General features: G+C 44.7%; 1 long non-coding RNA gene across 5 annotated transcripts; it reads right to left on the reverse strand.

Moving 5' to 3' along the window:
• Positions 1-28,425: 28,425 nt before the first annotated feature.
• On the reverse strand, positions 28,426-102,049 carry LOC140625409 (uncharacterized). 5 transcript variants are annotated; one of them, XR_012024746.1, is made up of 7 exons: positions 100,562-102,049; positions 94,849-95,071; positions 87,866-87,984; positions 68,259-68,369; positions 65,632-65,715; positions 64,232-64,429; positions 28,426-28,681 (listed from the first exon to the last, which is right to left on the reverse strand). It is a non-coding gene; the product is annotated as an uncharacterized lncRNA (long non-coding RNA). The 5 variants fall into 5 exon arrangements; XR_012024750.1 differs by having other exon boundaries at positions 100,853-102,041; XR_012024747.1 differs by lacking the exons at positions 64,232-64,429; positions 65,632-65,715 and having other exon boundaries at positions 100,562-102,030.
• Positions 102,050-116,879: the final 14,830 nt, after the last annotated feature.

The following is a 116,879-nucleotide window of genomic DNA, read 5'->3' on the forward strand; positions in this document are numbered from 1 at the left end:
GCAGGGAGCCCAGTGTGGAGCTTGATTCCACAACCCTGGGATCATGACCTGAGCCAAAGGCAAACCCTTAACCAACTGAGCCACCCAGGGGCCCCCCTAAAAAAAAAAAAGATTTATTTAGCCTCCATCATGATTATTCAACTCTGCCACTGTAGCAGAAAAGCCATCATAGACAATAAATGAATGGGCAGGACTATGTTGTAATAAAACTTTATTTTTTTTTTGTAATAAAACTTTATTTATAAAAACAGGCACAGGGCCAGATTTGGCCCCAGCTGTAGTTTGCCCGGCCTCATATCATCCTGCTTAATGCTTACGAAGGCAGTCTCTACACCAGCCTTCCTATCCTACTCCAGTCACTGGGGAGAGGAAGGAGTGAGTGGGGCTTTCTTCCCCCAGGGAGGGCCCCTCCCAGAATCTCATATAGCACAGGATATTTGTCTGGGGAAAGAGAGGCTTTTATCCTGCCCCAAAGGGGTTTGGAACAAAACAAGGTAGACCTCACCAGGGATGCTGCATCTGGTTAGGCAGGACTGGCCCTGAGGAGGCTGGAAGGGGCTTAAATCCTTCCTGCTTAGCCCTCACTGAGCCAAGACGTGGCTCGGGACACACCAGCTGGGGAGAAGCAAGCCCTTTGCTAATTGCTCTGCCCAGAGGGGACCCTTTCTGTAAAGGGGTGGGGGGGCTTTTCTACTTCGTGCTAGCAGCAAACTCTGGTAAATCCAGGTCCCACTGCAGGCTCAGCGCCCTCCCCAAAAGCATTCCTGCAGCAGAGACCTGCTGCAGCTGCTCTGCCAACACACTCCTGTGGCAGGGAGGGCGCACGAGACAAAAGGAAAGAAACCCCAGTAAGCAACGTGGGACTCGGGAACAAAGCTAGGGACCATCCTTTAATGTTTGCGTTCATTAATGTTCCCGTCAATTTTAAACACTGGGGTAGAGTTTCCAGACTTTGCAGATCATTTAAAAGCTTAAGGGATTATCAAACTAGTCATTTAAAATGACATTTTCACTGCGCAAATATTATTCCATTAAAGAGCACGCATGGCACAGGCCGCCATCAGCTTTGGCAGGGTGACAAGGCCTTCCTGCGTCGCATACCCCACTGTTTCTTCATAAAGCTGTCAAGCCCCCGCTTAATGAAACATATATAAACGCAATGATGTTAGCCATGTCACAGCAAGCTAATTCATTTTGGCTTTTTCCCCGTTGTGCTGCCCCATTAAGGCTTTTATCAATGTGTCCTCGTAGGATCACCCCAGCAGGTCTGCCATTGGTCCAAGGAGATGAAACCCAAGAAAGTGTTTAATTTCCAAACAGGCCTAACATCTTAAAGAAATAAATAACCAACAGACCCGGATTGAACGTAATGGTAACATACACAAGGCAGACAGAAGGAGTTTTACAGACTAAAGAGATACTGTAAGATTAATAAACAGGCCTCATCCCTTCCCAAGGTCCTTTGACCTGAAGAGCTGCTGACCTTAGTTCTTGGGGGTAGGTTTCCTTCTTTAATTACTAAGTGACTAAAAGAGAATCCACTTGGCATAGCCAGGGCTTAGAAAAAAAAAAAAAAAAAAACCTCTTGAAGCTATTTCCAGACCGTTTTTCAAGACCTGCATCTGCCTGGCTGTTCTGGCTCTGCCATGCTTGACCTTCTCTGGGTTTGCTCACGGAGTCTGGGAGAAACGGACAGACGCCTCACTGTGTGGCTCTCCCCTCGTCGTAGTCCAATGAGCCAAAAAATGACTTACATGGAAAATGGGGAAGCCTTCACCCACCCCAAAACCTCCAGAGGTCAGACCCTTTTAGACAACAGTGAGAGAAGACTGGCAACATGATCAACCGATGAGGACTCACAAAGCCAGACGGGGCCGCTCACCGACTGTACTAGGGGTGCCTGGACTAGAGCCATCTGAAAAATCCTGTCTCCTTTTTAAGGGTAAATAAGAGGATAGAACTGCTCAGGAAAACAAGCATTTCCAGCGACTTTCTTCTTGCCATAAAATTAGTTCCCTTGAACATACATCCCTGAGGAAAATTCACAAATTGGCCCAAATGACTGGATGTCACTATTTTCAGCTGCAGAGATCTGCTTACGTCAACGACAAGCTATAAATACTGAGCCACTTGGGAACAGTGTTTACAACAATTCCACCTAGGACTAGGCTTTGACACTTGAGGCCTAGGAAGAAAGAGTTCTTGAGGAAATCCGTCAGCCTCTCCAAGAGGAGAGAGCAGGTCTGGACCATTCTACCTTTCCAACCACCAGCCCAGATGTGTGTACGCATGCATACGTACGTGCGCACACACACACACACACACACACGCACACACCAAGGCCATGTGCCACCATGTGCTGTGTATAACACCTGACTCAGGCCTCTTCTCTCCAGGGACAGCTAAAGAAATGCCTACTCAACCTGTTTCTCATGGGAGCCACTCCTGCCCATTGAAAGAAAGCAGTATTTCCTAGAATGCAGCAGTGAAACAAAGGGTCAGATAATTTGGGGTTAAAAAAAAATCTATCCCTTTCTGGGTGATTCAGAAGAAGTCTGTAGGGCAGCCGGGGTGGCCCAGCAGTTTAGCATCCGTCTTCAGCCCAGGGTGTGATCCTGGAGACCTGGGATCGAGTCCCATGTCGGGTTCCCTGCATGCTAAGCCTGTTTATCCCTCTGCCCCTCTCTCACTCTCTCTCTCTGTGTCTCTCATGAATAAATAAATAAAATCTTAAAAAAAAAAAAGAAATTTGTATAAATTTGTATATTCAAGGCTCTGGAAAAGTCCTATGATAAAGACACTTGCCAAATTTTGTTTTACCTGGCATTTGGCGATCTTAACTTGACCAGTGAAACTTCTTTTTTTTTTTTAAAGATTTTGTGTATTTGAGAGAGACAATGAGAGTGAGAGAGAGCACAAGCAGGGGGAGGGGCAGAGGGAGAAGGAAGCAGAGTCCCCACTAAGCAGGGAGCCCGACGTGGGCCTCAATCCCAGGACCCCGGGATCATGACCTGAGTGAGGCAGATGCTTAACAGACTGAGGCACCCGACCAGTGCAACTTTTATCCGAGCAATATTCATTATCAAGGAACACAGTCTTAGAAACTTTGATGGAACACTAGTTCGACACAAACGACCCCCCAAAGAAAGAAACTCTGATGACACCCAATCCGTAATCCTCAAACAGAATATTTTCAATTCAGCATGGACACTTCCAGAAAAGGGGGCGACATATTCATGTAGGATAATCCTGATTTTTCAAAACCCAACAACCTACCCTCCTCCCTCCACCGTACCGTTGACTGAAGCAAATACCCCATAGTGTGTGCAGCTGTGGACAACTGACACAAAGGCATTTGTGTACAGGCCTTCCAAGCCATCAAGGGGAGAGAGAAATTTGTTGCCGGGGAAAAACCTAACTGCACACTGCCAACACCAATAGTCTTCCTCCACAACAGACTTGGTGCCCGTGCCAAAAATCACTCTCGGTTCCCTTTTTAATTCTGCCCTCCTTTATCCACTAAGACTGGGGGGAAATTATTTTGATTGGAATTGGACAGCCACCTGCAGCTAGATCTTTAGCTGTTATTAGTATTCTGTTTAAGCCCCTTTACAACAAGCTCATTGAAAAAGACAGTGGACTTTTGAAGTTGTCCAGTACTATCTCCAGTGATTTTCTCAAGTTAACAACCTCCATACCAGCCAATTGTGCCGGCTGGGGAAGGTGATAATCTCCTCCCCGGGGTCGTGGTCAGGAATTAAGGGGTCTGGGATAAATTACAGAAGCAGTCTCTGCCAAGAGCTCTCTTCTCCTTGATCTTACCCCATGCTTCCTCGCTGTATTTTTATTTTAACACAACGCTCAGGTGCTTTTCTATCCTCTCTTTCCTACGTTCCTCCAACAATTCAGGCCCTGGTGTCTTTCCCCAGCCTCACACCCACTTGGAGCTGATCTCTTAGGTGCTCAAATCCTGATCTGGAGTGACGCCTCTAAACATTGCTTGCTTAAAATGATTTCTATCCAGTTACCCAGGATTCTTTTTCTAACAGAGAACACAAACCGCTCCCCTTCGTTTTAAAACCTCCAACACTCCAACCTCCAACACCCACTACACTTGTAATAATAAGCCTTTATACTTGCTTATTCATTTACAAAGAATCTCCATATACAAAGTCCCCATTTACCTTCACGTGGTACTGTCACAGGGACTTGGGAATATGCTTCTTGGGTGCTTATTATCCAGCCATTGAACTCAAGAGAGCCAATTTGGTTCCATTTTTCTGTATCAGTAACTGAAGGAACTCAACCAAGTCTGAGCTGGTCTCCAAGATGAATGACAAAGAGAGAATTCAAATTTATCTCCCACAAAGCCAAAGTCCTAAGAACTCAGAAGAGCCCTTAGTTCTTTGTAATACTGAGGATGAAACTCCATGGGTAGCCACAGAGAACAGGCTTTGATCCTCCAACTTTGTTCTTCCTTCCCCTCCTGCCACAGCTGAGACCCATTCCAGGAACATCCACCTTGTGCTATTTTTCTTGGGGGGCAGAGAGGGTTGGCAGGTTTCCGTTTCCTTGCTTTAATTTTTTTATTTTAATCAGTGGGGACTCAACCCTTCACTGTTAACACTTTTCTATCCCCAGATGAAAGTAGAAGTTAATATCACAAGAGTTGAGACAATGGAAAAGCCCAAAGGAAGCACTCCTAATAAGAAATAAATCCACCAGGATTCAAATCCTGGCTTCACCATGTAAGGGCTGGGTCACCTTGGGCAACATTACTTAACTTCTCTGAGCCTGACAGCCTTGTCTGTAAAACGAAGATAATACTGCCTTCTTCGTAGGGTCCTTGTAAGGATCAAAGGAGTGAATAGTTTCTAGCACCTAATAAGTACTGGATGGCATTTTATTATTCTTCTGTCTGAATCAGCAGAAAAATGAGACTAATAATAGTATGTAGCCAACCTATTACTCTCTTTAGCACAACGAGCACCCAGCGGGCTTAAGGGCTATTGATGAGGTCGTACAGCCCTCCTTTGTCATAAAAAGTCCCTTCCTTCTCTTATAGAAGCTCATTATTAGAAAACTCGTAGAAAGTGAAGGCTACACTCTGAAAAAGAGTATGATATATGTTGGTAAGTTTATAAGAGCTATGAAGGAAGTCTGGATTCACTTTGCTCAAACATTAAAGGCAGGGAAAGTCATATTCATTGCATGTCTTCCGAAGGGCTTGATCCTTACTGCAACCACATGAGGATGGCACCGCCACACCCATCTCAGGATGACACAGGCGGCCTCAGGCTGTCCTCAAGAACTTGCCCACAGCCTTCAGGTGGCAGAGGAGGGATTCAAACCCAAATCTTACTCACCTTAAAAATCTATCCTTTCTACCAAACGCCCACCAAACATCAAAAAGAGGATTGTTGTTCTTTTATCTGTTTGAGAGAAAGACCTAATATTGTTTTAATGCTGACTCATTGTTCCCTGGCACCCCCATTCTACTGCAAAACATCACATTCGAAATCATGACGGATAACAGTATTAAGGCAAGAAAGAGGACAAACTAGAATAGAGGCTAGACAGTTATATCGCATCTGCCTACCCTATGAGGTTCTAGAAGCTTCTAGAATACTGAAAGAGCCAAAGGTTCTCAAGAACCAGGACAGTGCATAATGATGAAGGCCAAGTTGAGAAATGGTCAGCAGGGGGCCTGAGTTTGTTTTTAATTTTGGTGGTTTTTTTGTTTTGTTTTGTTAACCATACAAATTGCAGGGAAGCGAGCCTGCTTCCTACACCTGGGAAAACCTTCACTTAAATGATTTGCAGATGTTCAGACCGCATCATCATCATAGCACGGTCCCCAGCGAAGGCTTCTGGAAACCTAACTGAGGCTCCTTAGAGGCCAGGACAGGGCCTGGGAGCTGGACACCGAGAAGACATGTCCATCTGTCCTCACCCATGTTGGCTTCTGTCCCGCCTCACCATGGCTGCTCACCAGTGAGCTGAAACAAAGTCAGCCTGGACAAGCCAGCAGCTGGATGGCTCTGTAGCTGGTTTCTGGGGTGTCACCTGTCAGCCCTGCTCTGCTCCCCCACCAGGAGCAGACACTAGAAGCTGCACACTCGGCGCAGTGGGAGAACCAGGCCCCCAAGCCAGCAGATGTGGCGCAGGGTGTTGGCTCAGGCACGTACAGGATGTGCAGCTTGACTCCATCCCCCTTCGCGCTCTTCCTCTGTGAAGCGGGGTAACAGTGTCTACCACTGGGGCTGCCGTAAGTAGACGAGTTAAAAGACGTTATACCTGCACAGAACTTGTGGTCGGAGCCATAATAATCACTGACATTTATTGAGAACTTCCAACGAGCCAAGGCTACACACTAAGTGCTTTACGTACATCATCTCATTTAATCCTTAGTGTAGCTACATGCGTGGGAGTCCATTATTCTCCCCATGTTTACAGAGAAGGATGTTGAGGGGAAAGACTGCCAAGTCACTGGCTCAAGGTCACACCGACGGGGTCAGAGGGGAACAGAGCCAGGCAGCCTGGCTCCGCAGTCCATGTTCTCACTAACCAGGACCCAAACACGGCTTCCGTTCTGCCAAAACTCTATCTGCAGACTCTCACCATAGATACGCACGCTGAGTGTCTTCTGTACACCAGACACCAGTCGCAGGACACAGAGATGATTAAGATGCGGTTCTTCTGTGAAGGGAGTGAGCGCTTGGCAAGGGAAGAGCAAAGTAGTCAGGGGGCTTTGGAAAAAGTGCTCCGTGCTATACAGCAGTGCGAGGAAGAGGAGCTAAAGATCGATCCCAAGACCAGAGCACCTTCCTTGGCAAGGGCCCAACATTTGCATCCTTATAGCACAATCAAGCACTTCTGGACACGCATTGCTTCCTCTCCGGACAACCCTATGAGGAAGGCACCAGTGCTAAGCTCTTGATGGATCAGAAAACTGAGCCGCAGAGATTGTATTCTCTTGCGAGGGTCATGCGGTCATCAAGTGGTCATCAAGTGCCAGATCCTGTGCATGTGGTACTCTAGCCATCATGTGCTACTACCTCCCATAGGGGACACACCATCGGCCCCACACATCCTCCTCTCTCTGATCCTCTTATCAACCAGGAGAGGCTCGGAGGGGAGGAGCTATTACGTGATTTGCTTGGATCAGCCACAGGGTCAAGCACAAGGTCACAGAGCATGTTTGCTGCTAACACCGTAGCCTGGGTCTCCCCTGACAATGGTGCCTCATGGCAGGCGGGAAGGTCACCCCTGGCAGGCCTGGGGACAGTTGGCAGCCTTGTAGAGACACCCACTGAGGGCAGCCACTGCTGGTACGCCCTCTGCGGGAGCCCAGCTAAGGCCTTGCCAAGTCAGAGGCACACAGCTTTCCTGTGTGAGCCATCCTCCCCTCCTGCCAGCGGGTGTAGCGTGCAGAAAAGATGTGCCGACCCCTCTGTGCCTTGGACCACTCTCCCGGTCTGTTCTCTTAGCCCCGAGAACTCAGGGCCATCAGCAAAGGGCCAGGATAGAGAGCTGCGGAGGAGAGAGGCGAGGGAGCTAGGGTGTGGACTCTACTTCTCCTGTCTGGATCTGCTTAACGTCAGGGATGAGCAAAAACCTTCTAAGGGTCCCTCAAGGAATCTGCAGCCTCACCAAGGAAACAATAAAACTCGCAGGCAATAGCTGAAAATCACGCAGTGCCAAAACGAATGCCAGTGACCTCGAGCCATGTCAAGGGTTTTGAGGACAAGTGGAAGCCCCACAGTGACTGCTGGGAAGATGTCACGAACACGGGGATTGAGCGGTGCCCAGAAGTGTGTACTGCAGCTCAGAATTTTAAATAGGGCCCCCTCTGAGCTCTGTCAACACTGCTCCTCATCCGATGACAAGATAACGGCTGTTTCTGCTACAAATCGCTTTGCAACATCACCCTTCATACCTTTGGTCCCAGATTACGTCTCAGATGCTGCCTGGCCGGGAAGCAAGGCATGCTGGTCCTGCATCACCCTGGTTCCTCTTCCCCAGGGAGCCAGTTGCAGATCTCGGCCCTGGCGTGGATTTAAAACTAGGTGCCCTCAGCGGTCAGATCGGGCCTTGTCACCCAGGTCCTGGCACTGTCTTCTTCCTGTTTCACATTAACATAAGCATTTCTTGAGGCACCCTTTGCATTAAATTAAATTTACAGCCAATAAAATGGGAGGCTCCCTCCACCAAACTCAGCCTCTTTCCGCACCCAGTTTGTATAATGGACAAAGCATCTGAACAGGGCAGACAAAGGGGCGCTACTACAGACTTCTCTATTAAATACTGAGAGTAGGGGCACCCAGTTGGTTCAGTGGTTGAGCATCTGCCTTTGGCTCAGGTTGTGATCCCGGGGTCCTGGGATCGAGTCCCACATCGGGCTCCCTGCTCTGGGGGGGAGCCTGCTTCTCCCTCTGCTTGTGTCTCTGCCTCTGTCTCCCATGAATAAATAAATAAAATATTTTCAAAAAAATTAAAAAAAAAAAAAACAAATACTGATAGTAGTAAGTGTGGGAGGAAAGGCACATAACTGTTCTCCCTTCAGAGCATGGTGACCTCGTTTACAGCTGTTCTCTGGCAGCTGGAATGAGAACTTGATTTCTGGCTGAGAAAACCAGCACTATCTTTCCCTTTGTTCACCTGGCAAAGATGTCGGATACCGGATACCGCAGCTCCTGGGTCTTGCTGCAAGTCTCATCGATGGCAGTTTGCAGGATGAACATAAAGTGAGTGCTGTCCCCAAAGGGCCAAAGGTCATGGTACCGGAGACTAGATTTATAGACTGTTTCCAACAGCTCCATTGGCTCCAATGAAGGGAAAAATGCCTGTGTCCCTGTGGCAAATTCCAGTTGGTATTTTTTTTTCCCCAAAGAGATGTATGAGATGGTGAGCAAACACTGGACACTGTGCCAGGATTGGTAAAAATGAATAATTCCTACTTGTATTGCTTACAATTTCTTAGACTTTAACTGTTCATCACCCTAAATTTTAGTTTTATGCTCACGACACTCCTACCCCAGCAAGGCAATTTGGTGGAGAATCATATTTTAAGGAATCCATCTAAATGCTCCCAGGGTTTCCACATATTTCTGGATCACTTTTATCACTGGTAGATGGGACCAGCATGTGAGCTATCATCCTTATTCATTACCAACCTAAAATTCAGACAAGCTGAACAGAACAAATTAAGTGAAAATATTAGCTGTAAAATAAAGCCATGTGTTTCATTGCACACCCCCAGGCTGATGTTTGAGAAAAGGTAACACCTGAGTCTGTGTACCCAGTAATCTCTTTTCACAAAGCACTGAGGATGTCCCCACTTCTAAGGCCTGTATCTTGAAACGGTTGCTTTACAGGAGGAACTCAGGATCTGCGAGTCACAGGATCAGGGAGGGATGTGCGCTGAGGCTAATCATTGTATGCGTTCAGACACTCATTCGACCAAATTAAAAGCAACTAAAAATAAAAGAACCCGTTAGAGGTCTCCCCAGTCATACCTCACTGATCTGTCTTCCAGGTGACTATACAGGCGGCCACATAAAAATCTTGGGATTTCTCCCAAGAGAGTCAGGAAAACCATGTCTTCCCCTAAAGGCCAGCACAGAGTCTAAGATATGTGCAAAGAAGAACCTACTAGCAAAAGGAGGCAGGCTACTTTACTGAGATGTGGGGGAACCAGCTCACATTTCCTGAGGTCCTACTGAGTCCCAAGCACCTCATACACATTTTCTCACACCGAAACCCTATGAAGTGGTGCCATTAGCACCCCCTCCTTATTTTGCAAATGAGCCACAGAGGTTGAGCTGTGCAGAGCAATTGTGAAGGTCACTCGCCAGAGGTGGGTGGCAGGGTCTAAGGCCTGCCTCATCCTAAAGCAGGTGCTGCCTCTGACCATGACACCTAGCAAAGGCACAATCACATAGGAAAGGGTTTTTTTTTTTTGTCAACTGAGAAATGCAGTGCAAATATAAGGGACCTGGCCTGAGAGGTGTTCTCCCTCTCTCTCTCTCCCTCTCTCTCTCTTTTTGCAGCCGCTACTATTTTAGTAGTGTAGCTGCCTCGGTTTCAGAGCTTCCCTTTTCATAATCTTCTCTGTATTTAAAACATTAAGTGTTGCTGATAACAAATACTGACAAAACTAGACAAGAAATCAGGTGTGCCTACAGTAGCAAGCCTTGTGTTCATAAAAAATAAAAATAAAAAAAAGCAATGCTGGCCTCTGAGCATTGCTCAGCAGACCCTTGATCTCTTGGTGAGCATGGTAGGAGGAGGACACACAACCTGGATTCCAGTCTCTGCCCTACCATTATGAAAAAACCTCAAGCTGGGCCAGCAGACTGTGAACTTCCTAAGGGCAGGAATCCTACCAGAATTACCCACCAGGAACTAGCAAGGTGCCTGACCTCCAATACACACATGGGGACCCTCAATACACACATGCTACTTGATGGATTGGATGAATAAATGAAGGAACAAACAGCGACTCTGATTCTACAAGAAGCATTCATGTAGAACAGAAGTTCCGGTTCTGACATTAGCTGGCTAGGTATCTCCAAAAGTCTATGAAGTTCCTCTGCGTCTACTCCTCATCTACCCAAATAGGGTAAAAATGCCTCTGCCATAGCCACTTTATGCAGATGCGATATCAAAGGAAACAAATGGACAGACGAGCTTGGTTCGCACCTATTCGAACATAAGTTACACCACCATATCATAGAGACGAGGAACTGCAGTGCATCACAGCCCACGCCATTGCCTTACAGATGGGAAAGCTTCAGCCCAAAAAGAAGGGTCAAGAACTGGCCTTTTGCTTGCTGCTCTACCTTGCTGATGACATATTAGCTGAGTTCACGGTGCCCTTGCCAGAGACGGCCGATCTTCTTCAGGCTACTTCATTAGATGGACCATAACCTCTTCCCAAATGAGATACTCTTCAGAAGCAGATTTGGACAGAAGATTCCTCCTTACATGCCTGCTTCTGCCTCCTGAATGTATTGGGAGCTATTGGGCAGAGTTATCCAGAATATGGAAATACAGTCTAAACCCAGCTGATAGATTTTTTTTTTTTTTTAAGATTTATCTACCTATGTTTGAGAAAGAGAGAGAGAGAGAGATTGAGAGTGGAGGGGAGAGGAGGGGCAGAAGGAGACAGTCCTTAGCAGACTCTGTGCTGAGCACAAAGCCTGACGCAGGGCTTGATCCCATGACCCAACACCATGAGCCAAAACCAAAGGGGCCACCCAACCAACTGTACATCCTCCGCCCCACCACCCAGCTGACAATTCTTCTAATGATGCTTGGGCAGGTCCACCATTTGGCCTGTTTCTCTCTCTGGCCTCAATCTCCACCACTGTCCAGGAACTCCTCTGTTCCTACCTGCTGGTGTCCTCACTATCCTCTGATGTATTTAACACATGCCAGTCTCTGTGGCTCCTGCTACATCATTCTTCCCTATCTCCCTCCACTTCTCCATCCACGTGCCATACATCAGTGCCTTGAGATGTGATCCCTGACAGCCATGGTTCTGGTTCCTTCTCCCTTCCTCCAGCCAGCTCACACACTGATAGCTGTTATGGGTTGAATCATGTCTCCCAAAGAAATATGCTGAAGTCCTAACCCTTGGTACCTGTGAATATGACTTTACTCAGGAATAAGGACTTGGCAGATAGAATCAAGCTAAGAGAAGAACATACTGGCTGAGGGTGGGCCTTCGATCTGATGATGGCTGTCCTTATATACAGAGATGTGAAAACACAAAGGAGACACAGGGAAGAAGACCATGTGAGGACAAAGGCAGAGACTGGAGTTACAATGTCACAAGCCAGAATATCAAGGATTTCGGGCAACTACCAGAAGCTAGCAGAGGCAAGGAAGGATTCTTCCTTAGAGCCTTCAGCAGGAGGAAGCATGGCCCTGCAGACACTTTGATTTCGGACTTCTAGTTTCCTAAACTGGGAGAATAAATTTCTGTCATTTTAAGCCACCCCATGTGGTACTTTGTTATATCCGCCCTAGGAAACCAACACAGCATCTCAGACCATCCCTTAGGCTTGCACGCACCTGGCTCACCACACGGTACTGGTCTCCTTGTCACAAGCATATCATAGACCTATAAACTGCCCGAGGAGAGGAACTGGCTCACAAACATCTTTGTAGTCTCTCTAGTGCCTCGTGCCTAGAGGCCTGATTAATTTAACCTCAAGCAGGGTGACTCATCAGGAACAGAGACTGCATTAGAAAGGGCACTTGCCTTCTCCTCTGATTCAAGTTCTAGCAATGTGGCAAGGTGGAATTTGGAATGTCTTTTTCTTTCTTTCTTTCTTTCTTTCTTTCTTTCTTTCTTTCTTTCTTTCTTTCTTTTTATTTTTTTTTTTTAGAGAATGTGTATGTGCAAGTGGGGGGAGGGGCAGAGAGAGGGAAAGAGAGAATCTCAAGCAGGTTCCACCTGCAGCGAGGAGCCCAATGCAGGGTTTGATCTCACAACCCTGTGATCGTGACCTGAGCCAAAATCAAGAGTCAGACGCCTAACCAACTGAGCCACCCAGGCGCTCCAAAAGCTCCAACTTATTGAAACAAGCTTACCTAAACTCTTTTCTTATACTTTACTGTCACCAAACCCTACACCAAATATATCCAAACTCCTTCCCCTGCCTCTCTGACCCTGCCTAGCCCTATCTACCTTACTTTCCCCCACTACCATTATACATGTGTGTGTATGCATGCACACACACACACACACATACACACTCACCTATGGCTTAATTATGTTGGACTTGACCCTGTGTTGTGGTCCCTCTCAATCTTCAGAGTCAAATCCTATGTAAAATTAACTCTGAGATTCAACAGTCCAGCCCTGGCATAACTAGACAGAGAGATGACAAGTTAAACAGTCCTGGCCACTTGGCCAGCCACCCCACTCTGTGCACATGGGTGTAAGAACTTGCACTCCCCTCAACAGATCTTAATTTTAGCAGCCTCTGGTGGTTCAAGCATCTCAACACACTGAATATGTATCTAGTGTCTAAAGACATGCATTTTTCAAGCAACACCATGTTGTAAAGTCCACACCTATGCTGGACCCAAGAAGCAATAATCAGATAAAATTCGACTGTAAGTGATTTTCACTTGACCGCTGGGTAGTGTATGACTCGTGGATATTGATTCCCTTCTTCTCTCCCCTGCTTATTCTCTTCTTCACCTGAATCATCCCTTGTCTTACCTCTCTGTGAATCCAAATCCTACCCAGCCTTCAACATTCAATTCAAACACGATTCCCTCCAATAAACTTTCTTTCATTCCCTGAGTAATCACTCCAGTCTCTCAGCTCCCATTGAAACCTCTCTTTTGGCATATGATTATAATTACCTTATTTTATGGGTATTTGGATCTATCTTTTATCTACTAGTTAATTCCAGACTTGAAAGCTCTAGAGAGCAACAATCAGGTCTTGTAATTTCTAAGTTTGGGGAATTAAATGAAAAAATGTAATCAAAGGGCCTACATGATGCCTAGTACATAATACGTGCTCAATAAATGTCAAATCCTTTCCTCCTTGCATATCTCTGTATCCCCAGAGAACTTTGCAAAGTCCCTTGAATCTTGTAGCTGCCTAATAAATGTTAGTTGAACACATGAATCAGTGCATAGAAATTGGTAGTGTTTCAACTAAGATCACTGAGTACAATTTGGATATTTTCATTTTCCTCAATTCCTGAATTTGTGGCCCCATAAAGGTTATTTCTGTTACAAGCCTCTGAAGCAGAAAGTAGTGTTGTGATGCTGGAGGCACATGGTGGAAGGCCAAGGTCACCCAGTAGTCAGTCCAGGAGTAATGTCAGATCACTGCAATAACCTAAGACCTCAAGAGCAGGCGGACAAAATAGGCAGCATCGTAGCCAGCTTTTAAGCCAGTTAATTAATTCAGTCGTTGTAAAGAAATGGCATACAATTAATCCTTAGTTTTGCACTCATCTCATGTCTTTGATATTCTTTTATTAATTTCTAGTGTTTTCATGTTCATATGACAGATCTACACCTCATCGTACATATCACCACTTTGCTTAGCAAGTTTAGCTTGCATAGAGTTGGCACCCTTTGGTACTCTAAGTTATTAGAGGCTGCATAAAATCTAGATGTTTCTGAGAGGGAGAAGCAGAGAACAGATTCAAGAAGATCCTTCCTTCATCCCTCCTCCCAACACCACGGGACCTATGCAGTCCTCCTGAAAGGGAGTATGAAGAATCCCAAAACTCTATAGATGGCTGGTCACTCCAGAGCAGGTTTGCCCTGAGCATTGGGTTACCCTGTTTGTGTTAACAGAAAGAAAAGCCAGCCCAGAGCCCCAGACCCCCCTGGCAGAGCCCTGATTTCACACACATTTTCCCCAGATTCCTATTGGCTTGGCTGGAAACCACATATTAAAACCCACCAATCTTTCCACTTGAGTCTGATGAAAGCTTCAACAGAAACAGCTGCACTTCACATGTGGTTTAAGTTAATATCTTATCCCGACGGTTTAACTCTAGCTGGCTGGCCTGCTTTTTTAATATTCACAATCCTCTTTTGTTTCGCATTAAGAATATGTCTTTCATTACTCGCCAGAGCGGAGGAGCACAATGAAGCTGGTAGCACTTCATTTCTGAAATGTCTGAAATAATTGTTTGTATTCTGTGTTATTTAAGGAACACTCCTAGTTAGTTATCTCAGAAGCATATGAAAGTGTTAAACAACCTAATATGAACATTGCCTGACCTACGGGGAACATTTTCCTATTAAAAAGGTAAAGCCACACACTAATGGCTCAGATTTAGTTTCTAAATCCCAGAGCTTGTTGAGTCAAGCAACATGATAAGTTCACTGTTTTGTTTCCTCCAATGGCTCTCCAAAATATCCCATCCCTTCAACAGATAGGAAAGTCTAATCAATAGGTACCTAATTTCACACGCAGGCACACCACACACATATGCACACACATGCACACACACGCACACACACATTTCACATCCATACTAGGCTCAACTGACTTTCAAGTTCATAGAAATCATACAACTCTGCTTTCCCTGGAAGAATGTACATCGAGTTCCAAGGTTTACCCACACCAGCTCCTCCTCATAGGATGTGATGCAATCTGGGTACATCTCTGCTCCATGATGTCATTTATTGTACAACGGTGAGCTTGAGGTGCAGGGAATATTTCACAAGTTTCTCTTTGTCCTAGTAGCTCCCTAAAAAGGCTCAAAACTGGAAAGACTTCAACAAGTCCTTTTTGCACTCATTAGTCATTAAAGATAAGGCTACATTTTTGGAAAGATCTTGAATTTTTCCCATGTTTTATTTCTGTGTTTCATCCCTCACTTTGAATAAGAAGAAGAATCACCACAAAAAAGAAAAAGACGGAAAAAATTGCTAACTATTAATGCGTTAATATGTGCCAGGCCCTGTTCCACATGCCATCTAATTTAAGCTTTAAAACAACCAACCCAAGGAGTGAGGTACTATTATTATCCCTGTTTTATAAGAGAAGCTGAAGCACAGAGAAATTAAGTAACTTACCAATATAGCGTAGTTAGTAAGTTACTATGGCAAACAGTACTATGTAAATCCCAATATCTTTTTTTCTCATTCTCCTCTAGTCACAGAACTATAGAAATTAGAGGTGTATTGATTTCTACTGCCTGGCTATATGACCACCCAAATAATGATGATGTGCTAATCAAAATTCTAGGATGGTCCCCAGGACCCCACTCCCACCCCATAGACGTCCTATATAATCCTCTCCTCTTGAGTATAGGTGGGACCTGTGAGTGATGACTCTTTCAATTAGGTTACCTTGCATGACAATAACAAAGGGATTTTACAGATGTACTTAAGGTTCTAAATCAGTTGACTCTGAGTCAAGGAATAGAGAGTTTACCTTGAGTGGGACTTTCCTAATCTGACGAGTGCTTTAAAGGAACAGGGCCTTTGCTGAAGCAAAAGATTCAAAGTCAGAGAGATGCTCCTGTTGGCCTTGGAGAAGCCATACTGCAGAGTGGGCCACATGGTAGGGAATATCAGGTAGCTTCTAGGAGTTGAGAATGGACCCTAGCTGACAACCAGCCAGGAAGTGGGACCTCAGTCCTATAACCACAAGGAACCACTGCGCTTGACAAAGCACCCCGAGTCTCAGCTGAGATCACAGCCCTGGCTGACACTTTGAGCTCAGCCCAATGAGATCCTGAGTGGAGGACTCAGCTAACCCATGCCAGTACCCCTGACCCACGGAAACTGTGAGGTAATAAATTGGTTTAAGCCAGCACATTTGTGATAATTTATTACACAGCAATAGAACATGAATACAGACTACCTTTCTCAAACTCCTTTGCATCTGAATGTTGCCACGTGACTAAGTTCTGGCCAGTAGCAGAAGTAATGAAAACAATTTCCCTTCCGTGCCCCACACCCTCTCCCTTTCTCTCTCTTTTCGGGCTGGAGAATAGATGTGGTGAGCCATCTTAAAACATGAGAATGAGAGCAACTACCCAAAGATGGTGGAGCAAAATAATGAGGAGTCTGGATCCCTCAAATTACAGGGTTGCCTAACCAGCCCTGAACTATTTAAACCCACAATGTTATGAGGATGTGAAATAAACTTCCATCTTGCTTGTTGAAGGTGCTGTTATTTTGTTTCTGTATCAGGGAACTGAAGCTGTACCCTACCTAACAGTGGCAGAGCTTAAACCGAATCTAGGCATCTGACCGCAGAGCCCATTCACTTAGCCCCTTCACTATCCTGCCTCCCTGGCAATTTATGGCATTGCAGTAGGATTAGAATGCAACACTGTTAGAGCTAAAAAGAGACTGGACTGGTTAGGTCAGTCAAGCTAGTTAAGCAGACAGGAAAAGACACTCAGACTCCCTTGGATGATGAGGATTTATCGCAAGGCTGTGTGGAAAATGGGATGCCATAGAAGTTGCCTCATCAACTTTGCATCCCAGGTTGGAGGATACATCAACCTCATGGAGACTTAGATCCAACTCAACATCTTTGGGCGAGACAAAGCTCAAGCAACCTGTCAGGTTTCTCGGCATTCACTCTGAAGAAAAGACACTTTGATTGGGCCAGATCTCCACCAATCAATTAAGTAGCTTGGTTATGCAAACTCTCCACAAGGTACCTCAGAGCCATCTGATTTCCCTTGCGCCAAACACAGACATGGCTACCTGCGGCTGCAGCATGTCTGCCCACCCAGTCCGCGGTAGCCAGGATAAAAGTGGGTTTCTCTTAGACCCATGTCCCAGCCATACGTGAGATGCAAGAAAAACGTGGTCTGAGCTCTTTTATCTGACAGAAGTGATGCTTGCTCATATGTGCCACTCCAGTACTGAGACATGGGTCTTCTCCCATTTCAGGGAGGAAGATCCTAGAAAGGGAAAGAGACTTGGCCTGGTAAAGAGGACAATTTCTTTCCCACTCATCCGGAGTGGTCTGTATCCCCCTACCAGACAGTACTGGTGGCCGTGGCTTTTCTGCTTCTGGAAGCCACCCCTTAGGTAGCCTGAATATAGACCTTTACAGGATCTCCGAGACATCGCTTTGTCTGCTGTCTATTGGTGACAACACAACACTTTTCAGAGTCTTGTCACTTCCCGCAGGACACCATTTCAGAACCCAACAGACACATCACAGCATACAAAATGAAATGAAGAATTGAGGCAATTAACAGATTTCTTAAATTCATTTCTGACCCAGGTAGCTAGATAACTCATCAAGTCTCCATTTCACGTGTGTTGTTTTGAGGTAAATTCGACCCTAGTGTATTTACTTTTCAATAAGTCCCAAATTCAAAACCACTCAACAGAGAAACCCCTCCTGGGATTTCACAGCCTCCGTAATGAAGCTCCCTTATTGAAACTAACTTAAATCTCTCCGGAGCTAGCTAACGTCCTTCTGTGCCATCCTTGGAAAATACAGAACAGCCGGTGTGCGGGGTGGAGGGGGCGGGCACAGTAGGAGAGTGAAATAGGTACACAGACCTTGATATTAAAGTTTTCTGATTCTTCAGACTGTCCAGGTGCTTGCTTTTTGAAACTGCACATGGCTTATACTGCTATTCTTGTAGTTTAAGGGGGGAAAAAAAACTAAGTAAAAGCATCAAGAAAGCCAGCGGCATTTTAAGAGATTTCACTTCTACTTGATGCTTGTATCCATTTTCTGGGAGCCAAGAGGACGTATTATATTATACAGGGTCTCTGGAAACACTTAGAGTTCAGAAAGACCTACAGCCTCAATCCAAGCAGAGCAGGGAGAGTGTAAAAGCAAAATGCTGACCTTATTTTCTTCCATATCACACTGGGGTAAATGGCTTGCCCCCTCCAGGCCCAGCCTCTACCAGACTCTATGCCTAGGAGGCCAATCCATCTGCACAGCATCAACGGGCTCCCACATCCTCTGACTTCTGATTGAGACTGACCAATGGTCAGCGTGGCAGTTAACTCTGTGTCAACTTGGCTGGCCATGGTAACTAGATATTCAGTCAAACAGTATTTTTAGATATTTCTGTAAATGGGATATTCTTTTAGATGAGATTAACATTTAAATCGGTGGACTTTGAGCCAAGGGGTTCACCCTACAGAGCATAGGTGGGCCTCACGCCATCAGTTGAAGGCCTGGCTAGGACGGAGACTCCCCTCCCTCCAGAGAGAATCAGTACTATTGGCAGACAACCCTTGGAATTGCACTGTGACTGTTCCCTGTATTCCCAGCGTGCTGGCTTGCCCCATCAGGATTTGGGGCTTGCCAAATCGCGTGAGCCAATACCTTAAATCATTGTGTGTGTGTGTGTGTGTGTGTGTGTGTGTGCGCACGCGCATACAAATCCTGTTGGTTCTGTTTCTCTAGAGGACCCTGACCGATACTGGCAGCCGTGGTAGAAATTGAGAGGCAGGAAAGGGAGCAAGTATCTATTCCCAGCTCCTCCCCGATCACCACAAAGTTCTTCACTCCTGACAGGCACTGTCACCACACAGCCCTGGCCACCTCTGGGTAACCACACCCTCCATTGCATTGTCAGGCCTGCAGATGATGACCAAGCCTCTCTTACTAACCCCAGTGGGACTGCACTAACCCTTAATGTTTTTTCTATACTCTGCTTACCCCTCCATAAATAATCCTTTTTATTAAACTCTCCTCAAATTAATCCTAACATGAATGTGCCAGGACCCCAACTGACATAGGTGTCACCAGAATGTGGGGACCATTGTAAAGTTGGTGTGGCATTCAAGGCCTCTCTTTGACCTCCAGGCCTCCCTTCTGGGACCATTTTTCCACCATGTCTGTTTACCCCAATGGACATGAGACACCCCCCACAAAACACTCAGCACTTAGGCAGACCACCTGCTGTCCCTGCCACAGCACCTCTAGTCACCCCTCCGGGTGTCAGCAGCCCACATTACGTACCCCCATCCACATTACAGAAGAGTAACTTGAAAACTCCTAAAAGCTGGGAGCTTCTGCCCATTATGGCTCTGCCTTATTTCATCACAGCCCCCAATTCCCATTCCAGAATCTTCTAGCTTCCATCTCACCAACCACTCAAGTTGTTTCAGTGTGTTGATTGTTGCTGTTTTTCAATCCAAGTCTCCCAAGTCTTCTCCACCCCATAGTCATATTTGTAGCCAAGTGGCTACGGTATCTAGGTAGGTATGGAAATCTGTTAGAGCCAGTGACTGCTTCACTTTCTTTTCACACCATTTGCTCAAGAATATTTGAGCAGGTGTGGCATTTCTGTTTTGTTTTGGCATTTTTTTAAGACTCTCCAGAGGCTTTGTTTTTTAAAAAAATAAATAAATAAATAAGTAAATGCCATAGGAGAAAGTGAAGAATGATATAGGTTTCAGATAAAATTATACTCACTTCTCTTCTTCTGGATTTTCCTAGATTGTGTTAAAAATAGTAATACATGTTTTTTCAGCCTACCACTACGTCTACCACAGAAGTAACGAAAAGCAATGAAAAATGGAAATGAGCCACATGACAAAATCAGTTCCCCTGAGGTTTCGGCTGAAAAAGCAAAATGGAACAAACAGAACCAAGGCTGTAGCCGTACCTACAATTAGCATAATCAGCATCAATGAGGTGTCAAAATATCAGAATTAATGGGCCCAGGTCAGCCACCCAGGTAGTTGCCACCTAGTCCAAGCACACAAGAAGGGACTCGTGAGGGAGGCCTGTGGTCAGACAATGGATTTTGAAATTCTAAAGGGAGAAGACAGAAAGCAAGGTAATGAGCCACCCAAAAAGGCAAATTGTCCATATATGTGTTCAAATAGTTAACACTAGGTAACTGGATTTTTTGAAAACCAACACGTGTTCCTAATCTGGACTAGCCCAAAGAAAGCCTGGAAATTTACCACAGATGGCCAAAGAAAGGAAAAGGAAGAATCATTGCCTCGCCTCCTCCCACTTGGGCAACCCAGCCTGACACCCTCACTGGCGCTAAGGTCTGTGGAAAGTTCCACAAAGCCCTGCTCTCAGTTGAGGACTAATTTGATACATAATAGCTCCTAATGACATAAGTCTCACAATGCACACTCCTCAGTGCAGAGGAGACTGACCCTGACCCCTTGTGTCCTGAGCTCAACCAAGATGGATCCTAGGCACTCATGCCATGTCATACCATGTCTGAGTTAATTTTAATTTGAAAGGAATATTGTGCATTTCTTACAAGGTTTCTGGGGCAAGTTCTGGGGCTATAATTATATAGGCTTCTCCATTTCTTTTTACTTCTTTTGAGAGAGAGAGACCAGAGGGGTTGGTGGGGAGGGGCAGAGAGAGAGATAAAATCTTAAGCAGGCTCAACAACGCCCAGGGTGGAGCCCATCACAGGGCTCCATCTTTAACCCTGAGGTCATGGCCTGAGCTGAAATAAGAGTCGGACACTTAACAGACTGAGCACCCAGGAGCCACTGGCCTTGTCATTTTGGTTGATATTACCACACATGGCAATTGGACAGACACAGATTTAAAATATCAACTCTTTGGAAAATAGTTGCATTTTATTAGAAGTCTCTTGAAGCTGGAAAAGTGGGAAGAGTTGAAGGAATGTATGTCTAATGGTGGAAAGACTGGCAGTTGGACGAATACTTTTGGAGAGAAGATTTGCCTTGTCCACTCGTCTCCACCTCCTGTAGTGATGTGGCCCCTGGGAAAACCCTGGTCCTAGATTATGTTTCCAAAATTGAATATCAGTTCCCTCTTTCAAGCTCAGGAGAAGTAAGCAGTGAGTTGCCCTTATTCGTGCATGAGAAGAGAGAAGCCCTCCTCTAGACCTTCCCTGAGCCTCTGTGGCCTGGCACCGAGACAGAACCTGGCAGAGACTGACTGCCTCAGGACCATCTCCTCACAACACAAACATCAGCAGCTATCTCCCCTGTATTGGTCTGAAGCTACCTGTCTGCCTCATGCCTCAACATGACCAGAACACACAATCAACAAAAGGACTAGGACCTGGTGGTAGGACTCTTCTCTTAGAAGCATAGACACAATGACTGGCAGGGCAGCCCGAAAGCCAACTTATCTGCCAATATCCTCATTCTACATCTTCCTCTGGTCAGGAGAACATCAAACTATACCCAACCATGCATCTTACCATTACCTAATTTCCCTATTTGTTCCTTTTCAGATGATAAAAATAAAAATTTTTTAAAGAGGAAAGTAATGTGGATGAGCCTACAATTTCTAGCTTAACCCTAAAGAATTGATTATGCCAAAAATAGATCCCCTGATAAGCAAACAAATAAATAAACCTCTCCTTTTAGAGTTCATTCAGAGCAGAGTCTAAGGGAGGCTCTATATACCCCCTACCGTTTTCTCTGAACTATGGGCTGGAAAGCCTCCAGCCCAATGCCCAGCAGCAAAAATCAAACTTCTATGGTTAACCCAATGAGGAACTCAATGAATGGTGGCTTTTTTTTTCTTAAAGATTTATTTACTAATTCGAGAGAGAAAGAGCACATGCACACGCAAGTAGGGGGAGAGGCAAGGGGAGAGAATCTCCAGCAGACTCCCTCCTGAGAGTGGACCTAACTTGGGGCTCAATCCTCTAGCCCATAAGATCATGACCTGAGCCAAAACCAAGAGTCACATGCTTAACCAACTGAGCCACCCAAGCTCCCCATAGTGGCTTTTTTACAAGCTTAATTCCAACCCCCATGGTCATCTCCAGGTGCTGTTACAGGATCATCCTGAGGGTCTCCTGTGGTCAGGCTACAACAATACATCAATCTCAACTGATCCCTGGTTCTTGGTCCCTCTCCAGAAGGGGAGTTCACCAAGATGGCTGCTCCCCAGCCACTGTGGGTTGGGTCCCAATCCATGTCAACTCTACCCCCCTGTAATGTCTTCTCTACTACAACAACCTTTGGGGGACCTTAGAATTAACTTTTAAAGAGTTCCATCATCTCTTTGCCTCTGGCATAAGAGATTCACCTCTAGAATATGCAAGGCCTACCATAGGGACCTCAGATAGGAACTTTGGCCCTTCCTCCATATAAGTTGTTGCACACAGTTCCTGGCTTAATTTGGTTTGGGTTTATTTGTTTGTTTAGGGATATGATGCTTAAAAGTACTCATTTGTTAAATGCAAACACTGAAATATGCGATAATTTTTCAAACTTTGTCCTGGTTTTACTTCATTTTCCAATAGGTCATAATCCCCATAACTGGAAGTAACCCTGACTCCTTAATCTTCTAAAAAGCCTTTTTTTTTCTTTTTTTAACGGAACCACATCTGCCACGTTCACAGCAGCACAGTACCAGGCTGGTAGTTGGTGATCAGTAAATATTCCTGATTCAACATCCCTCAGATGGCAATCAAGTTCCCATTATTTCTGAGCACAGGTACCAACTAGTCGGTTCTTCCTTCATTAATTTGCTCTGACAGTCTCAAACCTAAATTATCTCTCCTCTTCTCGGCAAAAAGCTACTTTCAGTCACCCTCCATGCTTATCCCCTAATCAATCCACAACACTGGCATTCTCCCACCTTCCCTTGTGATAGTCTTCTCCTCCCACCTTACAAAGGTACCACAGCAAAAATAAAGCAATTTTTCAAGCACCAGGGGGTGAAAAACATTAAAAGCCCACACAGCAGAATACAACCCACATTTAAGTACTGAACACTTTTCAGATACAAGATAAATTCAAAACTATTCTTATACCTAAAGAAGAAGGGTTGGCTATGAATCTGCAAATCCTTCCCAACTCACCAAGTATGATCACTTGCCTCCAAAAATGACCGTCATCAACATTTCCTCCATCTCTAGTCAGGAGGTGAAGTCTATACCTCCACTCCTCTCAGTCTGGGACACTCCAACCAACTGAATAAGGTAGAAGTGACACCTCAACAGTCCTAGACATAGTCTCTCAAAGGACTGACAGTTTTTGCTTTCCCCCACAGAGCCCCAAGCTACTGTTTAAACAGACCAGGTTATGCTGCTGGGGAGAGAGAGGCCATATGGGGATATCACTTATGTGCCAAAAAGGTGAGGCAAGAAACTATCTTGCATATCCCAGCTCTGTCCATTCAAGTCATCCCATGAGATCCCAGACATCCTGGAGCAGAGATGAGCTGTCCCTGCTGTGCCCCAGCCAAATTTCTGCTCTACAGACTCATGAAAAATAATAAAACAGTGGTTATTGTCAGTCCCCAAGTTTTGAGATGGTTTGTTATGCGGCAATAGATAACCAGAACGCCAAGAAAGAATCCATGTCAATGAAAGATTTCAATTTCGGAGTTAGGAATTGCATTTGTATGCAAATAACAAAGGCTAGGAAATACTGCTTTAAGTATACTAGGGCTTTATTTTCTCTCATAGAACAAGGTGCAATGGCCTCCCAGCATCACTTTAGCAGAAACCAGGTCTCTGCAAATCTCTGTTCTTTCCCACGTGCAACGAGGCTGTCTGTTCCAGCTCCAGCTACCAGCATTCCAGGTGTTAGGAAGGAAGGAAGGGATGATGCCTTTATCAGAAAAGCAAAACTTTTCTAGAACTCCCCTACAGGGATCTCTGTTTCTATCTCATTGGCTAGAGATATGTTGCATACCCACCCCATAAAAGGGAGACTGAGAAATATAGGTGTGTAACGGGCAATGACCACCCCAAATAAGACTGGGGTTTGGTTAGTAAAGAAAGAGAAAAGGACACTGCAGAGGCAACAAACTGTTTCTTCCAGTCAATCAGGAAATCAGTTACATTAGCCAAAGTCCAGAAGCACATAAGGCTTCTGGGTCAAGCCAGTGATGTCATCAAAGACCCAGGAATTTCCCATGTCTCTATTCTGCTATTCATAGCTTTGGTCTCTGCTTTGTGGGAAAGCTGCCAATAGTGATCAAGCTACATGCCTTCTTGTTCCTATCCAGCAAGAGAGTCTGGCTTCCGGTCCATCTTTCTTATGAGCAAGGAAATAAGGAGTCACTTTTAAGCATGGATATTAAACTATGCTTTGTACACACTGAATACCTTTCCCTATTCCAGAGCCAACAGGGATCTCACTGCCAGAAAGGCTTTCATTCACAAGTTTCGGTTAGGCTAAGAATGAGAGCTCTGTAGTCAGTCTGCCTGGGTTTATATCCCTCCTACCACTTCTCTAGTCGCATATCCTTAAATAAGTTATTTAGCCTCTCTGAACCTCAGTTTCCTTGTGTGCAAAAATGGGTTAACTAACAGTATCTACTGGTATAGGTTTAATGTAAGGAATAAATAACAAAAATACATGTAAAGTACTTAGCATGGTGCCTAGAAACCAGCAAGCATTCAATAGATGTTGGCGATTATGATTATGCAGAACAGTTTCACACAGGCCCTGAGTTTTGCAAACACAGAAATAAATTTAAATCAGTTATGCACCAACCCTCCCTTCTTCTTTCTTTGCAGTTTTAATGATACCAACTTTTACACCCTGGAAGACCTAAGACATTTGTTTTCATAAGCCCCTCTTCAGAATTGACCTATTCCATCCCTCATGCTTCTACAGGTGAACTTGAAATTCTAACCATTCATCTAATACACAGACTTGTCTTAAAAGATATCTGCAAATATACTACTAAACAATCCATTGAAGGACCCCATAATTAATCCAATTCAGTCATTATCACATCTCTACTAAACATATCATTAAACAGCTGAAACAGTGCTTTCAGGGTTGGATTTTTTTTCACAATTTATTTCAACAAGAATCTAAGTACCTAATAACCAAATCAGATTGTGCAGTGATTTCATTGTACCATAGTCAGCACTTACAATTACCCCAAAAAGCAAATCTACAGTATTATTTCAGTTTGACTGAATAACACAGAAAGAGTAAAAACATGTTCTATAATAAAAACCAATTGCTAATGGTTATGAACAATAACAGTTGGCATTAGTGCTAAATTTACTGGCTACCAGGCATCACGCTTAATGCTTAAATGACATTACAGAGAGTTGCTATTATTATCCCCATTTTATAGATGAGGAAACTGGGAACCTAAGAAGTTATGTGACTTCATTATGATCAGAGCTCCTAAGAAGCAGAATCGGGATTCAAATATCCAGGTCTGTTCTGACACCGAGCACTGAGTCCTTGAATAGCAAGCACACCGATCAATGCTATATCACCTCTTTAGAGAAACAGGCAGATCCTGACAGTTCATATCCACATAGAAAGCACAGTAGGTGCAGAAACCAAAGATCTTGGAGTGAAACCAGAATCTGGATTCACTTCGTCTTCATTAGTTGTATAAACTTCCTGAGCCTCAGTTCCCCCAACTCAGAGTCTGAGGCAAGGCGAGAGCAGGTGCAAATATGCACAAGTGGTCCAGAGCCCCGCATGACAGTGGCCCTCAGTAAGCCTTAGCTTCTCTTTCTCTCATTTCCTTTCCTCTTTCTGTCTAATCCTCATACTGTCCTTTGAGGAAAAGCAATGATCAAGCAAGAGTTATTACTGTCACTTTCACCTTCATCATGTTCTAAAAATACAAAGTACTCAAAACTGTGGTTGAATTAATGACCATTGATAAAAAGTACATGTTTATACAAATTAATGCATTTCTTCTAAACAATGCCTTGTTAAGAAGTCTCATTTTAATTATTCAATAATTACATCCAACATCAGACTTCAGTCCTGCCTACCATCTGTGGTGCCTCCACTCAGGGCTACATCGGTCCCAAAGCCAGGCTCGGTCCCCTCCCAGTCATGCACCTATGAGATTGTAACCAGGAAGGAATCCTCCCGGGAGGTCAGTGGCTAAGAGGGGCCTGGGAATAAGAATGGGAAATGTAATCACCCTACTCAGGAGCAAGCCAACTGGAGTGGACAATTTACCACTGTGAGCTGGATCATCCAGCACGTCTGCACACCTCTTCAATATCTGAGGAATTCTCCACCTTATGAATGCCCATCTCCCACCATAGAAGTTAGGTACCACCAGAGTCAGACTAGCAAAATGGCCACAATACCCCTCATATGTCCACTTGTCCTTCCCTGTGCACTGTGACTTGGCTGCTCCTTTTGAAAGGAAACGGTATTGATATCCTCACCGCTTGAATCTAGGCGTAAGTGATATTTTGGCACTTTGTAACCTATGTCTCAAGAAACCTTGTGACTTCCATTGTCATTCTCTTTAACTCATGCTGCCACGTGACGAATCCTAGGCTAGTCTCCTTAAGGACAAATGACCATGGCAGAAGAGAGAAACAGCCAGAAAAAAAAAAAAAAAAAGAAAAGAAAAAAAAAACACTAGTAATATAAGCGAGGCCACTGTAGACCACTGGGGCCCAGTTGAGCGACAGATGGAACAGCAACATAGGTGAGAACAGTAAAAAAAAAAAAAAAAAAAAAGCCATCTAGCTAAACACAGCCCAATCTGCTGGTTATATAACCATGAGCAAATAAAATAGCTGTTTTAAGCCACTAAGTTTTGAGGTAGTTTGCTACACAACAATAAATAACTGAAACACGTATTTTTCAACATTCCTTATAACTAGAAAGAAAACGTGGAATCTAGGCTCCAATAATGAGACACACACACTCACCCCAGGCTTTGATCAAGAGTTAGTGGCTTGAAGAAGCATTCTGTTGGGAGTGGCGACAACTCTATCCGGCTTCCAAGGGGCAATGGCAGAGCTTCTAGCGGTAACATTCAGTGCCAAGATCAACAGTGACATGTCTGTGGCCCAATGGAGGATTATTTGAGGCACCATTTCTAGCTATTTGGTCTCCCAACCTGGCTTTCTGGCTCTCCTAGGGACTCCCTGAGCTTCCTGTCTTGGTTTGAGTTCGCTCAAAAGCAGAGCCTAAGGCAAAAACATGGGTATAAGCAGCTTATCTGGGACATGATCCCAGAATCAGGAGTGAAGAAGAGAGGAGAGTAAGACAGAGAAGGAGGAAAAGTTAATAAGTATGAGTAACTGGGGCTCAGTCCTACTGGGGACCCAGTGAGGAATCATCCAGAACGCACTACAGAACTGTCTCTCTCCAAAGGATGAGAGTCTGAGGCATCCATCCTCTGGCTTCCAGCCCACCGTGGGTTGAGGTTGCGCCTGGAAGCACTGACTCCCCCAAACATCCAGGCTGTCCTGTGTAAGGGCTGGGCAAATTTTATGGCTTCAGGGAAAGTCCCGGACCAGAAAAGGGGATAAAAACAAAAGATACTTGAGGTGGGATGCCCTCTGTGTGCAGTGGAACTGACCGATACAGCTGTAACTGAAATCAGAAGTGGACCAAGGAGATGAGACATAAGAACAGGATAATTTGCTATGCTAATCAGCATCCCACCAGGTGCCAGTAAATGCTTAATAACTGGCTCTGCAGGGGAAAGATGGGGCAGGGGACTCTGGATTGTACTGTTTGGCAAATTCCATGGTGCCAATTTCCACGTGTAAACATTCCTACCATGTCTGATTTCATGCTACCAATGTGACACCAACCAACCTACAAAATTTAACAACTGGCTCTCAGAAACCATTATGAGCTGGGTCCAGCTCACCACCGCTCAAGACTTCTTAATAAATCCCTTTTATGCTTAAGTTAATTGTAATGTTTTCAACTAAAAACCTGAGCAACTAAAATCAATGACAAGAGGGAAGGTTACACAGATTTGGGAATGGGGGAATTGGGCTAAGACCAACATCTAGCATCACAGAAATACCTTCGGGCTCTCTCCTCTAACCAAAATGGCGCAAAGCCTTCCCCCGTTGGCTCAGGTCATTACCTGATCCTCCATCTAAGCAATAGAGATGCCCCAGGAATGTCACTGTAGTCCGGGCAAGAAATTTGAAGGAAAGGGCTTGGGCAGACATTAATAGAAACTCTTTTAAAGATAAACTCTGTTCAATGTCAGGAAATTCTTCTTTCCCAGAAAATCAAATCCCCCATGTAGCAGTTAAATGTTTTTCCACCAGTTTTATTCTTAGTAGAGACAGAACAATTATCCACAACCTTCTGTGGAGTGGTCTTTCACATACTTGAAGGCTTTTCTTCTCCAGAGGAAAGAGTCCAAGTTAGGTTGGCCTTTTGTCAGAAATTCAATTTTCATGCTTTAAACTTCTCTGGGGGTTTCTTTCTAATGTTGTCCAAGCTCTACGTGGCCTTATTAGCTGTAGAACCCCAGACCTGAATCCAGGCTTCTGGCTGAGTTTGACTGCAGAAAAAATAAGGAAGAAATGGGCCTCTTAGGATCCATGCATCCCCTGGTTATTTATAGATGCCACATCATCGGGTATTTTCTAATCCAGCAAACAGCCAAAATGGGGTAAGGGGACACTTGGAGGAATAGAAGCAGTCACCTTTGTGCTTGTGATGGCCTCCCCTTTACAGTTAGAGCAGAAATGACCCGAAGTGAAAGCCTGGTAATTTCTTAGAGCTCCCCAGTAGAAGTCCTTTCTGTCTCATTGTTCCTTACCACCATGAGGACATGCCCTGGAGCCTACTAGCATCAAGCACCAGGACACTGGAACATTTTTTAAGTTCCAAAAGGCACACTCAAGTAAGAGAATTTAGTAAATCTTAGAAGAGAAACTAAACTCAAGAACAGAGCACAAAAGTCTAAGGCATTTGTGCCTATCTCACTAATTCTCCCTCATTAATTCATGGATGCCCAGATTCAGACCCAAACAAATGATGGCCTAAACAGCACTGTCCAATGGAAATATAATACAAGCCACAAACATGAGTCACAGATTAATTTTACATCTTCCAGTAGACAGTTTCACAAAAGGGGAAGTAGATGAAATTAATTTTAATAATACATTTTATTTGACCCAATATATGCAAAATACCATCATTTCAACATGTCATCAATATTTTAAAATTCCTAATGAGATAGTATACATTCCTTTTTCCTACTGTGTCTACAAATTCTGGTGTGTATTGTACTTAAAACACCTCTCAATTCAGACTAGCTATAGTTCAAGCCCGAGTGGCTTGATAATAACCATAATAATAATAATAATAATAATAACCATATAACTTAGCTCAAATTTAAATTATTGATTCCCCAAGTGTGATCCCCAGACCAACAGCATCAGTATCACCTGGGAACTTGGTAGAAACACAAAATTTCAGGCTCAGCCCAAAAGTACTGAGTCAGAAACTTGGGGCACAGCCCAGTAAGTTGTGTTTCACAAGCCCTCCAGGTGAGTCTCATGAGCTTGAGAATCACTGGCCACATGTTGCAAAATCAGAAATGCTTAATCTGCTTTTAATTCATACTATCACTAATGTCTAATAGGGGATATGAGTCTTTAAGAAACTAACTCTCCCCGTTTTCTTGTTGCTAAGGAGCCTAAAATAGCACATTTGGTTCCCATGAGATATATTTTTAATTCTTATTTTTGTGCCAATTAAACAAGTTTTCCACTGGCAATGTCCTATTTTTCAAATGATCCTTCTTTCTTCTTTGCCCTTGGATTTGGTTCCTTCATCTTCTTGGCTCTTCACAGTGACCACAAGCACACTCACCTTTTCATACATTTCAAAGGTTGCCAGATTTAGCAAATAAAAATACAAGACATCTATCTAAATTTGAATTTCAGATAAACAATGAAGAATGTTTTAGTATAAGTATACCCCATGCAACATTTCCCAGAAATTGCAAGAGACGTACTTACACCAGAAATTATTCATTGTTTATTTGGAATTCAAATTTAGCTGGGCATCTTGTATTTTCTCTGGCCAACCTATTCCTATCCCTCTACATCCTTCTCACTCCAAATTCCTCCAGTGACCAGACGGTGAAGTCTCCTGGGTCAGCTAGGGTGGGCGCTGAAGAGGAGCAGTACTAACTCTGAGAACTGCAGGCCTGTGTTTCACTCCCCAACAAAAAATCATTCTGGATAAAACCAGCTGCCCAAATGTATTCTTTGGCTTTTCAAGGATGGGTCCTCTGGCTTTCAGAGAATGCCAGCTGCCTCTCAGGATCAAGCTCTCATTTAAAAAAAAAAAAAAATCAAATCAAACAAAGAGTGCACTGTCAATCAGAGCTGCACAAATGCACCCACTTAGCTCACAGCTCAAAATGGGCCTCCAGATTTGTGCTATTGAAAAGGAAATTGGCCTCACTTGCTTCGAAACAGCCCCAAAGTGGGGAAATTAATACAGAAGACGCCAACTCATAATGAAATCTGGCAAAGGCAGTGGGTTGTGTGGCATCATCCAATTACAGCAAACAGACACTGCCCAGGGGGAGAAGCAGGTCTGGACACTGAGCAAAATGAGGACCCTATGCTGTCATTACCAGCAGAGAAAGGAAATTTGTTAGAATGTTTCAAAAATTTAGAAAGTTTGGTAAATGCAAATATCCTAACAAATGCACAGGATCACTACTCCACATAGCTCCAAAAGAAATGTTCTCAATACATACCAGACCAAGCTCCTCCTGTGGACAAACCCCCTAGAAAGCTAGATCTTGGCTTCCTCATCACCTCTTCCCTAAGCCCACCACAACCCATCTATAAATCCACATCTTTAGTGAATGCGGATGTGCCCAGAGGTGCTGTTCTTTCCCCTCCATAGCCAGTTAGATTCTAGAAGCCTAGCCAACAGGATAGAGGCACAACAACACCCCAAAGGCCAAACCAGGATGACACCAAGACCCTGAGTGGGAGTGAACTTGGAAGAAAGCATGAAGGAAACAGGGAAGCAAGACAGGGAGACCAGAGGAAGGAGTGACTCCAAACTATGCTCAGCCAAGGTCAATCCACTGAACTGAAAAGCCACCTGATGGTGAAAGCCAAGAGATGTCATCTCCCGTGTTTGGACCCCATGTGGGTTCAGAACCAGGTAGCATTATCTTATTTCCCTCTGCAATCCTTTCCACACTTGGGGGAGCATAACAGAGCGCAGCAAACAAATAAAAAGGGCTATGAAACCTGTCTCAGTTCATGATTTCAGCTTGGAGTTATCTTTAAGGTGAACAATATGATTTTGGGGTGCCTGGCTGGCTCAGTCAGAAGAGGATACAACTCTTGATCTAGAGTCATCAGTTCAAACCCCACCTTGGATGTAGAGATTACTTAAATAAATAACTAAAAAAAAAAGGTGAACAGTGTGAGTTCAACCTATTTACCAAAAAGTGATTGTATGCCCTTGTGCTGTTAAAGATAGAACAGTTCGTTTGATTTCTAGCTTTTTTTTAAAGATTTTATTTATTTATTCATGAGAGACACAGAGAGAGAGGCAGGGACATAGGGAGAGGGGGGAGAAGCCGGCTCCCTGCAGGGAGCCCCACGCGGGACTCGATCCCTGGACCCAGGATCATGCTCTGGGCCAAAAGCAGAGGTTTAATCACTGAACCACCCAGGCATCCCAATTCCTTTGAATTTTTAAAGAAAAACACAAGTAATACCCAAATAAGGGTTAAATATCAATTGGATAAAATGAGAAGTTTTTACCATCAAGTCACCTGATTTCCAGAGGCCAACAGAAAATAAAATAAAAAATATAGCATGGATATGGGTCTCGTATAGATGATGTAACAGGAAAGAAGAAAACTGTTATTTTTATAAGCAGAATGCATTTTGAGCCAGGAAACTGAGGAGGAAGACAGAATTTCTCTCTGAGAAAAAAACTTTTCTTTTGGTTAGAAAAACATATTAGAGTATTTGATTATGGAAGATGGGGCCCCTGGAAAAGGTTTAGACAGAAAGAAAGTAGATTGTTCTAGCTAGGTGAACACCAGGATTTGGGGACTTTAGGGTGGCTGCTTACTAGTAACTGAAGGAAGAGATGTGGGAAACATAAAAAGAATAGTCTCACAAGGAGGGGCCACCTGACATGAGGGAGTCTCAGGACCCAAGAAGGAAGGTTAGAGAGAAATTCCCATGATGGAAAGAAAGGACCAGGAAATTTGGGATCAGGGGTGGACAACATTCAATAACATGTCTATAGTTCTGGAACATGATCCCAAACGTGGGGTAACATCTGCTGTATGCAAGAGCTTTGCGTTGGGAACTTTGTGAAAGGGTATGGCAGCTGTGTGCTATGTTTAAGATGATGTAGGGCAGCTAAAAGAGATATAGGAAGCAAGACCGCGTGAGAGCAGGAATTTCAGCAGGAACAGGAAGTCAGTGTGGGAGGCAACCACAAGAATATAATTCCTCAGCGAATTTGCAGAACCACTGGGTAGAGCGCCAGACTTCCAGCAGGACCTCCGATGGAGGCTTGAAATCATGTTTATTCTATCTTAGATAAAGTTAACCCCAAGAACTAAAGATATCTGATTTATACCTCCAGAATTAAAACAACTAAATACTGGGAGGGAAGGGAGGGGAGGGAGGGAGGAAGGAAGGAAGGAAGGTAGGTAGGGGATAACAAAGAAAAGCCTGATAACTAAATATTTCATCTGGCATCAGTTTAGTCCTGAAGGATATACATAATTTAGACATCACAGCTAGAACAGGTAAAACTGGTATTGATGAAGGAGAAAAGTAAAATGTAAAATAAAGAGGGTGAAATAAGTAGAAATAAACTTTGTTCATCACCATGTACAGAGCAGTATGTTTTCAACAGGTTAGAAGAGGCTCTCAAATCAGACCGTCCAGGTTCAAGTCCCCCCCACCACTTCCTGACTGATCATAGCAATTAAACTACCTCTCTCTGAGCACTGTCTTCACCTGAAAAAGAAGGTGATACTAGTTTCCTTACACTACCGTGAGGACTAATTGAAATAACAATGTATGCCTATTTAAGTTCCACTTCAGACCAACATTCCCACTAAAATTATTCAGAAAAATGAACAATTCCTTTTTTTACATTAGGAATAAGATCCACAGATCTTTGGGGTCTCCTTCTGAACCCAGATCCAATGTCTCCCCTCCTCAGCTCTTTCCTGAGCTCATCCATCAGGATAAGGCAAAAATAAATAAATAAGTGTCTTCCCTACCTTCCCTATGTGAAAGTCTGGTAGGGCTTTAATCTTCAAAAAAATACTCCTTTCCATAATTCCATTGCAGGAGAAATATGTGTGCAGCTTGTTTCTAGATGTCATGGTTGGGGTTTTTTTTCTTTATAAGAACTCTATTCTATTTGAAATCTGTTTATTTACACCCAGAGAGTACTTTTTAGTAATAAGGGCCCTGGCAGGTATCACTTGCTTAATGTTTAACACTTAATGGTGTTTTATCAAAAAAAAAAAAAAAAAAAAAGGCAAGGTCAAGGAAGGAAAGGCAAAAAAAAAAAAAAATAGGTGGGAAAGAGGGGATTGGGAGAAATGAAGGGAGAAATATGAAGTATGAAAAAGCAGCAAGAAAAAAGGTAAAAAGGAGAAGTAGAGCAGAGAAAGAAAATGAACCCTTGGGCAGTAGCCTGAGGGTCGATGCCAACCACCTGTCCAGGAGAAGAAAGGACACACTCACCCAAGAGCACAACACAGAAGACACTAGGTGCATCAACAAGACTTTGTGATTTGGTCTGAATTCTTGTGAACACCCAGATCCTTAAACAACTCACATTTATATGCCAATATAACAAATGCACATGGAGTACTTAATGTTAACAGTACCACTCAAAAGGAAAACCCAGGGTTTTCTGAACCTGTTTTTGCATTCATCATTTTTTGTTTGTTTTTAACCAGGGCTACAAAACCAAGGTTCTGGCAGATTTCACTCATCCTCACAATGACCCTTGGAGATATGTGAAACTCATATAATTGTTCACATTTTCTGGTCTCACACTGAGACTTGTATGGAAATTAAGAGGGCTGTCCAAGAAACATGACCCCAGATGTAGAGTGTATCAGCTTTAACCACTAGATAACCTTGTTTATCATAGTGTGGTAAAAGGGAAAATTTGTGTGGTTGTGTGTGTGTGTGTGTTAAAAAATTGAATGATTTTACATAAACCTTCTGATCTGTTCCCTACAATTTCTCCAAAGCTCTCAGCAGGATATCAAGATGCTTCACTGGATAAATGTCTTTCTGATCTTTGCAGCTAAAGTGATCGGTTTACTCTAGGAAAAGAGTAGGAATTCTGTAGTGACAGTGCTCCAACCCCGAATTTGGGAGACCTAAAGCTAAGAATGTGAAACTCAGAGGCCACAGCAAGCAGTGAAGTCCTAGCTGGTTCCCTCAAGGTGTGATAAGATCAAGGGACGAGGTGTAAAGCATATTAAAGTCCCATTCCCAGTGCCATTCTTTTCAACAAGCTAGGTCTAATTAAGGAGATTTTCCACCTCTTCATCGGTTTTCCCATGAGTTTTGTACCTACTGCTATTAACTTCTGCTAAAAATCTGTGGGCTAACATTGGGCTTTATTGTTCCTCATGAAAATAGGAAATATGCAAGATGGAAAACATATGAGGACAAAGGGGTTATCTTGTTAGAGGGTAAGCTCCTTGTGGAAGAAACAGATTCCATGGTCTAGGTGACTACTTAGGAATGCTTGCTTAACAATGTGTTTTGTTCCCAGTTCTTAATCTATGGAAAGGAACATGACCGAGTATTTATCACAAAGCACTATTCCAGACACCTGGGGAGGCTGTAAAACCTAAGACATAGTATCCCTCCTCAAGGACCATAAAGTCAAATTGGGAAGGCAAGAAATAAAGATATGAAAAGTTAATTAAATAACAACACAGGTTAATTAATAAGACAACAACAAAGGACAAGTCATGAAGCAATGCATTTTTAATTTCCGTATGAATTGCACAGCGAATAAATACCTCAAGAGTACATAGAGATTACTTCAAGCTGTGGTGGAAATGAAAACTTTCATGAAGGAGGTAGGACTCAAGCTGGGTCTTAAAATTTGCATCAGATTTGGATAATAACAGAGCTTATGATGTGTACATGCTATGTGATTCAAATACAGCGGCTCATTTAATAGCCCGCAAGGCCAGGATAGGGTTGATAACCTTGTCCCCATTTTACAGAAGAGGAAAGTAAGGCTAAGATTATGTACTGTCACCCAGCACAACCCAAACCCAAGTTTCGCTCTGAAACTCACATTTCTAGACCACACTGCATGGCCCTTTGATACCTTGAAAAGATTTAAGCAAAACTCAGAGATGGAAATGCATTGTGGCCAGGGTGCACTGAATATACTGGTCTAACGCAGGTGAGAAGTCAGTTGGAACCCTCAAGATGAGGCTCCTGGAACATAAAGTGACAGAGCTGAACAGATAGGTTAAGTGAGATTTACCTACACTCACTTAACTGTAAACAGAGGTTATTATCATGGAAGCAAATTATGAAGGACTGAACTCAGAATATTTCTACTTCTTGTTCTCTATGTGATTCTGCAATATTGAATTCCTTTTAAGAAAAATGCCAGACCTCCAGAATTTTTCATTCTGAACCCAGGATAATCTACATATGATTTTGCATAAGTTTGCATATCAAGTTCAAGAACTCCTCCTCCCCTTGGCTACATGATGTTAATTAATTGACTACTGCAACCTCCAGCAGCTTCCCTGTCCCCTACCTCCTCTGCTTGCTGCCCGCCAAGGTGCAGGTGTTTCACTCCAGGGAGAATCCGGGGCCATTCTGGCAGAAAGCAGTTGGCACTGCTGCTTATCAGCCCAGCTCCGAGGCTCTGGAAGAGAGAACCTGCCCCACCTTGTCGGGAAGAATGACAGTGAGCACTTGCCCCTGTGATCCCTGCCTGCCCTCCCTACAGCTCAGAGGCAGAGAGGAGGTGTCCAGAAGCCCTTGGTCTTTAAATAACAACCTGGGAGAGGAAGAGGTTGGGGGAGAGGAGTCAGCCTCAGATTACCTGCAGAGAAGAAAGAAGCGTGAAAGACAGAAAAGAAAATAAGAAAATCACGGCCAGAATGGGCCTCGGGTAAGATTTCAACTTTTTCCTCTTTTGTCTTCAGGCAGTAGAAAATTGTAGAACTCAAAGTCCCACAATATCATGATAAATAGCTAACACCCCCTACCTGAAAGGGGACTACAAACTCCCCTCACTACAGCTCAGGAGAAGAACAGTTACCAAGGCCTATAAAACAGCCACAGTCTCCTGAATGCCTTGGCCAGTCTCTCTTACAAGTTATAGGAAGCACCAGCCAATTCCCTCCTCTTACCTGCTGCAGTGGAGGAACAACTAATTTCCCTCTACCTTTCTAGATTCTTGGCTGAGACACCCCCTACACACACACACCTATATTTGAAAGGCAGATTAATAGAAAAAAAGCAACAGAAGTTTGATACCCAGAGAAACTAACTCCCTGAAATGCCCTAAGCTACCACATTAAATACCATCTCCAACTAAAAACAAAAAGGGTGTTTGCGGGGGGCCAGTTATGCGAGATTATCAGGCAAAGCAAAGTCAATAAGGGCAGGGTTGTTATTTATGTCATCATTGCCTTTCCCATTGATTAGAGTTTTTAGTGATTTGTTCATCCTCTTCTTCCAGGTAAAGCAAGGGAAATGGTAAATGTCAGTGTCTTAAAATATTTATTTATTTATTTATTTATTTATTTATTTATTTATTTACTATTTATTTATTTATTTATTTATTTTAGAGAAGTGGAGAGGAGCAGAGGCAAAGGAGAGAGTCTCAAGCACACTCCCCACTGGGCACAGAGCCTGACTCAGTGAATACAGGAGAGCCAAACCAAGAGTCGGTCACCCACCCAATCAGCTGAGCCACCCAGGCACCCCAAATGTAAATGTCTTATAATAAATTTCCCTTATAAATGTAAGTGTCTCTTATAAAAAGGTAACTTGTCCATTTTCAGAGCTTCTCCTGTGTCTGCACTGTCTTAAAAATAACCAACTAAAAATAATCCTTATGCCAAAGAGGCATATCTTGAGGTAGCATATTCTGTTCCCTTTCACTGCCCACCACCTTGGTCCAACCATCTGCACAACCCAATGTGGCAGTCAGGTCCCTTCATGCCTGTTTTCCAGAATCAGCAAAAGCCCAGATTCTCAGTTCCTGGAAAGCTGGGCATAAGTCCCCCTTCTAAACCCTTTTAGCACCTAAAACGCCTCCCCACTCAGCTTTTCTTTGGAGATGTGAGAATGACTTCAATCAAAGTGTTATCTCTCTTTGAGCTCAGAAAATGGAATGCTCAGAAGGGTGAAATAATTTTAGCAAATAGTGAATTTTAGCAAATAAGGGGGTGGCTATGCTGGGGACAGAAGGACCTTTTTTTGCCCCTAAAATCATATCGCACTTGTGAGTCACCATAAGGCTGATCTTGAAGGCAAGCCCAGCTTTAATTATTTTAAGATACTCTGAAAGAAAAAAAAAGTTTGCTCGAAAATCTACAGTCTTGAGTCATAAAAGATTAGTAGAATAATTGGAACCAATATTTCTGAGGAATCAGATTTAAGTATTTGTCTTTTGACAAGTCTGTGTCTGTGAGTAATGTTTGGTTTTGGGTCCCTCCATGAGAATTAAACTATATCCATGGTGTCAGGCAAAGAGTCAACAGTGCGACCATTGTTTTTAAAACACTGAAGAACTTGCAAAGCCAGAAAAGAATAACTAAAAATACAGTTTCTTCTTAAAAATAAATAATAAGCACAATCATTTGCATAAACCATTACCATTTATTGCCTAATTAATATACAACAAAATAATCATGCATATTGCCAGATTAACTTTTAACATTATTTATTATAACCCTGAAATGTTTATGTAAATGTATTCTCTTTTTTTTTTTTTAAGATTTTATTTATTTATTCATGAGAGACACAGAGAGAGAGAGACAGGCAGAGGGAGAAGCAGGCTCCATGCAGGGAGCCCGATGCGGGACTCGATCCCAGGACTCCAGGATCACGCCCTGGGCCCAAGGCAGGCGCTAAACCTCTGAGCCACCCAGGGGTCCCTGTAAATGTATTCTTAGTCTTTCTCCCATTCCACAAAAGCATGTTCTAATCTCCCTGACTCAGTTTCTTTCTCTCTCCTTTGAGAAGAGCTCTGACATTGCCAGGTTTGTTCTGTGGAGCTTTTGTGAAGCAGAATTGAGGGGAAGGGGACAGACAGAAAGAGGTAGAAAGAACAAACACACCACCAAGTCTAGACCAGAGGGAAGTGAGTTCTCAGAAAGTTTAGAGGCAGATCTAGGGAATGTGAGACCACTGACCACAAGAAAAAGGCAAAGGCAAATTTTTAAATTATTATCAGGGACTTTGCATCCAAGTCATGATGTTTGAAAAACTGCAAGAACCAAAGATATTATAAAATTGCCTTTTAGTTCCTGGGCTATTTCTTTGACTGTAACTTTGAGAGTGTACCCCATGTGGCCACAGGTTCAGTAGGGTTGCATGGGATAAACCTTCTTAGCTTGTACTTAAAATTTTAAAAACTGGAAGGGAAATTGCTCTATAGCTGCAAACTCTAACTCTCACCTCCACCTCCACCTCAACCAAAAGCCCTCCCATACTAGTATGTTCTTCCTTATATAGACATTGAGTTTTGTGTTTGCACATACAACTAGTTAAAGCTGTTTCATGAGAGCAAACAAGTTAATGGCAATAGATCAATGCTCCCAGGGTGATCTGGGTTTTCAGCTTCCCTCCCAAAGCAGTTATGAAGATTAAGTGAAATAATGCAGAGTGCTGATAAACTGCAAAGAACCATATGAATGTGACATCTCTGCAAGTGATCTTGGACAGCAAACTCTGCAAAAGATGTAGAAGTTTGAAGCAGCAATCATAATTGCTGAATTTAACATTCAGATTTCTATCAGAACTTCAAGAAAATGAAAGCAAATATATTCTGTCTAGATAAACATCTGGGGTCTCATTTCTTCTCAATACGGGAGGAAATCTGACTTAAGCCCCCATCCTACATATCAAAAGATTTCTTGTTGATCCCTAGGGGTCTTAGATGGTCACTCCAGTCAGATTTCCTGCTACTGGCGATCTCTCACATTGTCACATGTCCCCTTCTGTGGTCACTCTCTTTCTGACCTTCTCCAAGTTAAATCTCCAAAGCCACACCCACACTAAAGTTGTTGCATATTGCAGATAGACATTTTTTTTTTACTAAAGGTCTGGGATTCCAGAAGGAATTCCATCCCAGCACCACAAGCAACTTAAAACCGGAGCTCCTGGGCTATTTCCTTCAACAGACAACAATTTTCTTCAGCATCCCCCTCTCCCTCCAGTGGCTTCTGTCTCTGCATCACCCCCTCTTCCCATTCACTTTTCTATATCCTCTCTTCTTTACTATGTAGAGTCATCCTGTCCTTCCTTTGCCTCACCCCTTTCCAAATTAACCTCTAGAGGAGGAGGGAAGGCTTCACTGTTCACACCAAATAGGCCATTAGGATACTTTGCTAAACAAAGAGACATCTCCCCTAATGGGAAATATGCCATTGGCCTAATATGGCAAATCGTATATACCTGCTGTCAGTTCCTATTCTCAATAGGGATTTTCTTTCTTCCTGCTCTATGTGCATGCGCTGATGGAGAGGGAGGGGCTTAAGGAGATTTTCTTGAATTATCCAGACTATGCCTTCCCCTTAGTGCTTGATTTTACATGGTTAGAGAAAGCCAGAGTGTGCTTCAGTTTCCCTGCTGTTTTTCATGTCTGTGTAATGAAGGAACAGCTGATCCTTGTTTTTTAAAAATCCAGCAAAGTAGCCAATAGCTTAAATGTGCAAATCAAAGTTATTACACTGGCCCAAATTGGGCCACTGGCCAATCAAATGGCTCTACAGAGGCATATTCATATTCATGTTAGATCCCTCTGCTGAGAAAACAGCTGGAGGAGCATAAATAAGCAATAGCCACAAGAATCCAGCTAAACCTGTTTCTTGACAATTCACTGCAAAAGACTTAGAACATATGGTCCTTGCTTTGGATTTTTTAATGCTTACAGAAAATCGTGGTGTGGGGGGAAGAGTGACAGCAGATATGAGTTCAAATCTGCTTACTGCCTCTTTCTAGCACTGAGATTTTGGATACTTCATTTGGAAACTACCTTAAATCATTTCTGGAGCCAAATTTTTTTAATATATATATATAAATTTATTTTTTATTGGTGTTCAATTTGCCAACATATAGAATAACACCCAGTGCTCATCCCATCTCTGGAGCAAAATTAAGATGGATGATGGGCATTCATCTGCGAAAAGGAGACAATAATATCTACATCTACCCAGCCTATTTTTCAGAGGTTATTGAACACGTTGCTACTATTGTGAATTTTTTTTTCTTTTTCTTCTACAGCCAAAAGAGACATTAACGTTAATTTTTTCTGGAAGTACGGATATCAGTGAATTTCTAAGGGGCCATTACCAAAAGAAGTTCTGAAGTTACAGAGGACACATCTTCGGAGCAAGGCAAAGGACAATAAACAAGCTCCCTCCCTACTTCCCCTGCTAGTTCCCACCTCTTCCAATCTCCCCTCCGATACTCCATATTTGCCATCTATCATTTCCCACCCTGTCCTTTTTTATCCTAAAGCAGTACTCGTTAAAGGCTCTGTGACCACTCCAGCTATTTCCTTTGAGGATGATAACACTGCAGCCAAAGCTTCATTATTATGCTAATCGAGCTTGGTCTGAGCTGCTTTCATAACTGCCACATTAAAGCAGCCCATGAAGGAGAGGCCTCCAGAGCCATTTGCAAGACACTGGGTGAATATTAATGAAGGATGAGTCCTGAGGAGTTGTTTTTGAACCCCAGCCATCAGGTGAAGGGGCCCAGCTTTCACTGCCATAAATAAATAAATAAATAAATAAATAAATAAATAAACAAACAAACAAACAAACAAACAAAAACAAACAAACAAGCAAGCCAACTATAAAATACAAATGAGAGAGAGCAAAGCTTCAGAGGAAGGAAGAGAGAAGACTATTGCACAGGACAAATGCAGTCCACTGAGTGGTGTGCATTGCTCTTTCAAGGTGAGCATAATTATCCATATTTTAGAGATGAAGAAACTAGTCTTCACAATTGTGAAAAGACTTACCCTGGGAGGCCTGGGTGGCTCAGTGGTTGAGTGTCTGTCTTCGGCTCAGGCTCAGGTTGTGATCCTGGGGTCCTGGGATGGAGTCCCACATCGGGCTCCCCACAGGGAGCCTACTTTTCCCTCTGCCTCTGTCTCTGCCTCTCTGTCTCTCATGAATAAATAAATAAAATCTTTATTAAAAAAGAAAAAAAAGACTTATCCTGGACCCTACAGGTCCTCAGGGACAAGGCTTTGCCGCACTTCTGCATGCAAGCCAGCCAATGACAAACTGGGAAGCCAAGTTAGGTCAGACCGCTCAAAGTAAGAAATGAGAACATGATAGATCCAAATCAAGTTGAATGCCTTCAAGATTTGAACCCCAGGAAAAGAAGTGCGCAGCTGTACACGCTGATGAAAAGATATTATCAACAACCCCTATGTTTACTTTGGCTACTTTTCAGTGGCATCTTTTGAAAAGGGGAAGGTGGGATAAGACCTGTAAGTCCCAGAGGCACTTCTGGACCACTGGGTGGACATAGGAGAGGAAAGACCCCATACCAGCAGCATCAGGGTGTGGGAGAGGAGTCTCCTTTCCCTCCTGGCTAGAGGAGAAGGTCTGTGCTGCTCCCTCCCTCTATTCCAGTGTCCCATCACAGGAGCACCCATGAGCAGCCCACCTCAATAACTCCACCTGAGCAGCCCGTTTCAATAACTCATATATCCTACAGTATTTCCATTCCTTTCTGCTCCTAGCCCAAAGAAATCCTGAAAACAGCATCTCTGGCTGCTACTCCCACGAGGTAGCTGTGACTACATGTTGCATATCTTTCTCACTGAGAAGACGGTGGCTCCGAAATCTTTCAGTCAAATGGGAACACTCCTCATTTATTATTAGGCGCTCAGCTTAATTCTTCTAACTAGACAAATAATGACTAATATGTGGTAGGCCATCCAACAGTACTACCAGCCCCTTTCTTCCCAGCTGGCAGATGTCTATTGATTCTCCACGTGTTTTCAGCAACTCTCCTTTCCTCCCTTTTGTCTTTGGACAAGGACACTCTCCTCCCATCCAGAAGTAAAGGTTAAACATTGATTAGTTTAAGCCAGTCATGTTGATCCTGTCCACGTGCCAGTAACAGATTTAGACTTAGGCACAGGATGTAACCCTGGCCCATAAGACAGAAGCACAATACTCTCAAGGGTCACTGGGGAAGTTTCCATTGTTCTAAAAAGGGACTCAAGGCAGAGACTTTGCCCTCTTCCTGAATTTGAATGTGGCAGTGCTTTAAGCTGTGGCAGCCATAGTGAAATCAAACATATCCATAAAGCCAAGAAAATCATGAAGAGACCAATATCCTGAGGGGGCAAATCCACCAACTCTGGAACCACCTACTGCTGGTCTTTTTGTTACATAAGATAATGAAAATTTTCTTATTGTTCAGGTCATTTTTATTTGGATGTTCTCATACTTGCAAACAAAAATTGTCCTAATATACCCCTGTTCTACTGGAATACAATCCCAACTTTGTTTGGGTAACCCATACCCCTAGATAGACTATGTGATTAGCTAAACTAATGGTACTAGTCACATTTCCTTACCAGGGATTGGTTTAGGGTGCAAATGTGACCCAAATATGATAATCAAGTAAAGGTCTTCTGGGAGCTTCTAGGAAAGGTTTCTGGCTTTAGGAGGAAAAAAAAAAAAGACAAGAAAGAGAGATTTTTCTTACCCTGCTGGATATCCTCATGTTTGGACGTCCCATGCATGGAACTATAGCAGTCATCTTGCAACCATGAGAGACATTGGTTTAAGGACAAACTAACATGCTAAGATTAGTGAATCCTTATTGTTAAAAGAATTTCAAGTTGGGTCCTCTATTATGTGGCCATGCAATAAAGACCTTTAGCTCTGCAGTTTAAGAAGAGATTATTTATGGTTATCCAGCCAGTCACTTGCCTTACAAATGCTCTCTTGAATGGAGAGGAAGGGATGGTATGGCAGCTAAATAAAAGGAATTTGTAGACACTCATATCCTATCCTATCTAGGCCACAGGAGTAGTGAGTTAGGGATGTACCATTAATATTGGTGGCAATTACAGATTACCGTGGTGCTTGTGAGTTTTTATTTTATTATGACTTCCGTTTTCTTTTTAATTTAATCATCACTAAATTTTTTATAAGGAAAAAAGAAGGCAAGGATAGATTTTAAAAGCCTGTAAAAGGCATTACAGCTTTAAAAGATGGATTTTGTTATTCACATGCTTTTATAATGCTTTCATGATATCAAGATCCCACATACCCTCCCCCTCCAAAAAAAATAAAAAGAAAGGAAAAAAATGAGGAGAAGGAGATGGTTGTGGTGCTATTTTCTTTGCTTGCCTGCAAAATGGTTTGGATTCTTTGAAAACCTGGGCAGGCTCATTACCATGTATCCAGCATATGATCACCATCTAAGGTGTGTGTCAAGGCAGAACGGGACTGAGAACCACTGCTCTGGCCTGTCATCATTGACTTTAACTGCTACTCATTGGGGTCTATCAAACGCTTCTAGCCCAAGCAGCCAAAGACAAAGTTGGGGAAATTATCATTTTATTTTACAAAAGCTGCCACTATACATCAACAAATACAATCATGCTAAATAAATATAATCAGTTCAGCAAAAAAAAAAAATATTATTTTATGATCCCTTCTCTTCTTTTCCAAGCTGAGAAAAACAATACCTGCACAAACCAGTGTGGGTTGGACTAGTTTGATCCGTGTGGTTTAGGCTAGTAGAAGCCTGCACAGTCAATGCCAACTCATAAAGGGGCTCTAATGGAGAAAAAAAAGATATATATAACCAATGACTTAGAAGACAAGAAGAGTTCATTCTTTTGAGAGACAGTATAGAAGAGTACAAAGAGCATTTGCCTAGAACCAAAAGATCTGAGTAGCAGCTCTGATTTCATCAATAAGTAACTGTATGTCTTTGGAAAGTCATTTCGCCTCTGGATCTCACTGCCCAGTCTTGTGTCCACCAAAAAGATATGTCTAAGTCCTATTCTTTGGTGCCTGTAAATGTGACATTATTTGGAAATAGAGTCTTTGCAGGTATAATTATGGATCTCAGGATGAGATCATCCTGGATTTAGGGGGGACTCTAAATCCAGTGACTGGTGTCCTTCTAAGAAAAAGCAAGAGATGAGACATGGACACAGAAACACAGAGAAAAAGGCATGTGAAGACAGTCAGACACCGGAGGGACACATCCACAAGCCAAGGAACTCAAGGATTGCCAGCAGGCTCCAGAAACAAGGAAGGAAACACACAACAGATTTCCCTTCAGAGCCTCCAGAAGGAACCAACACTGCCAACACCTTGATTTTGTACATCCAGCCTACAGAACAGTGAGAGAACAAATGTCTGTTGTTTTAAAGCCCCCCAGTGCATGGTGCTTTGTTAATGGCAGCCCTAGAAACTACTACAGATCTTCCAGCTTAGAGAGATAACACCTGAAAGCATTGGTGTGATTAGCATCAGCTCTCTCCATTCTGTGATTTGGGGTGAAGTCACAGGGAAATTAAATTTACATTAAAAAAATGAAGACATCTGAATCCTTTGTTTTGGGGTTGGAGGAAAGAATGGTGCTCAGATTTTCTCATTCTTTTTCTTTTTGTTTTCCCATCGAGACAAGGCACTAGACCGCTCAAGAAAGGACTAATTTTAAATATTCTCAGCTTGTCAAAAACAAAAGCAACATAAATATAAGTGGGAGGTATATGATTCGACCAGGACAATCACATTTACATTGTGATTAGATTAGAAAAAACCTCCATCTTGTTGGGACATGAAGAATGAAAAAAGCAAAGGGATGCTTATTTCAGCAAGACTCTCTCATCTTAAAAATTTCTCCTAAAACACAAAGTCTATAACTCAGGAACGAATCTTATATTCAAGCTGATGCTTACCTGGAGACAAATAAGCAACTGCATCCATTCATCCATTCATCCATTCACTTATTCATTCAACAGGATATACTGCACCCTCATCATGCACCAGGAACCGAGTTTGGGGCTGATGATACAGTGGAGAGCAGAGAAGACAAGACCCTGGCCTGATGGAAGACCAGGTGTTGGGAAGAAGTAAAACACAGAGAATAAGCAGGTACATAAATGTATAATTACAAATTATTATCAGTTCTATACAGAGTTCAGGGTCAGACAAGGAATCTGCAATATGGGAGGGCCTCTCCATAGATACTGTGTATTAAACCTATAATATTTAAAATCTGAAGATGGAAAGGAGCAAGCCAAGCAAAGCATGAGGGAGGCAGAGGGAGTGTTCTAGGCAGAGCGCACCACATGTAAATCCTCAACATGAAAGGAGCGAATGTGTCCAACGGACTGAAAGGTGGCCAGTGTGGATGGAGGGTGGGGTTAGGGGAAAGAGAAGTATCAGATGACTCAGGAGAAGTAGGCAGTGGTCAGCTCTCACAGGGCCTTGAGGGCCATGATAACATGACTGGCTTTATCAAATGTGCGATGAGAAACTGCTGGAATATTGTTAGCAATTTGTGTTTATGGAAGCAGGAATAAGTGTAGGGAGAACATTAGGAGGTTCTGGCTATAATCTGGGACAGAAATGACAGGACTTTGATGACATGGTGACAATGCAGGTGGAAAGTAGTAAATGGATTGAGCGGCATCTCCACCAAGAGGCAGCTAGCAATGGTTTCCTTCCATCGCACTGGCATTAATTTGTAGAGCACTTGGATTGTCCTCCAGGTGAAATCATCAAAGAGATAGGTTCAAGCATTATCCCTTGACATCCTTGTAATCCAGAAAGCCAGGGAGGAAAAGAAATGTTCACACAAGTCAACACTTGCATTATGAGCTTGGACCTATTTGGGAATCTCATGGAAAACCCCAATGATTGCCTTTGTATTTTGAGATTATTGCTCCATTTCAGAACCTGGAGCTCGACAGCTACTAAAGAGGCCAAGCCAAACTTATCAGCATTCGGAGAACAAGGATGGTGATGCTGTCCTGCCAAGACATTCCAAGAAGGGCCATCAGATTTGAGGGAATGGAAAACCAGGGTAGATCAGAGGAACTATAGCAAAAATGGGATGGTTGGCCCGGAAATGAGAAACCTCAGGGGGCACTCTCACAAAGAACAGTCCAGTTGTTGCACGAAGCTGCCAAGCACCCAGCTGGATCTAGTGTTAGAAGCTGCAAGTGGCATCAGAATGAAGAGGAACTTTCAAACTGTCTGAGCAGCCACAGTGCCCTGGGCTGCTTTGTGGGGAGCTCCTCATCTCTAGGGCTGTTTAGGCAGACAGGGAAAGACTGCCTACCAGGAATTTTGTAGAAGGACTCATATATCTGGTATGGGCTGGGTGGTCCCTAAGGGCCTATTAATCTTCCTTTTAGCAGCTGTTCATGTGTATGATCACAGGGAACTATAGGTTGGAAAAAGATCCATCCCTCCAAAACATTCCCCCGCGTTTTGAAAGAAGATGGTCCAAGACCAAATTCTTTCTTTCCTCTCCTGAGCATTGCACCAGCTGATACTACAGCCCCCATAATAAACAAAATTTCTGCCGAAAAACTTGGCAATCTCTCTGTCTCTCGATCATTCCTTTCAACTGCTTCCACAGCCAGCAGAATCAGGGCCCTCACTAGCGGCCGCAGAGCTGCCTTGCTAACCTTGCCGTGCGAGGGACCCACATCAAAAACTTGTCATGTTACAATGCCTTTCTCCCCAAATGATGCTAAGTTGGGCCGTGCTCCTGGTGCACATGTGAGACATCATTAAATCTCATGACAGGATGTGAGCAAAACATCAGGGGCCTTCGGGGATCAAAGAAATGCAACACAGTTGAAAAGCAGCTCTTTAATAGGAGGGTAGGAGCAGGAAGTCTCCCTTTGTTCAACAGCAGTTCTAATGACTTCTCTCTGCTTTCCTCATAAAGGCTGCCTAATTATGTCACATATGTCCGCACCTCACATTCAAGGCCCCCTCAGTGTCTGGGTCCCCTACTGTCAACCTCGCAGCCCTGGAGGTCATAAAAGCCAGGGGAGACTGCTGTTGGAGAGCTGGTTTTTCTGGCTTCGGACAGACAGACAAACTCTCATTATATTTTAGCAGGGAAACGGGAATGAAGAGGAACAGTCAGTTTTGCCTCCAATGAATCTCTGCTTATTTCATCTTCTTTCAATCCAGCGGGCCCATCACAATGGTGTTTAAGATGAAAGGTGGCATCTCATTTTCAAACAGAGAGCTAAAGAGATCTAAACTCTATCTCAGCAGTGGGTAGACCATATATGCAATTTGTCTGTATTAAGACTAGAACTAATTGGACTCCCAGCAGTCTCGCAGGTGCCACGATGGTCCCTGAAGGCAACTAAAATGGCCCAGACCAAAGACCTCTCTCTTCTGGGTCTCTGGAAATACCCAGTACCTAGACCACCCATTTTGATACTTTAGACACCTCATCGCCCTATGATTTATCTATTCTTAGATGGATCTCTCTCTCTCTCCAAGTTGGATGAAAGCCACTTAGGAGGGTTTGTTTAGTTTGGTTTTGATACATCTCAATGGGCCCCAATAGAGGATGAGGCAAATAGCAGAAAATGGACGGATAGATGGCTAGCTGGGTGGGTGGACGGATGAGTGTGTGGGTGGGTGGATAGATATGGATGGATGGATGGATGGATGGATGGATGGATGGATAGACACTACCATGTTCCATATCATTAAATACCATTTTAAGGTATGAATCCACAGCCTCTCGAGTAGGTTGTATGACCACATTGATCATATCTGCAATATCTGAACCTCAATTCAGAAGAGCCCTGGCCTTAAAGTTAATTCTGTCACAAGAAACTTTTCTCCCTGGTACTGTACACTGCAGTGACTCATGAATATTCCAGTATCATAAATCTGAACTCTGGCCTTTGGAAAAGACACATGAAAACCTTCCGAGTAAAAAAAAAAATTTAACTCATATGTAACCTATTTCTGTAGGCCCCCTTGTGGCCCATTGCCACCCATCATAACTGCCATGCAAAGCTCACCCACCTGGCTTCGGGGGCAGTGCTCCTGAGGGCAGTATAATATGATGGATGTCACCCTTTGAGTTGGACAAGTCTGAGTTTAAAACCTGACTCTGCCACTTTCTAGCTTTGGATGGAACATGTGAACAACCTCTCTGAGCCTCAGCTTCCTGGTCTATAAATTAATCTGCACTCTGTTGTTGGAAAGGTTTAAGGCAATACTGTCCATGCAGACCTAGCATGCAGCAATGTGCTCACTGAACAGTCGCTATTACTACTATTCCCTGGTAGAAGAGCTTGTTCTTCAGGATTCACGGTAACTAAATTGAGTGCCTACCTACAAAAGACACAATGAAAGCACAAACACATCATGCTGAAAAATACTTACACATTCTGCAAGTCAGCCAGCAAGCATCAGGTGTTTATGAAAGCACCTGTGCCAGTTCTGAATTGAACAACTAAACAAGGTGTTCATGGTCCCCTTTCACAGGTAAGAAAAATGAGGCAGAGTAGGTAAAAAAATAAAATAAAATAAAATAAAAAACTTTATTAAGAGCAATGACAACCCTCAGTGTCAAGCTATATCATCTCTTCCTCAAAGAAGGCATTGAATTAATGTTTGTTGAACTATTGGTGGCCCCAGGCATTAAAGATATGCTTGCTGGTATTATACAGAATTTTAAGTCTTAAGTTTGATTCAACATTTTGAAAAGATATTAAAATTTCTGCTTCTTTACAATAGAGTTGGAGGTAGATTAGTTGAGAGAATGCTGTAAAAATGAAGAGGCAAGAGTATAGAAACATCTGACGTTTGAATTTGCTTCTGAGAAGAGACTCTTTTGGATTTTGCTTGTTGTGCTTGACAGGTTACTGTTGTTAGGGCAATCACAAAAGCTCCCCAGTATGTGGTCCATTTGGGAACAATAAAAGAAATACACGGGCCAGAACCAGCTCCAAGAAGAACATTTTTAGTTTCTTCTTTGAAGCCAACATTACATTGTTGGCACTGAGACTAAAGGCTGTCTCAATCTGGAGCTATGTTTTATCTCAAGATGCAAATTCGTCATGCAAACACACATATAGCTCCTTCACGTTGGTGCAACTCTGAGTTGCACACTCACAGAGCTCTAGGAGACCCATCTTGCTGCTGACTCCAACAGGAAAGAGAGAAAACCTCCTTCTGGAGCCCTCCCTGCCTCAGTCACCCATGAGGGAGTTTGGTGTCCCTACTCCTTGGGAAACCTGATCCAATTCTGGCATCCAGCTATGCTGCTATCACCAAGTCAGCACTGAACTCTACACGCATTTAATCCAATTTCTCTCCCAATGCAAGAAATCTTTTCACTGTCACTCTGACTGGTGGTCCTACTATCTCTAAATGAACTCCTCTATTGACAGGGAGCTCACTCCTTTGCAAATAAGACCATTCTACGTTGAACAGCTCTAACTACAGAAATGTTTCTCACAGTGAGCTGAAATCTGCCACCATATAATCCCTACCTATTGTTCTTAGTTCTCCTCATTGGAATGCTAAAAATAAAATAAACTAATATCTGAAAGGGTCAAATGATATTGAATTTACCACAAACACAAATATTTTTTTGAGTATTCAAAAAAGTTGCAAAATCCATATGGCTTTCCCCTTCCCTTCCTCTTTCCACTTTAAAAAAATATTTGTCAGCCTCCTCCCTTATTTCCTCTCTCCCTACCTCTCACCTTCCCTCCTTTCCTCCTTCATTTTTCCCATCTTTCATCAAAAATGCCATTCGGCAGGTCCAAATGAGACAAGAGGTCTCGGGGAAGCAGGCCCAAGTTGGCGTCAGGGTCCCATCCAAAGGAGGGGTCACAGGATCTAAAGATTGCCTAACTATGTAGAGTATGCAAGATAAGGGAAGCCTAGTTTCTCACAGTCAAAAAAGGAGATGCAAATATGGAAAGGGAGAAAACTAGAATATACTCTGTGATGCCGGATTGAATTAGAAGCATCGATATGAACTCATGGTTTTCAATATAGATGTAAATTTGTGTGTATTATATACCGTCTCATTTCCTAGCTCTGTCCACTGATAGAGCCTGAGAGCGGTGACATCCCACTAGCAATGAGCACATCTCTGGCCCAAATCTTGGTTTGGAAATACTGTTATCTACTAAAAGGAACCAGGGTCTCTTGGAGACATGGCTGATTCTAGGGCAAGGGAAGGAAAGTAGATGCATTGCCAGAAAGTAAGGAAGTGCTTTAAAATGACGGAAATTTTTAAAAACAATATAGGAGCCAGTTTGAATGGGTCCCTACTGACCAAATCTGGAAGAACTAGAGCATCAGAATAAATGGTGATAGTAAGAAAATAAAAATAAAAATAAATTTAAAAAATAAAAATAAACAGTGATAGTAAGAAATTGTAGCCATTGAATAAAATAGGAACCCATAAATCTATAGAGATATAAAATTTTAATGAATAAATGAATGGGAAGAAGAAAAGCTTTTCCATGCAGTAGAAAGGCAACCACCAAATGAAGATGGAGTCACAGTAGTTGAAATTCACCATTTGGAAACCACCACAGTAACAATTAATTCGGGCAAGAAAGATCAAGAGACATTGCTGCCAGTGGGTGAAGACGGAGTGAGGAATGGATTTTACGCAGTGTCAAAGTACCTCCCTATAAAATATTCATTAAATTAGAAAAGGGAGAAAGGATCTCTCTAAGTGGAGAAACTTGTAGACACCATCTTAAGCAAGTGATCAAAGTTAACACCACCAGTTACAGGACCAACAGACACCACACAGCCACCACTAGAGAGGTTTCCATGAAAAGGGCACAGCATTTATGATATTCTGGCTAAAAACATGTAGCCAGGGTCTAATAAAGAGGAAACAATGCACAAACACAAGCCAAGGGACAGTCTACGAAATAACTGGCCCATACACCTCGAAATTTTCAAAGTCATAAAAATCAAAGGAAAAGGAGGAACGGTCCCAGATTGAAAGAGCTGAGAAAGACATGACAACCAAGTGCTACGTGTGATCCTGGATTGGAGCCAGTGCTATAACTGATGTTACTGAGACTAGAAAACCTGGGAGTCAGAGTCAAAGGTATCCAGGAGTTCTTTGTACTGTTTTTATAATTTTTTTTAAAGTTTGAAACTGTTTTAAACTAAAATATATTTTTTAGATTCATGCAGACAGGAATCTGGGGCTTTTTGAAGCTTCCCCCTTAAGAAGACCCTCTCTACTAATGATACCTAAAATTCCATGAATATGGTTTCTACCTAGAACAGCCCTCTTCTTCCTGAGGCTTAAAACTTTGAACTTTGTTAAAATGCAAGTATCCCTGGGAGAGGTAATATTTTAAGCCAACACTCATTTTCAAAGGTGTTTCCCCAAGCGTCTCACAGTATATTAGGTCTATGAGACCCTTGCTGGTTGGTATTAATTGAAAGGAGGGGGTTTTGTTAAAGAAATTTGGAAAACACTGAGGTACACCAAGATTCTTAACTGCAGGACTCCTCAGAGCCTTTAAGTTGATGTGTATTTTAAATTGGCCTGAGAGGGAAAGGTGCATTTGGAGTTATTTGATCATTGCACCATAGGTTCCAGAAAACATATTTTGGAAAATGCTAGCTGGCAGATTCCAATCAGCAGGCAATAAAACATAGAGTTTGGCCTCTAGAGTAAGATGGGTTGGGTTCGAATCCTGGCTGCCCCACTTAGTAACTGTATGGCTTTAGGCAAGTCAAGTAAATTCCCATGTAAAATGGTGATAATAAGAGTTCCCTCTCAGTGTTGGGATAGTAAAGTACTCTTGGGAGTCTATTTGGACTGCAACAGAGCCTGAGGGTGTTAGGAGTTAGTTGGGTCAGTTGGATGCCAGGGCCAGGCTCCCCAACAAGAAAACATGGAGTCAGGACAGCTAAAAGAAAACAGCCCTGACATCCTGCTTTGCAGCCTTTGCAGAAATGACTTCTGCAAAACATCCTAAAATAAGGCAATTACACCACAAAGCATTTGTCAATATCACAGGTAAGGGGCAGTTAAGACCTAAGTCCCCAGATGTCAGCAAAAAAGACCATCAGCACATCAACATTAACCTACATAGGTAGACAGATACATGACCACAGCCCTGATTGGCATGACTTAGCACCCCTTGTTTGTTCAAGATAGTTCCACAAAAGAGCTCATAAAAACCCCTACACTTAGAAACTCTGGAGGCAACCCTCTTGGGTCCCCTCCCTCCCCGGGAGCTTTATACTCTTACTCAATAAGCTTTGCTTGGCTGCCCACCACTCCTCGTCTGGTCTACTCTTCATTGTTCCAAGTGGTGTAACCAAGAATGGAGAGGAACTAAAGGCAGAGAATTCCTGCAACGAGGGGTGGGAACATTACAGAAGGCCACCCCACCAAGCTCAGGAGAAAAGGGAATGGGCGGCAAGAACTAAGAAGCTGAAGGTACTCAACACAAACAGCCCTGCAGCCCACCTTGGAGAGTCCTGGCAAAGCCTCCCCGACCTACGCATCCATCTAGACTCCCCCCAAGAGCCGCAGTGTGCCCGTGGGGCCAAGGCCCAGGTGGGCCAGTCTGCCCCAACCTTCGCCCACACCAGGATACCCATCTTCCCCAGGGAAGAGCAAGAAAACATCATTCCCCTTGGCAAATCACGGTCGCCACTGTCCTCTCTGTAAAGATACTCCATGGGTCCACCGAGTGAGCAGCCCACCCCCTGGCCCTGGCCCTGGCCCCTCGGCCATTCCCTCCTGTTGCCGCAGACAGGAAGAGCGGTTGGGAGACTGGCTGTCTGCCAAGTGGGGTGTCCAAGCCATAGCCCCGCGCCCCAGAGTCACCGCTGAGTTACTGACCCACGGGGCTGTCAGTTCACCACAGACAGGCTTCACCAGCGCTTCAGCAAATGAAAAGCTTTATTAAACTTTCAAGTCCAGAACAGATGTGTCCAGACATAAATATTCAAAAGATCCCATCTGTTAGGTAAATCGTCTTTCGATGTAGTAACGGAGGGACCGTACATTAGCGAGACCCCATAGCTCTGAGGGCCCAGGAGTGTCGGAAATCCTGCAAGCAGATGCTCCTGGAATCAAAATAAAAGAAGCCCAAGTAACAAAGGAAAGTCAGGGCAAGACTGGGCAGTGGGGAATTTCATGGCCACGCCAGTCAGGGCCCCTGCCAGGTCCAGAGGCCCCAGAGAGATGAGGCCAGTGATGGAACCCACCCCCCTAAGGAGTGCTTGGGTAGGGGCGGGCGGGGAAGTCAAGACAAAATAACCATGGGACAACCACACACACCCACAAGCCAGATTTGGCTGGAAATGTTGAGGTTCTCCAGGCAACTGCTGCCATGCGCTGCTTCTCCCTGAGTTAGCTCACACCTCGGGCAAGACGCAAGCGTGTGCACCCGGGCTTCCACATTTGGAAAATTAGATTACTGAGCACCGGCTTCAGGCAACAGTCTGCATTAGAGAAAGCATTGTGGAAGGGAACAAATAATAATAAAAATAGGAAGCAGCTTACACTTAAATAGCCTTACTCTTTGTCAGGTGCAGTTCACAACACTGGAATGTTCCCTGACTCATTTCAACTTCCCAGCAACCCTCTGAGGTAGATACCACCGTTATTCCCATCTTACAGATGAGAGAACTGAGGCACGAAGAGGGTGAGTGACTTGCCCAAGGGGTCATGGATGGTAAGTGCGGGGCCAGGATTCACACCCAGGCAGACCACGTCACCACAGGCTGCGTGCTGGGCCACCACGCTGAAAATGAGAGGAAACCAAGAGGCAGAAGTGCTCCCTGCCAAAGGGGCTCACATTCTCATGTAGGAAAGTGAAAGGTACATTGGAAGACTGAAGGAAACATCCTCCACTGCTTAGGAATCCTGCTCCAGAGAGTACGACCTGGTGTTTCAGGAATGGGGCTGCTGGGGGCTGGGGTTTAGAATGGGGTTTCAGGTGGGCTGCTGCTCCACCTCCCGGGTCTAGAATCCCAAAGCCTGGGGTGTCAGCTCCCACACTACCCCGCCTGCTGTGCCCTCCTTCCCTAAGGGAAGCAGCCAGGCTGATCTACTCCCTTTGTCCTGACCACACTTTGCATTGCCCTCAGTCCACACTGCTCACCACCTGCCTTCAGCATCATCACCTTCTTCCTTGCTGCCCACGATCTCCCCACAGACCCCCCAAAGACTCCACAGTCTCCCCACAAGCTCCCACAGGCTCTAGCCCTCAACCTAATCACCCAGCAAGCTCCCACCCTCCCCTGGAGTGTTGCAGCACCTATCACATGTCCCATGCTTTTAACATATATTTTCAGTCTTGTGTAGTTAGATATTCAAGTGCCAGACATGGGCTCAGTTCCACACACACACACACACACACACACACACACACACACACTACACTCAAGCTACACTGAGCCTCTCTACCCTCCTATTGTTATCATCACAATTTCTGTTTGGGTCACAGTAGACATTTCATTATAAAATAGAGAATTCTGACCACCAAATCCAATCTAAGCCCCCCAAAAAAGAAAGAAAGAACTCAAAGAAGGGGAATATATTGGTTCCAGCAACTGAGATGTCTGGGCGTGCAGCAAGCCTCTGAGTAAGCTGGCACAGCTGGCTCCAAATGCTCAAGCAGGGTCCATCTCCTCCCTGCCGACCCCACTCTCAGACTGGCTCAGGATACTTCAGCAAGATGCCCACCTATTGCTTCAAGCTCCCACTCCCATCCCACCAGCCCAGCAGCCCCAGCAGAGACGGGTCCTCTTTGCAGTTCCAACTGGCTGGGGTCTGGTGCCAGGCACCATCTTTGAGCCAATCACTGTTCAGGGAGACTCCATGGTCTCATGGGCCTCACCTAGGTCATGGGGCCCCCAAGGAAAGGCAGGGAGGGCAGCACACCGATATGGTCTGACAGCAGGTGCTTCATGGAAGGGAATTCTGAGTGCTGTCACCAGAAAGAATGTCCGTGAACACCAAAGAAGGCAGACACTACAACATCAACCACCAAAACGGACATTCACTAAAGAGACCCATTTGCTAAGTGTTTACCCCGTGCCCCAGATGGCATGAATATTACCCATGAGTGAAGATTATATGACATATTTCTAGCACTTTGCCCAGGCTGAGTGCATAGTAAATGCTTAGCAAATGACACTGAAATACGGGTGACGAGGTAGGTTCTATTATTATCTGCGATTCACGGGAGGGAAACTTGACTGAAAGAGATGAAGTCATTTGTCTCAGGCCACACAGTTTTGAAGGGTCAGAGATGCCAGTTTCGGAACCTACTGAAACCTATCTCTGTCCTTACTCTTCACAGAAAACCAGTCCAGAGCTAGCTCACGTCAGTAGCATCCTTCCCTGGCACTTGGCACATCCCTCCACTACAGCACCTACAGCTCCGTATTCCAACACTTTATTTTCTCCATCCCAAGATGTGTATTATTCTCACATTTCAAAGTTTCCAAAGCTAAAGCTCAACACACATTGTGTCTAAGGAGAGTGGTAGCAGTTCTTTCATATCCCAAAATCTGTTTTTAAATTAACACTTGACAATCAATCATATAATCAAGGAAATATCTGTGATTTCTCTATAGGTCTGCACTACAGTGTGAGTTCCTCAAGCAGGAGCTTACTCATTTTGTGTCCTAAATACTCAGCACAGTCTTTTCTGTCTGTGCTTATTAACCCAAGTAGGGCTATTCAAGAAAAGACACCTTTAGGGATCCCTGGGTGGCGCAGCGGTTTGGCGCCTGCCTTTGGCCCAGGGCGCGATCCTGGAGACCCGGGATCGAATCCCATGTCGGGCTCCCGGTGCATGGAGCCTGCTTCTCCCTCTGCCTGTGTCTCTGCCTCTCTCTCTCTCTCTCTGTGACTATCATAAATAAATAAAAATAAAAATAAAAAAATAAAAAAATAAAAAAAAAAGAAAAGACACCTTTAAATTTCATTCATTCGACAAATTGCTGAGCACCTACTATGTGACACGCATTGCAGAGGAGTTAGGGCTACAGTGTCAGGCAAGCCTGGCAGGGCCTTGCTCACACATCGGGACAGACATGAATCTGAGGGTCAAGGGCAGAGTCATGCCCCAAAGCTAGCAATTTATGTGTGTTGTGTCGGGCCAGCACAAAGATGAGAAGCCAGGAGGCTGCAGGAGATGAGGGCAGTTAAACGTGAGTTTGCAAAGGTCTTAAAACACATGTTGGGGAGTTTAGATTAAAGGTGGGAAGCAAATGGGAGCTCCTGCTGATTTCTGAATGGACAAGTGACAAAATCAAAATAGCACTCAGAGAAAATTAGCTCAGCGATTGGGTACAGAATGGGCCGGGAGGCATGGGGCTGCAGGTGGGAAGGGCTCACCAGGAAGGAGGCTGTGCAAAAATCAGCACATGAGGCCATCAGAGCCCGGATGCCAAGGGAGGCTTGGCCGTGCCAACAGCTCAGGGAGGTGGGATCCCAGAGATAGAACTGCCAGCCTGTTCTGTGGGCAGAGGACAAGGCGAGAGGATAGCAGGCCAGGTGCTGATGCCCTTGGGAGGCCCAGTCGGAGAGAGAAGGCAAAGGTGAGGGCTGAAGAGGAAGAGAGAAGATGAAGCTCCTCCACTAAGGCGTGGGGTGCCACGTGTGGGTGTAGCTGTCCAGAAACCAGAGAGGAACCCTTCTCCCTTCTGGGCCTCGAAAGGCAGCTCTGTCTCCCTTTCCTGGCTCGAGAGAGGGAGACCAGAGTGAACTCGCTACTTACCTATCCGTCTTAATTTAAGTCAACAATTATGCAGAAGACCCAAGCTCTGAACGGCTAATTGACATGACCCTGAGTCACGGCAGAAGCAAGACAGTCAGGGAGGATTCATTAAGCCGCAAAAGGAAAGGCACAGAGCCCAGGGCCACACGGGGCCCAGGCTCAGCCTCCAGATCCCCGCGGAAGCTCATTGTGCCCCTCTGGCCCCAGTCTCATTAGAAGCCCTAATGCTCACTCCAACTTCTGGTCATGCTTTACTGCACTTTATGGGGGAGTGGGGTAAACTACAGTGGTATTTTCGAATTTGGTAATTCTCAGGACCTCAGCCTTCCAGATGTTAATGGATTAGAGGACTAATGAGCAAATGAACAGAAAGTTCCTAAAAGGCCTGGCACATAGTGAGTGCTCGACAAAGGCTGGGTCTTGAGGATGCATTTGGCTATCAGGGGGCCCGGGAGAGATAGGAGAGAGACGCGGACTCTGCTACGAGCTCTGAAAGAGACTCATGCAGTCAGCAAACCTCGCCTTAAATTGCCACAACCTCTCCTTCCTTCCACCCGATTTCTAACACAGGAGTAAAGACCCACAACTCCACTCCTCTACCTTTGGAATGGTGACTGGATCCTTCCTGTCGCATGCTTCCTCGGGTCCACTTACTGATGAGAATCACCTCCCCGGGGCTATTTACATTTCCAGCTTCCTGGCCTCTGAGACTAGGCCCACTGGCGCATCTCCTGCCCGCACAGCCTCTGGGTGCTTCAAAAAAAAAACGGGGGGCGGGGGGGGGGGGGGGGCTTCTTCAACGTAGAGGCACCAAACTCCCAGGCGTTGCTGGTGGGGATGTGAAATGGTACGACCGCATGGCGTGCATACGCAGAATTACTGCACGATCCGGCAATTTTGTTTTTGTTGTTGTTGTTGTTGTTTTTAATAAATTTATTTTTTATTGGTGTTCAATTTACCAACAACGATCCGGCAATTTTGATGCTACGCCTAAACTCAGGATAACCAGAAGTGGGACGCCTCCGTACGTGTTCACAGCAGCACCGATCGCAATCGCCAAAAGGTAGAGACCCCCTAACCGTCCCTCCGGGGAGGAATGGATAAACGAAATGCACCCGACACATACAATGCATATTTCTCAAAAAAGGAATGACGCTTTGACCCGCTACAACGTGGGTGAACCCTGAAGACCTAACGCTGAGTGAAGTAAGCCGGACACCCAAGGCCAAATGGTGAACAATTCTGCTCAGGTGCCTACGTAGTCAGACACTCGGAGAGACAAAGTAGAATTGGGGGGGGGGGGGTTCTCATTTCATGGGTGCAGAGCTTTGGTTTAGAAAGATTTAAAAAAAGGGCAGCCCCGGTGGCTCAGTGGTTTAGCACCGCCTTCGGCTCAGGGCCTGATCCTGGAGACCCGGGATCGAGTCCCGCGTCAGGCTCCCTGCGTGGAGCCTGCTCCTCCCTCTGCCCATGTCTCTGCCCCTCTCTCCTCTCTCTCTCTCTCTCTCTCTCTGTGTGTGTATCTTCATGAATAAATAAAAATCTTAAAAAAAAATAAAGATTAAAAAAAAGTCCCAGAAACAAGGGGTGGTGGAAAGGGAGGTGGGCAGGGGGTGGGGGTGACTGGGTGACAGGCACTGAGGGGGGCACTTAATGGGATGAGCACTGGGTGTTATTCTATATGTTGGCAAAGTGAATACCAATAAAAAATAAATAAAAAAAAAAAAGTCCCAGAGACGGATGGTAGCGATAGCCACCCAGCAATGCGAATGCACTTAATGCCACCGAATAGTCTGCGTAAAAATGATTAAAATGGCAAATTTTATGTTCTGTGTATTTTATCACACACACACACAAAAAGACAACTGAAAAAATATAAAAAGAGTAGAGACACTTAATGCTGCCTTCTCCTCTATTTCAGCTCCACAGGGCAATTTCGGAGCCACTGCAAACCTTCAGGTGCCCTGCTCCGACCTCGGCCCAGTCCATCGGTCCCCTTTGTGCACCCTCTTCCCCGACGTGGCTGGCCAGCCTCTGGCTCGACGCATCCGAGCCAGGAGGCTCGCCCGCCTCTCAAATAGCGTGGCTCCTGCTGGTGACAGCTCTGGGGGGCAGTTTCACTTTTCTTTCCCACACTGCTCAGCCTCCCCTTAATCAGATTCCTGGGAGGAAACTAATTAGTCCAACCCCCCTCTGCTGTTTTCCCACAAAAAATAGAGACTCCAACCGTTTTATAGGGGATGTGACTAGACCAGTGGGCACCTGTTTTTCTTTACACTGTCTTAAAATGGGGAAGCATGCGGATCTTATGTTTTAGCCCGACTGCAAAAGCTGTCAGGAGGCGAGGTGCAGGAATTTGCCTCTGGCTTAGGGATCAGCGGCGCTGAGGAGTCCAGCCTACGAAACGGCCTCGACCATCCACCAAAATGGCTTTTGGAGAAGACCCACGGAGTTAGCAGGACACGCCTGCAACCCAAGCCTACCCACGGCGACCGAGAAGGGCAGCACCAGGAATCCAGCGAAGAGAAAAATGAACACATTTGACCATGGGAAGGCTCTGAGCGTCTCGAGCTGCCCTGATCAGACCTTTAAGGAGGAAAACAACAGAGTCTGTGCCTGCAGAGGGCAGAGGTACCCAGCAGGGCCCGCCCGCCCCGTGCGCCGGGAAGGACACTAACCGGCTCTCCCGTCCTTGGGCAGCAGAGGCCCGCAGGACTGCCTCACCCCTCTCCCCTCCCAGGACAGGCTCGCAGCCCCTGCACCCCCTTTCCCCCATACGTGACCCGTGATCAGAACAATGGGGCTGCTGTCACGCGGCGGCGGCTGCGCTACTGGAACGTCAGAAGTCGTGGCACTTTGCAGAACTGCTTGTTTTGGGGGCGGGAGAGACGATTTGGTTTTGCTCTGAGTAAAACCCTAGCACCTCCTGGTCATCCGCTTGGGTTCCTACTTGGCCTCACAAGCAGATGTGAGCAGTCAGAAGGTCCATATAGGCCACAAGTGGAAGAAACCCCCTCGGCGACTACCCCCACCCCGCTGTTTCGTAGGTGAGGCCCAGAGATGGGGTGCCCCAGCCCTGTCAGGAAGGGGCAGCGCAGGATGACACCTAAGCCTGTCCGGGCAGATGCCCCCCAACCCCGGGCCACATAGCTCACCTACAAACACCCCTAACGGCTCTATGAAGCCTTTCACATCTGTTAGTTCTTTAAAGGATAAAGACTGAGAATTAACCTTGTTCCCTATTCCCCGATGTGTCCAGCCCCACGTTGAATGTGTGGTCGGAGCTCAGTAAATTCTTTCTGAATGAGAGAATCCCCGGGACAGGCTCAGAAAGAACACGAGGCCAAGCCCACAGAAGTTCCCCAAGCCTCAGCCAGGAGAGGAGGGGGTGGGGGGAGAGGGCCTCCTTTCACTCCCTTGCGATGACGTTAAAGTGGATAATGTGTCTCTGGTGTATGACATCTATCCTCATGTGCTCTCATCAGCTTAGGCCCTGTCTCTAGGGTCAGGCTCATATCCCTTGCCACCCTACAGCAATACCCCAATCCCCCGTCCACGCGTGCCCTCTCCCCATGGGACAGTCCACATCTCAAGTGCAACAACCTGCCCAGCAGTATTCTCTGACCCTTTCCCCTGAATGCATGAAGCAAGGCAGAGGTCCTCCTCTCTCCCTCATGCCCCCTCCTCTTCCCATCTTCCCAAGCACTGCCGGGGGCCCCTGCAACAAAAAATGACACCTAGTTATGTTCGTAAGTGGCAAAAAAGAAGCACTAATTTGGTTTTATACACAGCTGTCCAGAAGGCCACCGTTCATTGACTGACATGGGACCACCTTTCTCACCCACAATCTCAGTCTCAAAAAGGTTAGCCTGGTGGCTATATATACACGGCCCCAGAACAGAGGTAAACGCAGGAGTCTAATTCTTTGAGGAGCTGGGGGTTTTAACAAGGCAGATTTTCCATTTCATCTTTACTTACACTTTCGTCCTGAAACCTGTGTGTCTCTGTGGCACTGAGCTCTTTCTTCTCCAAAGGTCTGTGGACCTCAGAGGAGAGATTCACTGTTTCCCTCCCCTTGCCTGCCCAGCTATGCATCAGCCCCCCATCCTGATTTTGTCTCTAACACCTTCTCTGGTCCCTATAAATGGGCGGAACCTTTTTACTATCAAGAGCCGCCACCCCCACAGACACGATGAAGGACCACACAGGACAATCCCATTCGGCTGACTTTATTGCTTAGCTGGTTCTGGAGAAAAGAGAACATTTTTTAACCTGCTGCATTTTAAAATCACAAATAGGGAATGCGAAACTTTATTTTCAGTGAATAGAGCCTGCCTCCAGCAATCCTGTAAGATGTGGAGGTATAGGTTTTGTTCCCTAATATGACATTGTTTCTCTTTACTTATGCCCTCCACAATTTCTCTGGTGATTTACATGGTTCTGTAGCATGTACTTGGATGAGATACCTCAATTCTTTTAAGTCAGGATGTAAAAAATACATACATAAATTCAATTCAGGGATGCCTGGATGGTTCAGTCAGTTGAGCATCCGACTCCTGATTTCAGCTCAGGTCACGACCTCAGGGTCATGCCCCACATGTGCCTCTGTGCTCAGCAGGGAAGTAGGGAGTGTGCTTGTCCCTCTCCCTCTGCTCCCCCTACCACCTCCACTGGCTCTCTTTCTCTAAAATAAATAAATAAACAAATACAAACTTGAAATAAATAAAATTAATGTCCCATAAAATAAGAAAACTACATTTTTGTAACACACACACACACACACACACACACACACACACACATATGGCCAGTGAAAGGAAAAGAAAAGCAAAAGAGGGAACAGGAAGAGAGGAGGAAAGATAGAAAAACAAAGAGTAGTCAAAGAGCAAAAGGGAAGGAAAAGAAGGAGAGAAAGGTTGGGATGGTGAAAACAAGTCTCGTTAACCTGTGCCTCTGACAGCTAGCACGGACACACATCTCCCCACTGAGTAGAATTTTCTCACCAACTGGTCCTCTGGACACAACAACAAGAATCGCTACTAATTATTGAAGGCCTGCCTTGTGACAGGTGCTATGCATTTATCATTTACAATCTTCAAAATAGCTATAAAGTAGGAATTTTACACTTGAAGAAAGTAGGCTCAGAGCAATGACATCATTGCCGAGGTTGTACCGTAGTAGATGTGGGCTGTCCCTGTTAGTTCAACATCCATATGCTCTTGCTCCCCATTGACAAGAAAGTCTCACTTTCCCTCTGGGAAAACATTTTCCTGCCAATAATGTACTCTATCCCCCCCACCCCCAACCAAGACGGATTCAGGGGCAAACACAAGACCCCATCCAGACCAACGCAATTCAACTCTGAGAACGTGGTTCAAAATATTCAATAAAAAAGATTTCTTTCCACTGGGGTAGAAAGTGAAGCAAGGTAGAAACCGGAGGAGATAAGGATGGCAAAACAGAGAAAGACACTAAGAGGCAAGTCTTTACAAGTTCCTCTAGCTCTTACATACAGCCGTGACTGCACTTCCAGCTTTGGAAGCCAGTAAGTACCACATCATCACCATGCCCACCACCACCTCTACCACCACCACCACCACCCTGCTTTCTATTTTTGACAAACTAGTTCAAATTCTGCCATTTGCAACCCAAGAAGTCTTGACTAGCATTCCTTGTGGATGAGCAACTGATTCAGACTAGGCCCATCCAACCCCAAAGTGTGTGCCCTCTCTCCCACCACACTGCTCCCCTAGAGCACAGCAGGTCTGGCAAGCCAGGCATCCTGCCCCATTCCTTCCCTAGAGAAGTCTGAGGCCCTGGCTCCTGCCTCCCACCAAGCCCAACATCCACCATGCCCGCTTGTCCCCTGGAATATGCTGTCTCAGAGTAAAATAAACAGTCATCCAGCAAAGGCCTGACACAGCTTGACTGTACAGTTGACACATGAGTAAAAACTCTGAGCCATTTGAAAGGCACATAATCGAGCTCGTTAATTACAGCAGGAAAGGCTGGGATGCTTAAAAGATGATGCAGACAACTTGTCTCAAAGAAATTAAAGCCACAAGAGTTAGAGCAAGCTTGGAGTTTGAGGTTCCCCATCCCTGGCTAAGAGATTTCTAAAGAGGGGAAAAACTGACAGGAGTCAACTCTAACACTATGGCAGAGTTTATGGGACACAAATCCAAGTCGAAGATCCTGGACATGGTGGGAGTTTATAAATCATCTGGCCCAACATCTCCCAGAACCAGAACTATCTCCCAATATCCCTGAGCACTGATTCTCCAGACTTCATCTGAATTATCCCCGTGACAGGAAGATCCCTGCCCTAATGGTATCATCCATTTCATTGCTGAGCAGCTCTGCTCCTCAGTAACTTCTCTCTCAAATGATGAAAATAAAAATGATTAGTTAGTGTCCCCCTCTTTCACCATTTTTAAGGAGAATTCTATCTGCAATCTCAGTTTCTGGGACAGTGGCAAGAAAAAGGACAGAACTGGAAATGCAAAAATGGGATATGTGTATCAGAAGTTGGCATGGACACAATCAAGGCAGAAGGAAAGGAGAAGAGGAAGAAAATAAGGGACTCGCTAAGGCAGAGTGATGGGAAAATGCTTGGTTTAGAATTGGAGTGAAGGAGAGAGGAGTTTGGTGGGGCGGGGATTGGAAGATACGGAAAAGTTTAACAAGTCTTGCTGTACATTAAAAATATATTTACTTCCCTTGACATTCTTCCCAGAGATACCAGTAAAGTTTTAATTTAACTTAATTGCTTTTGGTTCCTGGATGGTGTTCCTTAGAGTGCAATTCTCTGCCAAGGCTAGCCCACATGAGGCCCAGTTTGGGGTTGAATTACGATTATATTAATTTCAAATCTACTTCCTTTTAAATCCCACCCAGGTTATAAGGGAAGCGATGCAGGGATGAGGACACAGAACCAAGTATGGACCTGGGATACAGGATGGAGACTTGATTATAAAAGAGTTAAAAATGAAGTTACTACAAGTAGAGCCTGTGGTCAGAAGGAAAGTAGCTGGAAAATGACCGATTTGATAATTACCTAAGTAAATTCTCCAAGAACACCATTGGCAGCAGCAGCCACACTCTGAAGCCAAGTGTGGAGAGAGGCAAGCCACAAAGATGGGGACCCATGCAGGTCATTACAGCAGGGGTCTGCTGGGGGTCTTCACTGCAAACAACAAAAGCTCCTCTTCCAAACATAAAGGTGTACAGGACGATCAGCAGCCCAAGAAGTGAACTATGACCAACAAAAAAATGGGAGAAAGAAGGGGGCTAACCATCAAACTCCCCAACGATAATCTCTTCTGGGCACAACTATGAGGTATGGTTTCTCCTTAAGTACAGTTTCTCTTTCCAGTCCTACAAAGTCCCACATGTCAAGCAAATACACCTGCTGAGTGACCTGCTGTATTTCATAGAGGTTCACTGGGAAGCGCTGACCACATTGCATCCCAGTGTTTCACATACCTCTTTGCCTCACTTCTGCTTTTTCCTCAGAGCCCTAAGCTTATACCTCCCAAATAAAATGTTAGCACTTTAACCTTTGTCTCAGGCTCTGCTTTCTAGAAATTACTAGAAAATTCTAGAGAACTCTAAGCTAAGATTTCCATTATCTTGACTCCCAGCTTTAATGCTTTTCTACCACTACACCACATCAAATGTGGGCGGCTCCCCTCAAAATACGTAAGTTTGTAAGTGTGTGTGTGTGTGTGTGTGTGTGTGTGTGCATTTCTCCCTGACCCTGAAACCCACAGCTTTAGCCTAGCTCTTGACTGCCTCCAAGGAAAGTTGATCTGATTCCCCTCAAGGTCTCAGCCTCCTCCCACAGAAGCCACATTAGCAAATTTTAAGTGGGAGTTAATGAAGTCCTCTTTCCTGACTTGTTTGACACTATAAATCCTCAAACTGCATGGATATCTACATTAAGACATTCTTAACTCCAAGGCCTATTTGCCATCTCCTTTCACTCATCCCGATTTTTCCTACTCACTCCCTTACTCAAGTAATTTCTTCAATACAGACTTAAAGCTTCCTCTGATGCCATTTTCTTTCATTTTCCTAAGCCCTGCTCTCCAGCTTTTCAAACATCTCTTAAAATTCCAGCTCTCTAAAAATGTATTCCTTAAAAAGCACAGGTGGTGTCTGGTTACCTCCACCACTCAATCTCAGAGTTAATAGGGTATGACGCTCCAGACAGTACACCCCGTATGAATAACCCGAACCCAGTAGACCTGGAGCTCCTACGTCTCCCCAGACATACCTGTGTTCGAGCACTTACACTACAAACTGTAATTACTTACCTATCTGTCCTCCCAAGTAAACTGTGGGCATGCTGACTATAAGGGCCAGGCCTTATGTATTTTTGAACTTCTCATACACATTAATACTTCTTGAATGGTTGGTGAATAGATGAATAAATGGATAGATGCATTTACTTACATGGATTAATTGCTGTTGCAACAAGTTCCAAGAAATCCATTTGGATTTGTTGGTACTCTGGAATACTTTGATATCAAATACTACCTAAAAGATACATGATTCGAGACAGGAAAAAAAATTATTATGACCCAATGGAAAATTGGGAAGTGATAGAGTCAATGCTGCAAAATACAAACAGAAGTGGCCCATAAGCATGAAAAGATACTCAACAGTGTCACTGCTAACCAGAGAAGTGTAAATTAAAACACTAAGTATCATTGGGGAATAAAAACTGGCATCGACTTTTGAAAGGGCCATTGGACAGTATTTATTGATATCTATTTGTTTTGATGAGACAATTCCAATTCTCAGGAACTATGCTACTGAAAGGCCAGGAAAGGTATATGTGTAAGGTGATGACTACAGCACTGTTTGTAATGATGAAAAACATAGATTATTTGAAATATAGGTTAAACAGAGGAACAGTTAGTGACTTGTGGATATTTGTATTAAAAACATTAAGAGTTTAAGAGGATATAGTAGGGCTATGTATTCATAGAAAGTCTGCTGAGAGAGATGATTTACATGTGTATATAGGAAAGGGAGGGGGACAGGGCCATAAGGGGGGATGGCTGAATGCGAACTCTTACTTTTCATTCTATATGCTCCCATGTTGTTGGAAGTGTTTACACTGAGCATATGTTCATGTACTACTTTTGCAAGTTAATAAGATGGCTGGTGTTATGCAGATATCACTCCTGTGTCAATTCTTAGAACCAATGAATGTGTGAACTGCAAGAAAACTTAGCATCATCTACTCTGGGAGTTGGTACATTGCTTTCCCTAGGGCTCCACAGGCTTCCCCAAATGCAGCAGAAGGCACACTTAAATCCATTGCACATTAACTGGCGCTTGGAGAAGCTCATGTTCATGCAGTCCTCACACCAAACCTTCTCTATTTAGCTAAAAATCTTCTGAGACTGCCAGATAAACCATCAAAAACAATTACATGTGCAACTACTTATGGATATGAAACTCAACGTTCTCATTGATGCATATCCAATATAATATGCAGAGTTCGATGTGATACTTAGGCCTCAGTAGCAAAGGTTACCCATAACCCTGATTTCAAATGTTTATATTCATCAGAATAGCCCCATTATTCTCAGTAACTGCATTTATAATAGGCAAATCTATAAAATAAGTCCATGCTAATAAAATATTATTTCTTAATTTTATGTTGAGGTCTATAAGTGACTTTATTTTTTATATTTCCAGAAGGAAAAAAAAAAAGCTTGAAAATAATTTTTCAGATAAGGAAACTGAGCAGAAATAAAGGTGAGTAACTGGCCAAGAACCCACAGATCACTGCTCAGAGCAGAGCCATGCAACCCTGAGCCAGAGCCTGAGCATTAAGTACGTAATCATGACCTTCCTACATTCCCAAGGGTTAAGCTCTTTTCCCACATGCTGTCTAATGTGATCTCACAGCTACCCAGTGGAATAGGGGTTGTGATACTGTCAGTGAGATAAACAAGGCTCTGACATATCAAATAACTTTTTCTAAATCACAGCCAATAGGTGGTGTGGCTCAGCCTCCAAAGAGAGACCTCTTATGTCTACATCACTAGATCGCTATGGGGGGTGAGGAGGGGAGGTGGTTTGTCTCTAGTCTAAATCATAAACAACTCGTGCCAGGTACTATACCTAGCATTGTCATCTCCACAAAGCTGCTAACGGAACATAGGATCATATGAAAAAAATGCTCACTAATTAGCCTTCTAATACGCAAAGATCCACTTGTCACTTGCTCTCTGTCTAGGCAAATACTTACGGCAATGGACTTTTTTTAAAAAGAAGTTACCACCATCATTTTGAAAATGTACTCTAGTGCTGTCCCAGGCAGGGTTCCTGGTTGCACAAAATATAAAACTAATTTTGCTTAACTTAAATGGAATCTCACATTGCAGGAGTTGCTAGTAAGACTAGAGAGTGAAGCTCTGAAAACAGGTCTCCTGTTTGGAGACCAAACCAGCAGAATGATACCCAAAATCACACCACAGGAAAGATGGGGTCACAGATGCCACACAGCACACAACTGACCTTTGCAGGTGGCCCACCAAGCTGGCCAGGCCCAAGGCAAAAAGCATACTGCTTATGCTCATGGTTGTTGACAAAAGACACCATTTGCTGATATTGCTGCTTCTGAAGGGATTTGTTCTACACTGGATTCTGCTTTATTATAACTGTCTTCAGATTCAAGGTCTTAAACCAAGCATCTGATTGACCCAGTGCAGGTTACAAAGCCCAAGCATAAGCATCCGATAGGTTCAGTTGAAATCACATGCCCAAGCACTAATTGCCAGGAATCTGAAAGAGGACATTTCCACCCTCAGTCTGGTTTCCATTGTGGGAACTAACTGGAGCATGCCTCCCTTTGTGTATTAGTTATCTATTGCCGTGTAATATATCATCCCCAAACTTAGCAGCTTAAAACAAGAAACACAGGTTATCTTCCACAGTTCCTGAGAATCAGGATCTGGAAGCAGTTGGGTAGTTATGGCTCAGAATCTCTCATGAAATTGCAGATAAGATATTAGCCAGGGCTATGGTCCGAAAACTTGACAGAGGCTAAAGGATGCACTTACAGAGTGGTTCACTCACATGGCAGCTAGTTATTAGCAGGAAGCTTCAGTTCCTCACCACAAATTCTCCATCAGGCTATTTGAGGGTTCTTATAACATGACAGCTGGCTTCCCCTAGAGCAAGGGATCCAAAGAAAAGCAAAACAGAATCCATCATGTGTTTTATGACCAAGTCTTATAATCATACGCAATCGCTCCTGTGGTATGCTATTGACCACACAGACCAACGCTAATATAACGTGGGAGGGGATGATTGAGGGCATGGAGACAGGAGACAGGGATCATTGCTGTCTGTCTTCAAGGCTGGCTAGCATTTATCTGAGTTTTGCAAAAACAAGGAAAAGTGTTAAGAGACTGGGTAACCCATAACAGTCAAGGTCTACTGCAAGCACCTTCTAGGCACAAAGCCCACCTTCTAGGTTGTGGGCACTGTGATGGAAGAAAATATTAACAAGATATAAGATAATGCTATCTCAGTTTCATATAAATAAGTGTCAAATTATATTGGAGATTCCCTGGGTAGCTCAGCGGTTTGGCACCTGCCTTCGGCCCAAGGCATGACCCCGGAGTCCCAGGATCAAGTCCCACATCAGGCTTTCTGCATGGAGCCTGCTTCTCCCTCTGCCTGCTTCTCCTTCTGCCTCTCTCTCTCTCTCTCTCTCTCTCTCATTGTGTGTGTGTGTGTCTCTCATGAATAAAAAAATAAAATCTCTAAAAAAAAAAAAAGATTTAACGTTAAAAAAATTATATTTGCTCTGGGTGGCATAATACACTACTTTGAATTGGGTCATGAGAAAATGGAGGTGGGATGGCCTTGAAGACAACTTTATAGATCTATTTGGACTTAGCCCTAGATGTAACCATTTGCACATTCAAAGCTGAGATCCAGGGACGCCTGGGGGGCTCAGCGGTTGAGCGTCTGCCTTGGGCTCAGGGCATGATCCCGTGATCGAGTCCCACATCGGGCTCCTTGTGGGGAGCCTGCTTATGTCTCTGCCTCTCTCTCTCTGTGCCTCTCATAAATAAATAAAATCCTTTAAAAAAAAAAAAAGAGCTGAGATCCAATAGAAGAATATATATTTCCATTCTGAGTGTGTTCCTAAGTGTCCTTTGTTCCCCTGGCAGCAATAATCTCAGTAATTGGGGTAATCCATGACCTGCCGAGGGGTTCCAAATCTTCGAAATCAAGCTCATTAGAGTTCTGGTTTCATGATGGACTTTTCTATATCTGATTGCAAATTAAAGGAAACAAGTATCTTGAAAAGCTGGCCAGGACCAAGGAACAGAAACATAAAGCATATTCTCCTTCCTTTTTCCAAATCACTTTTTTCTTAGGCACGAAAATACCAAGCCCAGCCTCTCTTGGACTTGACCCATCAGCTTGACTTGCATACATTCTATCCCTTCCCTCTGCTCTTAAATTCCCATTCTAGTACTTTCTTCATATTCCTTTTATTCAGGATGAAATTGCCTCCAAGTATTCCCAGAGTAGAAAGTACTAAATGAGGCTGGGGTGGGGGGGCGGGGGGCTTCTTATCTGTTTTGTTTTCCTGTTCTGGACAACTAACATCATTCTCAGAATTCTGATCCAGTGCCTCGGAGAGAATGGAGTCCGTTTTAAAACTCAGGGCATCTGGGGTCCCTGGTGAACTAGAGTCCACAACATTCCTAGACGACTCCAAGCAAGAAATGAAACATATCTTTAAGTTTCTCGGCACACTAATGTGCATGTGACAAGAGCTGTAATCAATAAGTAACTTGATAAAGTGGATAGAAATTGACCCAGGAGAGGAGTGTAACATCCTATTAAAGCAAATTCAGCCCAGACCACTTTCAATCAGGCATACCACACTGCAAAACTCAGAGACCGAAGTCTCTGTGGGAGAAGCTAGATCGATATATTAAGCCCAGACTCCTTAACTTTGTACTAACAACAAACCAGAAAAAAAAAATTATTCCCTCTAAATTTAAAGACAGAAAAAAGGATGGGGAAAGCAGGGGAGGGGCAAGAAATATGTAGGTTGTAAGTCACCCACAACTCCCAAGGAATAAATCTGTCTTTCCTGAACTAGACAAACACTTAAATCCACCAGCCCAGCCGCAAATGATTCTTCATGAATACTGAAAGAGGAGAGGGAAATATTCAGGTCACAAATTTATCTGATTGAAAGTCAGGAACTAAGTGAAGCCTGCAAAAGTTTGATTTCTTTTTCATTAATTTTGGGGGAGGAAAGAAAATACTTTGAGATGCTGGGGCACACAGGAAAGGGAAACATCACAGGCTGCAAATTTTTTTGCCAAATTGCATGAATACCATCATATAAATATTTTCACTTGTGCAGGAAGTGCGATTCTGTGTGAAAGAGTTCTCATGAATAAGTACCAAATATTCAAAGTAGACCACCTCCATTGGAATTCCGGAAGCATTTGTGCCACCCCACCTGAGCACCAGCCTCTTCTTACCCAACCACAATAGCCAATCAAGAAAGCAATTCTCAAAATTACAGTCTGCGGAGAGAGAGTATCAGAGGCTGAGGTTTGCAGCACTTTGATTGGATTCTAACTTATGGGGGCCATCAAATATCCACTCCCATAAAGTCCAAACAAAGAGATGAAAAGTGAGAAATAATGTCAGTAGGGCCAAACTAAATTATTTTATAGTCTTTTGCCTTCCACCCTGGCGCCCCTTGAAAGGAAATTACCTCATCAGAACTACTTCTAATTGTTCCCCTTGCAACTTAATTTATTGTGGGCTTATGAGAACCTACTATGTGTTAAGTACTGCAGGGTATGTGGAAGAGAAAAAAATGCCCGAAACAGGTTCCTCTCTCAGGTTGCTCCAAACCGTCCAGTGTTTGGGTGAAAAAGGGGTGGCTGGTAACAGATGATGTTCGTAGAGTCAGCTGGCAAGAGGGTGTTGCCATTCACACCAGAGGTACTTGTGAATGTGCCTGAATGGAAGCGATGGGGTCAGTGTGGTCCAGGAGCACCTGGGTGGCTCAGATGGTTAAGCACCCGATCCTTGGTTTCAACTCAGGTCATGATCTCAGGGTCATGAGATCAGGCTAGCTCTGCATTGGGTGTGGAATCTGCTTGGGATTCACTCTCTCTCAAAAAAAAAAAAAAAAAAAAGTCCAAGTCCTGGCTGTGCCACTGAATTTGAGCAAAGAACTTAATATATTTGGGCCTCAGTTTCCCCATCTAAAAAATGGTCATTTGGTCTTACAGGATATTAAATGAGAGAACATATATAAATCATTAGGGAAATACCTAAAACTAAGTAGGAACTGAGCAAATGTCAGCTACTTCTCCTGGAGGCAGCAAGGGAGATGAACTCACCGGCTCCCACTCGCCCTGTCAGCTCACCTTGCTCCCTGCTGCAGAGCTGACCAGGAAAAGAATCTGAGTGGGGAAAAAATGGAATCCCACTCTGGGAAAGATGATTGAGGCAACTCAAAAATTGAAACGGTGATATAAACAGTTTTCAGAGCCATTCCTCCTCCCTTGTAACTGAACTAGTCCACGGACCCTTGGAGGAGGGGCGTGTCTTTGAAAGGACTCACTAAGGAAAGAATTGAGCTAGACACTGGCATGGATACGGGGGCAGTCAAGACCATGTCCTGGCCCCCAATGAGCCTACGAGTAAGGGGTGGGGCACAGGGAGAGGAGAGACAGAAATGTATAAAAAGTTGGATGTCAACTACAGTGTCTGCCATGGCCACTCCCCATCAAAGGGACACCCTCACCCCACCCCACCCCCACATGCTTCGTACTATGTGATTTCCTCCACCTGTAGCCATGCATGGGAGATGCAACCGAGAGTACCTGAGGAACCAGGCATGTATGATGTAGCCCAGATACAAGAACAGACTCTGAGTCCATCTGACACTTGCTCAAAAAATTTAACCCCTTAGCAGTGAGAGCTGAAGCTGAGCCAGAGAACAGCAATGAGATGGACCACATGCCGGGTCCAGCTGGGAAGCTGTAAGAAGCATGAACAAGAAGGCAGGGGGAACAAATGAGGCAGTGCCGGTTGGATCTGTCAACCCACCTGTCGAGGTCCTGGCAGGAAAAGGACGATACACTCAAATTGAGTAATCTGAGAAAAGTTGGATAAAGAGATTATGTTCCAAGAGCCGACCACCCCGAGGCCTACTGTTGTCAGACCAGGAGAGGGGAGCTGAGCAGAGGAGACTGCCCTGGGGCCAGCCCAGAAGGAAAGTAGCCGGGGAGTAAGCCTTCAACTTCAACTTCACCCTCCTCCTGCCCCGTGCTCCTGCCTTGCCTCGATTACCTCAAAACCAAAACTGAGTCCATGGAACATCCATTTAGGTGTAGAGGGAAAGTGTCCTCCTTGCAGCACAATTTGCTTTGAATGATAGCAAAACTGAGTTTGTGCTGTGGCTGGTCCCGACAAGCTGGAACTGTTTACCCGCTGTGCACCTTGAGTGATTCCAGAAGGCCGGTCCTCAGCAGACCTTCCTCACCAAGGAACCATGGGGCCTGTTTGGGTGAATTGGGCTCGGACCTATAGAGACTGCTAATCTTGATCCTTAACTGGCATTACCGTTCTGACACCCTCTTACTAAGTCTTTATTTTTTTTTTTACTTTTTTTTTTTTTTACTAAGTCTTTAAAAACAAAAACAAAAACCCTGACTTTTACCAAAGCAACTCCCGTTTTATTCACTGAATTTATTCATCACTGGTGTGTATTCATTTGCCTGGTAGGTTCACAGACTGTTTCTGTTTTAGCTCTAATAGTCATTGTTTTTACATGGGTCAGCCCCCCAGGGCAGAGAGCCGGGTAGGGAGGGCTGAAAGGTGCATCTGAAGGGGCAGACACAGCTATTCAAAGTGGATGTTGGGGGGAAGGTCAGTAGAGAAAGAAACGTAAGGAGTAGACAAGCAGGGAGGAGCCAAGTCCCTGAAATGATGGAACATGCTTCCATCCATTGCCACGTTCATAAACTCTTATGCTCCCCAAAGCCAGCTTTGGGACTTTAGGTTCAATCTCCAACCCCACTCTTCCTCTGGCTGGTTCTTTGGTTCTGTCTGGATTCCCATGCAATGTTTCCTTACGTACTGAGATCTCAATAAACCTGGCCACTTTGACCATGTCTCTTCGGTTTCCCCTCCAGGAGCTATTCTCCTCACCTGCTATCTTTCTCCAGTTCCTCCCAGGGACTCAGTGGGCTACCATTAGAGGGGTTAAATGTAGGTCCTTCCATAGTTAGGATGCCCTCCCCTGGGGCGCCTGGGTGGCTCTGTGGTTGAGCGTCTGCCTTTGGCTCAGGGCATGATCCCAGGGCTCTGGGATCGAGTTCCGCATCTGGCTCCCTGCTGGGAGCCTGCTTCTCCCTCTGCCTGTGTCTCTGCCTCTCTCTCTGTGTCTCTCATGAATAAATAAATACAATCTCTAAAAAAAAAAAAAAAAAAAAAAAAAAAGGATGCCCTCTCCCCAGTGAAGTCATCAAGGAGATGGGGTGAGGCAGCCCCCTACCCTGTTATACTCTGTCTGCAGCCTCCCAGAAACGTCCATACCAGGTTGAACAGGCATTTAGGAAGTTCTTTATTGAAAGCTAGGACAAATTCCAAAAGGGAATGATAACATAGTAGAGAACCAGTCAAAGTCCTTCATAACTTAATCTTTCCCCAGTGTCATCCAAAAAGAAGTGCAGCATGGCTTCTTCTTAACTCCCTCTTGGCAGCCAAACTCAAGAGAAAAGGAACCTACTTCTCTTTTAATGGTTGCCCCTTGATTACCATAATAGATCAGTCTAGAAAGGTCAGGATTAAATGTTGTTGTTTACTGTCAGGGAGAGGGACGGGGAACAGAGAGAGCATCGTCAGCCCCCTCTAGTCACACTTCTGAGAGGGTCCAGAGTGCATAGGCAACCCGAGAGAAGGTTCGCTCTTGCCACCAAAAGTCAGAAAGTGATCGCTATGGGCTAGTGGGGTCCAGCCAAAGACCACACTAAATATGTCCTCTTAAATCAGCATCAGCTTCCAGGCAGCAAGGCGGGAGGGGTAAGGAGGGGGTCAGTAACACAGTATAGTCAACTCAGGACTGAGAGCAAGGAGGAGTTAATTTAAGTAGACACATGCACTATTTAATCTGCAATTGGAAATTCTGCAGCCAAAACATGTGGAAAGCAGCTCTGTGAGCAATATTTTACAGTTTTCATCAAAGAAACTCTGCTGCCTGCCTCTCTTGGGCTCATTTCCCAGGAGAGAAGAAAGGAAAAAGCATGCAGGGATGCCCTCTGTGTCCTTGACTCTGGTGTGTGTGTGTGTGCGTGTGTGTGTGTGTGTGTGTTTGGGGGCACATGAGGGAGGAGAGACTCATTGCAAAGAAGCCCCAAGAGAGGATGTGTCCAAACCACGTTGGAGAAGGAAGGGAGTGCCAGCAGCAGGGTGAGCTGTACAACCCTGCTCCTTGGGCCACCTTCTCAAAGATATTATGACCCTGCTATGAGCAGTAACATCACCCATCCAAAGCCAACTTCGTTAAAACGGCCACTGGGCAGGTCTCGCACAGGAGCAAAGCAAGGAGTCATCCAGATGCCTAAAAAGGGGTCCAAATGCTCCCCCAAATTTCACTCCACTGACTTCTGTAATGCCCCCAAATCCCCACTAGGAGATTCACCTCTGCCCACAGCTGCTCCTCTGCTCCCAGGCAAACGTCACCTCCACAAGTCTAAACAGGCGATTCTCAAACCTCAGCACGAATCTGCTGAAGGGCTTGTGGAATCATGAGGTAGCGGGGCCCCAACCGCAGAATTTCTGACTCCGCAGACCTGGAGAGGTGCCCGGGAATTTGCATTTCTACAAGTTCCTGGGTGATGCTGCCACTGCTGGTCCCGAGACCACCTGCTGAGAACCACGGGCCTGTGCCCAGAGACACCGCTGGTTTCATCGAACCTGCTTCTGTTATTCGGCAGAGAGCAGATAGGGAAGAAGGGATAGGACACAGGAGCTGTAACATCCGACAGTGGGAGGCAGGAAAGGTGTCCTGGGGGGGAGGCACACCGCCCAGCAGTGAGCCCCCTCCCACTGGGCGACCAGCCTCCGCCAGCAAATCCTAGGAGGCCAGAGGAACACGGTGGGCAATCAGATGGCACGCACGGGGGCCTTTGTTCCTGTCCTTCAGAGCCAGGGGGTCACAGCCAGGCCCCTCCAGAGCAGGAGGGCAACCTACACTTGCCACCTGAAGTCTCTAACTTGGCAGGTGTGGAGCAGCCCCATGGTGGGGCTCGAGGGCCACTGGTTCCTTTTGTTTTAGGTTTACTGTTCATGTCCAAAGCTGCTTCTCCGCGCTCAGGCCTGTTTATCCAAACCCTGCAAATGAGGGGCCCTGCATGTGACTTTGAGACATCTGTTTTCTCTTTGCATGTTCTCATTCTGATTCCTCTCTCCCTCCCACCCCTTGTCTTTCTCTATCACAATGCAGTTTCCCAGAAATAGAAGTCTGACAAGCTCCAGGAAAATCCGAAGGGTCCACTCGGTTTAAACTACAATTGAAAATCTTCCTGCTTCCACTCTGAAAAGGAGAGCACGTGTTTTTCGGAATGGGAGACAAAAGGGCCACCCCCTCCCCCCCCCCAACCACACAGTTCTGCAGGATTGTTTCGAGACTGCAATTAGAAAGAGCTCTTTGGATTTTAAAAATGGATTTCTAAATAATACATGTGGGTTGTGTTTTGTTTTGTTTTGTTTTGTTTTTTGCTGAGAGAATAGCTTTCAAAGGTCCAGTTAGCTACTCCTTTGCATATTAAGGAAAGCTTTTTATCTATCAAAAGTGCTCTGTGGAGCTGGCCAGGAGTAAGCACAGAAACTTAAAAGATTGGGAAGAACCAGCTGACCAGTAAAGATAATAATCACGCTTTGATACCTATGCAAAGAAGGCAGCGCTGCTCTAAGTACTGATGCTAACATGCCTACTCAGAAGACTGTGACTTAATGGATTAGTGGAATGGCCTAGAACAGAGATGGCCAAAGATATACCTGCTTTCATCAGTGGCTTCTTAGATGCAGTTTTGTTTGGGGCACCTCTTTAAGGAGACTGCTGAACTGTGAGTCACACTCCCCAGCCCCATCCTCAAACCCCACAGAGCTCCTCCGTGACCCGATGGTCCACTCGTCCCTTCCTAAGCATCTACAGGGATCTCCCTTGGCAGCCCTGTCCCCGCCACCCACTCACCCACCAACCAAGTTAGTCTTGCTCATAGCATTATGAGCACGTGTGCGCGTGTGCACACATACACATGCACACATGCAAACACGCACAGCAGCTATCTTTCCTCATCCTCGCTAAACTGCAGTCATCATGAGATGTGTTCAAATAACAAAATCACTGTTCTGTGTATTTCTTGGCATTTACAGCAACACCTTGTCAGGTTTCCCCAAACCCATAAATACTCCGTCACAAAGGTCCCCCTTTATAGCCCAGTGTGGAGGAACTCAGCCATCTGCTTCCAGGCTTCAACCGTTTTCACTTATCTTCCACTTTGTTTTATGGGAAGGGATTAGGGCTGGATTTCTGTCAGTGCCCGGGTTTCATTCCACTGCCCTGGCACTTCTTCCATCTCTGGCCACATGTGCAGGCTGATAAGCGGAACTCAGACACTCATCCAGCCTAACCAGTGGGTCCTTGTCAATGAACTTTAACCTCTTTGGTGACGCCCATATAATGAAGCACATCTTTCACCCTCTCTAGGAAAAGCTAGAAAAAAAAAAAAAAAAAGAAAAAAGCCCTGCTCTGGAATGATGCAGTTAAACGTCGCAGTTCAAGAAAGCACAACGGCTGCGGAATCCCTCAGCATGAAAGGATACTTCATCCATGGATGGCTCTCAGGTCCCAAGGGAACAGAGTAGCTACACACACTTTTGGAAAAAGAAGGACATTCTAAGAAGACAGGAATTGTGTCCTTGAAGGAGGAGGAGGAGAGATCAAATCTACCGCCTGGGCATAAGGCAGGGGCACTTGTGGGAAGGGAAAGTTCTACAACAGCCTCCAGAGTGGTTCTCAAAGTGTGGTACCCAAAGCAACTTCAGCAGCATCACCAGGGTACGTGTCAGAAATGCAAACTCTCAGCCCCACCCTAGACCTAGTCATCAAAAGCTGCATTCCCTAAACTCTCCTGGTGACTGTAAGGCATACCAGAGTCAGAGGAGCGCTGGCTCGGTGATCAGCATGGGGGTGGTGTGTGTTGGCCCTGTGTAACCAGCAGGCTGAGTGGCATAACAGGGCAGAGGCCCACCTGGTTCTAGAACAGCTGGCAATCTGGGTCAGTCACTTTACTACTTGGGACAGCTGTAGAAGAGCCCTGGTTTTCCAGATTCCAGATGGAATCATTTCTCAATTCCAGATGGACTCATCTGGAAAATCAGGTCCCACCCTCCAAGATTTTGATATAATGAGTATGGAGGACAGCCTGGGCATCAGGACTTTTTTCAAAGCTTCCTGAGTGATTACGATATGAAACTAAGGGTGAAAACTGGAGCACTTGACAGCCGTTAAGGTCTTGCTAGCTCTAAAACTCAATTATTTGCCCAATTCCATGGCTCTAGATAAGTACTATAAGTTAAAAAAAAAATTTAAACAAAAACAAATTTAAACCTAAAACTAGGATACGCCCAAAGTTTCTTTTATTTGATTTATTTTATTATATCCTGACTTAAGTAGATTTAAGAATAATAATTATTGAAAGTTCTGATTAGTTTCCAGTTAATTGAAACCTTATTCTAATATATTTCTTTTAGTCGATTTTGTACTTCATATGGGAAATTTCACAGCATGGCCCCTATTTCTCAACAGATCTCCACTCTTAAATTTTATTTAAGAAGTTGATGACTTGCCTATCTATTTTTTGCTTTGAAGTTCAGTTATAAATGTATAGTGAGTTCTATCCTCTAATACCAACCTAGGATCTTTTTCAAATCCACATGTCCATTGAAGTTAAAGGAAGATATTTAAAAATAAAGATGAGCTGTTTTCAATCTCACTTCTGAACCACTGCATTGCATTTCATCCCTTCCTATGTGGATTTCTTACTGTTTTATTTGGGGAAAGACACTGTGGTTTGGGTTGCCATGGACTGACCTATTTAGCTTCCCCACTTTGGATAAGTTTGGCTAGGTGAATCAATTTATATAGTCTCCTCTGAATTGTCACTCTTAGTGACAAGCGAAAAATTGAAATTTGCAAGCCACTAGCTGTTAAGATGGTACATGAGATTTTAAGATTTGTTAGGGAAAAAAAGAAAAGAAAAACTCAACTGGGCAGATTAGGAGTTCTTTTTTTTTTGAAGGCTCTATATATCCATGATGTATTTTTAAGAGGGTTTAAATAAATGTTAATAGGAGAGAATGCATCTCAGCCTTAGGCAAAACTGAAAACTTTTCTGCAGAGCCATCAGGAATCAGCAGGCCCTCCCAGTTCCTCTCTCAGACACCCCACTTTTGGGGTGGCTACTCTCTCTAAACACTTCTCTGTCCAAGAACCAGATTTTTCTGAATCCCCAAACTCATGACAGAAAATGGCAACCCACCACTTTTGAGTTTATTATACTCAAGCATAAGCAAATGGTCCTTAATGAACATGACTCATTTGGTCATGGTTCTGAACACCCTCAAGGGAGGATGTGATAGCACAGGTTGTGTTCACACCCATTTCAGTCTATGGCCACTCATGGGTAGAAGGATAGTTACTACAAACATGGCTGCTATCACTCACCATGTTGGAATTAAAGTGAATTAAAGCTCAGAGAAAAGGGAACATCAGGAACTGGGCAGATTCCCCAAAAGGAGTTTTCAACCATTACCCACTTATTGGAATAATAGAGTTTCATCAGCATGTCCTCTGAGCCCCACCAGTATTCCTTTTTGTCAGGAGGGTTGGAGACATTGCCCCCCACCCAATCCTTCCCATGCCTCACTGAGCAGTGATGAAGGCAACAGATGACCTTGTGTTCTATATCATCTCAAGTATGACTCACATGAGAAAGATTAATGGTTATCCCCAATATCTATTTCTTCTTCTCCTGTAAAATTAGAACTTGTGGTTAGGCGGACGGCCAGCCAGAACAAATATTACATTTCTTAGCCTCCCTTACATCTAGGTATGACCATTTCACTAAGTTCTGGCCAACAGGTTCTGAGCAAAAATGATAAGTGCAACTTTTAAGCCATGTTCATAGAGGGAACAGGCTTCCCCCCTCCTCTTCCTTCTTCCTCCATCCTACTGCTAAGAACATGAGCATGGCAGCCAGTTATCTTGGATGGTGAAGATCAAGGAACACTGGCAGAGTAACAACATAGAAGGAGCCTGGGCCCCTGACGATGTCAGAGAGCAGAGCCACCATATCAGCTGACCGTTTACATGAGAGATACATACAGCCCTACCTTGTTTAAATCACTTTTATTTTTTATGTCTGTCACACAACAGCAGAAACTACGTCGTAATACTGCTTGTACTGTCATAAACTTCCAGAACTTTAATGTCATAATATCATTTAGAGATTATCCAGCCCAACCCTTCATAGTGCAAATGAGGAAGAATTTAGCAACTAAGAAGAGAGAGTGAATGCCTCATGGCACATCTGGGTCTCAACCTAGGTCTTCTGACCCCTTCCCACCCTCCCTCCAGCCCCAGAACTTTTTCTGACTACACTGATCTTCTCCACTAAGAAGGTAGCGAATATTCAGCAACATATGATCGAATTTTGTTTTTAGAGACTTTTTCCTACCTACAAGATGATGTGTACATGAAACAATAGCAATCCCCCTTTTATAAAAGGAACAAAGGGTTTTGTTCTGGGTCTGCCCACTTCTATTTCTTTACAGCTCAAACTTTGAATCCTCACTACATCTGCACTCCCTCAAAGCCAGATCTAGCATAAGGTAGGTGCCATGGGACACGCAGGAAGACACTGAATCTCCCTGGGCCTCCCATTCCTCCTTTGAAAAATAAAATTAGATCCGTTCACCTCTGAAATTCTAAAGTTCTGTTAAGGTTGTATAGGCTCTCCAGTCTGATCCTGACAAAAATGTGATTTCCTAGGAAACCATTTCCCACTTTCAAAGGACAAAACTAAGCTTTCGAACATAAAGGCTTCAAGCACCGTGCATCCCATGCTCCCCACCACCCAGGCCTCAAGAAGACCCTGCTGGGCACACAGGAGTTGGCATATGGTAGGTGAAGTGCCATGACCAATCGTTCACAATCAGCTCTTGTTGTGCTAACCTGTTATCTGCCCTTTCCCTTTTGTGGAATGGACGGAGACAGCTGGGTTCCCAGGTGCCCCAGAGTGCATCTTGGAAACCGGGACCTACAAGACTAAAGGCAGAGAGGGAAGATCAATGGTGATACTGCTCTTGCACTTAACTTCAGTGAGCCCTTCTTGGTCTTTACAAGACCAGAACCTGGGTTTGAACTCCTATCTTCACCCAATTTATGGGCAAGGAAAGGCACATATAGAACCCCAAACACCCACAATCTGATCATACCCCACCTGGGGCCATCGCTTGCTTTTAGAAAGAAAAAACTAAATACCCGGGGAGGTGAAATCAGAAGAAAGTTGAAAAGCCCCCAAAAGTTGTTTGCCTCAACTAACTGATAAAAGAACAAAGAGCATAGAAGGAAAAATCAGACCAGAACTCAAAGTCAGATGTATATAGTCACCTACTTCTTCCCTTTAAAATAATAATTTAAAATTATGCTATCACTAATTTGAAATTAAATTTTGACTCTCTTTTACTTCTTTGCTACTTACACATTAGCTCCTCACTGGAGTGTCATGTCACTCGCTACAAAGCAAGATGTAGCCTCCACCACCCCCTTGCAAGGGGATTGATGCTCAAGCACCAGGAGTCTAGGACAGTGATCACACCTCCTAGATCACACACGGAGAACTTAGGGAGCCTTTCAAGGTGGTTCCTAATCCCTCAGTCAGAAGTGGGGAGGCAAAAGGAAAACCTCGTGAGGCTTGCAGGAGTGTTCTCACTCTGGCTCTGGTGCAGAAGTAGCACCTGGATTAAGCCACATGGTATCCTTACCAGAGAGAGCTGCCCAGGAGCTCGAGACATCCTGTGTACTCCTGGCCTCAGCATGTTTCACCTTTCCCCATTTGTCTCCCAGGCCCTAGGGAAACATGAACATTTGTCTGCTGGACACGGAGGATGAACCTAAGGCCAAGAGTGCTACCTGAAGCCCAAGCCCAAGGCTCTCCTTGGAGTCACAAGATGCCAGGCTCTGCCAAAGGGAAAACAGAAGGCCTTTCAGGACAAGCATCGCCAAGTTGAGGATGAGAGTCTCCAAGGCAGGCTGATTCCTCCTACCTGTCTTGAGCATGAATGACCATCTTCTCTTTCTAAATGACAGTTTGGCTGGTTGTGCCCCAAGAGGCTGAAGCAAGGAGGGAATCAAGCCTGAGGCCCTAACCACACATTACCTCATTTAATCCTCATAACCGCTTGAGAACCATGCATGATCTTATCCCCATTTTACAGATTTAGAGAGTAAGTGAATTGTCCAAGGTTGTAGGATCAGTCAGTGGTATAGTCAAGATTCCAACCCAGACCTGAGCTCGGCACCAAATCATAAAGTCTGCCAGAGCACAGACATCCATCGGGGAAGCCACTACGTGGGCCTGGGCTCCAGTGTGTGTCACCATCCTCTGCGTCTCAGGACGCAGAGGAAGTGTCCTCTCAGAGGACAACTGGAACTGCCTGTTACCTTCCACTTAAGAGTTGCTTTTCTCCCAACATTTTGCCACCCTGTGGCTCACATTCTGAGAAATTTATAATCAGTATAACAAACTTTTTTTCTAGGTTCTCGCTTTTGAATGCTCTCCATTTTCAAGAACTTGGGTTCCCATTCTAGGAACTACTGGTTGTTTCAATCACTGGGTTTCTCTACATATTTCTGAAAAGCTTGAAAAATCCAGTTGAATTGATGACATTGTCATTTTCTTTTTGCCACACAGAATTTCTCTAAAATGAACCATCATTTCTATGCCTTGTAGATACTCAGGCTTTCCCTTTAATAAATAAATAAATAAATAAATAAATAAATAAATAAATAAATAAATGCAACACCTTGTTTGCAAAGGGCAGCTCAAGTTTGAAAAATGTGCCAGGGAGATTTTTATGTTAGCACTCTGGATCAAGATTTCAGTCCACTGAGCTAGTCGAGCCTGCATTTACACTAGCAGGCAGAGGTCTCAGGTGGCCATTGCGGGCCCCCCCCCCACTTACCCTCACAGCTTCTGTTCCAACCCCTGGCGCCTGCTCCACCAGTTGACACCAACTGCAAATAACTGTGAATTATAAACTTTCCCACATAAGAAATTGTCCTTAAGAAAAAGATTGTTCTTTCTCCACTTGAGATAGCCACTTCAAATTTCAAATGTTAATGGGTTAAAGAATGCTAAGGAGGCAAAAACAAGGAGCAGACAATGGTAATTAAACCAGAATCAAATTACTACTTAAGAATAGACCCAGGAAAACAAAACTTGCTTCAGCCAAATTGAAACCTATTTAAGTTACAAGTTGAACTCCAGGCATTTAGCCTTTCAGCTTAAGTCACAACACAATTTCGGGATAAGTGTCTGCTGAGCACAAGGAGCCATCAGGGTGCCCTACACTGCAGCCAGATTCTAACACCTCCACCGGGCAACATCGTAAACTGCGTGGATAACCTAGTCAAATAGCCTCCTCCGCTTCCATAAATTCAATCGTGCCAGTATTTGTGAACACTGAATTCTGAAAATCATGTCATAAATAAAAATTTCACAAGCCACCACTTCTTCTTTAAACTCGGGCCATGGATCATTAAAAAATTATGAAGTTACATCTCTCCAAAATGTGCATGGTCTCTGGGGCCATGGGAGCCTTAGCAGAGGAAAGGGGAAGGCGCGTGGGCCCTGGAGACCCAGGCAGCCTTCCCCTTGGCCGGGAGATGCCTCACATCTTGTAACTCCCGCAGCTTTTCCCTTAGAATGAAAACTCAGATGCTTGCCTCATCTTCCCAAAGATGCTGCCCAAAGTCCCCCATTTAGAAGTCCTCCGAGAACTTGATGACACCATGAAAACAACTGTATACCCCTTTGTAACTCCATATATTTAATTACCTCATGTGATTCCTCAAACTCGGTCTGTAATATTGGAAACACGTTCAGAGAGACCAAAAAAGATTAACTCTCAAGTCACCGGGCTAGCAAATACGGAAGCAGAACGCGCACTCGGGTCTTCTGGCTCCAAGTCTGTGCTCTTTGCACTAGGTGATGCTTTGCTCTCATCACAGAAGCCTCGAAATGTTGTGTCGGGTATTAAGGGAGGAGATGACACATCGGAGCTATGTTAACATACGTTCAATGCTGTGGGCATAGGCTAAAGGTAAGTTTCTTGCTCTCCAGAGGTAGACCAGTCGAGGCCCAGATCCTCAAATCAAGGAAAGATGAAAATATAACATTTTTACGTTTAAGAGAAAAAGCCTGCCTTCGAACATGTATTGGGACACGGATGTGGCATCGGTAGCATCCTGGCTTTTGTTCCTTCTAAAAATTAGCACACCATTCCTGAAGATCTCTTACACATCTATTTACAAGTGGCTATGAATTCAAATCAGCTGGCAATCCAGGTTCCAGCTGCTGCTTCTCCCGCTCACAAAAATCTCCACGAACCCCCAGGGTGCTAAATTACTACCTCCGTCCTCTTCGTTTAACCTCAAACTGGGTCACCTTCTAATCAAGAAAAATTAATGACTAGCAACATATTTTTCTTTTCCTCTTAATTAGAGTAATTCCACCCTGGCAGTAACTCTCAAACTGAAACGATGCTAATGACAAAGTTTTAATTCAGAGAAAAGGGACAAGCCATCAAAAAGTAACTAGCCCATGCCATGCCTGGTTGATGGCTAGTCCAGAGACCAGGCTCAAGGCCCACTTACTACAAAGCAAATGGGGCTTCAGCTTTGGGGACCCTCACACAGCCGGCCCCTCCCAAGGCCCGGAACTGTCCTGCAGTTGGTCACACATGTTTGTAAAATTTTCAGAGGTAAGACAGTTTAACCACAATTGGTTCAGATTAATCCCTTTCCATCCTAACTCTCCCTCGGCCCTACTTCCCCTCAGATCAGGCGGTACTACAGCAGCTGCTGGCATTTTTGGAATCCAGGCAAGGGGCAGTGTGGAATTCATTTAGTTTGGGTTTAGAGATCCGTTCGTCTGTGGCTTGCAGTCATTTCCATGTATAGGTAGGTTAGTGCCATCTGTCCTGGTCAAGAGGGCTTTCATGAATACTCCTCCCACCCCCAGGGCCCAGTCACCAGAGCTACAGAGAGAAAGGGCCAGAGATCACACCAAGTTACATTGTCTATATTGGACAAAGTACTTTAACTCCTCAGAGCCTCAATGCCTCAACTGTAAAATGTGGACCGAACATCACCTATCTCAAAGACCGACATGATTTATTAAAATTGATAATTATTAACATAGCGTTACTCTGTATCAGGCAGCTATGCTATATGCCTAACATACGTTACCTCAATTAAGCCCAAGCTTAGAGAATTACATTATTTGTCCAAGGTCACGATAAACTGAGGAACCAAGAGATGAATAGAAGCAGTCTTTCAACCCCTATGCCACACAAGGGATCGGCCTAGATGCTCAATATTACCATGGATGCCTAACATTTATGGGCATGTGGGCCAAGCCAAGGCCAGGCACTCACAGGCGAGTGATGACAGCCAAGGTCACGCGGGGGGTGGAGGTTGTACAGGACAGACAGAAGGTCTAGGCTATTGTCCAAGGAGCAGGATAGGGATCATAACAGGCAGGGAAACAACCACCATGTGCCAAAGTGCATGCTAGGCATATCCCATTTATTTAAATTAAGATCCTTTTATATATATTAAACCAGCAAAAGAACAAAAGTTTAAAAACAAAATAATAATATTCAATGCTGGCACCATTTTGCCCGCCTGCTACATTCATTTATCCATGTCAGGTATGTAAATTGCTACACTCCTGGAAAGCAATTTGACAACATATATCAGAAAACTTGAAGATATTCATACCCTTTGACACATTAATCCCACTGCTGGAAATGTATCCTAAAGAGATCTTTGAAAGAAAGCAAAAGATCTATTTACACAAAGATGCTCACTACAATGATATTCGTGATCCTGAAACTCTGGAAGCCTCTAAAATGACCAAAGGAGGGGGATTGATAGGTAAATGATGGCACTCCACCTTGATGAGCTCGTTAAAATGATTCACGGGATCTATGCAGAACACGGACAAGCACATCACACGTGCAAAAGGACTTGACAGCAATCATGCTATTTTTGCAACTGTAGATCTATATGGATGGAGGCAGGAAGCAAACCCAAACAATTACCTTAGGGTGAGGTTTTGTGGAAGATCTCATTCTCCTAGAGGACAGAGTCGAACGAGGACAATGGACAATTCCAGCAAACAGCTCAGCCTTGGCCCACCAGCCAAACCAGGACTCTGGCCTCTCCACCCTCCCCATCAGCAGCACCCAAACTGCTCTGAGTCTCAGTTTCCTTCATACTATTGTACTTAAATGTACTATTACCTTCTGGGGACAACCTCACAGGGTTATTGGGGGGTCATTCAGATAATGGTGTTTCACTTAATTTAAGAATATCTTTCTGGCATCTGTCCAGAAGACATCAGAAAGTTCGGGTGCCTGGGTGGCTCAGTTGGTTGAGCATCCGATTCTTGATTTCCGCTCAGGTCATGATCTCAGGGTTGTGAGACTGAGTCCTGTGTTGTGCTCCACATTCAGTGGGGAGTCTGCAGGAAATTCTCTCCCTCTGCCCCTCCCCCTGCTCATGCTCTCTCTCTCTCTCTCTCTCTCTCTCGCTCGCTATATCTCTTTAAAATCAATCAATCTTAAAAAAAAAAAAAAAAAAAAAAAGACAACAGAGAGTCAATGGTACAGTTCCAGGCTTCCATTCTAGATCTTGGGGTGGAACAGGTTTACACCCTGGCACCTAAGTCTCTAGCTCAAGTGCTCATATGTAATAAATGGTCTGGCCACCTCACTAGCCTTGCGAAGGACAGGCTCAAGTTAAGTCACTTTTTTTTTTTTTAAGATTTATTTATTTATTTATTTATTTATTTATTTATTTATTTATGATAGACATGGAGATAGAGAGAGAGAGAGAGAGGCAGAGACACAGGCAGAGGGAGAAGCAGGCTCCATGCCGGAAGCCCGTCGTGGGACTCGATCCCAGGACTCCAGGATCGCGCCCTGGGCCAAAGGCAGGCGCTAAACCGCTGAGCCACCCAGGGATCCCCAAGTTAAGTCACTTATTGAGGGTAATGTTCTTACTCTTGCTATCTCCAGTGTTATCTTTCCTGACATGCTGGACCCACCTCTTCAGGGCCAAGAGATCAAATTCCTCAATTCTCCCTCTTGAGCCACCATCTAAAGGAAGAAATCTCATTCTCCTACCCAGTTAGCCCTACCTTGCACCATGGTGGGAGCAGGGACTACCTGGAGCCAGCCCTGAAGCCACTCAGGAACACCAACACTGTGAGCTGAGCCCCTCAAACCCAGAGCCTCACCTCTTCTCAGTCTGGTCCCCCCAGCATCTGCAAAACCAGCCTTCCCTAGTTGCTGTCTGGTAGACTCCAGCCATGTTTAAGGCCCAGCTCAGACCCTAGAGGACTGCTTCCCACCCCTGCCACTCTTGACATTTGGAGCCACGTAAGTGTTCCTCGTAACAGGCTGTCCTATGCATTGTAGGACGGTTAGCAGCATCCTTCTACCCATTAGATGCCAGTAGTAACTAACCCCCAACATCCAATTTTGATCATCAAAAATGTCTCCAGATATTGCCAAATATCTCCTAGGGAACAAATCACCCATTGCATCCTCCACTCACTGGAGAAAGATTTCCTTTCCCATCTATTCATTCCTGTAATCTATAATATATAAATATCTCCCTTTTATCCTTATTACTTCATCCTATTTCATCCTTTTTCTACCTGTCTCTTTCTACCTGTCTGTCCCAGGGCAGATCTGATGTTCTCCAAGGATACAGAGGCTGTATCCTGAACAGTGTTACATCCCCAGCACGTAGCACAGTGCATGGCACAGAGCAAATGCATAACAAGCCCAGTGGAGTTCAGTGATGGCTTAGTGGATCCCATGACACTTCAGAGAAAAATAGAGATTACCTGACCTAGAGCTGTAACACTTCATTCCATCCCAGATTGGAGTGGACAAACTGGATGGTATGCGCATTTATTGGTTGAGGATAAAAAACTAGACTTTACTTTTTTTGCTGACAGAGATGCTCAAGAAAGTTTGGAGTTAAAAAAAAAAAAAAAGAAAGTTTGGAGTTGTGTTGGGGATTACTTTCAATAAGTTTCTAGTTTGAGATCTTGCTAAACCATACCCATGGGGTCTAAACTGCATATTCCAAGAGAAAAGACAAGAAGGAATACTCCCAAAGCCTCAAGGCATTGATTTACACTTGGTGAAACTCTCCCTAAATATCATCTGACTTTACTTACAATAAGATGTCCTGTGACTCCCCAGTGGATAGACTAACAAGTGAAAACGTGCTTACCCTGAGCCCTGAGGGATTTGGATGAGCCATGGGTTAGAGGCCACTGTGATCAGGGACATGAGGCACTGGAGCTCAGCATCAGGTTCCAAAAAGATGGATGCTGAGTTGTCTCCAATGCTCTAGAGAAGAAAAAAGAAAAAAAAAATTTTTTAAAGGAAAAAACAAGAAAAGTGGATTTACTTTCTGTTGGATAAGCAATACCCTTCCCTCCAGCAAAATCTATGTAAATAACCTTGATGTAGAACACCTCTGAAAGAAATTGATCTTCTAAAAGATAAATTGAGCCTATGAGGAATTTTCTTAAGACTTTAAATGAGCTTAGAGAGCCTGAAGAAAGGATCTCTGCCCCACCCTCTCTAGATTGAGTGTACATGCGTGCGTGTGCGCCTGCACGCATGGACTGTGCCTCTTTTCTTTGGTGGTCATTCGGGTTGCCCTGCCTTTATGCTTGGGACTCAAGAAAGAGGAGTGGGTGATTTCAGTGGGACCAGAGCCAATGGTGGGATTCAAGAGCTGTGTTTCCCCAGGCGTCCTCTGTACACTTAGAGGCCTACACCCCATCCCACCAAGCTCTAGGGCAGCTAAATAGCCCAGGCCCACCCCCCTCCCATTTGGCCTGGCAAAACAATGTCATGCATGGCCCTGTTAGCCTCAGAGCTCCTTTCTCCAGTGGAGCTAAAAACAGCATTCAAGTGAGGAGTGGGAGTAGGCAGGGGGTGGGGCCTGAGCTGTATCCAAGAACTCCCGGGAGACCCCCTTCAGTTAAACCTGTCCATAAAGGTAAGAGCAGGTGTGCTCAGTAAGGATCCTCAGCTCCCAAACAAATACCTTCCCTCTGTCCACTGAGCCTGGAAATCCCCAATGAGAGCTAAGGCTGAGAGGTGATACACCAGGAAGAAGTAATAAATCACCCTCAAAACATTCACTGCAAAGTATGAACCACTCCTCTCTGAGGTCATCTGCCCCCTTCCCCTACCCGTTGACCTCCCTTTTTCAATAAGGGTACCTTCTTATCCTTCAGGCTGGAGGTTCGATGCCTTCCCCTTCAGAGAAGGCTTCCCTGTTCACCCTGCCCTAAGAAAGTCCTCCTGGGAATCATGATCATGACCCCCCACTATGCTGGGGTTTTATCTGTGGTATAAGTATCTCCCCCACTCAACTTTAAACTCCCTGAAGAAGAAGATCATGCCCATCTTGCTCACCTGAGCTAGTCTTATGCCGCATTTCTAGCAGTGCCTGGGGCATAGCAGGCTCTTCATGAATACTGTGAAATTCACTCATTCATTCATTCATTCATCAATAAAGACTTTTCTCCAGAGAAAGTATTCAGATAAATGGCCAGGCATGCCCACAGACCAAACGTGTGACTCCTACTTACAATATAGTCTGTGGCTAACACAAAAATATGGCACTTTTAATATGGTGTGACTTTGTACCCAGAGCCATAACAAATCCCAGGTGACATGGTTTGCTAAAGACAGTTGTTGCAACCAAACAATAAATGTAGATTTCAGAGGAAAATCTATGAGTTCTAGGAAATATGGATGAGAGCCTACTGTCTAGGAAAGGCCAGTTTCAGGGCTTCTGCTGACCTGTAGGATCTCTACCTGAATACGAAGATAAGCAAAAGTATCACCTGAGCGCCTCACACATGATGGAGCTCAACCTAAGAAGAGCTCGTATCTTTTAGGGAGATGTTTGTCCTCTAAGCTCAAGGCTATGAAGTGTAATTTCCACAAGACATATGTAAGTGTCCATTCTTTTATATTTTTTAAGATTTATTTATTTGAGAGAAAGAGCATGTGAATGAGAAAGAGAGAGGGGGAGGGAGGGGCAAAGGGAGAGTAGACTCTGTACTAAGGACAGAACCTGACACAAGGCTCCATGTCATGACTCTAAGATCATGACCTGAGCTGAAACCAAGAGTCGGAGGCTTAACCAATTGAGCCACCCAGGCGCCACTGTAAATGTCCATTCTTAATGCTAAACCTCTGTTAGAATAACCCCAGACTCCACTGAATATGAGAAGAAGGGAAGAAGACATGAAAGATTAAAGGAAAAAGACACCAATAGGTTCTTGAAAGTGTCAATCATGATTGAATTTACCTATTGCTTGGGATAGAACCTGTACCCCCTGCTGCCTTGGGGAGCTAAAATAATAACAGAACTCTGCATTCCCACCCCCACTTCACTGCTCCATAGTCATGTGTCTTGCTTTGGTCCCTCCCTTGGACTAATACACAAGAAGACTGGTCTGAAACATCTGTAAAACCACAGTGTAACCTGGAAATTGAAGGACAGAGCTTAACACATCAATATGAGACAGTCCGTAAGTCATGACTCAGGGACCTAACAAGAGTCCAAACACTAGATCTGCAGTGACCCTACCCCTTGGAAGACGTGTCTAATCAGCCAAATATAAAGAGGGTATCTAAGTTAGCAGCCAGGTAAAACAGTCATAACTATGCCTCCAATGGGAGAACAATTCCAAATAAATCTTAAAGCACATGAAGTTTGAGTCCATCAAACACTAAAGCTCAACAAGTTTCATTAATTTCCTGAAATGTACTTGCTTATTCAAAATCGAACATAAATTCTGTTTGGGTGATCATCTCTTTGAATCCCTAAATCCCACTTTTGATTTTCAATCTCAGACAAGTGAAGGAAGAAAAACAAATTCCTCAACTTTGAACTCCGAATATCCTGGCAACTTTGGGCCCCCCTGAAGGCTTCAGGTGAGATCCTCACTTGCCTTCCTCCAAATCTCCAAGTTCCATGGAAGGTTTCTGGTTGAGAAACTAAATACAGCACACAAACTCCACTGAGGTCTTGGCCAAGAATTTTTTTTTTTTTTTTTTTTTTTTTTTTGGCCAAGAATTTTTGAAATCAGTCACGTCAGACTCTAATAAAGAATTTAGGATTCTTTTTTCCTTTCCTTTTCTTTGTTTAATGTGGCATTGGCATGCAACCTTCCTCAGGTAGATCTCACCAACTGCAAATAAACAAAAGGCATATTTTAAAAAGACTTATTTATTTATTTGAAGGAGAGAGCATGAGCAAGGGGAGGGGCACAGGGAGAGAATCCCGAGCAAGCTCCCCACCAAGCTAGGAGCCTGTTGGTGGGCTCCACCTCACAACCCTGAGATCATGACCTGAACCGAAATCAAGAGTTGGAAGCTCAACCAACTGAGCCACCCAGGTGCCCCAAAAGGCATTTTAAATCTTATTAGTGGATTCCTTTTCTTACTGACAATACAATAAAGTAATGGCCTCTAAATTTAACCATTAATGAGCCTTTCCAGCTTCAAATATGTGTGAAATGTCACAAAGATTTAGATAGGAAAACATCTAACACAAACACAGGGGGACCCGTGAGGCAACTCCAAAGAGTTTCACTGGAAATTTATCTTCTCTCCACCCAGACCTCAACACAACACACCTCTAGCAAAGTGAAGCAACATATTGTTATTAACTGAGGTTTTGACCCTAAACTCCACATTGGGGGAACACTATTTTCCTAAACTATTAGACTTAACTAACCCCCAATTAAAGCAACATAAGGCTGATCCTATCCCACCTAAAATCTTCAACCAAGACACAGATTTTAACTTCTGCATGACAAATACCCCACAACTTAGTGGCTAAAAGTCATTTTCGGGGCACCTGGGTGGCTGAGATGGTCAGGCATCTCTTGACTTCTGCTCAGGTCATGATCTCAGGGTTGTGGGATCAAGCCCCATGTTGGTCTTCACACCCAGCATGGAGATTCTCTCTCTCCCTCTCCTTCTGCCCCTCCTCTCCTCTAAAAACAACAACAGTCATTTTCTTTGGTTCATGATTTGGTCAATCACGAATAGAAGGGATCTTCTCTTCTGGGCTGGAGCCCAGGTTAACACACGGAAGAGGGGAAATTGGGCAAGTAAAAGGAGTAAGGCAAGCCACAAGCTCCTGTGGACAAGTGCCCTCTCCTGAGGTGCAGCAGCTTCTGCCCACGTCTGCCCGGGTCTCTATCAGGTTTGCTGTGACACCCTTTGCCCCCAGCCTCTGTGCTTGCGGAGGACGTCCCCCTGGGTCACCACAGCCACTCGGAGGCCCGGGGGTACCCGGGAGTGACAGCAGGAGCCAAGGCCTGCCTGCTAAGAGTCTGGTCACCCAACAGGTTGGAACATCACCTGGACTCTCACCCCTGCTCAGCTCTCCTCCTCGTCCTATTCCTCTGCTCCCCTATTTGGACCCCCTGGGGGGAACATCCAGAATCATCATGGTCACTTCACATGAACACACATGAAGGAACCCAACCTGAGATACTAGGGGAGTGCCAATAACCACGTCTGGTTTGAGTTTAACCTTATTGGGCCTAAGTTACCTCCAACCAAAGAACAAAAGACTGACCCCGACTATCCTTCCTACCTCTACCCCCAAAAAAATTTGTTTTAACACTTTTTTAAATTTTAAAAGCCAGACTCAGATTGACTGCACTGCAACATAGAAGACCCAGAAGTGTTAGTCCTGTTCCCATCACGTTGCATTGAAGGAACAAGAATGGCCTCACATCGTCAGCATCCTCTTCACTCTGGAGTCCCCACAGAACCTCACAACCACAGACGAGAGGCATCAGTCATCCCATTTTGTCTTAAGCAAGAGTAATAGTCAGAATTTTTTTTTTTTTAGATTTTATTTATGTATTTGAGAGAGAGAGCAGGAGAGCGAGAGAGCATGTGCACAAGCAGGCAGAGTGGCAGGCAAAGGGAGAGGGAGAAGCAAGCTCTGAGCAGGGAGCCTGATGCAGGGCTCGAGCCCAGGACCCTGGGGTCATGACCTCAGCCGAAGGCAGACATTCAACCAACTGAGCCACCCAGGTGCCCCAGTAGTCAAAATATTTAACAACAGCACTGGGACAGGCACTAACCAACAGAACAGGTGGCAGCCTGAAAGAATCGGCATCCCTTGGTTCTCTGATTCTTCTTGGTTATAAAGGGTCTGGCCCTCTATAACCTGTAGCTTACTACTGCCCAAAGATAACATTTTGAACTTCTTTATTACCCCCAGTGCCAGGTCTGTCATCTACTATCTGGGTGTCCTCAGACACATTGTTTCATCCCTTCAGCCTTTGTTTCTTCTTCTGTAAAATAGAATAACAGTGATGCCCTCAATAGGATGGCTATGAGGATCAAATGAGATAGTACATGGAAACCTTAGTGGGAGTAAATTAAAGGGACCTTAAAATGTACAATGGCCCAAACACAAAAGATTGCTTGTTCACATGATAGACCCAGAAGTGTGAACCTGGTTCACTTTGGCCTTACCCCACGTGACAAATCAACAGCTCAGGCTCACTACATCTTGTGGCTCTGGGGCCACATCACCATCTGCATCCAGCTGGCAAAAGGAGGGAGTTGGGAGGATATAAACACCCACTCTTGGAAAGGGCTCAGCCTGGAAGCAACACACATCACTTCCCCTTACAGTGCCATGAAAGGACGTGGCCACATGTCGCCACAAGGGAGTCTGGGAAATATAATTTGGCCATGTGCCTGGTTACACGTCATCCCTCTAGGGGAAGCAGGCCCTGGATTCTGATAGCCAGCTTGCATTCTCTGCCCCAGAGATTAAATGTAAGCAATTGCTCTTACTCTTTTTGTTGGGTAAGCCAGTAGGTATTTGCCAATCATTTGATAGATTCGGTGAAAAAAAGAAAGAATAAAGCAAGTAAATGGATGTTGCAGGGTGGAAACAAGAAGAAACAGGAATAGGGACGAGCGGAGAGAGGAACGTGTAAGGGGGTGGTACACAAAATGCAAGTGGTAGAGGAAGCAGTTCATGTCCACCGCACCAAGAAATGTTAGAGAGAGAGTCTTCCTGGGACTCCTCACCAGGACCCCACGGCAGGCACCCAAGCTTGGCCTTCCAAGTCATGGCCTCCAAATGGTTTGAGAGTCCCCTTACGATCCTCACACTCACAGAGCAGCAGAAAAACCCTCTCTTGCCTTGAACTTCAGGGTGTTGTAAGTCTTCAGGCTGAACCAATTTGCATGTTCAGCTTTGAGTGGGTTAAGGGCCAGAGGAAAAAGCCTGCCACTCTAACTACATCCGAGGAGTGTGCTCAGTTCTCGTGGATGGTAATTAGCATCCCGCTTCTTTACTCTGCCTGTACAGTATTTTCAAATCAATTGCTCAGCATTAGTGATTCTGCTGGGATTGATTTAATAGTCTAATATGAAGTCTCAGCCCTTCTGTACAGGTTAATTACATGTGGTCTTATACATTCTAATTTAAAATACTGCCTTTGCAATTATCATCAGCACTAAAACGGAGCACTAGTAATGAAGCTGGGCTTGAATTTTTTTTCTAGAAGTAATGAATTGAAAAACTGAAATGACTTTTAATTTCTTAGGCGCTTACCATTTCAATATCTCTTCTCCTCGGCGAGAAATATAAATCAGAGTCTCCTCCTTATTGCAGATTGTTATGAAAACAGGCAAGATTGCCCTCAAGGAAGCAGAAGGCTTTGATTTTGAAACAGCCAAGATTTGATTATGTGAATTTTTGACCAACCGAAACTGCACTTCCGGTACCCTAATCCCCCAGTTAGGTATGTATTTACGTGTGAATGCATACCTTTGACAAACGCTTACATGGTGTTTACTGTGTGGCAGGTATTGTTCTAGAACTTTGTAAATATCAACAACTCTATGAGGTACTGTATTAGTTATGGAACAAATTCCCCCAAATGTATCAACTTAAAACAAACATTTAGGGGCGCCTGGGTGGCTCAGTCCAATGGACGTCCAACTCTTGGTTTCTGCTCAGGTCAGGATCTCAGGAGTCGTGAGATCAAGCCCCGAGTCGGGCTCCATGCTCAGCAGAGAGTCTGTCTGAGATCCTCCCCCTGCCCCTCCCCACCATGTTCTCTCCTCTCTCTCTCTCTCTCTCAAATAAGTAAATCTTTCTTTAAAATAAATAAACAAAAACATTTGTCTCACAGTTTCTGTGGGTCAGGATTTGGGGAAAAGCTTAGCTGGGTGGTTCTGGCTCTGGGTCTCTTACAAAGATGGAACTTGGGCTGGAGCTGCTGTCATCTGGGGCCAGAGGATCCACCTCTCCTGTGGCTGCTGGCAGGGCTAAGTTCCCGCCAATGTGGATCTCTCTACAGCCAGCCCGAGTGTCCTGGCTTCATGGCATCTGGCTTCACCTTGAGCAAGTAATCTGAGAATAGGAGAGGCAGAAAGTACACAGATTAGAAAGACAGGGAACAAAGCTGAGGCCGCAGTATCTTTTATAACCTGATATCAAAGTGATCCATGTCACTTCTAGCATATTCTCTTGGTCACCTGGATGACCTTGGTACAGTGTAGGAGGAGATACACAGGGTGTGAGTACTGGTAGGTAGGGATCACTGGGGGCCAGCTGGCTACCACAAGTAGGTGTTATTCTTATTCCTGATTTACAAGTGAGGCACAGATGGGTGAAATCGCTTGTCTGAGGTCACCGTTAATAAATGGCAGAGCCATGATTTGAATCTGGCTTATCCTTCGGCCTCTAGAATCCAAGCTCTGAACAACTACTCACACACAGAATGGTGCACACTCATTTAACACAGGGTTTGAAAACAGCTTCTAGGCCAGCCAACAGCGCTTGTTCTAAACGAATAGTTGATGGAAACCCTTTGCTGAGGATACAAGCTCTAAAGGATTCGCCATCACCAAAAAAACACTCCATGTCCCCTGGCTTCTGTTGTATGAAATTAAATATTCCTATTTGCTAGAAGAAATCCTTTATTTTCTTGGAAAATCAAACAGCCATCACTATCTTTAGAGTCTTTCTAAATATTGTACCTCCCATCGCACCACTAACCCATTTCTTCCTGTTCAACTCTCTGAGGAGATGAGGTCAGCTCTGTGGAAAGACACAACTTGTGCTAAAACCCATTATTAATCACACTCATCTTTCACATCCAAGGGCACACTATCCAGACCCTCCGGGGGTCCCTGATACCAGCTCTGGCATCAGATTCGTGTCTGAACATCTGTGGATCAGAGACCAAGAAGGATTGATCATCAGTGTGTCTTAAAAGGGATTCTGCTGGCCTGTATTCTAGGGACTTAACATATATTATTTCATTTAATTTCCTGTATCCTATAAATGTAATCATGATAATCATAAATCACAGCTGGAAAAGATTGTAAGTTTACTATGCACCAGGCTCTATGCTAAGTGTTTTATATACATTAATTCATTTTATCATCAAACTTGAGAGGAAAATTTGACTATGGTTCACCATATTACAAATAAAGAACTTGAAGCTCATAAAGGTTAAATGACTGGCTCAAAGTCATAGAGAGGTGGGATTCAAACCTGAATGTTTTACTCTAAGAGCCCTCTGCTTTCTAACCCTACCAGGAAGCATAGGGACAGGGACATTAATCGTCCATTTTTATACAAAGCAGCTAAGTGCTACTCCCCACCTACCCTGAGGCCTGTCCTTTCACATCTGAATGGTCTATTTGAGGATTTTTCTAAATAAAGACAATTCCTTTTCTAGAAGAGATTCTGGGGCCAGGTGTTAAGATGCCTTTTTTAACTTTTCTCCACTGAAATAAAGCAATATATCAGGGGGTTAGCAAGTCTTCTTAAAGGACCAGATAATAAATACTTCCAGCTTTACTTCTGGGCCATATGGCCTCTATCACAAATACTCAACTCTGCCATTGTAGCAAAAGCAGTCATGAACAATATGTAAATTAATAAGCATGGCTGTGTTCCAATAAAACTTTATTTATGGACCCGGAAACTTGAATTTCATATAATTTTCTCAAGTAATGAAATATTCTTCTTCTGACTTTCTTTCAACCATTTAAAAATGTAAAATCCATTCTTAGCCCCTGGGTCTTACAAAAACAGATGGCCATAGTTTCTGGGCCTCCACGATTTACAACAGAGGAAGTCAAATTCTCTCAATGAGTTGAGTGACTTGGATTTTATCAAATCAACAAAAAGCCACTTCTTGGGAAACATTGTCTACAGGGTTGTTTTGAACACAAATGTACAGGGATAAAATCAAATGGATGCAATTTCCCACTTTTCTCACTTTCCACATGCTTCCCAAAAGACTGGCCGGGGAAGTCAATAAAGGATGTGATGTGCCCTCAGCAAATCATGCCTTTATGACAGAGACTTCATTTCACATTATCTCTCCTGTTAGATCATAACAGGGGCTGAGCCCTACTCACCTGTATGTCCCCACACTATCCCATTCCAGCCTCTTCCAGAACCTTAACTGTAACCCAGGGGCCATATTGCCCAAACCAGAGACAAAAGCCCAAGGCCTAGCAAGGGTGGTTTGTGGGGGGTTTTTTTCCCCCATTTTGTGGGTTCTGTTATGTGAAAAGTTTAACAAGGATATTGAAGCCAAATCACATTTAGTTGAATATTTAATAAAATATCTTCTTGAAAAAGTAATAAAATTATATAAAATTGGGTCTATACTGGAAAATCCTAGATATAGAACACCATGAATTGCAGCAGGTTTTCAATAAATGTTAAATTAAAAAAGAAAAAAAGAAGAGAGGGAGGAAGGCAGTGGGTGGAGAGGGAGGGAGGATAGAGGAGGGAGAGAGGGAGGGAAGGCAGACAGGCAGGCAGGAAGAAGGAAAAGGCCAAATACAGACTCCTTCCTATTAGGCTTGCCCCTAATGCGTTCAATAATTTATTTAATAGACGACAACTCTCTAGCAAAGTCAATGATTCACTCTACATCATTTCTGAGTAACATACTATTTTCCAGAAATACTATCCTCACTTCTGTTCAACTACCTTTTATAGTAACAAGGGAAATTATTTACATTTGTATGTACTTTTTAAATTTTAAGAATATCAAGATTATGTTCAATCTTTCCACTCACTACATCCAACCACCCTCTGGAACACAGGGTAAGATAACCTGGCTTCCCCATAATACACAGTACAAGTTTCTGTGACAATGGGACCAACCCCACTAGACTCCAGGGGTTGGAGGGCAGAGACAGTCTTATTCACTTTAGCATTCTGGGGACCTGGAACTGAACGGCATTTGATAAATGTCTGTAGAATGAATGAAAAAGCAAATGAGGGAAATGTTTCACCTTAAGAGAATTAAAACCTATTTTCTAACAAGGCAAGAGCACTTGAACAAGGCAAGTGTTCCTGGGAGATAAGAGACACCGGGAGAATCAACAGCAAGAGACAATGGAGAGTGTCGCACATGTCGGGGAGGGTGACACCACAGGGATATTCCCGTGCTTAGAGCAAATGCTCCCTGTAAGAAATGACTTGATGGTAAGCCATCTAAGCTTACCTCTTTGCCTAAAATGAGAAAATTTGTCTTAAACTGCCCTATGCTTAAACACAGGTAAGTTTCAATCAACATTTTCTAGGATAAGGAGAAAAGCAAGGAAGTCCAAATACAACTGTTAGATCCAAATTGGAGCTACTGTCAAAGTTGTGTTTTATTTTGCAAAGACCACCAACATTAAAAACAGCAATCATCACTGTTTCTGAGCGTGTGTCTGGGTTGTTCCTCCAGCTAATATTCATCTCAGCCAGAACGATCTAGTGCTTTTCTGACCTCCTGACCTTGTCTGAGTCTCAATCCATTGCCACCAAATAAATACCAGTCAGAAATGGAAGTGTCATTAGTTTCCCTGTGTGTGGAAATCAGGGCAGTTTTCCAATCGGGGCACCCACAGGGCAAGGAAAGTGACTTTTGTATTAGGGAAGGGACATACTCCTTGGGCAGTTGTTTACTGGCGCACCAGCATAAAGCCTCACCTCACACAACTCAGTCAAACCACCTTGGCAGATGGGATGACCCTACACATGAGGCCATGGGGCAGGCTCTGGTCTCCTCCAGGGCCTGGCTTTGGGAGACAAAGAACAAATGGGGTTACTACTTTTTATATTCACACTTCTCTACAGTTGCTTTTGGGTTTTATTTTGTTTTTATTTTATTTTACCAGCACAGTTTCTTTTATAAGACATAAAGTATATGCTCCTTTCTATCTAGCCTTATAATCTGAGAGAAGTCATTGCTGTTTTCTCATGCAATCTACCATGGGGTAGTTAAGAGATATGGCCAAGACTGGCTGGCTAATCCCCAATCCATTTCCTCTTCTTCCTTGGTGCACAGCCAGCCTACGCTTCCCAGCACCCTCCGCAGTAGGTGTGTCCATGAACGAAGTTCTGACCATGGATTGTGAGTGGAAGCGGTATACACCACCACTTCCAGATGTCACCCATAAAAACCATTCCCCCACTACTATCTTCTTGTAGACAAGCACACTGACTCTGGGAACCATGTGTCAAGATGGCAGAGCCACAAGATGGGAAAGGCCTGGGTTCCTGATGACTTCTTGGATGACAGCCACCTACCCATCATGAACACTATTGCAGACGTCTATTAGTTTACCAAGGCTGCTGTGACAAAGAACTACAAACTGGGTGGCTTCAACAACAGAAATTTATTGTCTCATTCAGTCTCCAGTTCTGGAGGCTAGAGGTCCCAGATTAAGGTGTTGGCAGTGTTGGTTTCTCCTGAGGCTCCCCTCCTTGGCTTGTAGATGGTCCCCTTCTCCCTGTGTCTTCACTTGGTCTTCCTTCTGTGCCTGTGTCTTAATCTCCTTTTCTTACAAAAACATCAGCCATATTGGATTAGTGCCCATCTTCTCAACCTCATTTTAACTTAATCACCTCTTTAAAAACCTTATCTTCAAATACAGTCACGTTCTAAGGTACTGGGTTAGGACTTCGACATATGAATTTTAGGAGGGACACAATTCAGCCCATAACACATAGCCAAGCCCAACATCAATGAGACAGGGAAGTGGACCCCACCTGCCATAGCAAAGATGGGAAAAACAGCAAGATATGAGCAAAATAACATAATCCGCCACCAGCAACGATGATATGGTGCTGTAAGTGCCAAGAGGAAGTATAACATAGTTGGATAAAATTCAGAAATACTTGGCATTCAAACCCCTTGAAAATCTGTCTCCTGATTATCTCTCCTTCCTGACTTCAGCTTTACTAAAGAATAGCATCGAATCCCTGTACAAAAGGTCAGTGACAAGTACAATGTGATATAGTAGAAAGAATATACCCAGATCCCTAGGACCTGCTACTTTCTACATGAGATCCTACTTTCTCTTCCAGCACGAGCCAAAAACCATCTGTGTGATCCTGGGGAAACTGTTTTCTCTCTCAGGATCTATAATCTGATTTCTAAGATGAGGAAACAGACTCTAAGGTCCCTAAGATTCTTTGACCTGGTTTCTTTTCTTTGCAATGTGTGTTCCAGAGAACATTAGTCCCAAGTGATCCCATGCAAATAAATGTTTCCATGAGCAAATCACTTGGAAAATGCTGCCTACAATATCCCTTTCCTAGAATACCAAAGGTTATGAGAAGTCCTGCAATTAAAAAAAAAAAAAAATCCTGTTTTACTTCAACTGTTTCCCAGATGTATTTGGCCTAAGAATTTCTCCTTCTGCCCCTTGTAACATGGCCCAAAGCAAGGAACTAACTCCCTAGGTACACACAGGTTTGGAGAGTTAGATTTGTTAACACCCATGTCCAGCCTCTCCTACCTGCCCCCAGAGAGCATGGTGCTCAGCAAATCCTTGCTTCTAAGCCAGGAATTCCCACAGACTAAGACGTGGTTACCTCTCGCAGGCCCTCTGGGGCCACAGCTCCATCTTCCCTGTTGTCTAAGAGCTCCACAAATAGGGTAACAAGAGCAACCAGGCATCCCATGCGCCCACTGGCTTATGAGGACTCCATGCCCTTATTTCCAACGCTACTCAAAAGACTTTTTGCCCCTCCTTTCTGGAGATTCTCTTCAGTCTCTAACATATTTTCAAAATCTCTTCAGTAATGGCACCTCTTCATCCTTTGCAGGGGAGATCTGAGTTTTGGAAACAGTACATGTCCACTGGAGCCAAGTCTGGTGAATACCTTGGGCGCTGAAGCTGAGAAAGAATGTTTCTGCCTCAGAAATGGAGAGTACGATCCACCTCATCATTCAGTCAGCCTCGTGCTCATCTGGCTCCCAGGCTTCTGGAACAAGAATAGTCGTTCCAAATGAGATTGCCCGTGCATTCCGGAATCTCCACACACCATATGCTGAGCGGTCTGTGGCTCCCTTGAATGGCAAACAATTATGTCCACTTGTTTGTTTTGTTCCTTTATTTGGCCCCTTGTCTGAACAGAGACACAGAATCCAGTGTTTCTTGCATCGTGAGTTCTCGTGGGGCCACTCGTGTTTCTGTTGCCAGCTATTGTTCTGAATTCAGAAGACTATCCCCAAATTGCGCACTCGCATCCCTAATTGAACTGAAGCCATCCTAACACCTCCTCATCTCCCCCTCTCCTCTTATCCCCTGCATAGCATCTCCCTGCCTCTCTCTGGCTTTGATCCCGGGGTAAGGATTGTTTTGTTAACACGATTCCTGTTATTCAGTAGTCAGCTTACGTTTTTTTTTCTTTCCTTCAGATAATATTTAATTGCTTTAACACAACTTTTGCAAGGAGGCAGAGGAGTGTTCTTTGAAGACCCAAATTATCCTCAAAGCTGGTCTCTCAATGTTGCAAAGATTCGTGCTGACTTTTAATAACCAGAACGCAAAACAAAAGAAAGTTTTTCTACCACCTTCTCTGAGAGCATTCGAACTGTGTGGCTATATAACCAAAGATTGTCAGAGCTGGAAGGTCAAGTCAGGGTCATGGATTCTTAATGGGTTCCAAACTTCTTTAGCTATGGGACTCCTTTCAGGCAGAAGCTTCCAGAATCCCAATTATTAAACAAAAGCAGTCAGGGTAGTTTAAATCTTCAGATGGGCTTTAAGTGCTTCCTTGTTTACAGGTCTACCGAAGTATCTGAAGAATCTTCTCCTGGATTTTGATCACAGCTTAAAAAGACAGGCATTTTACTAAACTCAAAAGTGAGGTCCAAGGACATCTGGGTGGCTCAGAGGTTTGGCACCTGCCTTGGGCCCAGGGCGTGATCCTGGAGTCCCAGGATGGAGTCTCACATCAGGCTCCCTGCATGGAGCCTGCTTCTCCCTCTGCCTGTGTCTCTGTCTCTGTCTCTCTCTCTGTCTCTCACGAATAAATAAAATCTTTAAAAAAAAAAAAAAAAAGTAAGGCCCAAACAGAATCAACTAGTACAGCAAAAAACAGAATCTTCACCTCCTTGTTCCTACACTAGGTGTAGCTGTAAAGCCAGCTGTGCATCTGAAGCACTGGGGAGCTGGTTAGAAGCACAGATTCGGAGGCCCCAGCTGCTGAGGATTCTGATGTAGTAGCTCTGGAGTGAGAACTTGGAATCAGCACTTTCTAAAAGTTCCCTGAGTCTCATGGAAACCCAAACTTAGGAACCACAGATTTGTAGTATCCAGTCCTCCATGCCCTGGTATCAAAGGCCAATTGATTCTTCTTAGGAAAAGCAAACCAACCCACAGAAGAGCCTAGATTTGCTTATGATGTGACCATCACTACAAATAATAAATTGGGACTGCTCTAACCAGGCCCAAAAATTAATTAGTGGGTTCAATGGGTTATTTACGAAATACCATGCAGTAGTAATTTGACCAATGTTTTGTATTCCTAGGTAATTGTGCGGCACTTTATAGGAATAATCTAACAGTAGAACCTTAAGATTGATCATGCTTCACCTTTTACAATGTGGCTTTCCATGAATTATCTTTTTCAGTTTGTTGGACAATCCACAATATGGGTAAAGCAAGTCTTATTTTCCCTATTTTATACGCAATACGATTGAGATTCATAGAAAAGAAATGGTGCACTGAGAAAACATAGTTAGTAGAGCTTGATCTAAAACCAAAATCTTGGATTCTGAATCCAATACACCTCCTTAATGCATCAAAAAAAAAAAAAAAAAAAAAAAAAAAGATCCATACTACCACAGCCTCCTCTTTTCTGCTCACTCCAGCATAATCACAAATGGTATTGTAAAATGGAAAACTCGATAACTCTAATAGCTATTAAAAAAACACTATTGATGCTCACAGCCAGGACCTCATGATGTTTATTCTAATGTCCTCATTTACTACTAAGCTATCATTGTAAAATGAAAACCGTTCAACAGAATTGTATCCTTTGACTTCCCGAAATCAATTTCTGCTTAGGCTAGGAAGTACAGTAGTAGGGTAAAACTCAAAAAATGGGAAGACTCTACATCAGAAATTGTTCATCAACAACAACAATAAAAAATCAATATTTATTTCAATTTTAAGAGGAAATAGAACTTGTTAGGAATCAAAATAAGGAAAAGCTACTTAAGAAATGTGAGCATTTCATACTTGGGTGACATTCAGAGAACCAGGTTTGCCATGGCTAGAGTAATTTGAGGATTTTTTTTCTTCTCCTCATGATCAACCTTCCATCAGTGAAGTACACAGAGGATGTTGCAATTTAATTATTACCCTGGCTAAAGTCCTTGCTCTATCCCTAGGACTTCTCATTTCAGTTACGTGGATGTTGTTGTTGTCACCCAGACATGAGAGAAAGCAGAGCAGATGGCTTTGACTGAACCTGAGGATACCCCAGCAACACTCCCCCTGCCCTGGGGAGATGGGACCAGTCCCTGTGCTCCAAAATCTTTACCAGTCAGAAGGTGGTTTCCTATCCTCTCCTCCCTCCCCACTAAATCCCTCTGCTTCCCCTTTCTCTTGATCTTTGCCTATTTCACTGATCCTCTAAGAGATAGTTCTGGAAGTCTTACCCTGGGGCACCTGGGTGGCTCAGTAGGTTAAGCGTCTGCCTTCGTTTCAGGTCATGATCCCAGGGTCCTGGAACTGAGCCCCACATCTGGCTCCCTGCTCAGCAGGGAGTCTGCTTCTCCCTCTGCCTCAGGCCCTGCTCATGCTTTCTTTCTCTCAAATAAATAAATAAAATCTTAAAAAAAAAAAAATAGTTCTGGAAGTCTTGCCCTGGGGCACCTGCGTGGCTCAGTCGGTTAAGCATCCGACTCTTGGTTTTGGCTCAGGTCATGATCTCAGGGCTCCTGAAGGGCTCCAAACTCACCAGTGAGTCTGCTAAAGATCCTCTCTCTCTGCGCCTCCCCTGACTCACACACACACATGCTCTCCCTAAAATAAATAAAATAAATAAATAAATCTCTAAAAATAAAACCAAAATAAATAAATAAATAAATAAATAAGTCTTTCTCTACCCAGGATTAAAATGTACTATAAAGCTACAAGAGTGAAACAACATAGCAGAGGTTCAGAAATAAAACAAAGGGATCCCAGTGTCCACTATGTCTATTGGTAGCAAAATTGTTTGTCTCCCTCCTTCCCCTTCTCCCTCTCTTCTCTCTCTCTGTCTCCTTCTCCCTCCTCTCTCGCTTTCTCTCTCTCAGCCCCCCTCTTTCTCTCTAAATGGATCAGTAGGGGTATGAGGTCTCTTTGACTCCCTCTGGACACCTAAAACTGAGAACAGAATTGAAGGACAGCCTGTCACCCAAGTTCCAAAGGAAAGAAGACACATTCTGGGTCTGATAAAGGAGATAAAGGGGGCTGAAGGCAGTAGCCAGTGAGAGGGAGGGAGCAGGGGAAGCAGAAGAGGAATCAGAAAAAAAATCCTAAATAGGAGTTGTTTTTTGCTGTTGTTACTTTAATAGGATGTTATCCTTCCTGTGTCTCACTAACCTTTAATGAAACCACCACTTAACAAAACACATGCAAATATGCCACAGTAAATAACTATGGGGACTGGGCTTGGGAGAAGCATTTTCTCTGCTTTTTTATAGTGGAAACAGTCTTGTTTCTAAGTGGACATCTTTGACCCAAGAATACTGAGATTCGTTTTATGAAAATAATTGGTCAAATTTTAAAAAGATGTAAAAATGATATTTATCTCCAAGTTATTTATGACAGTGAAAAATAGGAAACAACCTCAAAGTGCTGCAACAGAAGGCTGGTTAAGTCAATTAATGTGCACCCATACAACCAGGTTCTATGCAGCCGCTTAAGAAATAGAGTAGATTGTTATGGAAACATAGCCGCGGAATATTGTTAAGTGAAAAACAGCTAATAATAGTATGTGTAAGAGAAGATGACTTTTGAAAAATATAAAAATAGTTGCATAGGAAAAAGGTCTGGGAGAGTATTAATAGCAGTTCGTTTGGAAGGTGGCATTTTCCCCCATCTCAACCTCTCACGGCAATTACTTCCTTCTAGAGAAACTACAGTTCCTTTTTTACAGCAAAATATACTATAATGCATTTTTGCAAAGAAAAATTACAGTTATTTCTCCACCTAACCATCCAAATTTCTACATACACAATTTTATTTCTTACCACTAGCTCTAAAAGACGTGCCTCGTCTATTGTAGGTGCTGGCGTCGTAAGAGAATGCAGATACAGGCTTGGATTCAGTTGATTTGAAGAGCAGAACTAATTGCCCCGTGCTGTCAAATGCTGCCTGCCTGCAGATGTCCAAAGGTAATACTTTAAACATTCAGATTAAAGATCAGCAAGGTAATTGATGGAGAAAGTCACATCTTGGAAGGATCTAGCAACTACGTCACTAGCTTGAGAATAACCGGTGTAAGTCAAGGAAAATTCTCCTGTATTCAGCAGGGGACGAGCCCCCAGGAGAAAGCAGAAGAGATGCTTACGACTTCACTTAACCATTCACATCATCTCCGCTACCAGGGTTATTGCAGCATCACAGTCACCTCTTCTGCTTACATGTGGGCTACAGCCAAGGGAGCAGTTTCCCCTCCCACTCCACCACCACCTCATAAAAGCATGGGGGGAATAGAAGATGAGAAGGGAATTCAGGAATTCTGAATTCCTCTGTGTTCCCAGAACCAGCAACCCCGGTACCCACCCTCCTGGGTTCACAGGACAGAGCAGATTCCCAGAAAGGAAGGGGAAGGAGGGAGGTATACACTCTTCCCCCCACACACACACACCCAGATACAGCATCATGGCTGAACCTGTGTCAAGAGCAGAAATGGGTTTCACAAACACGACAGATCTGAGAAACAAAATTGTCATCAGCTCATATGTTCCACCGACTTGATGTGGTTATAAAAGTAGAATAGCCTCCGGATAAAAACCTGGTTTCTGAGATCATGGGCCCTATTACAATAAAATTTCCCTGTAACAATTTAGATCCAGGTATATGGAAAACGCTTCACTTGCATAGTTTTTCCCAAGTGTATTAAAATTTTTATTTCATCCACAATAAACCCTGTTTTCTCCCAGAAAGAGATATGAGAAGTTTAATAAGGGAGTGGCTTTGCAGTGGTTTCTGACTCCGTGTATGGAGGCCAGTTTCCTCCTGCACGCCAGGGACCAGGGACTCCTGCAGATGCAGAGAAAGTCACTCTCCATGAGCTTCCTAAGGGCTGAGCCTAGGGACAAGCTTGGCACAAAGTTCTGACTCCGGAGCTATCCTCTTCCACAGGCTGCCTGCTCCAGGGCTTGGTCCCCAGTTATTCTAACAAAGGCTTAGTAAGGTCTGAAACCTGAGAGTTCTGGAAATGCCCAGACAACAGAGTCTTGTTAAGCCTCTCCTTTCTGGGCCCTTTTCCTTACTCTCTAGGCCCTCAGGATGCTTTCCATATCAAAATTTCCTCTCAGGGAAATGACCTCATGTCAGTCATTCACACTTTAGTGTGAATTCAAATACCTCCTTTTCCAGCAGCACTTTAATTTATAGTCCTTCTAATTGTGAGAAAGAATATCTTGTTTCTTAGAAGAATCTCAGGCATGTTCCATTACTCTTTGGGGAAATGTAAGTGAGAAGGAAGATGTTTCCAGTTCCTTGAAATCTCGCCATTTTCTGGGTGGATGCTTAGAGCAAAAAGGCACCCAAGCAGAGTTGCCCTTTGGAGAACAGGTTCATGGTCACATTGCGGAGAAATCTATTTTCAGCCCATCTCTCTAAATGGCTGCCTCCCACACAGACCAACTCCATGTCTGTTCCCTTATAACACCACTCATTTCCCCCATGCTGACTGTGCACCCCACGGGGATGGGTCCCACCCTCAGGGAAATAGAGTCTCACTGGCTGGAGGGTGAACACAGCATAGTACAATCACCTGTAACTTTCAGTGATGGGTTGCATATTTACAATTATTCTAATTATACTTGAAAGGACAAAGATCAGAAACAGATGTCAGACATATGAATTGAAATTAATGATCATTTGTTAATGGAGTGAAGAGCCATTCATCATTTTATTAGAACTAATTCTTAAGGCCATATGGAACCTTTTACAATGGAACAAGTCTTTATTCTCTTAAGAATATTAAGATTTTGATTAATAAAACACAAGGTACAGGGCTGCCCAAGTAAAATCTCCTTTTTATAAATGTAGTAGTTATCAGTTAGTATGACAAACTGGGTACTTTCCAATAAAGGAAGTATACAAATGTTGACCGGGGGGGCTGTCCTTCCTACCTCCCTTCCTTCATCTATTTATACGGCAAATGTTTACTGAGTGTCAAATACCATGATAGGAGTAGAGAGACATAATAGTGAACAAAAGCAGAGATGGTCCTGCCTGCCTGGATCGAACAGTGTAAAGGAAACAGATATTAATGAGACAATTTCACTCAAATGTAAAATCACAACTGTCACAGGTGATAAGTATGTGCAAAGGTCCCGTGATAGAGGTGTCCTGGACATGAAATGAAAGAACCAGAAAGCTGGAGGGACTAGAAAATTAAATCTAAGGAGAGACCTGATGTGAGAAAGAGGTTAAAGAGGCAGGCAGGAGCTTATAGCCACAACTGGAGTTTTATCTTTTTCCTACGTACAATAGGAAGCCAGTAAGGAGCTTGTTGTTGTTGTTGTTAAGATGTATTTATTTTAGAGACAGAGGGAGAGCATGCAAGCAGGAGGAGGGACTGAGGGAGAAGGAGAGAGAATCTCCAGCAGACTCCTTGCTGAGTACGGAGCCTGATGTGGGTAGGGCTCAGTCTCATGACCCTGAAATCACAACCTGAGCCGAAATTATGAGTTGGAGGCTTAACTGACTGACCCACCCAGATGCCCCAGGAAGCCAGGAGGGGTTTTTAAATAAGGGAGAGTGGCAGGGTCCTATTTGGATTTTGAGATCCCCTGGCTATGGTGCGGAGTCTAAATGGGAGACAGGGTGGCTGTAGGAACAGCAGGTGTATTAGGTAGGTACTTTGCAGCGGTCCAGCAAGATGATAAAAGCAGACGGTGGACACTGGCAGAGTACTGACGTCAGGCCAGGGTGGAGGTGGGAAGGACAGAAGTGGTTGGGTTCAAGAGATACTCTGCATGTCTCCAGGACCAGTGAGTGGATCGGATGAGGACAGTAGTGACGATAAGCGAGCTTATCTTGGCTTTCTGGCTTGCAGAACTGGATGAGGGTAACGAAATTCACTGAGATTAAAAAAAAAAAAAAAATGCTGGATGAGGCCCAGTTGAAAAAAGGGAAGGTTCTGGATCCCTGGGTGACAGGACATTCCTGCAGAAACCATGACTACAGTAGAGAAGACAGGGGAATGAAGAGGAGCAGTTGGTGTGGCCATCTCTACTTGATCAGGTGCCCTGGCCTCCACCCCCGGCGATATTAGCACTGGAAAGGTTATGGGAGATGACCCAGCCCCACTTCCCTACTCGACAGGCACATGAAGAGATCTCGCCCAACGTCACAGAGCAAATGAGCAGGAGCTCAGGTACAGCCCGGAGGTCACCTCAGAGAGAAGCCTCCAAACAGCCCCCAGCCAGCAGTCACTCAGCAAACGTGGCCCTGACCACCTGCATGCCCAACACCTTGCCAGCTGCCATGGATCAAATATGAGCAAGTCACAGGCCCTAGGATGACACCCAGGAAGAAAGAGCAAGGGATGTGTTTCTAGGGCCACACGTGAGCTGAGCTTTGAAGTACGATGAGGGAGCAGGGGAGGGGTGTTTCCATGGAGAAGAAACAGCAGGACAGGAAGTATGTAGGCCTTGGTGTCCTCCCCCTTCCTCCTCCTCCCCGAGCCCCCAGCAGCCTTCCTGACATGACCCCTCAAGAAGTTCAAGCTTTAGACAAGCACTTGCTCCTCTGCAGGTAACCCCCACTTCCCGCCCAGGAAACACAGACCCCCCCCACCCCCCACCACCCCCCACTCCCCACCCCTACCCCACCCCTGGCGCTGGCTGAGCAGTCTGGTGACCTTCGTCAGAGGTGGGCATGGCGTGGAAGTCATTGCGAGGGAGGTGTTTCCTTCCAGCAAGAACAAAACACCAGGGGACAGGGGACACGTCAAGATAATACCCTTCCCCAAATGTCCTGGGGAGTCCACCTAGACTATAGCGCGGAACGTGCTGGGGCGAGGAATAGGGGGTCATTTAGGAGGAATAGGGGGTCATTTAGGAGGCCGCAGCTGGCACAGGACGGAGGTCCCAGTCGAGGGCGGTGAAGCCCTCGGGGCGGGCAGCCAGCAGGCCAGCGACGCCCAGCGCCCGACGTGATGCGCCACCTTCTTTCCCTCCCCGGGGAGCAACCGCCACCGGCCGAGGAGCCGAGTCAGAGAAGGGTGAACACGGGAGGCGAGGGAAGGGTAGACTGGTTTCCACTGTGACAGGCCCAGGACGGGAAGGGGTCTCGGTCTTCTCCGCCCTCTCCCAGGGCCCGACGAGCCCAGGCGAGGAACTGGCCCAGCCAACGTCTCAGCTCCTTGGCGAGGGGAGGGCAAGGCTAGCAGGTTAGCGGGAGCGGCAGGGTTTGTTCTGACCTGAGGGCAGCACTCCAAGTCTGTACAGAGGAGGGACTCAGGATGACGACAGCAATGTGACAGCAGAGGTCACAGCAGATGTCACGGCCTGGCCCTCAGCTGACTGGAAGGCTTGGCCGCCTGCGCCACCGATGTCCCTGCTACATACAATCCCTACCTCCTCTCTCCTCACCCCCTTTCTCCCTTTCTCTCTCGTTTAGGAAGGTGGAGGAGGGCACTGTCCCCATCCCTTCCTTCCTCAAAGCCTTTGCTCCCTCCCCTGCCCGGCCTCCTCCCCTTCCTGTGGTCTCTCACCCCATGAGGAAAATCTAAGATCGCCTCCCAAAAAGACGTGCCCCTCCCACCCTAGCAGATTGGGGGTGACCGTGGAGAATTGCTTGGGGGATGGGGCCAGCCACTCCACAAAGCTGGCAAGAGGCACCAGACCCCCATGGGTCCCTGTTCCTGAGGATGGTTTTGCCCCCAGGACACAGCACTAGGATTCTCTGGGGACTGACCACCTTATCTTCCCCATCCTCGGTGCTCCGGAGCCCCCTCAGGAGGACCATGTGGAATGCAATCTGTGCTTCTTTCTTTTCCAATACAAGGCAAAAATGAGTTTCTGGAGATTGAGCTGTTGAGCCCGCTGGACACATTCCTGGGAGCGAATGCTCGGGGGCCCTGGCAATCAATCCCCCCGTCACCAAGGCTGGGCCGTCCCTCAGCAGGCTCAAGTGTAATTTAGGGCTGTGCTTATTACAGGCTCAGACCCTGTTTGATGCACTGGAGTGGAAAAAAGTTCCCTCTCTGCATGTGGCCGTGTCCTATGTGTCTGTCGTATCTTTAACAATGTAAACATCAGAAACAGATGGGGAAATCCAAGCCAGCGCCAGGCCAAACAGCGCTCGCTGCAGACAATGCGCCCCGGTGCCAAGACAAATACGCTCTGTGGATATCACTAATTTATAGCGCACTGGAACCAAGCAAAACAAATAACAATTAGGGCCCAGAAATCTTAAAATGAATGACCTTTCTGTACACAAACTCAATGCCACTATTAAAAGGCCATCAAGTGCGACGAATATATGAAACATAACAATGAAATCCTTCTTAGGTGAATAATTACTGAATAATTACCAGGAAAGGGGGCATTTCTCTAGTTTGCAGGGTCTGTGGCTTTTGCACACTGAGTTTGGCTTTGGCAGAGCACACAGACACTTTCAAAATACCTTCACAGACTTCACGTCACCGTGATAACACTGCAAAGGGGCGGGAGTTGGGGACGGCAGGCCTTCATGTCTCCATTTTCCAGATGGGACCACCACGGTATAGGCTGGTGAAGAGAATGGCCAAATGGACAAGACAGGGTCTAAACAAAACTTTCGGTCGAGCTCCTTCCCCTAGTGTGTAGGCCTCCCTAAGCCACACCTGCAACCCCCACTATGTATCTTAGCCAATGAAGCAGGTGCCAGGATGGGCAAAGTACAGGTATAACAGGGACACATCCGTCGCAATGCCCAGGTATCCTCCCAAGCCTTCACCCACAATCTCTTCACCAGCCCAGGCAGGTGCCTTAATGGGGTGAAGATGACCAGTGCAGTCACAAGCTAGGAGGCCACCAGCTTCAGCCCAAAGGCTTCATATCTCAAGCAGGTACAAGCCTGCCTTGGGGGTCACAACTCACTGCAGGGATTTGGAGGAAAAATCTGCCTAAAAACGTACCCAAGCCCCTCTCTGCTCGCGGTGTCCATCGGATGGATCACTCACTTCATCGGGGCATAGCCCAGCAGCATCGTGTGGGGTCTATACCTTAGGGATCTGGCTCCCATAGAAGGGTCCTCAGACTGGATAGCCCCCTGGCTCTTGAGCGTCACTGACAAGTCTAATAACTCCATTCTGTCCCCATCTGATACGCAGGACACTTGAAACACTGGTCATTTTAACTGTGGTGATGCTGAGGGAAATGGGTACAATTATAAACCGTCAGGAGGAGGGAAAATGGATACAATATGTTTAAGGGCGACTGGGCAATTTCAATTAAAATATATTAGGTCAAACCAAATGAGACTGCCAATATTCGACCATCTTTGACTTATAAAAATGTTATGGTTCAGGGACACCTGGGTGGCTCAGCAGTGGAGCACCTGCCTTCGGCTCAGGGCGTGGTCCTGGAGTCCTGGGATCGAGTCCCACATCAGCTCCCCACATGGAGCCTGCTTCTCCCTCTGCCTGTGTCTCTGCCTCTGTGTCTCTTGTGAATAAAATAAAATCTTAAAAAAAAAAATGCTATGGTTCAGCTAAACACACAGGGTGTGCACACCCTTTGACTTTGCATATCCACTTTATTGTAGTTTAGAGGAATGTTGGCACTGTGTGCACAAAAATCTTACGCTAAGAAGTTCACTGGAACATCCATAGGTAAAATAAACCATGATGAAGCCCTCCTGGGAAATACTACGCAGCAGGCAAAAAGGTAGGGCTTTTAAGAAGTAAATTGCAAGAAAATTGAGGGGAGAGAGGGAAAGAGGGACAGGAAACCTACAGGGTAAACAAAGTTAAAAGATACATCAACCAATTCCAATGTTTGGATCTTAACAGAATCCAGATTTAAATAAATAATGTTTTCAAAAAAAAGGGAGGGGGGAATCCCTGGGTGCCTCAGCAGTTTAGCGCCTGCCTTTGGCCCAGGGCGCATCCTGGAGTCCCAGGATCAAGTCCCACCTCGGGCTCCCGGCATGGAGCCTGCTTCTCCCTCCTCCTGTGTCTCTGCCTCTCTCTCTCTACGTCTATCATAAATAAATAAATAAATAAATAAATAAATAAATAAATAAATCTTTTTAAAAAATGTTTTCAACTAGATAAAGTTTAATATTAAGGAATTGTTCATTTTTAAGGGTGACCATGGCATTATGTTTATATTTGTTAATAATCCTTACCTTTTAGAGACACATAATAAAATATTTATGGTTGGAATGCTATACCTGGGATTTGCTTTGAAACAGTAAAGCACAGGGAAGGAAGTGGGGTTAGATGTTCCCAACTGGCTGAGGCGACAGTTGCTGAAGCTGGGGAGTGGGCACATAAGGGTCTACCTTTGCATGTATTTAAATTTTTAAATAAGGGGTGCCTGGCTGGCTGAGTGGGGGAAGGTGTGATCTCAGGGTTGTGGGTTCAAACCCCACATTGGATACAGACATTACTTAAAATCTTAAGGGGTACCAGGGTGGCTCAGTCAGTTAAGCGTCTGCCTTTAGCTCAGGTCATGATCCCTGTTCAGCAGGGAGCCTGCTTCTCCTCTTCCTCTGCTGTTCACCCTCTACCACCCCAATCCTACTCTCTCTCACTAATAAAAAATATTTTTAAAAAATTAAAATCTCTAGGGTGGCTGGGTGGCTTAGTCAGTTAAGTGAATGACTTGATTTCAGCTCTGGTCACAATCTCAGGGTTTTGGGATTGAGCCCCAGGTTGGGCTCCTCGCTCAGCAGGGACTCTGCTAGATATTGTCTCTCGAGGATAAAATAAAACAAGACAAAATCAGAAAGGGAGACAAACCGTAAGAGATTCTTAATCATAGGAAACAAGTTGAGGGTTGCCGGAGGGGGAGGGTGTTGGGGAACAGGGTAACCGGGTGATGGGCATTAGAGAGGGTGTGTGATGTAATGAGCACTGGCTGTTACATAAGGCTGATGAATCACCGCACTCTACCTCTGAAACCAATAATATATGTTAATTAGTTGAATTTAAATTAAAAAAAATTTTAATTAAAATAAAAAAGATATTCTCTCTCTCCCTTCCCCTCTGCCCTTCTCCTCATTCATGCACGTGCACGGTGCACACACACACTCTCAATCAATCAATCTTTTAAAAAACAAAATAAAGGGGCACCTGGGAGGCTCAGTGGTTGAGCATCTGCCATTGGCTCAAGGTGTGACCCCAGGGTCCCTGGGATCAAGTCCCACCTCAGACTCCCCACAAGGAGCCTCTGCCTATGTCTCTGCCTCTCTCTGTCTCTCATGAATAAATAAATGAAATCTTAAAAAATAAAAAAATATGTTTTAAAAATATAGATTTTTCCATAATAAAACTTTAAAAATAAAGAAGGCAGTCGCTCCTAAACAAAAGATACAGAGCTATCTGTACAGTCAAGAAAAGAACGTATTAAGATAGCAAGTTGCAGTATAATTATACATAATGATGCCATTACTTAAAAAGTAAAAACACAAAACAAAACCACACCTATTAAGTAAATATGTCTTTTAAAGTTCAGAAGGTGATACTCCAGACTGAACCGTTGACAGTTGCTCCTGCCGAGGAAGAAACCAGATTGGATTGGAGAGGATGGTTGAGAACTTGCCCTTTTGCCTTTGTTTCTACTAGAATATATTCACATACTATTTGTGTCATTAAAAATATATATTAGGCATCATTAGCCCAAAACCGTTAACTGGCACTGGGAGAGTGCTAGAGTCCTCTCCAAAACACTTCCTCAGCAGTGGAGGTGCTAGAGAGCTGGATAAGTCAAGTGTGGGTGCAGGCAAGTGATGGGGTGCTGGGTCCTTTCTTGTTTGTCAGTCACAATGTCCATGCAGGCAGGGAGAGAGAGGAACCTGCCCTTCCACTAACCATCTACTAAATGCCAGGCATGGTCCTGCCCATTATTTCCATAATGCTCATAATAATTGTGGACTAACAGTACATAATGCTCCAAAGTTTAGTGTCCCTTCAGCTAATGGGGTCTGACTCCAGGGTCCCTGCTCTTTCTGCTGTTAACATGGTGGGGAGGGTCAGGTTCTTCCCTGTTTGGGGGCTCCCCCTGGAGCCAAGCAGAGCAAGGCTGCCACTATAGTATCAGTAGGAGAGGGAAGAGAATGGCCACCCGTGACAAGTTATAGGAGGATGAGGTACAGGAGAGATGGAGATGGCTGGGAATGTGGGCAGCAGACCTGGAGCCTAAACATCACCATGGCCGCGACAGTGAGCATGGTGCCGATGGTGAAGCCACCCAGCTGGTAGTAACGAGAGTCCTGGTGAAGGCGGGTGATGAGAGGCAGGAGTCTCTTTCTCATCAACATATCCGGGTGCTCCTGAGGCAAGACAGGTAGGGGAGGCAGCAGTAGAGGGGCTGATGGGCTCAGAGCTGAAGACAATGAAGTGACGGTGGGGAGTGGGAGTGGGTTTTTTGGCAGAAGAGAGAATCCCCCCAACAAGGAAAGGAGAGGGAAGAGAAGGAAAGTAGAGAGTAAGAGTCACTGCCAAGCTCTTGAGATTGCCAGGCAAGCAGTTCTTTATAGAAATTCCATAAATAAAAATGTATCAAGCCAGTTCCTCACATCAGTCATTTTCTGTGTGCATCGGTTCCTTGGCTTGAAGCATCCCTGATCTCCACACTCAGAGGGGCTCCTCATCCTTCCAGACTCAGCTAAAATACCCCCACCCACCCACCCAGAGAAGCCATCCTGTCTACGCTGAGGTGCCACCCCAGCCTCTCCCCACTCCCTCCTACTTATGGCTCAGAGGGTGGGCCACACTTTCAAATGAGTCGTTCCTTTGTGCACTTGTTAATTACCACGCCAGGGGTTCCTAACCTTCATGGTGGGGAGGAGGAGCGCGTAGATCGGGTCGGTTTGCCCATCACCATCCCCAGCATCCAGCAATGTGTCAGGCACAAAGCTGGTACTCAATAATTGTTTGACAGGTGGATGGATTAAGAGAGAAAGGAGGGAGGGGGAAGAGGTGGGAGGGAAGAGAAGGAAGAAAGGAAGGGAAGGAGGGAAAAAGGAGTTAGGGTATTTCACTTCAGTTCTCTGCTACCCAAGGGCAAAGGGGTTCCCAGAAATGCCCCTGAACATTTCTTCCAGTAGCACCTACTCCAAAGAAAGAGCCTCTGGAAGCCCAGGCTGTAACCCTGCACTAAGCTGATTCTCCACTGGCTCTAACCACACCCGGTCTCTCCCCCATTACTCAGGAGAGTGAAGAACTGGCTGGAATTTGCATGTTGGATTCTGCATGTGCCTCCGAAATATTATTCAGTTGTCTGAGACCTGCTAGACTACACTCCAAGCTGGCTCCATAGAGTATTTATAACTGCCAAAACAACTTATTTCAGAAATAAACATGGTATTTTCAGTCCAATGCTGCTGATAACCTGCTTTGTCAAGTCATACCCTCAGCTCAGAATCAGCAATATAGTCTCTGGTCAGCCCTGGTTGCCTGGGGTCATCTTCGGTCACTGGATAGCCGGCTTACCAGGTGATAGGACCAAGGTGTGGCCACCACCTTGAGATTGTCCACCAGCCCATGACAGGCCGAGAAGTCTGGTTAGCTTTCCTTGGAAAGCGTGGCTCACCCTCCACTCCCCTCCCTCCCATGTTTTCAGACCCCGTCTGTGAGTGGCCGAAATCAGAGTGAGAAGGGGATGGCCACATGGGGAAAGAGAAAGAAGTGTATACATCAAGGGGGATGGGGGTGACCCAAATGCCCAGAGCGGATGCCAAGGGCAGCCCAAGAGCGGAGGTAGGAAAGGTGAGAAGGCAGAGGGGAAGAAAACTCAACAGAAGGCACCAGCATGGCCAGGGGAGTGGGACCCACCTTAAGGTGTAGAGGACCCCACAGGGACCCCCTGACCTTGGATCTGAAGCCTGTGCGCCTGAGATGGAGGCTTCTGGGAAGGGAAGCAGAACACAGGGAGCCTTGGTCTCCAGCTCTCTTCAGCTTACACCAACATTTTCCTCTCCTGCAGCTGCGGCTGCTCTGTGATGGAGACTCTGGAGAAGCAAGTGTGGTGGAGAAAATCTATGCAAAAGCATCGGCATCAGATGGACAGAGGCTTCAACCCCAGCTCTGCCACCTAGTAAGCTGTGTGACCTTGGGCAGGTTATTCAGCCTCTCTTGCTCTCCGGTTCCTCAACTGTGAAATATGGAAGACAACAGTACCTGACTTCCAGGGAGGCTGGAAGAACAAAACACTAATATTTACAGAGCACCTGCCCCACAGTAGGAATGGGGACCCTTGTTTTCATTACCCTGTAGCCTCCTATCGCCAGTCCCTGTTGTTATAAGTTCAGGGGCAGGGCAGTTAAAGTCTGCACGGAGACTGCGGAGACTGCGGAGGGGGCATGAACCCAAGAACTACTGTTGGAGGGAGATCAACAGGACTGAGGATGACAACAGGAAACTGCCTGAGGCCGTGGTTTCAAATCCCACCCCTACCATCTCCTAACTACGTGGCCTTGGCATGTACTAGTCTCCTCTGGCTGCCATAACAAATTAC

Source organism: Canis lupus, chromosome 36 (genome assembly GCF_048164855.1).
Source record: "Canis lupus baileyi chromosome 36, mCanLup2.hap1, whole genome shotgun sequence".
NCBI lineage: Eukaryota > Metazoa > Chordata > Mammalia > Carnivora > Canidae > Canis > Canis lupus.